This window comes from Lichenostomus cassidix, chromosome 3 (assembly GCF_008360975.1).
Source record: "Lichenostomus cassidix isolate B80296 chromosome 3, HeHo_3.0, whole genome shotgun sequence".
Lineage (NCBI taxonomy): Eukaryota > Metazoa > Chordata > Aves > Passeriformes > Meliphagidae > Lichenostomus > Lichenostomus cassidix.
The window spans coordinates 32,843,114-32,984,387 of NC_139483.1; the positions used below are offsets into that span (position 1 = coordinate 32,843,114).

The window sequence follows — 141,274 nt, forward strand, 5'->3', positions numbered from 1 at the left end:
CAGTCTTAAGCTGTGCCACGGGAAGTTTAGGTTGAATACCGGAATTTCTCCACAGAAAAGGTGGTTAACCATCGGAATGAGCTGCCCCGGGAGGTGGTGGAGCCACCACCCCTGGAGGTTTTTAAGGGAAGACTGGACGTGGCACTCAGTGCTACGGTCTAGTTGACCTGGTGGTGCTTGGTCACAGGCTGGACTCTAGTTTTGTGAAGGCGATCACCCGTCGGAGCCTTTTCCTTGGATTCTCGCAGGCAGCGGGCGGATAAGCAGCAGAAATGCGGTGGGGCAGCAAACAAGGCCCCTTACCTCCCCAGCCGAGCCGCCGCCTCAGCCTGCCGCGGGCTGGGGAGGAGCGAGGGGCGGGCAGCTCCGGCCGGAGCTCATATCCCGCGGGAGAAGCCCGGAGCTCACACCCCGGGGCGGGGCGGGCCGGAGCTCCCATCCCGCGGGAGAAGCCCGGAGCTCACACCCCGGGGCGGGGCGGGCCGGAGCTCCCATCCCGCGGGAGAAGCCCGGAGCTCACCCCGGGGCGGGCCGGAGCTGCCGCGGGCTCCCGGCGGGCGCCGCTTCCGCCACGTGTCCGCCGGGCCCGCTCGTTGCCGCGGCGACGGGATCCTCCCCCGCCCCTTCCGGCCTCGCATGGCGCCGTCTCTTCCGCTGCGGGGAGTAATATGGTGAGTGGCCCGTGCTGGGGAGAAGGAGGGGAGGAGGGAGAGAAGCCGCGCGTGGAACGCGGGGTGAGGAGGCCGCTGAAGTGTCCCTTCCCCCGCCGGGCTGGCAGCGCCGCGGGGCGGCCGGGCTGGCGCGGCCCTTGGCGGGCCCGGGGGAGCGCGGGGCGTCGCTGCCCGTGCCGTGCTTCCTCTCCGGAGCTCCCTGCCCTCCCCCGAGCACGGTGCCCCGGTCCGCCGGGGCTGTGGGCCGCGGGCGGCGGGCAGGGCCCGGGGGGTGCCGGGGCCGTGGGGCTCCTGTGCCGGAGCTGCGTCTCCAGCGAGGTCGCCGGGCTGCGGTCTGAGCCCCGGAGCTCTCCTTCAGCGGCACACCGGTCAGGGAGCTAGGACTCGCCTCAGGGCAAACAGGTTATAGTGCCCTTGCTCCCCTGTGTCGGGGCTGTCACTCTGTGGCTTTCTTCCCAAAGAGGAAGAGTCGTTCTTTTGGGAACGACCGCCGTGTGTGCGTGTTGATCTGGGCGGCGAAATGTTCCCTTCTCACGCTGAGCACCCCGGAGTGACATGGGTATCGATAACAGGTGCTGTCACCTGTTGGAGCACACAGTGCCCTCGCTGCAGAAAACACGTCAGGTGCAGCTCTTCTAGCTCCACATGGGAACCTCAGGGACTGAGGGTCCTGCCAGCGCTGAGCTCTCGGCGGAACTGCAGGGTCTAGGGACGCTTTTAGTGCCAACACATGCCGAGTCGGAGCTTGCTTCCAGGGTGGGCTGTGACCCTGGGGCACAGAACGCACAGCTAGGTGCGCGGCATCCTTTGTAAACAGGCAGGTGTGGCTGGGCGATGGACACAGTGCCAGCACCGTGGGAAAGCAGTGGGTGCAAAGGCAACAGGGAGGGCTAGGAAGATGGGAAGGGTCTGCAGGGAAAACCATACAAGAAGTGGCTGGGGTCACTTGGTCTGTTCAGCCTGGAGGAGGCTGAGGGGAGACCTCACTGCAGTTACAACTTCCTTGTGAGTTCCTGTTGTGAGGGGAAGAGGAGGGGCAGACACTGATCTGTCTGGTGCTCACTGACAGGACCTGAGGGAATGGCCTGAAGTTGTGCCGTGGGGAGGCTGAGGTTGGACATTAGTAAAAGGTTCTTCACCCAGAGGGTGGTTGGGCACTGGAACAGCTCCCCAGGGAAGTGATCACAGCACCAGCCTGACTGAGTTCAAGAAGTGTTTGGACAATGTTCTCAGGTACATGGAGTGATCCTTGGGTCTGTCCTGTGCAGGGCCAGGAGTTGGACTTGTATGATCTTTGTGGGTCACTTCCAACTTAGGATATTCGGTGATTCTTTGCGTAACACAGCAGCTTCTGTAAGCAGGCAGTCCACTGCCTGTTAGAAAAGCTTTCCAAGGTGTTCTGGCATCCTGCATGTGTCTGTTAAGAATTAAAATAATCATGTAATGATTTGTTAGTAAAGAAAAGAGTAAGTGCCAGTGTTTTGTCTCAGATGAGCTGAACTTGGGATCTGTAGTAGTGCTTAAATTTTGATTCATGGCACACTTGTATTTCTAAGATAATATGAAATGCACCTGTGCTGACAAAATGTCTAAAGTTAATTGAATTTATTTGGGTGAAGAGCCCACTAGTATGTCTTTTTACCTTCTGCTGGCAGCTAAGGTATGATAGCTTAAAATCAAGTCTTCTTTAACCCAGCCCCAAACTGCTGCAGGTGACAAACCATCCATTACAAGTCCGCAAATTTCTACTGCAAATCAGGAGGGCTTTTCACGTGGAAAGCTTACTTCTTTGTGGGGAGAGCAGAATGGAGGACAGCCAGCTAGAAGCTTGGGCTCTGTGAGGAAAGGGAGCCAAGTGCCATGGTGGATGAATGTCTCTGGTAGTGTGCTCCCTGTCACGCTTCCAAGAGAGCCATGTAGCACCCCTTCATTCCCACATACATCCTCTCCACACCAGGACAGAGCTTATCTGCAGGTCACTCTTAGGTAGGGAGGAGAGCACCAGCACTGACCTCATCTACTGTGCACATTTAGGTTAAGACATTACCAAGGTTGTTGGTATGTCTTGTTTTGTTACTGGCCTTGTGTCCACCACATCACCAGCATTGTTTTTGCTTCCATAGTGGGTTCTCCTTTATAGATCTATAAACAGTATTTTCCTGTTTAATAAATCCGTTGCCTTTGGGTGGGAAGTGTGCTTTGATAAAGAAAAATATTTGTGGTTTTGGACTGTCTGTAGTAGTTTCATCTAAATAAAAGTTAAAACCCGCTCTTGAAATGATATTTTAGTAACTTTTTCCAGTAAACATGAGTTCTGGATTATGTCTAAATGAAGCTTGATCCTAAGTCATTTGTCATTTTCTAATACAATAACCATGTGAAACAGTTACCAGAATATTGCTGATTTTGAAGTTTATGTGATATTTCTAGTTAACAAAAAATTCACCTGATATAATTGATATAGTTGATATAACTATGAAAATATTTCGTAAATGAAGATTTCCTTTTTGCTAATTTAAATTATGGTTTAAGTAAAGTTTTTAATTAAACTGTTGATTTTCTTTTTAAGGGGACAATACACCTGTTCCGCAAATCACAGAGATCATTGGTTGGAAAGTTAACACATGAATTTAGGTTGGTTGCAGCAGACAGAAGGGTAAGTATTGCTTAAAAAAAATTAGCTGTGATAAGTTAAAATACACTATTAAGTATATTTTCAAATTTTTTTTCTTTGCATTTTTCTAGCTCTGCTTAAAAAAAAAAAATTCCAGCTCTGAGGCTGTATTCCTTCCTGTGCATCATCCCTTTCAATTAGTGTTCTCCAGAATTATATCTAATGGGTTCAGTGGAACTGTAAACTGAATATGTGCAAATATTTTTGGGACCAAAGTTTCAGCACAAAAAAGGAACCCACTAATACAAAGTTGCACAAATTGGTCTCCAAAAATCAGATGGTGTGTGCTGTAATAAAATGCAAATATTATAGATGGGTGGGGGTTTTTTAGACCAGAAAGGAATTTTAGGCATGGTGCTGTTCATAAATAAGTTTTAAAATAATCTGTGAAGTTAAATATAGAATAAGGGCTTGTTGTTCTGAAATGAGTGATGAATTTTCGGGTGGGAAGAGAAGTTTGCACGTTCTGTTTGCATGATGAAGTACTGCCATATTGTTTCTTAAGACCAGATAGATATATTTTTGTCCTGTAAATTTTGTAAGGTGTAAAATACATATTTATTCTCATCAACAGTCCTGGAAGATTTTACTGTTTGGTGCTATAAATTTAATATGTATTGGCTTCCTGCTCATGTGGTGCAGCTCTACAAACAGCATAGGTAGGTGGCTCTCATGTACTGAAACTACAGCAAACTACCATGTGTTTCTTAGCTTGTGAAGTTCCAACTCACTGAAAAAGCCAAGTCCAGTACTCCGTGGAGTTAGGGGCTTGCACAGCCAGGTTCAGAAAGTGCTTCCTTTTGATTTGCTACAGTCAGCTTAGAAGCATTTTTCACAGATAAGTTTGGATGGGTGAAGGTCCTTCGAAGTTTGCACAGTTTTTCAGTCCTGCTGGTAATTTGCTTCCTGCGGTAGCTTTTTCATCTTGAAGACTGAAAATCAATAGACTTTTGAGTTATTAGTCCTCAGACCTGTTCCCTGTATAAGCAGCACTGGAGACATACAGCGACCCTTCCTTGCAGTTGAAGGAGGATGTTTGCAGCGTGACAAAAGGCTTAAGACTTCTTTGATTCCAGGAATGCCTCCTGCTCAGCAGTGGCCAAAACACTGGATTGTTACCAACACCTGTGTGGCTGCCAGTGCAAAGCACAGCACTGTTTGTTGTAGGGAAATGAACTCCAGCTCAGCCAGACCCAATGCCCTTTTGCATGCCTTCTGCTTTTGGATAGGTGCCTCAAGGTGCTTCCCATCATCTGACTGAGAATAGAATGCTTTTTTAGTTTTTAATTTTTGATGCAGGTTTTCTTGCAGTTTCAGGATAGGTTAGAGATGCAAAACAAGTAAAAAATTCTGTTCAACCTACTTTTCACTGCAGTAATGCACGTAAGAGATCTCTTGCTTTGATAAGTGATCAGTTTCTGGAAGATCTCCTGACTTTTCAGTACTTAAATTCATAGTCACAACTTAGTCACGAATGTGATACCATTGTATCTGGGCTTTATTACATACTTTGGTTGAATTAGGATTGCCATAATCAACTTGTTTGTGCCATTAAATATATTGGTGTCTTCAGAATATTCAGAGAGACTTGTTCTGTCAGCAGAGGCAGTTTATGTAGGTAGGAGATTGAAAAGAGCTGCACAAAGGGGACTTGAAATACAAGTAATTTTTGCATTGAAAAATTAAATATTAAGTTTTAATAATTACTTTTTTTTTTACAGCTTTAACTGCGTACACATATTTGACAATCTTTGACCTTTTCAGGTGAGTTTTTTTCCCGTTTTATGTCTCACTGTTCATTTGTGTCTCTATATTTCTATATATGTAAAATTTACTTACAGACACAGAGACATGTAACTTAGTCATCAGTATAGAAAAAATAACTGGTTCAATTATAGCTTAAATGAGTACAAAATTGTACCTCACAATAAATAGATTATAAAAACCACAGCAGCTATATTGAGAATGACTAGTAACTGAGTAGTTCAGTCACGGATTCCTCTGTGCAGATGCGTGACAACATAAAACAATATAGCATAAAACTGTTGTCTGGTTGTTCTCTCAGAACGTGTTCCTAATGCCACAGTCACTGATTGTGAAGTAACCCTCAGCTTTTACATCAGGAAACCAGAAGCATGTAATTCTCTTTCAAAATTATTTCATAACCTGCATCCCAGGCACTCTTCACAAAAGGTCATTAGATACTTTGAGTACTTTTCTTGTTTCCTAACAAAATGATATTAAAACAACTTTAAATATGATCGTTCTGAACATTTTTGGTAGTGTTGATAATACAGACATGAAATACATTCGGTTCTTATCCAAGTTACAGAGTGGTAGCTGTGGTTGGGAAATAAAATGCATATATTTTAAAACTACTAGCCTACACTGTCTTCCTTGCTCTCACTGTCTTATAATAGGTATGGATCAGCTTTCTGCATCATACATATGTCCACTGTATACTATAGCTTATCTGACTTACAGTAAAACATCTATAAATAACATCAGCAAACATGCAGAAGCAAAAATGACTCATGCTATAGACACAAAAGTACTTAAATTGATCTGTGACAGCATTAGAATTGTGATTTAACCTTAATGAATCTTGTATTTCTCTTGGAATTTTGTATCTACTGAGTTTTTGTTGTCTTGACTCAAAATAACTTTTTCACCTTGGGGGAAATTGAGGAGAGTGTTGATGTTGTATTCCCTATTTGTATAGAATTTTTTTTTCTTTTTAGTTTTAGAAGGTAGGACACCCTTGGCATTCATATCTTAGGTTAATTAGAGGTTGGACTAGAAGATTACTGTAACCCACAGTAATCTCTTTCAAGAGTTTTGATTTGCTGTAAGGGAGAACAATGCTCAGTAATTCTGCTGCAAAAATCAATCTCTGCTTCTTTTCTTTTTGTCATTTTCCTGGTTGTATATAATAGTCTTACTGAGTATATGAATTCACTGTTTTGTATGTGAACAGTTTTATTTCCTGTGCTTTTACTTTTATTCTACACAGCTGAGGATCAAGTTGTGAGGATGTGATTGTTCACCAGTTGTAGGGATGAATTCTTGATCCAGTCTGATTTAACATTGTCATTAATTACAAAAGGACTGCTTGAAAACACAGATGGCACTGAATCCATGTGGATTCCAACTGAAATAATTACTGAAAGGGTTCAAGAGAGGAAAAATAGACAAAGAAAATTATACTTATCCTTGAAGCATTCTGGCTACTACAATGGGGATAAAATGATTGGAATTCTAGATGTTCAATATGAGGAAAAAACTTAGAAAGTAGCGAGAGAGTCCTGTGGTGGTCAGTGAATGGTCAGTTAGATTAGAGCTTGTGTAGGTGAATGCAGCGAAAGAAAGTAAATCTGTTTTGGCCATATACTTAGGGAAATTACACTGTGAAAAAGAAAGGCAATGCTTGATGTGGCCTGAGACTTATTCTAGAATGCTAGATCTAAGTCATAGTATGTTTCTAAAAGAAGAGTTTAATGGAGAGCTTTCTTTGCTTTTTCTTTCACTCTTCTGTCTTGCTTATCAGCTTCCTTCTCATTTAAATGGCCTTTCTCAGGTTACAGCATTTCTAGGCAAGTTGAAAAAGCACATGTGAGGAGCAGTTAGAACATCACTGTGACAGTGGTGGAGGTTGAGTTCAGGGTAAGATGTGGTTATATTCATTTGTTGAGTTCTGGTGGCTCAAGTGTGTATTTGTAGATTGTGCAGTTTTGCAACGTCTGCAGTTATTTATCATAGTCTACTTCTCCCCCTTTTTTCAGTTTGGTAACATGTCTAATAAGCTACTGGGTAATGATGAAGAAACCCAGCCCAGTCTATTCATTTGGGTAAGTACTAATAACCAGATGTCTGGTTTGATAATACAGCATTTCATATGTCGCTGACTATCATTGCCTGGATCCCCTAACAGCCATCAGTAATAATCTGTATGTGAAAGAGCCTAAAAATGAGGAGGGCCAAGACTTACCATAAAGAACAGTTGCAGAGTTGGGGATGGACAGGAAAAAGAATTAAGAAATGCTTAATTTTAAGGTGTCTCTGATGAGTGGAGTGTTAAAAAAAACCTGGAAATAATGCCTGTTCCATAAAATTTCCAGTTTCTTCCCATCTATCTGCTGTTGAATGAATTGGAAAGAGTAGGTGTATCCTGCTGGTTCTTGCACAGAAAAGATTCTATTTGATGCAGTGTTCAATGCTCAGCGTTTCTAAACTTAATTCTCAAATTTCAGGTTTGAAAGGTTTGAAGTTCTAGCTGTATTTGCATCTACAGTTCTGGCACAGCTTGGTGCTCTTTTTATACTGAAAGAAAGGTAAGGTTATATACTGTTGTCTTTAATTTTTTAACTCATGAAAATACGGTCCAGATCAACCAAAAGCACATGCATTCTACAAGTGCTGTATGTGAAGAGATATAGAAAAAACTTAAGATTTTTATAAGAAATATTCCTACTGCTTGCTTACATTTATTACACTACATGTAGGCTTTAGATGTAAAGATGAGAATTGATAAATACACTTAAAAAGCTCTGGAAAAAAGCTTTAATGGTTTTAAGAATACTTTTTTCCAAAAAAAAAGGGTAATTAATTTAATGCATTTCCTTATGCATCTTGACTTTTTTAAGTTCATTAGCAAATAAAACTTTTTATGTGTGTATGTGGTTTGTTTGGGTTTTTTTGTTTGTCTGTTTGGGTTTTTTTACTTTTGTTACTTTTTGAAGTGAAGTGTGCTCCATAATATATCAAGGATCTGAATGTTTTAACCATCAAGTTCTTCACTGCCTCAAAATTTGTTCAAGTATTAATTTGCCATACTGTCTATGCTTGGAAGCATTTGTATTTCAGAAGGTTAGCCTAAAAAAATTACTTTAGTTTTTAAAGATGAAGAGGCTTTTGTTAATATCTGGAATTTAAAACAGGGGCAGTATACCTTCCGTTTTTCTCTTCAGGGGCTCTATTTTCTGTATAAAGGGCTTTCTGCATAAAGGGTTAACAACTTAGCAATTTTTTTACTGTAAGGCCAATGTATTGAACTGACAGTACACTGGAATGAATGGCCCTCTGTCAAAACTTCCAAGTTTTCCAGCTTCAGTTTTAGGAAATTCCACAAACTTAGAAAGTTTTTCTGTTACAGCTCAAGCTTGTTTTTTAATTCACTGCTGGGTGAAAAAAGATCTGTATCTCCACCACAGTATCCAATGTCTACTTTATTTGACCTTGCTTAGTGTGAGACTGTAAATCAGGAATTTCAGACTTAGTTTGTTGTGGTCACCACTGGTGGTGGTGCCAGTAGCAGTATTTTTTGGCATGTTCATTTACAAGCATCTTTTTATCATGTAGGCAGCATTCATGGTAGCTAGTACATATGTGGCACAGTTTCAAAATATTTGGATAATTTAAATTACATCTGCTCTGATTCAGTGTTAAATACTTTCATTGCTTGTAAAAATTGCTGTGTTTATTTAAGCTTTTTTTTTTTTTTTTTTGCAGTACTGTATCTATCAGTTTTTGTTTATGAACGGCAGGCTTTGCTGTATGAATTTAACTCAAGTTTTCAATTGTTTTTGTAGTGCAGAGCGATTTCTGGAACAGCCTGAGATACACACGTAAGAAATTATTTTGACATGTAAAATGTGTCATTGTCCCTATATGTTTCTAATTAATTAATCTAGCATTATTAGTTATGCAAATACATTCAGTACTAAATTGCTTTTGGTACCTTGGCATTTGTTTCAAACTATGTGCAAGATATATTGCAAACAGTTCTTTTCAAGGTACAATTGAAATGTAATGCTCATGCTCTCTCAAATAGTGATTTAACTATATATTGCTGCTCTTCCTAGTTCAGTTCCTTTTGTTCCTTATGGCCTCTTGGAAGGCCTGGTATGTGGGGGGAAGGGTGCTGTGGTCATCAGGGAACCAAAGGTGTTTTAGAGATGGTGAAGACTATAAAGAACATGGGGAAAGGACAAGAAGTTGTTAAGGGGTAAAAGAGTGGGACATGGGACAGATGTTGAAGTTATAGTTCTAGGAGAAGGCTGGGGGTATATGGCATAATTCCATAGAAAGCTAAGCTTCTTAGTTGTGCTGCTGAGGGGACAATGTGTTTGTATCTTCAGAGGACAAATATGTATGTGTGTGCCTGTATGCAATTAGTTAAGAGCTGTTACTAACATTATGAGCATCATATGATGACAATAATGTACGAAGTTCATTGATCTCGTATAACCCTTGGAGTGATAATGCACTGCTGGGTATGAAGTATTACACTAGTTTATCCTACTTGTTTTCAGCTGCAGTGAACCATACCAAGCAAAGTATTTTGATACTGTTATTGGTAGTTGCAGCTTGATGACATGTTCTGTGATGATGGGAGATTGACACCTTTTTTCCCCTCCCCAGGGGACGACTGCTGGTTGGTACTTTCGTGGCTCTCTTTTTCAACTTATTTACAATGCTTTCCATTAAGAATAAGCCTTTTGCATATGTCTCTGAAGGTATGTGATAAATTAGACCATAACAAGAATTGAGAAAAAATGTTAATGTTGCTATTTTTATCAAGGTCTAACTTGTCTGGTAACTTTCTTAACTTGTGGGTATCTATTATTATTACCTCTGTTAATGTAACTTTGTGCAGTAGAATTGCCACCTGATTTTCATCTCCTTACAAGGCTCTGAGTAGTATGTAGTCATTAATATGATAAACCAAGTATTATTTTAATGCTCAGTATCTTTTATTTTCAATCATTTGAATTCAGCCAGTGAAGGTCATGTGACAGATACCAGAACTGTGAAGACATTTTATGGATGTATTAATGGATTAAAAATAAGTTAATGTATAGTTCTTTTTAAAAGCTCTTTTACCTTTTTCATTGTGAAGTAGGTTTGCAGTCATTCCTGCAACTGTAAATAGTTTTGACTGTCCTGTTAATTATCCATAGTTATAAATATATATTATACATTATATTATATAAAAGATAATGGTTATCATCTGCAATTATATTTGTATTTAATCAGTTCAGATAATTATGAAAGATGGGTGTTGTACTTGCTGCCTGGAAAAGTCAGACTTTGGGCTTTTTTCAAGGGCCATGGTATCCGTTGAGATATATTTACTCATTCACAGTGTATTTATTGTATTCTTCTTTTAAAATAAAACTTACGTGTACTTTAAAATGGATGTGTTTACTTTTAGTAACTTTATTACCTTCTTTCTCTTGCAGCTGCCAGCACAAGTTGGCTTCAGGAGCATGTTGCAGATCTTAGTAGAAGGTAAAACTTTAAATTGTTTTTCAAAACCGTTAGCTTCTGGAAGGCAATATTTGTTTTGTGTGTATAATAACATTTGGAGGGGTATTGAGGATAAACTTGTGTTGGAGCTTTTAAAATAGCCTTACCTACTGTAGGTCTCAGGTGTGAACTCTGGAGCAAACATTGTCTCCATATTTCCCAGATACATCAGTCGAACAGAAATATATCTTTCTGGGTATCTTTTCATTTGGCTATATGTGTTCAGTACATTGTATGTAATTCTGCTTGGATGAGATGAGGAAATATCCTGTACATATGTGAAGTGCATTTTGCAACATGCATGACTGAGTGATTTATTTTGTAATGATTTATGTTTATTTACTTTGTGATCTGGACAAATTATTCAGATGGTTGAGTTTAAATGGGATATATGAAACAGGGTACTCACTGAACCATAGCTATGGAAATTCCTCACCTGTCTAGCAGGAAACTGGAAACTGGAAAGTCTGTATCTTCCAGGGGTCTGAGCAGTGTTGCTCATTCATCTTGTCTGTTAACTGTCTTGCTTGTATTTCGTATGTGAATGCATGATAACATTGTTTGCAAATAATTTTGTCAGATGTCAGGAAAGTTTATTTTAATCCATATGTGTTCTTCCAAGTATCTGTCAGTATCAAAAGAAGAATGTTAAACCAAGTTAGAAACATGTTAAGTATGCTTCAAAGCCCATCTGTTTCTGCATGTTGTGATCATTTTTACGGTTAAGGAAAGAAGAGAATGCTGACTTGATAACAGAAGAATTGATTTTATATGGGTACAAGAGTTATATCATCAGAACCAAATGCTGCAAAATATTTTTGAAGATTAATAATTAGGTTGCCCAAGTACCTGGAGTTTTAGTGTAAAGGAAAAAAAAAGGTTGAAAACCAATCACAGACAGTAGCACAGTTTTCCTATTGCCAGTGTAGAAACACAGTGTTACAGGGAAAGACACTGATTGATAACTTGAAGGTGTCCCAGATCAAGAGTGGATAATTTCTACTGGGTTTTGAGATAACCTGTATACAGTTAAGCCAATATTAAAAAAAAAATCGAATTAGTATGTATACAGCTATTTCAGTGTTACGTGAAGCAGTGCTGATTAAAAAATATCTGCATCTGTATATAATTATGTTGATTAAAATTCCTACAGGAGCAGGCCAGCATGATCTCTAAACATAGGTTGGCTTTAACCATAGCAACAAAACATTTCATGTTGTCTTTGCCTTTAAATTTTCCAGGACATGACATGAAGTTACTCTCTCTGGGAAGTACAGAAACACCTTTCTCTCTTCATACTCTCCTTGACAGGAAATAGCTGTAAATAAATCACTTTTCCCAGCATTCCGTCATGGGCTTTTTTGGTCCCCTCTTATTCAGCTAGCTGGTCTTTTTCCTTCTTTCAGACTTTGTGAATTAGTTAGATTTAGCCCTAGGACACTTTTGCACACCGAGGTGGCAGATGGATTGAAGACTGGTGGTTGGTATTACACAGATGTACATCGTGAAGGATTCACCTATGTGGAAACCATAAAGTACTTGTTGCACACAGCTGATAGAGCTGTATTATAGAGCTGTGTTACCAGAAAAAAACACTTGATTAATTTTTGCTGATAGCAGCCTTTGAGCAGAATTAGTAGGGCCTTTACAGTCTTCATCATATGCTGTGACAGCAGGGTGTGTTAAAAGTCAAATGCTAAAGAGTGGGTGCAATTTTGGAGTTTCAAAGTAATGATGAAGAGCAGGCTGACAAGTGCTTTTTCTGTTTTGTTGCAGTATTTGTGGAATCATCCCAGGATTGAGTAGCATCTTTCTGCCACGGATGAACCCTTTTGTCTTGATTGATATTGCTGGAGCTCTTGCTCTTTGCATTACATATATGCTCATTGAAATCAAGTACGTACAGCTGTTGTTTTAAAACAGTAGCTCTTTTTGTATCCAGTCTGTGAGAAAATACATGTTTTACATGAAAGGAGTGATCTCATCTAGAGCTGCATTTTGTTTTAATGGCATTGCAGCTCTCTGAATGCATGTTTTCCAGGATTTATAGTTCAAATGAGATTACTATGTGTAATATTCTGTATGTAATTTAAAAGAATTAAAAAAGAATCATAAGTTCCTCTGCCTTTCAAAAATGTGAATACCAGTGTTTCTTTAAAATTGCTCTTTCTCCCTAGCAATTATTTTGCTGTGGACACAGCCTCTGCTATAGCAATTGCTTTGATGACATTTGGTACCATGTATCCAATGAGTGTCTACAGTGGGAAAGTGCTACTCCAGGTGAGGCAGCGTCACGTATCAATGGATTTTGTGTTTTCAGTTTTGTTAAACGTCCTCATTTAAAAAAAAAGCCTTAAATCTGTTTTAAGCTTGCAAATAGAAAGTGTTCCCATGGGAATTTGTGATGTGCTAGAAGAATGTTAAGGGTAGTGGAAATATGTATCATGAAGTAATAAATTTATTGATAATGCCATTGGTCTCTTGTGTGGCTTGACCAGACTTAAAGGCTTTCTGACTTAAACAGTGCCAGTTAATCTTTATTATATCTTTTGTCTTTTCCTCTTCCTTTTGAAGACAACCCCACCTCATGTGATTGGCCAGTTAGATAAACTTCTTAGAGAGGTAAGTCAGTGTGTAATACATAGCACAGTGTTGTATAGCTAATAAGCATTCAGGAATGTGAAGAATTTTTCTGAGTAGTCCCAGAAGTTTGCTAAAATTATTTTTTTAATATTACTTTTTAGCTGCATATAGAAAATATGAATCTTGGTTTCAAAGTTCAGTAGTGTTATTTAGGTATCTGGAACACATCTGTTTAAAACAGGCTTTTTAAATTTAAATTTCAGCTACATTTGAAGTGGTTTACAAATGTGAGTTGAAGGAGGAAAAGGAGTACAGGCAGCTGTTGAATTGCAGCATATTGAGATGAGAACATACTGCAATTTGGCAGCAAGATTTACTTGAAATAAGTTTCTTAAATCTGTTTTGATGGATTTGGATGTTTAAGAGTAGCAAAAGTGCAGTAGATAAGCACTAGTGACAGTAACAGACATCATCTGTTCTGTGTATGGAGCTTTTATTTCACTGCTGAAAATTATGTGTTATTCAGTTATGTATACAATTACATTTCTAAAGGGATTTGAAATTTCTAATTTATTTTTATATTTGTGGATGTTTGTGTAAAATTAGGTTTCAACTTTGGATGGTGTGTTGGAAGTTCGAAATGAGCATTTCTGGACGTTGGGTTTTGGCACTTTGGTAAGTTATGTCTTTATTATCTTTCTAGCCTTTAAAAAAGGTTGTCAGGTGCTACTTTAAAATTTTAATTGAAATGAGATATTTCTTATAGAATATTAACTAGAAAAAAATTGATGGAGTCAGTACTCAGTCCTTGTACTTTATTGCAAATATTTTCTTCCCCTGTCCTTTATATTTTTTTAAAGCTTTGTTGTTGGTTAATATTATTAATGTATGCTGCAGTTGTGGCTTAAAGCATGCATTTTGCAATTGTAGAATTTCTTTTGTATTTTGGCAGTGAAGAAAATCACAAACAATAGAAAAGATGTTTTTCAAAATGGTGTGTTAGTGTAAATTGTCTAGGAAGAGAGAAAAGAAAACTCTTAACCCTTCAGGCACCAAAGGTCTACAGTAGACAGTAAAATCATGTTTTTGGCATTTCTGGGGGAGAAGGTAGAACAAAATAACTGCAATTGTGTACCAATAACTCTGTAAGCTGAAAGAAATGAAAGGATATTTTTTGTGATAATGGTCACGCAGAACTTGGTTATTCATAAGTTGATGCAGGTATGTTGTGACAGCTGGAAAATTAAGACTCAGAATATTTCTTTAGTGATTTCTTCCAGTATGCTACCCTTCTTAAAACAATGAAAGAGGCAGCAGTTCTCACTTTCTGATGTAAAAATAGTTTGTTTACTGTTCTGCCACTTATTCCTAAATTTGGCATAAGAGGTTTTGTCTGCACTTTGTTCTTCTTTTTGAGCCATTTTTTCCCCCAGTCATTGGCTTTCCTGCCAACACATGTTGTATTGTGTAGTTTGGTTCTAAGACTCAATTTTCCTGTATAATGATCTTGATATGTTCATAAGAGATCAGTGCATTGGGAAAGATCAAAATGTAGCCTTGTAAGAAGGTTCTTAATTTAGTCAGTAGTCTCCCCTGCAAAAGGTCTTTGTGTAATTCTCTGCAGGATAACTTACCTCTTCTTGAATGCATGTGGGGAATCTTTACTGGAATTACAGTTAACAGCCAACTTGTTTTTGTCACTTTCTAGGCTGGATCAGTCCATGTCCGAATTCGGAGAGATGCAAATGAACAGATGGTACTTGCCCATGTCACTAACAGATTATACACTTTGGTCTCTACCTTGACTGTTCAGATTTTCAAAGATGACTGGATCAGACCTACCTTATCATCTGTGCCTATTGCAAACAATATTCTGAACCTTTCGGATCATCACGTTATTCCAATGCCATCTTTGAAAACTGCTGATAATTTGAACCCAGCTACGTCCACTCCAGCTAAGCCCAGCAGCCCACCACCAGAATTTTCTTTCAATACACCAGGCAAAAATGTGAGTCCAGTCATCCTTTTAAACACTCAGACAAAGCCCTATGGATTGGGCTTTAATCATGGATCTTCACCCTACAGCAGTGTGCTCAATCAAGGACTTGGAATACCAGGAATGGGAGCAGCTCAAGGATTCAGAACTGGTTTTGCAAATGTCCCAAGCAGATATGGAACAAACGCTCGTGGTCAGCCCCGACCATAATAAATACCATTATTTATTGTATTTAAGGGTATTGACTTAATTCTTTTATTACCCAATTTTTATAAACATTTGGAATGTCAGATCATTCTAAATGGCTGGGAACAAGTGCATTGTTCATATTCATGAAGTGGTTAAATGGCAGTTTTTTCTTCACATCAGCAGTAGCCTGTGTAATGCCACAGATATTTTCCAGACTTAAGATACTTTAAAAGTAGATTTTATAGGGTGTCTATTTCTACTCATCTTTTTTACCCACTTTCTTGCATTTATCTGAGAATGTATTGAGATACAGCACAACTCCATAAGAGAGTAAAATTGTGACCAGGTAGCATTTTTTCACTGATGAGAATTGCTTACTGAATGCTGAATAGCTGAGATAATAGGAAATGGCAGAAACAGAAGTCCCAGTTTTCAGAGATGTTTGATTACTGTATTAAGCCATGTTTTGGCCAAGTCTCAATTAGCTTTTGGTTGCAAAAATCCATCAGTGTTTATGTTGTGGCCATTGTGAACACAATCTGGCATTTCAGGTTGTAATTAATTTTGTGAGACCATGTTTTTACATTTTTATTGACGCTTTTATAGAAATTCAGATGGTTCAGCAACCACTTTCTAGTTGTAAGTATTCCATATTCATCTCTGATATTTCTTACTTTTTGGTTTAACTGCAAAATTATTTAGCAATATACTGGGAAATAAAATGTTTAAAACTTAAGTTTTTATAAGCACCTCTTTTTTACAATTAACCCTATTTAGGATACAGAACAGATGACTATTGTTTCTGAAGCCAGTATTTCATTTTGGACAATGAAGAGTATTCTATGATTTTATTGTGACTTTGTATTTTCCTCTTTGTACTTTTTCCTGTAGTTTCAGGGGGAAAAGTAATTTATTTATATTCCTGGTTTATACCCAGAGCCCAGGTCAGTGATCGCTGACAGTTCATGGTCACTGCTGGAGTGTTTGGGGCACACTTGGAATGAGACCACTTTACTTGTCTCTGCTTTTGAATTACTGCTCCACTGTACATCGAGGTGTCCAGGTGTTTCTCCAGGGCCTTTCTCAGAGAGCTCTTCCCTCTCATTCCTCTGTTCCTTCCCTGCTCTGACAACAGGGAAAGGCTTTTTAGAAATACTTCAATTTTTTTTTTCTGTTCTCCTATGCAGTATCTATGTTACAATTGCTCCTCTGCACATCCTTCTGCATCTCTTGGCTGTCTGGGAATGGGTTGTCCATTCCTAATGTGTCACTTGCAACTCAGGGTGCTATATATTGGCTTCCACCTTGTTCATCTGTATGCTAAGTCAGTCTCTCCATTTTTCCGAGGTGGTTACATGGAGCTGTAGTATCTCAGGGATTCCAAAGATACTATGTTACCTGAAGATAATGGCTTTGATAAAGAAATCTTTCTCATGTGGATCTGAGTGGAGAAAGCAACCTTCATTTGAATTTTAAAGATCTGTGGCCTCTTCTCTGGCTGGGGATTTATTTTTTTGCATAAGAGCAACGCAATCCTCTTTTTTTCTTGTTTTTTACCCCCTCCATGACCTGTGTTTCTTGAGCCAGTGCTTGGAGGAGGGAGTCATTCTTTCAAAAGCAAGGTGACATTCTGCATGATGGAGATGTACCTTGTGGGGATGTTTTAGACTAAGGGTAGTGCCCAGACTGCCACTGGGACACTGTCCCTGTAAGCTACAAGTAGGGAATCTAGTTCTGTACTTCATTTGCAGCAAGAGTGAAAATTTCATTGCTCTGTTAGAAAGTGTAATGACCGGGAAAACTTTTCAATGAACTTGTAATGATTGATTCTGTTTCTCTGAGGTTAGTGTTAACTCAGTAATCACCTCTGGTTCATTACCCTGTCTTTCTGTGAGTCTATTACATGTGCCATTGCTGCATGGAAATTCACTGAAGTACAGAACACGAACAGATTCTCTGTACCTCTTGGGTGCTGAACTAGACTGCACTTTGTACAGCATCTACAACACCTTAGAGCCAGCAGAATGTTTACAATATACTACTCTTGTGTGGCCTGTTTAAGAATTGTTCCTTACTCCAGTTTCATAATCAAACACATGCCCTTTTTCTGATATTTTCAATACATTGTATTATATTGATTGCATGCTTACTTGTTTTCAGTAGAAAATTAAAGCTCCATTTTATTAAAAAATGAAGCTGATCTTTGATTTAAAATGAGAAGGGAGGGTGAGAATCCCAGAGTTGTGAGTGCAATATAATCACTTTAACAAAAATATTTTTTGAGTGATTGTTTACAATATATATCAAATGTGCAGATGATAAAGATTCTTTTAGATACTAGAACAGCTTTTTAGCTGCTTTATTGTTATAAATATATTAAGAATATTTGTTAAATCAGCACAGAGCAAAATGTCTCCTTTTATATAAGGAAAATAAAATCAGTGTAATTCTTAAATGACAAGGAAAAAAGTGGTAATTTGTGTACAAGATTTTATAGTTATCTTCCTATATATATTGTTTAAGTGATGCTCTCAGGTGATACTTCAACGAGCAGGTACGTCAAACTTCAGAACTGTTTTGCTGGGTCCTTGGAATAATTCTGTAGGAAGTGTTTTTAATGCATTTTGTCTTTTCTAACTGTGTTTTGTTGTTAGATGGTCGCAATCTAAATGCTTATTTGGTATGTAGTGAGTAAGAATTACTAATTTATATCATATTCACTCCTAGTGCTAAGAATGCTGTCTCAGGTAGAGAGAAAAGAGGTACTCAGTGTTATTTCTGTCTGCTAGAGGATTTGGCATTGTTACTTCCTTAAGTTGTTCCAGCTGGGATTGCACAGGATCATGTAGTGACATTGTAGGTAAATGTGTCCAGCTTTAGAGAGTTGGAGGGCCATGGCAATAGTACCAATGGAGGGTACCATTACTTGGCTTCAGATTCTCCTGAGAAGCTGACTTGTCCTGATACAAAAGGAGCCAGAGCACCTATTACAAGACAAATAATTACCATAATACGGGGTTTTTTCAGCTTTACATGTTGAGTGATGGTTCTTGAGTTCATTGTGTTCTGCATTCCCTTTACCCAGGAGGTAACCACACACCTTTGGCATGCAAAGCCAGTGACAGCCTTTTGTGGGTGGTAAATTGATTTTTATTCCCTATCCCCTGACTCAGATGTGACAAATCCTTTTCAAGGAGAGAACCTATGCAGCAGTTCTGCTGATTAAATTAGCTGAAGTCCTCTATTGATTTCTATCCTTTGCTGCCACCATCCAACCTGGAAGGATGTTGGATGGGAAGGGAAAACTATCCGGGGATAGGTTCTTCAACATAAAGCCTCTCTCTGAATTCTGAAGTGATTATCTGTTCTGTGCTTGTCCAGACCCTATGGATCTGGGTATTTAGTCATATTCAGTGTTGAAACTGAGAGTAGAAGAGATACCAGTCCTGGTCTTTTCACTTGTATTTTTTATTTTCTGGGCATTTTATCAAATGGCTTTGACTTTGTCCTACATGCTTGTTCCCCCCTGCCTTAGTAGCAATGAGAACCCACCTTATACCATGTCTTTGCTTTACTGACTACTTCAGGTTCTTGTGCTTTTGAGAGCTTACATTCTTGGATTCACATGGTTACCGGGTTGATGTAAGTGTTCCTTCCAGCAATTATTTTTTAAATTATTTTTTAAATAAGTGGTGGATCGTATAAATTGCTAAGATGATGACCCTTCCCTCTTTAGCATCGCAGGGCTTGCATCCAGTTAGGAGATGGCCCTCTTTTCCTGTACGAAAAAAAACCCAATCCCAAACCCAAAAGACAGGCGGGAAGGAAAAAAAAGCAAGCCTTTTCATGTTTTCTTCACATTTTGGGAAATATTGAATCATATTACAGCAACCTGTATTGCTTTTCTTTGGACTGAGTAAACATAACTCGAGAGCTGCTTGCTCAGGCAGTTAAAAGTTAGTGACAAAATTGACATAATTTTGTTTACTACATGGTTAAGTTATGGTTTCAACTATGTCTTAATAGAGATTTAAGAAAAATAGGCTTTTCCCAGTTATAACAACCCTCTGATCCAACATTTCACAATGAAGTATGTTGTAAGTTAGCTTTGAAATTCTCGAAGAGGCAGACTAGCAGTCCACACTGCAAATGTGTACTGCATTTTTCAGAGGTCCTACAAAGTATGAAGTACCATAAGAGTTCACCAAAATAAATCAGCCACGTGAACTCATGCTTAATATTTCTATGTTTAGCTATTTGTTATCTTTTTTCACAACTTCGGAGGTTACAGAAGGGGCCTCATACTGCTCAAAATATTCAAACTTCAGAAGATTTAATTTAGCTTTTTAGACTTATTTTCTTATGGGCTGAAGTAGAGGAAAATATGATTGCAAAGATTCAAATAGCTTTGATATATTTACACCGATGTACAGTAATACCTGAAAATAAACACATCTGTCCAATTTTTTAGAAATTTCAGTGTATTCTGTTTCAGAAGTTGCATGTAAAACAAACATTTCTCACCAATGTTAATGTGATAGGAAGACACAAAATGCTTTCGTTTCATCTTGAGCAACCAAAATCAGATTGAATTTAATTTTCAGGCTATCCTTTTACAGTGAAATTGTACCAATTTTCATTGCTGTAAGTGCATATTTTTGTTACAACTTTATAATATGGATGTAAATATTTTCTTAGGCTCCAAAATGTTTGCCTTAGGAAAATGGTAAAATAGAGGCCAAATCTGACAAGCCTATAACTACATGGCCTACCACCTTTTGAAATCTCTTCGTTCAGGATAGAACTTTGTAGGGAGGAAGTTTGGAGCAGTGAATTACTGACTTGTATTCTCTCAGTCCATCTTTTACCAGCTTTATTTTTTTTTCTTAAAATGCTCTCATCCTTTCCTCACCAGTGGAAATCATAATTCTGTCAGTAGCTTTTGAATACTGTTCTTCTGGTCCCAGTGATCTCATTCCAGACTTTCTTTTTGCCAGTGTTACACTGAATTCATTGAATAATTCCAGTAAGGATTGTAAAAGCACAGAGTTGTTTAATTGGTATCTTTTTGGTGCCTAAACTGTTGTCTTGCTTCCAACATTTTAATTTTGATAGCACTTTGCCTTTAAAATTGTATTTAGATAAACCATAGTCTCCAAAGTGATCCCTTTCCTAGTATGATTATTTCTGTTGTCTGTATTAAAAACAGCAGGTGGGTGGTGTTTTGGAGGCTTTTTGGGTCAAATTGCGAATGATTCTCACATGACTGTATGGTGTGTACTGGGGCATTGCTCCCACACACCACCTGATCTTCTGTTTGTATCTCCTGTGTTGCAGTCCGAGCACATGGAAACCCCCACATACCTTCCTGTTAGCATCACCCCCCACCACCCTTCTCCATCAAAAAGTATCCAACAAATGACAGGGACAAAACTGAATTTGGGTTATTGCTCTGTTTTCTGGTGGTCAGCTGTCTGCAGAGAAGAGCCCTTGCAGCTGTCTTCGTAGGGGAAGGAGGAGAGAGGGACCAGAGAGTTTTAAAAATCACATCTGTGTGTCAGGAGTTCTAGCAATTCATTTCAGCCTCAGGTAGTTTAGTTCAACCCAAAGCAGAAGTCTGTTTTACTGTGTCTTTTGCCTCCTTTGGTAACATGGCATAAATTTTCATCGCTGAACACTGCAAAAGTTGGTCCCAACTTGTAAAAACTATCATACAGTTAAGTCGTGAGGCTTTCCCTCCTGGAATAATATGTGACAAAAGACAAAGATAATCTGGAAAAATTCTGGGGCTTTTTTTTATTCAGAGATAAAACATGGAAAGATCAAAATCTTTCCAGGCTGAACTTATTTAATGGTATCTTATTTGGCTACATCGACCATTGGGGCAGGAACAGCTGAATCAATAATCAGTCTAGCAAGAGCTATCATATTTTTCTTCACCTTGGTACTCTCCAATCCAATTAAATAGTAAATGTGAAGGTGGACAAACAGTATTGTGAGTGGTGTACAACTTGATGTTTTGTGTGTCACAGGTTGAGATATTCCAGTACAAACACTTGCAAGATTTTGTTGAGGTTGTCAATAGTGGCTTTGTCAAGGTTTTCTTCTGTATCCTCCATGGTATGCCATACTGCAGGAAAAGGGGATGGAATCAGATGCAGGACTGGAACCCCTATGAAAAGGAAAGTGAAATTTGAAGAAGAAATATTGGAGAAGTTCTGTTAAGTCACCTGATACATCTCCATTTAGCAATAGAGTCAGGTACGTCCTCAATAAGCTTGCTTTATAGGGTGTGTCACTGCAGCTTCCTTTTACCTTCTCTTGTTTTGATGCTTGTGACTGCATCCTATCATTAGTGTGTTGTGTAAAATTGCCACCTTCCTTTCCTTTGAATACTTTTCCCTCTTTTTTTTTTTAAGGCACCTTTAGCTACTTGTTGGTTTGGGTTTTTTTGGTTTTTTTTAGATTCTTTGCATTGTGTATTTAGGAGCTGTATTTTAGAGAAATCACTGCAGCCCCTCAAACTGAAAACTGATTACCATGTTTTTGTGGAAGTGTTAAGACTGAGTATTTTTGAAGCATTTTTTCAGTTCTTTCCATAAATGGTAAAGTAGGGTGTCTTATTTTTACTCTGTAAAATAGAACCAGTGTTATCCTCAGATAAAGGAACTTCCACTTGAAAGGACTGTATCACTGCATAGATATGTATGTATGTGTGTGTGTGTATGTATATATGTACATCAAACCACAAATACATACTGCAACTTTTAGGTAAAAGAGGAATTAAATCAGTCTTCTGCTTCCTGATTGCTTTTGGGGAGGAGCTTTTTTTTTTTTTTTCTACAGCCTTTTTCCTGTTTTACTGCTTTTTCTCTCTGATTTTTCAGTTGCATACCCCTAAGGAATCAATTTTTTCCATTAGGTGTTACATTTTTAGAAAAGGTTTTGAGGCATAGTCATTGTTTTCCCCCATCAGCTTCTCTCTCTGGTGTAGGATTTTTTTATATCCCTGGACATGCATATGATGGCTGCATTGGATTTGCTGGACCTGGGCCCTGCCTTGGTGTGAAAAATGAAGGATTTGTGGAGTTAAAGGGCACTTGAGCAGGAGACAGTGAGGATAGCTCAGGGAAGAGAAGAGAGTGCTCACTTAGAAGTGGAGAGGTGCAGCTGCTCTTGTGCCTTCTTCCAGAGCTCTGTGCACATTTTACATTACTCACTAGTTAACAGAGCATAAGCAATGGTAAAATTAGGGGCTGGATATGAAGATACATTTCCTCCTTTCCTAGGGAGACTCTCTTTTCATTGAACTACTGTTGCATTCCTTTCTGGTTAACCCTTCTCTAGCAATATGACTCTTGTAGTCCTTGCTGTACTGTAGAAAACTTCAGTCAGAAGAGTTCTCTCATCTACTGTGCTTATTTGGCCCACCTTTGTTTGGAAGGTGCTCTGCTGAGTGGACCAGGATCACTTAACTTTGTAGATACTGCTGCAGACAGAAATTCCCATGATCTCTGTACCATGGAAGCTCCAGCAATATGTTGATGGGTATGTTTTATTGCTGCTTTTGTTCAGGTATATTTTTCAAAGTTATAAAGTTGGATTCAGAAACTTCAAGTTGGGGCAAATAAGCTTGAAAAACAGAATCATATGCACCTGCTCATTCACTAAATGATGCATTTCTTACTGAACATATACTTCAAAATGTAAGAATTTCCTCTTAATACCTCTTAATAAGAATGGAACGTGATCATCTTCAACCATGCCTCGGTGCAAAGTACTGCGGAAATACTGATTTTCAACAGGGTGATTCTTCAGCAGATTCATGTTGTGTAGTTCCCGCTCTGTAATGCACAATGAAAGTGATTATTACAATTTCTGGACAATGAAGCATGTTAGCACATTTGAGTTATCTTTTCTCTCATATGGAAGCTTTTGCCATCAAAGAAGAAAAAGGTGGTGGTGACTGTCTTTTGCTTTTGTTTAGTATTTAGAAGACCTCAAGATTGGTGCTACTACCATCATTTTACAGAAGTGAGAAATTAAACACAAGTGAAGCAGTTCCCAAGAGTCACAGAGTGACAATCAGAATAGAATAGTAGAAGCTGTTTTATTGCTACCAAGTGTCTGGGAGTCTTCCCCAGTTATCTTAATTAAATATCAATATCTTTATAAAGGTTTAAGATAAAACAAATTTAACATTTGCATTATTAAATATTATTACTGTAAACAAGAAAATTAATCTAGAAATCTCATTTAGAGGACTTAATACATTCAGAAACTACACACTAGATTTTGAAATTCATCCAAAGCCCATATCCTCCTGCTTACCAATTGCTTGAAGCCTCTGAAACCACCGAAAAGTGTTTCGAAAATAATTGGGAAAGACTGGGTTTGGTGCACCAATTAAATCCAGTAATACAAACAAGTCCTAGAGAAGAAAGAATCTTTAGCACAGAATATTTTACTACAACACCAGCAGCAGCAGCAATGAAACCTCTTGGTTCCTGTATAGGTCATGAGCAGGTCTTCGCTAGCTCTGGCCAAAGATCTGGCATTTCTACCATAGTGACTAAGAATAATTCACTAGCAGAACCTGATTCCAATCTGATACATTTTGCTGTCTTTCCAAGTAGGCAAAAGATAAGCTATTTCTCTGTTCCTCAGGCTGAAGCAGACTGCATAGCTTAGATTGCAATTTGTGTGTTCTATCTCTTTAAAAGAAAAACTATGGTAGGTGGGGAGAAAGAAGAGGAAATTGCTTCTTCCCCTGGGAACAACGAAGTCTGTCAAGGGAAGGACACTTTATGAGTCACAAGAAGCAGTGGCAGAAGAGAAGTGCCTCAGCAGTAAACAGGGAAAGTAGAAGGGAACAGACAACCAGAACGTTAGTAAGAATCAAAGGGAAACAGGTTGTTGTAGCTTAGTACTGAGCTAGGGGAGATTTGTTCATAGGTCAGTATGTTTCATGCTCTTTCCTTGTCACTTTGAATTACCTTTTCCTGGAGAAGGTGGGTATCCTAGTTTACACTCTAATAAACTTCTATATTTTGATTTTTCTGTGACTCCTCATACTTGCATGTAGCAGGTCCTAGTCACCTGAGAAGCACTTATCAATTCTTTGTCATATTTCATAATATTTACAGAGACCTCCCTCTAACTTCAGTGGGATCATGGATTCTTGAGAATTTGGCCAATTACGTACTAATTCAATATTTTTTAAAATGCCATTTACTATTACCCATTAAGGAGGTGAAAGCCACTTACTATGCCCTGCAGCTGGTTTGTGGTTGTTGAACCAGGTGGGTGTGGAGTAGATACCATTTTTTGAGCTAAGTGTTGAGATCCATAGAGGGAATCAGATGGGGACCACCGGACAAAGGCTTCTTCACCATCAAAAAAAATGAGCTGAAGTGAAAGGTCTGGTCTTGATGCTGTGCTGGCCTGTTGGAGGAAGTTAAACAATTGATTCTGGCCAGAACATTAAATAAAGGGCAAATACTGTGTCATATAAGCAACATTAGTAAGGGGCTTTTCCAAGGTCCCCTATGCAAACCTTCCTTTGGCTGTTCTTATGGTGTAACAGTGGTAGTGATCAGTCAAGGCATTGTCACTTATCTAACACAGTGACACATTCTCCAGTCTCGTATCATTCTGGTTTTGGATAAAAGTTTCATTTCTGACTTTAGAAGATATGACCTGATTGTTGAGACAAGTCTGCAAAACCAGGTAGGAGCAACATTACCTCAGATAATGAGGAGACATGTCAGTAACAACACTTGATAGGAATGCTAATATTATTATTTGATTGCACCACAGGGATTAATATAATTGCTACAGCTGTGCATCTGTGGAGTTCTTTGAGACCATTTCATTCAGGGGAACTTGCAATCACTGAGGCAACTTTACCCAAAACCAAAGCAAAGATAGTGGGTAGATATGCCCTTCTCTTTCAAAAACATATATTTCAAATAATATAACAGCACTTAAACCTGAGAATATATATGATAAATATATTTAAGGTCACAAAAAAGACATTTCTATGAAATTTCTTCACAATGTAGAAGGAGTCTACTATCTGAAGCCTTGTTTGAACTGTCAGCATTTCCTAATAATCTACAATGTGACAAATCCCTGGTTCCATTAAATGAACAGTTTTGGGAACTGTGGTCTTGACAGTTGCTATAAATATTTTAACCCCTCTATGAATTAACACTGCTTCAAGTAAAATTGCATGATGTGGTTAAAAAGGTGGGGTCACAGGCAGCAGTCATGTCCTGTATGGGCTACAACTCCCAAGTGGCTGGAGCTGATCCAATATAAACACCAGTGGAAAATGTCTATAAAATGTCTCTCACACAGGCAAGATGATATTGATTTTGCTTACAGTGATGTATTGGTTTCTCTAATGGCAATGGTTTGCTGCCTTTTGTCCTTTGCATGTGACAGAGCTCTGTGGACAGCGGTCATTTTGCATTACATTCTGCAGGAAACTGCCTCAATGCCATTTGAGTTTTAGAAAGTAGTATTTGTGTTATTATTACTATTACTGCTTAGCACATTTTAATAATGTAGAGAGATATTTTCGCACATTAATTTTAAACTTACTCTATATAACTGGAGAAGCATCAAGATAGAAATCACAGCTTCAGGTCAAAGTATAAATAGATTTGGCTGAAAACATAGCAAAGTCTGTTGTGCTACCATAAGAAGAGCAAAAACATCATAGCTAATGTATTAAGCAGATGGATCCCAAAGTATATTTTGTTAACAGACTACAAATGGTAGCCTGTACAAAGTAATTAATTGCCATTTTGTCAAATGCTGTCATCTTAAATGATAAAACACTTTTCATTGTAAAATTATGTATTAGTAGTGAAAAATGCCAGCCTTCAAAGCCAGTGTAGAAGTTGTTTCATAAATAATCACCAGGCAAATTTGTTATAAATGAAGCTTCTGAATGAAAGCATATGTATTACAGGGATGTTTTGTTTTGTGACTAAAAATATTGGCATATTCTTAATCTTTTCATTCTTAAAATATTCGCATGTCAGAAGGCACCAAATCAGTTTCTGGAAACTACTGCTGACAAGTAATCTTAATACCTGAGCTGAGTGTACTCCTGACACTTTATAAAGTATCTCTCACATTTGAGAGACCTTTTCCTGTGAAAGCTCTGTAAGCATATGAGAATTATTTTTCTGTAAATAGTGAATACTGAACCAGTAGATGGCACTCGTGAACCCATAATCCTACAGATTTGTGATCCTATGAGCTTCTGGAGTTTGTAGGCTCAACAGATTTTTGTGCCTAGCAATTGCAGCCCTTTGAAGCAGATTTTTGTAGCACAGGTAACACAGATTGATAACATGATACTGCTTTCAGAAATAAGCTATTCAAATTGTTAAGAGAAAATAAGAGGAAAAACTTGAAATCCTTATGGATGGGGAGACCTGAGTGTAACTCTTCTGCACAACAATTAGTTAATCTGTGTCCCAAAGCAGAATACAACTGAGAGATTTCTGCAGGACTCAGAATGCAACAAAAATCTCTGTGGGATTCAGAACTTTGTCAATGACTCTCAATGTTACTGGATATGATAGAAACTTCTGAGTAGAGCTCTGTGCCTTTTAGACAAAAAGTAGCATTATATCTTTCCAAGTCTATGAAACATCTATTATTCATGTATAATTTGTTATTTTTATATAGTATATGTTTATGTAGATAACTTTTAGATACCCACCCTTTTAATAAGAAATTTTAATATGCTAATGTACTTTAGAGTGGTAGATACCGATCTCTGTTTGTTCTTCAAGTCAATGGGAGATTTATTACAGGCACAGCAATCAGAGAACCCAGCATGCAGGCTATGGAAAAGAATGTGGAAATGCCCTGAGGCCTGTTGCTGTTGGAAAAGCAAACGAGAATGAAACAAAAAAACTACCTTGATTAACTGAAGCTTGTTATCCAGGGCACGTGCCAGCTCCAGTATCATAGCACAAGGCACAGCTGAATCTGTTGCTCCTACGAACACTCTGTCCTGCCATTGTTGTCTGAAGAATTTGGAGTCGTAGTGGCAAGCAAGTACTAGATGGCGTTTTGCAGAAGGGTCAAGAGTGCTGATAATATTTGAAAATGTTTTATATCCATATGGTGTGTATCTCTGAAATGTATCTTCTTCGATTTCCCAACCAGCCTTTAACATTTGAAGGCGTTGTTTGATATGCTGCAATTACGAAAAACAATCATTAATATTTCTTGCATCAGAAAGAGTTTGCAGACAAGTTGTCATTGGCTAATTAACAGTGACTCTTAAGCTTATTTCTGTAAGTTCATGGTATTTTAAAGAATTAACTTTATAGAAAAGAATGTGATGTCACAGTATAACTTTGCTACCTGAGCCTTTGACTGACTCATTTGCTTTTTATTTCTTCCTTTTGACCCTTGTCTTTGGAGTGTGAAGGTGTTTTGAATGTTTACCAATTATTATGACACATTAAGATCTTGATCTCTGAAGTTTTCAAGCCAGTGTCTTTTTCAGGTGTAACTAGAGCAGAATTAATGTTAACATCTTCAAATCTTTACTCAGATGAGCCCTTAAATTAAAAGTCAGAATTGGCTGCAGAGACCTTGGTGTGGCTGTTTAGACAATTACCACACAGACATGCCACAGCAGTATAAGAAAAAAAAAAAAGCTGGTTGGTTGGTGTGAGGTGGTTGGGCTTTCTGTGAGAAATCTGCCTTTCAAGTGACATAAACTGTTTGAAAGGCCTTAAGATAGATTCCTTTAAATTAAAGAAAGAATTAAACATTTCAGAACAATGTTTCAAAATTAAATTCTGTAAATGTAACTTATATAAAGATAAGAATTAATACAATCTATAAAAGAAATAATTAATTAGAGCTATCTTCCTACCTAAAGACAATACCTCTAACAACCCCAGCTATACTTCAACTAGAGTCCTGGCTAATTCACATTAGAGGGACATCTCTGTTTCTCTGTTGAGCAACTTATTTTTATGGGTCCCTAGTGTGCTTCTTAAAGGCAGATTCCTCTCTCCTTAAGTAAACATTAGGAAAAGCCTCTCAGAAGAAAACAGACTTTGAAGGCTTGTTCTGCTCTTAATGAAGTCAGTAGGAATATTGCCACAGATTTTAGTGCTAGAACAAACTTCCATTTTGTTTGTGGTCAACCTCTGAAAGCTTTTACAGCATTGTATTCTATCAGCTATCAGTGGGCAGAGTGAAGGATGCTCGTTAAGGATTAAGGGGACTATATCAAGGGGACTTGATGGAGTTCCCAATAGCCTTTTCCCTTAAAGGACTCTGATGCTTTTTGTGTCTCAACAAAGAAGTGTCATTCATTTCAAACTCCATTATTGTGCTTTGACAATAGGGGACTCTTCTTTTTCGCCTTTTGTGGGGGGTCTAATTTAATACATGCTGTTACCTTGTAACAGGATCATCCTATTTTGAACATGATCTGTGGTTTTCTAGCCTAGGCTCAGCTGGTTTTTTGTTTTTCTTCCTTTTCCCCCTTTTATTTGGCTGCCTTCCAGACTATCACTAAAGAAACCACAAAACTAAATCTATAGAGACATGTGCATGCACACACACACGAAACATTAAAAAGCTGCATTTTTCCAGTCTACCAATTGCAGAGTGGCTAATAAATTTATTGTAGTTAGGGCTGTCTTAGAGCTCTTGAGTCACTGCCTGAAGGGTAGATGAAGGCTAGTGAGATGCTGCGAATGTCTTGTAAACTGAGCTGTACCATTGTCTGTCTCCTGCTTGGCTAATGTAATCCAGAGGTGGCATGGACACTGTAGTGAAGATGTCCATGCTGTGAGTGCAGAGCATGGGTGCCAACAGGGCAGCAACCCAGTTGTGTGGTCTTTTCTTGTGGCTCAAAGACAGTATGCTGGAGCCTTTACTGCCTTGGGGCCAGCTGCAGTCAGGGTTTGTGAGCCCAGCACTGGGACACTGCTGTGCTTGGGCCAGAGGAGCTGTTTGTGGACCAGCGCTGTGCTTTGTTGTGCTGACCACTTCATCTGCCTGCCCCTTTGGACCCCTCTGATCCCCTGTTATGTTGATACACCCGTCTGAAGCAACACTCCAGGGCACTGTAACAGCACAGGACAGGACCTCTCCAGAAAAAGTGTGTGTGGGGGGGTGTCATTATTTCCTCCCATGCATGGTCTTGGGTTTGAACCAGTGACCAAAAAGCTGCTCATGTGAGGGAAAGGACAACCACTGTGTTGTACTTTGGGTACCAAACCTGAGGCAAGTTTTTTAATTTAAAACACAAATAAATTTTAAAAAATATTTTTCATCATGCTATGCAGCCCTGGGAAATAATGGCAGCTACTGTGCAAGCTGTGTCATGTAGGCACTATGCAGTCTAGACTTGAACAATGATAGGGCTCATCCTACTGAATGAAAGGAATGTGACTGTCACTTTAGAGGGACTGTCTGTAGTGTGGGTCACCAATGGCGTTACCAGAATACAAATAACAGATATTCTTGGAGCTTTTCAGGAACTGTTGTCTTACCTGCCGCACAATGTAACTTCCTGGTGATCCCGGGTATCTTTCTATCAGGATAGGGCGCAAGTCATTCTCCCACATTTCAGAAATATCTGTGCTGGCCACAAGTCTTTGAATAGCATCAGAACCTAAAATTCTTGGTTGGTGAGAATACTGTAGAACACAGAGAGAAGAAAGACTGCTATAGCTATTACCAGACCTTTACAACCATAGTTTTCTTCAGAATTACAATAAATGTGATATATTATGCTACTTTGATTTACTCTCAACAAAACGTAATTTAAGAAAACCTTTTCACTCAGAAATTATTGGCTTCTATATCATTCCTTTCCATGGAAAATGTGGTAGTATTGAAAGTATGGGAGAAAGTTTTACCTACCAGCTAGCTGTAAAACCTCAACCCATGAATGGGTTCTCTGTTTCCTAATATCTTAATTCTACATGTCATGTCTGCAACCATGCCACCTTCAGCTGAGGTTTCTATTGAGACAAACACAAGAAGCTTTGTTTCTAGTAGTAATAGTATTTTTAGCTTTATACTGTGTCTGTGTTATAAGATGCATTGCTGCAAAGAAATGCGTAAGGCAACTCATTCCCAGAGGGAGTAAAGCTGTGTCATTGTGACCTCTGCCCACAGTGGCAGTCTGAGTGTGACTGCACAGAATGCTGTGACACATTTGGGGCTAGCTGGGGCGTTCATCAGCTTGGTGACACATGGGTTAACCTCAGAACCGACAGCTTGTCTCCTGTGACAACCGCTAGTATGTGAGCCACCTCCCAAGTGACTTCCTTTCTGTTGCCCAAGTGCAGGCCTATGGGGATGTATCAGGTGACCCAGAGCACTGGAGACATCCTTGCCTTTGTAGCTGGCAAATGCACATCTTTGATGTGCAAGAGCCCTGCAGTGCTCTGGAGTGGTAGCTGAATGCCAAGTGGGATTCCCAAGGACATCTCAAATGCCCCTTGATACACCAGGTTTGAATCTATCCAGTGTCTAGCAATTCTCTTCTCAGAAACTTCCTGGGCCACTACTGTTTTTATAGATTCCTATTTCAGGTCCTATCATATCCATTCCTCATTTATATCAGAGGGTCTTCCCCCTACTCTTGTCTTTCTCCTAATGAAAAATACTGCTGTTTATTTGTTCTTTGATCAGAAATGCCTTACATGATTGATCAGACTTGCTGTCCTCGGTGCACCTGGTCTATGTCATCCTTTCTGAGATGAGCAAAAGGAGAGAAATTGGAACATGAGCCCACCGTACTTTCAACTGTAGAACAATGGGGTTTTTTTTTTTTTCATTTTATTCTTTTTCTTTCTCCAAACTCTTTAACAGCTGACTTGCTTTTTGGCTGCTCCTGCATCAAACGGACCTGTTCATAGATATCTGTAGTCTAACCCCATCATTGTATGTGTTAAAAAATAATAATTCCCTCTCCTTTTCCACTCACTCATGTGTGTCATTTCACATGTGTCTGAAATAACATCTATAATCCATTACCTGGCCAGAATCTGAACTGACCTCAAGAATCAGGTATCTTATTACCTGTTATCTTATTACCCTAGGTGATGAAAATTGTTAAAAAATGGTGTTTGCCTCACTGTTTGACTTCTTTTCTACTTTGTGTTTGCACAAGCAAGTTCGAGCACAAGTATTTTCCAGACTTCACTGTAAGCATTTAATTCTACCCTTCTTTTGTTTCCTAGCTGTTTATCTCCATGTGAACTTTTTCTCTAACTCTACTTGAGTTTACTGGTGAAATTAAGCAGAGGGGTGACACAAAGATACTGAATCTCATTGTGCCAATTTTCATAGTGTTTAAAGCTGAATTGTAAGACTATAAGGACACCAAAATTTAGGATGGGCTGTTAACATTTTTAATGCTAGCAAATTTAGACATAGATTAAAGAGGAATTGCATTTCATCTGATATAAAGATGAACTTTTGAAAGTTTGGAAATTGTACTGTGGAAGTTGCAAAACAGTTTTTTTAAATATTAAAAGTTTAATATGGTGGAACTTAGACCAGTGTAGAAGAAGCACAGACAAGAGAAAATGTTGTCAGGGAGCTATTCGGTTTAGAAGGAGCAGGCTATAAGGGGAGAGAGAAAAGCTAAAGCTATGTACTTCAGAAGAGTGTAGGAGGACAATTTAGTTAAGGAGGTTCAGAAGATATGTCTGCAGATGAACAAGTGAAGAACATGTCTGGTAATTGGGGGCATCAAATCACTTTGCAAAGAAACATTATTAAAGTACAAATACGTGAAAATACTTCAGAAGAGAGCAATTTCCACTTCTAATAATTGAGATATCTTCAAATTTGGGAAGTGAGAGGAATTACAAAAGTGGTTATGAAATAAAAGAGAAGCAAAATAAGATTTGTAAGTGACTCACTCTTTACAGTGTTGGTCAATCCCTATTTTGCCACAACAGGGAGGCAGAACAATGTATTTATGACAGGGTTGTCACTACGCCTGTTGTACTAAGCTGTATAAAACTGCCAGACTTCCAAGTTCTACAGGTAGCCCCGGTTTACCTGTAGGACTTTGAATTTCTGACTCACACATCCCTCCAGGAAGACAGAACAAAAGTTGCTGAAGGACAAGAATTTGATGAGAAAGAGTGAGTTATCTTGCTTACTGTGTGCACAGGCAGAGGAGTTCACATGTGGTGGTTCTGTGGTTGGATGACAAGTGACAGCACTGGCGAGGAGATGGACTGGTCAGAGTGGAACCAGCTAAGGAGTGAAGTGCTGGGGCTCTAGGGGGCTGGAAGAAGGAGCACTGGGGCTACATGGCTGTTCACTGACTAGCGTGACTGAAGATTTAGCCCCACGTGTTATATATATACAATATATGTACATATACATGTATTATGTGTAATACAGATGTATTATGTTACAGATGCATAGTCTATACATAAGCTATATCTATAACATTGTGAGCTATACATATATATGTGTATGTATGTATGTATTGTAAGATACAATTAATAGAACAGCATGACAGAGTATCTCATTAACAAACAAACAATCCAACATTTCTGTAAATGGGGAGTGAACAAAATCAAGGAGAAAGGAAATGCCTAAGGGGAAGTGAGTGTAAAGGTGTGAGGGAAGCTTCATTTTACCAGTTTGCCCTGGACTCTGATCTATTGGTGAAGAGAATGGTGCACTGGATTAGTGGAATTCAGTTGCTTCTTGCTGAACTTTGAGTTCAGCTCTTCTACAAACACTTGGGGAAGGGCCTGAGAAGTATATTTTCCATTTGGAAATACCTGAAATGTTTAGTCAAATGTGATTTGCAGTTTTATCCTCTCCTATGTTTCATGTGGTTTAGTCCTTTTATGAAGAAAACTATATTAATGTTTCATAATGGACCACTAAGAGTTGCTACAGTTGAAATCTGGGGCTTAAGGCTTACCACTGTTTAATTAAACCTTATCTCAAGATTCCATTTTCCACTAGTTCACACAGTACTTTAAATTAGACACAATATAGTATGGGTCTACAACACATTAGAACATTATATCCTTTCAAAACAATTTTGTGACTCCTATCAGCACAACGCTTTTTTTTCCTAGATATGTGTACATCACTGCTGGAGAGCTATTTGTCTTCTCAAACTAAGTCACTGTCCTCTGACTCACCGTAATCACAATGAAAGCTAGAGAGCGTATAATGTTCTAGGGAATATAATTTCAGATTTTGATCCATTTTATCCTTGTTTGGGTTACCCCTTAAATTCGCTAGCTGCCCCTGGCAAAGTTTATCGCTCTTGCTGCCCAGTCCCAGGTGGTGAGAAGACAAACGTGTGAAGATTTGTTCTCTGCAGCCCCCAAGGTGGAGCTAAGAGGGAAGCCATGTCACCCACCCTCACCTGCGGGACCGCGACAAGGATGACCCCAGCCGGAATTCACGTTGTTGGCCAGGACAGAAGGATGAGGCTGTCCTCCAGCTCAGCCGCTTATCCCTGCCCGCCGGCAAGGCGCTCCCCCCTCCAACAAGCCAGAGGCAAGAAGCGCCTGGGAAAGGCAAAGGCGACCCACCTTCTCCAGGGTCCACTGTGCTCCTGCGTCTCTCCCGGGCGCCGGGGGCAGGCAGGCGGCGAGGCACAGCGCCCCGAGCAGCCGGGCAGCGACCCCCGCCATCCCTTCGCTCCGCCACGCCGAGTCCCGGGGTGCCAAGGAGAGAGCCGCGGCTGTGCCGGCGGGGGTGGAGGTGGAGGCGGAGGAGGGACGGACGGAGGGACGGACCGAGGGAGGAGGCTGCCGCAGGAGTGGCGCTGGCTGCTGGAGCCGCAGCCCTGCCAGTGTCTCCCGCAGCCCGTGCTCCCTCCGAGCTGAGCGCGGTGCTCCCGGCCCCCTCCCCGCTCCCTCCTCCCCCGGCCGGAGGGGCGGCGCAGCCACTCGTGATTCCCACCGTGGGAAAAGCCGGAGCCTGCGGCTTTCCCCTGAAAGCTGGTTTTGTGTTCCCAGGGCAGCTCCGGGATGGGCTGCGGCTCGTGATCGCAGCGCTCGGGCACCGGTGGGAGCTGCGGGCGCTGCAGGGAGGGAGGCTCTGCGGCCGCCCCGGCTCTCCTGCTGGGAACCGGCCGGGAGCAGCGCCCGGGGCTCATAGAAGCTCGGAGCGGCTATGCGGGAGGAGTGTGACAGCTAAAACCTACGCAATTGCAAAGAGGTTTCATTTAGTTATTTTATAAGTTCTTCTTATGGTCTTTTCTAGGCCGAAGACAACAACACTTGCTAAAATGAAAATTCACTCTTCAGTCATTTTAAAATCTTTAATTATACCATCAACTAACAATGAAGCAAAATCTCTGGTGAGGGGGCATTTTGCAGTGCACCAATTAAAATTATTTAACCAAAGATACACGTTTCTGAGCTTATTATCTCTTCTTGCACTAGGATGTTGTAGAAAACACCTGAGCATTCTGCATCAGAGATGCCCCATTTAAAGCCTCTGATTTTTGCATATTTCTTAAAGTTCAGCCTTAATGTCGTAACAAAGTAAAAGGAAAAAAAAAGAAAAAGAAAGAAAGGAGGGAAGCAGCAGGAGTAGTCATTTTGCTGCTCTTCAGCCTTGTACTGCAAAGCCACATCCTAGCAACTACAGCTTTGCAGGTATTCAAAGTGTCCACAAGGGTGATGTTAGAGTAATAGAACAATTTTGTGATTTGCAGATTGTTGACCCAGATTTCAGAGATTTCCTAGGAAAGCTAGTGGATTTCCCACCCAGAATACAGATGACATCTCTGCTGGTGATAACTTTACTACAAATGCAGCATCCTTCTGGCTGATACTCAGAATGTGGCTGTATCCAATTTTTTTCATGTATCGGAAAACAAAGAGTTAATTTAAACTGGTGCCCTTTTTTTTCAGTCGTGAAAGTCCACACATTGCTTTGCTAGGAAAATTTTTCAAATTCACAGCCAAGTCACTGGTTAATTGGGAGAAATGGGCAATCTTTTGATTACCAAGAAAAATCAGCATGGTTGACAGATTTTTAGACAAAAGCCCCAGTATGTCAGAGATCAAGTAATGGGAAATTAGTCTCAATCCAACTACCAAGATGATGGTGATCCCAACAGAACTACACAACAGAAAAAAATCTGTTGCCCCTCCGTGAAATTTCCTGTGGTTGACTATATAATCCAGATGCTGGACAGAATTTCTGGGTGATGTGCCAGGGTTCTCATGCAATTTAGCAGAAAAGAAAATAAATACAATAGCTACAGGAGAAATCTGACAAGAATATAAGCTTGAATCAGGACTAGCTAACACTGCTTTTCCCTAAGGCATTGTGGTTGCTCTGGGGGTTACAATTGTTTAATAGATTACAAATTTGGCAAGTGTAAAGTCAGATTAAAGCAGTGTTAATATCACCTACGTGGGAAACACACATAAAAATGTCAGTGCTGGACCAGATGTATAGAGAGATTAAACAGGATTTTTTTTAAGCATTACTTTCAAAATTTGGACTGGAGATGTCCCTTCTCATAACCAGAAAGTTCTCACCCCAGAAAGTTCTGTGTCTATAAAGAAGATTAAGGGGAAAAAAATTCCATGTAACAGAAATCACAACACAGCTGAAAATAGAATTATGTAACTATTTAAAAAAATAATAAGCACAGTTAAGAAAACTATCAAAGGTGACGGACGTTTTGTTTTTCTAGGGATTTATAAAGGAAAAAGAAGTATTGTTTAGTCCAGCTCCATAATTGAAAATGTGTCAACAAATTGCATGGTGATCATCTTTTCTACTATATGCATTTTAAACAGTTAGATTATTACTCTGAAAAATCAAATAGAGGTAATCAGATGTCATCTAGAGCGGGGAAAAAGGGTAGTTTATTTGAAGGAAAGCACAGACAATCTGTGACAGTGTGATCTGTACATTGTTCCTTCCTGTGTCCAGGAAGTGATGGTGTGACAGTGCCATCTACTGAAGTCCCGATGGACAGTCGATGGAGGCTCCGCTGTCAGAAACTATTCCTTCTGCTGTCCCTCTAACATATCAGCGTTTCAGCCAAACCGCCCCTTGGAAGCTGAGGCTGTGTGCTCTGTCATTACCATGGCTATTAACTCTGGAGGAATGCACTGCACAGTGCTGTGGATTTAATGCACACCAGTTTTCTCCAGAAAGGGAACTCCTGCACCTTCCACTGCTACAAACACAATTTTAATGCTTGGCTCTTCTGACTGGCAGGCCCTTGGCAGGGAGAGCAGAGGAAGTGTGATTTGCTGCGGTTGGAATCCACATAAAGTAATTTTCAAGGCCAGGTTGGATGGGGCTCAAAGCAACCCAGTCTAGTGGAAGGTGTCCCTGCCCATAGCAGGGGGGTGGAACTTGATGATCTTTGAGGTCCCTTGCAACCCAAGCCACTCTACGATTCTGTAATTTTGAGCCTGAGCTATGACTGATTTGCCAACAGCATTAAGGCAGCAGACACAGTCTGAGATTTCCAGTGTTGAGCAGCCTGGCTGCTGCAGACTCAGAAATCCAGAGGCAGGATTTCCAGCCCAGAGGGAAAGGGTGGTGGGGCTGATGTTCACAGAGCAGCACAGGGGCCTGCAGGTGCCCAGTGCTCACATGCATCTTGGGGGCTTCAGCTGGTGTTATTCATCCCAGTGGTTAACTCATCACCACTGATCTCTGTGGGGTTTGGAACCCACAGAGCACCCCACTTGGTGAGTCAGGTTTAAGAGGCTCTGTTCCCATGGACTGATGCTTTCACAGACAAAGCTTTAATAAGTGAGATGTGTTAGGTTAGCCCTAAACACTTCTTTAGGGAAATAATTTTATTTCAGAGTTGATACAGCAGAATTATATACATAATATGAATGAGGCTACCCATCTAGCAGATGAAAGGATCTGTGAGGCCATTCCTTAAGTTAGTGGGGGGGTAAGTGAAATCCAAAAGTCAATTACCTATAACCTGTAATATAAATTCATATTTTGTTTAATTAAAAAAAAGTTTAAAATATGTGTTTATATCAAGGTAAATTTTGATTCCTTTTTTTTTTTTAATATATACTAAACTTTTCACTGGTTTGTTGGAGGTGGATTTTGGGACAAAGTTCAGCTAAGGGCTCAAACCAAGACGATGAGGTAATTCAGAGACATACCCACATTTCAGGATTTTATCCAAACCAAACCTGAACTCCTAACTCCTAACTTTTCAGTTCCCTTATGGGAGAGGTTGAGTTGAGAGAGTGAGAAAGAAAGAGACAATGAACTGAAAAAAAAGAAAAAAAAGGAAAAGCATTTCTGTGTTTTGTCCATAGAGGTACCTACTTCCTCTTTTTGCAAACTTTGTTGCAGATCTTGCAGATCCTAAATGGAGACCTTTGCTATGCAACATCAGTGTCAAAGCAGTAAAAAATAATAATGGCAGCATGTGCTTATGGAATTTCTAAGGCAAATGCACCAGCAAAGGCTCCCAAGACATTGCCTTGAATATAAAAATATTCAAAACATTAGAATGGTAAATAGAAATGAATATATTATGTATCCATTTTCAGATACAAAATGTCCAAATGCTAGCAGTATTATTTTCAAACTGGGAAAATTTGGTGCACTTTTAGAATTATAAACCAGTTCCAAATGCAGTCTGTTTATATAGACCTTGTGGTCCATACAGAATGAAAACCATTTTTTTTGTTTATAAAAGCAAACAAATACAATGAAAGTTATCTGTTTCCTGGTATCTTGCAGATGTAAGAGAGAGTGATTTGTAAAGCACAGCTGGATTCAGCAGGGAAAGCTGAGCTGTGAAAAGAAGCTGACCATCTGAGGGAATGATGTGGGCTCAGAAAAAAAATGAAGAACATTGATGAAATCCACAGGAAATCACTAATTATGGTAGTCATAAAAATAACACACCAGAATGCTTGTCCTGTCAGTTTCTGCAGCCAGAGCTAATGCTGTCACAATGCTGCAGTAACATAGAGTCAGCTGTACACATGCACAGATGTATGTGCTGCTCCATACATAGCTGCTGAATGCAGAGCTGCTTTCAAATGTGTTTTAAACAGAGATCTTTTCAAACAGAACAGGGTTTGGATCCTTCAGGGATATTTGTTTAATAGAAAGCAACACCAAACAAATACTTACAGCAGTTTGGTTTACTTTGGCTGATGCGGTCCTGTCTGTAATGAATGATTGTAGCTAATCCATCTTCTGTTCTGATTTATGAAAAAGCAGCTATCACAGCTTTGGGTAGCAAATTAAATAGCACCAACCCTATTGGATGGTATAAATCTGAGCTTCTTTACAAAGAAATATAATCGTTGCCCAGTGGCTGTGGTAATACCTAATATCCATCTGGTGTTGTCCATAAACAGTTATTTTTAGGGCTGCTACTCAAAATGTGAGAAGCTCGCTGCACTTTAAGTACAGTAGAGTATGACTCCTTGCTGTGCTAAGCATCAGAAATCATGTTTATGGAGGCAGGCTCTGTGTTTACAGTGGTGGCGTGTGGGAGTCCCACTTTAGAGGAAAAAGGAAACGAAGATTGCTCAGTTATCTGGTGCAGAGCTTTGGCAAGAACATCCTCTATTCATGGAATAGCCTTCATTAAAAAGTCCCAGGGTGGTTTTTGGCATTCAAAACCAGTTGAAAGCAGAATCAACCATTAACTGCTACATTTTTAGTTTAAAGTACTTCCAGATTTTGACAAGAAGCTGCAGGCTAATTAGTTATCAAATAAAATGGCTCCAGTCAGAGCAGAGAGCTGTTTACACTCTCTATCAGCTGCACTATGTAAAGGTCTGATGCAAAATAGGGTGAAGAAAGCGGAAAGACTCCCCTCAGCTTCAGTGGGTTTTGGGCCAGGCCTCAGGAGCGCGAGGCGAAGGAAATGAGAAACGTACGTTACAAACAGAGCTATAAATGACAAGGCACTAATCTGCTTCTCCATCTGTGTCTCGCTGAGCTGAGCATTAGAAGCCTTTGAATCTGACAGTTTGCCTTTTCAACGTGTTTTCGGTCTGCAATAGAACTTAAACTTCAGCAACTTCCTATGGTGGTGAATATTATTTTAAGACTTGTACACAGAAATTGAATCCAAATGCAAGAAGGAACATTATGTGTTGCCTCTTAACAGGGAGCTTTTGGGCTGGAGGGAAGTTAGATGCAGTTTTGCCTTGCACCAGCTCGCTGTTTTTGCTAAATATCTTGCGTGCAGAGATTTGCTGCTGATGCCAAGAGTGGCATCATTAAAGCAGGGCAGAAGATGGGGTTTGGGTGAATCACAGAAGGGGGGGCTGAAGCGCAGTAAGAGACGGCCAGAGTCATGTCAGCAAGGGCCTGGAGAACTTGTGAGCCCTTGCTGAGCTGCACGCACACCCGTGGGGGCTACCGGGAGGAGCACGGGGACGCTGAAGGCCATTTCCAGCTCCCAGGTCAGCGCGGCCACGGAAAAGAGCAGCGCGATGCTGTGACACACTAGGTCAAGTATTTCCTGTGCAGCGATGGAGGGCCTGCCTGGCCCAGGGGACATCCCCGCGGGGCTGCGCCACCCCCGTCCCGGCAAGGTGAACCGGAGCGGCGCGGATGGAGAGCGGGGCTGTCGCTGCCCCGGCCGGGCCGAGGGGTGGGGAGGTACCGCGGGCAGGGCGGGGGGCTGCCCAAATCCGCGGCCGGCGCTGGCACCGCAGCCGGCGAGTGCGAGCTGGCTCGGACGCAGGGTTTGGCACGGCTGGAGAGGCGCGGCCAGGGCGGCGGTAGCTGCCGCACGGAGCGCAGGGCCCCGCAGCCGCGGCCGGCCCGTCCCATCCCGCCGTAGCGGTTCGGGGCAGCGCCCGCCACGGCCGAGGAAAACTAACGGAAACTCTTTCGGGCAGTCCTGCGCCTGCGCCGCCGCGCCCGCTGAGCCCCCTCGCCCGCGCGGGGCACGCCGGGGCTCGTGGTTCGTCCGGGCCGAGCGACCCGCGGCAGAGCGCGGCCGCGGGACTACAGCTCCCGGCAGCCCCCGCGGCCAGCCCCGTCCCGTCCCGGGCGGCTGTGGTGTGTGTGCGGGGAGCCGCGGGGCTGGAGATGCGCGAGCGGCCGCTCCGGCCCGGGGCAGCGGGGCCGCAGGTGAGCGCGGCGGGACCGGGGGCGCCGCCGCCGCCGCCGTGGGCGGGAGCCGCCGCGGGGCCGCGGTGTGTGTGGGTGTGCGTACGGGGGTCGGGGCCGCCGCCGCCACCGCGCCGGGGAAGGGCGGGGGCGGACTCGGAAAGTTCCTGCCGCGGCGGCGGGAGCGGCCGCAGAGCCCGGCACGGGCCGTGCCCCGGGGGAGCGCCCGCCGTCCCCGAGGGGGGAAAGCGCCGCGGCGGCAGCTCCGCCCTGGGTGCCCCGGGGTGGGGGTGACGGGCTGAGGCCACATCATCTCCGGAGATGGTGCCGGCGGGGGCGGGTCGCGCAGCGGGGATTTAAACCTGGCAGGGACGGGCGGCTGCCAGCGCCAGCCCGGACGGGGCTGCGTGACCCGCGGCAGGCAGGACGCGTCCCGAGCGGGGAGCTGCCGTGCCGCCCGGTAGGAACGGCCCCGCGGGGGTCGGAGCTGCGGGTGTAGCCGCTTGCAGCGGGGCTCGACGGCCGCATGTCGCCTCGCAGCGGGACCGGAGGGCGGGTTAAGTGCCGGTGTTGGGGAAGCTGCTCGAGAGCCCCTTGGTTTGGTTTGGGCAGCAGGAACGGGAGGGACAGCGCTCCGGGGCGAGAGCGGGCTGCGAGCTGGGCGGCAGGGGAAGGGCAGAGGGGCTCCCTTCGTAGCGCCTGTGCCTCTGCTTTTTGAGGTGGAGGGTTTTCTTGGCATACATGAAAATGCACACTTGTGGACTGCATGTAAATTTCAACATACGCTTATTTTATTTGATGTTCGGAAGAACTCTATCCTCACTGCAAAGTGAGCAGTTTCTATGGCTTTCCTTTCGTAGAAAGATCCATTCTTTCCTACCAAATAGCAAAAATAAACGTCTTCAAAGGCTTGTATGCAAATACACGATAAGGAAAAGCTTTGTCAATGCAAATACATCGTGATTTTGGTAAATATAATTAACATTCTAATTAGGCAGCTGTAGGTGAGCTTTCACAGTGTGTTTTCACTGTCTAAATTAAACTTGCTTAGTAGACTCATTAATTTTTTCACCTCATAAGGCTTTTCTGTTCTCTGTTATGTTGGTTAGGCATTGTTTTTTGTAATTCAAATCCACCCCTAAGGCTTCGTATTTGCTGTCTCTGGTATCTGGGAGAGGTGAGGGAGAGAAAAGCAATAGGTAGAAAACAAGAACAAGTCATCTTCAAGTAAATTTGAAGGTGCTGTGAAGCTACTTTCTTGAAAAAGGTGCTTAAAAGTTACTGTTGCTGTCCTTACTCTTCCTGTTTGTCACTTTGATCTGTATTGTGTTTAGTGTGTTCTTTAAGGCAGAAGTTTCTTTTCAGGTGTCATTGCTAAAGGTCTAGCAAGTCTTGCATATTTGAAGACAAGACTTTCTAGATACCTGTGCTGAAAATTCCGAAGGTATCAATTTGTTCTCTCTTCCAGAGCCCCTGTTAGGAATTTTTAACACAGTACCAAGAGTTTATTTCCCTTCCAGTACTGCAATTTGTGTACCTCTCTTTCCTTATCTACCTGTCAGAACGCAATGGCAGTGGAGTTTTGAGCTGTTACACTGGGAACAATATTCACAGGAGTTTATAGTCTGTTAAATGGACTGTTTTAGCAATTCTCAGCCTTATTTGTGTGAAGGACAGCTTCTACTGTGTGCAGTAAACTGTGGCATTTCTCTTCTGAAATTTCATGATTAATACCCTTTCTGAGACTTTATTTCTTTTGTACATAAGGGAAGGAAAAAAATATGTGAGTTTACTGATTTTTGACATCCTGTATGGATCAGTGCTCCTTAAAGACTGCTAGCAATATGTAGTATCTATGTATTTGGACCACTTTTACAGTAATTGAAAACTTTTCCTGTGGCAGAAGTTGCATGGGGAGTCTAGAAATTATTCTTTTCAAACATTTCAATTACACATGAAATGCTTGACATACAAAATCAGGTAGCATATCTTCTTGTAACAAGTATCTTGACCCAGTGCTCATGGAATTATTTATTTTCAAAGGTTTTAGCAGACTTGCTTTTTTATTTATATGTGTGAGTATTAAATAATTTTATTTGTTTTCCAAAGAAAGTGATGCTCAATTGTATGTTCTGTATAACTTCCTGTAGTTAGAGTTTGTGCAAGATGTTCTTCAGTTTTCTTGAATAACAGTATTAAAATGGTACCCTGAGTTCATGCTGATGCATAGAGTTTTTTATCTTGTATTTTTTTTTACATTTCAATGCATTTAATGAATTTCCTCTCCTACCCACCTCTCTTACACTTCTCAATATAAATGTACAGAGCAGACCTGTGTTCTACTTCTCCCTCCCCCTACCTTTTTTATTTTTTTCCTCTTAAGTGCTAAGTGCTTTGCCCTGCTAAACTACTGTTAATTAGAAATTGTGGTAACATACAGGTCAGTGTTAGATCTGATTTTTCTCGTGTATCATGCAGTAGGCAGGCAGGTATGTTTAACTTACAAGTACAAAATGCTACTGAAGTAACACGTTCAAGTAAAAGGGGTGATCCTGCTTCTTCAAAGTAGAGTAGTTATGACATGGGTATGTGACTTTATGCATTTCATGTGAAACAATAACTTTATCTTTTCCTCTACAGGCAGAGTGCAACGATTCAAAATGCTGGAGATTATCTGGGTGAAGCTAGAGATTACATTTAATGTGATTGTGTCTTCAGACATTCTGTTCCTCCATTTCACAAGCTAAAGTATTTTATAAAAATGAAATCAGATATCTTCATTGATCTTCAATTTCACCATGTCCTGTGAATTCAGAGAAGACTTTCTAAAGGAGGAGTAGATTCATCACATACGTGGACTTCTGTTGTTGCTCAAGGATACACGATTTTTTTTGTTGTAGAAGAATATCTGCATGAAGATGAGTCTGCATTTAAGATACCATCTGTGTGATTAGGTGAATGAGGATACTTCTGATGAATTACCAGCATCTATTTCCATCTGTTTCTCCATCTTTCGTTTTTTAATAAAAATGAAGAACAAGTATAAAACAGCAGAGCTGATGTGTTTTTGTGAGGCCTTTATGTAAGCCTCTGTGTCTGGATGTGGTGCTAAAGGACAGGCAATCTGCTTTTGATCAGCTGATTGTAACTGCAGAAAGAGAACCTTTAATTTAAAGTAACTTGCAGCTGTAATTATTTTACTCTTTGGCTTGCACCGAATGAAAGGGAAATTTAAGTTTTATTGGTCAGGAGCATTTTACTGAACTAAGAAAGGGAAACTTACATTATCCTTGTTTTCTTTTCAAACCAAGAACTGATAACGTATTTTTCATAGAATTTGACTACTAGGGAGATCTCGGCTGAGTAAAGCAAGTCAGATGTCAGCAAACGACTCTTCTCCCCCATCCTTACAGAAGTTTTCCCCACCTACGTGTCATGTTGCTGCACCACAGACCCCAACTTTGTCTTCAAGTCCCCAGTCGGGGCTCTCCAGTCGACTCTCCAATGGCAGTTTCAGTACACAGAGCCTCACCAACTCCCGAGGCTCTATGCATGGGATCTCCTTCCTTCTGCAGATTGGTCTCACTCGGGAGACTGTCACCATTGAAGCTCAGGACCTGTCCCTCTCTGCTGTTAAAGACCTCGTGTGCTCAATAGTTTACCAGAAGGTATGGTATGGTATGGTATAATGCCACCATGTTCTACTGATGGCACCAGTTGTTTGGTAACAGGCTGTTTAGTAATAGCAGCTGAGATATGCCAAGGAGTTTGGTACAGTGACAAAGATCCATGTTAGGTATTTGCAGATACGCAGAAAGAAATTGGTAACTCTCATGAGAGAAGCTTTTAATTCAAAAGGAGTAAACCCTCCTCTTACTTTCTTGCTTGAGAAATCTAGTAAAAGAAAATGTAGTTGTAAATTTTCTGCAGGAATGACTTTTCACAATATGGACAGTTTTTTCCTTTCAGCTGTTGTCACTGATACCTTAGGTTTTTGCTAACCTATGCTTAGTGCTGTTGAGGAATAATCTTGGATCTGTATAGCCAGCCATGGTGAAGGGACCAATTGTAGCTACAGATGTATACTGCAGGGCTGCAGACTTGTGTCATACTAGCTTTTCCTTTTTTTTTCCTAGTTAATAATTAACAAATAGCTAATAATGTCCTAGTATTGTTTTTCTGTATAAGGAGTACATGTGCTACTCTTAAATGAGAGGACAAGTATCAGTATGACCTGTGTTAAGAAAGGATTGACCAAGAAATAAAAGAGCCCTAGCATACATTTCTGATGTGTCTTGGCCACCCTGTTGCAAATTCTGTCTCTCTAGAAAGAAAATAACACTGATCTTGCTGGTTTTGCGTCCAGATTTTGTCTCTGTCTAGGTTAGGAAGGTTAGATCCTAGTAAGCAATCTGAAAAGAAGTTAACAGTATTTCATAAAATAAGAAATAATTGCTCTTTCCCCTCAAGGTCAAGTGTTTTTGCTCAAGCTCAGGTGTGGGTGAGAGGGAGGGAGTTGAAGGTGGATTATTTTGTAGGGAATTATCAACTTGTCTTTAATTGTTGTGATTGGTATGTATTGTTGGTTAGTTTTGTTATATGATTCTTTTTCACCCAATAGCCTGAAAAACATGAGCACATTATATGTTACTTGCATATGCTTGTGTATCTTTTTTTCCCATCTCATAACTTATTGCGTTTTTCATATTTTTACAAATTAGTTGTCAAGCAAGCCAATTTCATAATAACTTCCAAAATGTAGTTCAGCATGTTAGTTCCTTTCTGAAGAGATGAGTTATTTGGGTCAACTTTTTTTTTCATGTACCATGCATATAAGGTGTACTATGCAGCCATTTTAGGGGCTGCTTTTTCTTTCTATATCAGCTCCTTCTCTTTACATCTGCATATTTCCTGTCTTGTGTCTTAAAGAAGGATGAAAGCAAGTACATTCACACTATTTTTCTTTTTTTTCTTTCTCTTCTTTTGGCGGGCTCAGCTAAAAGTTTAGCTTGAGGTCTTGTTATAGTTCAGACTTCTTAGATGCTGAGGCTAATCTACTGCAAAACTGATGAGGATTTCATGATCAGTTTTTCTCTTTTGTCTGGCTTTGCTGCAGTTTATGCTTTCCTGCAGCTGATGCTAACAGTAAGTGATTGCTCGGTGAAAACGTTTGCAGGCGGCAGACTGATCAGGAAACAACCTCATGTGTAGTGGATTCATCTTTCATAAGTAGTTTTGCAGCTAGTGCACGAGGGATGGTATTCTCCCTGTATTCTCTGTTTGACAGCAATATGTCCTGCCTTGACTTTTTTTCTCTTAGGTCTGGTGACTGTTGCAAGACTGTTAAATATGTATTAGTATATACATAGTGTAAAAATGGTGAACTGCGTTCTCCTCTGTAGTCACGTGAATGGCTGCTTGTGTCTTCCAGCTGAAAGCTTTGAAGCTACTGTGTGCTGTTGAGATTCAACAGCGTTAAAGCTTCCCATTCCTCTGGTATTCCACAGTCTGCTTAAACTGTCTTGTCTTGACTGCAGGGTACTGTGTGGTTTGTTATTGTCCTGTACTTAGCAGTATCTACTTACTGTTGCATTTCCTTAATGAATAAGGAGAAATACCTTTTTTTTTTTTTTACTTGGAATAATAATTTATAGCTTTTCTTCTTACTTGAGTGTTATCTTTATCAGACTTAAACGGACATTTCCTTACTTCAAAGTCACATTTCAGGCTGTTTTCCTCTATGTAATCTGGAATAAAATAAAACTTTGAGGAGTCCTTCTTCACTTACTTGGGAGCTTGAACCACCTGCCTAACTGTATTTGAGGCTACAATTACAGTATCAAAAACGTTGGTTAGGACTGTGCTTTTCTGTGTTTTCTGCTTCAGTCACTGGTGTTCAGAATAGCTCATTCAGGTTTTGCAGAAGGGTAATTAGAAGCAGCATCAGCAGAAGTGAAACTAAAGAGGCATTTGTCTGAAAGGAGAGCGAGATGAGTAATGCAAATATTTGGTGTGTCTCTTAGCTCTATTACAGATGTTCTAAACATCAGGAGATGTTTTTTCTTTTCAAGTGCTTTTCTTCAGTTTTTTTTCAAGTTTAAAGTTAACTTTGGGGGGCACTGTGTTAGGGTTATTGTGTATTGGAATGCTTAATAGAAGTCCTCAGAAAACCTAAACTTTAGACTTTATAGGAATGCTTAAAAAGATTCTTGCTTACGGTCTCCAGTACATTCATGGTCTTCTCTGTTCATTCCTTATCCAGGTTGCTGTGTATTAAAGTATCAGACATAAGTTCTCAGGGGCAATCTGAAGAGGAACCTAAGCATGGACACATATGGCTGCTGGAACAGAGGGAGAGTGTTTAGAAGCAGAAAAACTTGTAGCAGGTAGACAGTGTGTGTCCTTGCACAATGATCAGATATTACAGAGGCAAGTTCTTAATCCTGTTCTATGTTGGAATACTGTTTCTTCATTCCTCACATGAGAGGACACAAAGTAGAACAAAGGGATTACTGATTTAAAACTAGAAACTCGCATGTGTTGATGTTCCACTGCCTGCAAACCGAGAATTATGTAGGACAGCATGCTGTCTGTAAGTGCTGTATTCTAGCCTACTTTATTTTATTCTGGTTAATAGCTATAAATGAAAAAAAAATTGATTACTGTAGTATTACCTGTGCTATTACTTGTGTAATATCAGTACCTGCAAGATTTGTCGTAACTTTTTCAGTAAATTTTTCAATCTTTACTTGCATGTTTCTGCAACTTCATCTTCTTTGGTCCACAGACCTGTCCTTCATCATTTTCGCTTTCAGTCATACTCGGCATTTGCCTTCTTTATATATATATTTCCTCTGGTGGCTTTGTTACATTTTGCTCTGAAATAGACCAGTTGCTCCCCTGCCTTAGAGTGTTTGCCTTAAATTCTCATGATCCTTTAACCCTTGCATTCTTTTTGATTGAGTACTGATACAGTATTTACCTATGCAGTCTGTTTCCTACTCTTCCCACCTAGTTTTTCTACTTGACTGAACCCACCCAAAGTCACCATTTAGCAAAATCAAAGGGATATTTCTTACGTATTGATTAGATTCCTCTTCTGTGTTTTCATCTCATTACAAGGATCATATTGCAATCCCTCCATTTTACAAATGGATCACTACAACTCTTGCAGTGGCAACTTCATTGAATGTAATAAATAACAGTACTGCAACCAACAGTGTTCCAGGTTTTTCTCCAGGTTAAGCTTGTAATCGTTCATGGTACTTATTTTTGAAAGGCTCTAAAATGAATCTATTCATCAGATGTACTCAAATCTATTCTCCCCCTTCTGCTCTGCCTTGACTTGTCAGCTGTTTTCTTCATAGGAACTAAGTAATGCAGAGACTTGGAGACTTAGGGAGAGTTGTGGCATGGGAAGCAAACATGCTTGGGAGAAGGTGGGAGCTGAGGGGTTGCTGGGGCTACAGAGGTGTTGTATGTGGGGCAGATTAGCATTTCCAGCGTGGTAATAGGTTTGTATGCTGGAAAACCTAGCCAAGCAGTAGTCCAAGTGTGTCTGTACTGAGGCATCTGGTAAGGGAAAGATCTCCTGCAACATATTTGAAGCTAATTGTCTGTGTGATAATGTGATTTGGCACATGATTCTAAAGAGTGGGAGTGAATAGCTGGGTAGGGATGCAGGATAATAGAATGGATGATTTCAGTGAACGAAGAGACTTTCCAGTGGTGTTTTGGACCATTAGACTTCGGAATTAACTTTCAGTGGTTTGAAGCATTTGTTTTGAGTTATGATGGGTCATGAGATATTGGACCTTGAAACAATATCCGCCTACACTTTTCCCTAGTGTGAATTTTTGGCGACTAGTCCAGAACTTTGTAAAGTAACTCCTGGAACTTGAAGTAAAGGGATTTTTTAGTTACTGCCAAGATAGAAAGAAGCCTCAGTTGTGTTTTGCTCAGCGATACTGACTGCTGTATCTTGGTTGAGTTCTCCTGCATAAAAAGGACGATATAATGCACTCTTAATTAAAGCTAGATATGCTGAAATACTTACAGTATGAGCATTCTCGATAACACTGATGAGGTTTCCTCAGCATAACTGCAATAGTGCACTAGCTGTGTTACTTGTGCTAGTATCACCCAAGTATTAAGAATTGCATATATTCTTGATGTAAGTTGATGATATTGGTGTACCAGAGATTAATTTTGGCACAGTCTAGTGCATATGTAGACTTCCCACAAGTGATTTCCTGTAGCTAGATGCTCTTTTGGAACTGTTAACACTGGGAACAGTCATCTTTTTGCTTTTAGGAAATTTAGTAATTCTGGGATTAGCAGTTTATGTGTCCTGAGTAACTGTGCAGATACTTTAGGCTTTTATGCAGGAAAGTAATAGCTGTATAATCCCATAATATAAAACAGGCTTTAAAAAATTCTGCTTTGAGTTTTGTTTTCAAGTTTACATTATGAGCTCTTAACACTTCAAAGGAACTGGATAATGTTCTTCCTTAACAGCTTCATGTAACTGAGCATAAGGAAAGCTATAAAAGCTGTTCCTTGGTGCAGTACAAGAAGGAAGAATTTGGTAGTGTTCAACTTGAACGTAGTTCAACTATTGAACATAGTTTAAGCTTTGCGTAAAAATTCTGTTAAAAGATACCATTTGAAATAAAACCCCTGTTAATCGATGAGGTTATTCTTGGCCAGCAGTCTGCACATAGCCTTCTGGCCAAGGTGCTAGCAAGGAATGCTGTATTCCCGAATGGACTGGGGAGCGGAAGAGAGAGCAGGGCGCTGCACGCCTGTTAAGGAGCCAAGCTGCTTGCTTGGAGCTGATTGCTCCCCCAGCAAGGCCCAGCCAAGTGCCTTACACAGGGCTCTGCTGAGCCACCTGCAGCTCATCAGAGCCGGCCGTGCCGAGGGCAGCCAGCCAGTGGCTTGAGTGGGGGCAGAGAGGTGGAATCTGAGCCAGAGTGTGGAAAGGAGTTGGGAGGCAGGCATCTTCCTGGTAGAGTCTGATCTTCTGTAACTGGGAGCTTTTTTTTGGTGGAGGATTTGGGGGAAGTGTGCAAGGAAAGAGCAGGGTTTGTCCATCTTGAAAAGTTTTGTTAGGGATGATTGAATCTGGAGGTTGCTGCAGCTCTGTCCCTGTGTGCAGCCATGGACAGCAAGACTGACCGTGTATTCCCGATAGGCACTAGCATTTGGCTACAGGTGTGCAGCACATCCATGTACACTCACAGATCCAAACAGATCAACAGTGTGTCTGCCTGTGAGCACTCACATGAACACAAACAGCACCAGGGATCTCATACTGTACCCTTCTCTGGTGGTTCAGGATGAAGGTCTGGTAGTGGGGAAAAACACACACAGACCTATAACTACTCACCCACCAATAAAAAAAGCAGCAACAACAACAACAAAAGTGTATGTCTCCAGCAGCTGGCCTTAAGCACTCTCTGCCCAGTACCAACTGCTGGATCTTGGACTTTCCAGTTGCTGACACTTGGATATTCAAGCTCTTGATTTCTCTTACTCTGACCTCTCCAGTCACTGACATTACAGGGTCCTCTTGCTCTGGTTGGTGGCACTCAGACCCTTCCCTCCCCCACGCCCCCCATACATACACATGGGCTAAGAATGAGAGAAAATCACCCAGGAAAATAGCTAGATACTGAATTTAATGAAAATAGAGGACAAGTGGTGCTGATCAGGCACAGGGCATGATAGACAATTGTTCTGACCAGCCCCTGTTTTCAGGTGACCAGCCTCTTTTTTCTTCTTATCCCTCTATTTTTTCCCATGTTTATTCATCCCTGAATCACCTCTTTCCTTGCCTTTGTTTCCTTCCATAAACATTCCATAGGTACTGTACAACCCTTATTTCTCTGCATTTTATAATCTGTACCATACCATTGGAGACCAACCCCTCTCAGCCCAGAAAGTGTTCTGGTGTTGACTTACCTGATCAGTGTATGCGTGGAAACTGGGTCTAGGAATGTCCTGGGAGAGCGCTGGAAGGGTCTGGACAGGGTATCCTTTTCCTGGAGTTCTTAATTTGAGTTCCCACCTGCCCTTCTTTCTCTGTGCTCCCCTGGCTTGTGGGAATGGGCTTTGGTGGGCTCATGGCTCCTGTGAAGGGCTTGGGAGGACCTGGGCAGGGTGTTGTGTGAATTGCCCCACTTGCCCTGTTCCTCTGTGCTGCTTTGTGGACATGCTGACAAGCACCTAACAGGCAGGACACGTAAAGGAGCTATTGCAGTGTTCCTCAACTACTGCCTGTCCCTCTGATGGATTCAAGAAAACCTCTTAGCAGCTGAAGCTCTGTATTACCAATGCTTCTAGTTTTTGGGATTATTATTTCAGAAATGGGGATCAGGCATGCATAATGCCTAAAAATACATGTCCTGGTGAAATCTTGTCACGTACTATAGAAACTGTATACAGGGTCTGTGTTTAGTGATAGAATTCTTGTACTCAGTACTAGTGTAGAATATTCTCTTGTTAGTCCTGGGCTTTTGATTCTGCCCCTTAGTCTATAAGCCACTGATTAAGCTCAAACTTGTAAATACAAGAATTACCTTTTAAGGAGGTTAAATGTTACAGATACAAAACCAGATAATCTTTCACAGTCATTTCTTCTATGTGTATATATGTTTGTTTTGGGAGAGCAGGGCAGTAAATCATGCCATGACAACATGAGAAGTTTTCATGATACATAGCTTAAAAGGTCAGTTTAATTAATGAAGAACCAAATGAGGTTGTTGATGTCAACAGTTCTGATGATCTGAAATGGAGGATTTTGCTTTTTTAACAATACTTTTCCTCCATAGAAATTAATTTTGCCTCTGTCTGGAATTTACTTGAAAACCAAAATCTTAATTATATGCATTATAGTGTTATTTACAAACTTTTAATGTTGATGCTGCTTTCGAAGGAATGTAGTGTCTCATATTTTTAATGATTACACTTGCTGTCACAAAGAGGACTCAAGTGTTCACTTGTAACTTTAGGTAATTGTGTCAGCTAATGCTTTGTAGTAATGAAAATTAATGTAGTGTGTTTAAAACATTTTAGTAAATCCAAGATTCGTACATGAGAATGGGTAAATGGTACATGGACAGAAAATATTTAGTCATAGCAATTAAGATAAGTGCTTCTTGGCATGTGATTCTGTGACCTCTGATTACTGAGGTGGGGGATTATGTGTAAGGATGTTCTGGCAGCTGCGTGACAGGGTTGTGGTCTTAAAGAGTGGAAAAAAAAAGAGAACCAAAGATATATCTTTATCAAAAGAAGGAGACTTAAACCTGTGAAGTATATTAGAGGTTTCTTTAAAATCTGTGGCGTGTAGGTGGTTCTGTGAACTTACTACAAAGAGGCAATAGTTCACGCCGATTCCATGACTCACAAGTTGTCCCTCCTGGCAGCTGAAATTAATATTGGCATTAATAAAAATATATCATGTGTATCTGCAGACAGATATATACTGTTGTAATATTGATTTTATATCCCTGTTGTTAGAATTAAGTTCTTCAGCAGTAAGATGCAATTGGTAGAAGTTATCTTAACAGTGTATATAGTATCAAGGAATAAAACCTCACAATATTTATTTTAATAATGTAAGTATAACTTGTTTTCTTGTCAGTCAGTGCACAGTGGGATTTTGTGTTAGAGCTTAAAGTAGGTTTATGAAGTGTTTCAGGTATGAACAACTGTCAGTTCACTTGGAAGAATTACTAATGTGCTGTATCTCTGCGTGTTCTGAATATAAAATCAAGTCCTGTGCATACTTGCAGAGATACTGAGACACATATTTGTGCAGCACAGCTAATTCTCAAGTGTTACATTTTTTTTCCTATTACAAATGATCTTTGGGCAATTGGAAAAATGTAATTTTCAGAATATTAATGGACATTTGCTATTTTTCAAGATGAATCAGCAGGTGAGTATACTGAAATACAGTATGATAAGACAGGCATTCTTACAGGTAATTCCAGATGATCTAAGGGATCTTAGGCAACAGCATTTTATTGTACAAAGGTTTAAGGAGTATCTGGTTTAAGGAAATGTAATGCTACTGTAATGCTTTGGCATCAGCCCAGTAAATCACTTTGTCGGTGTTGTGGACTAAATAGCTACTGGTGTCAGTATAAAGTTGTCATCTCTGTCTTTTGCTTTTGCAGAGGGTATTTTGCACAAGTTCTGCCTCTCTTTGTGACTGTCCAAGGTAGATAGATAGTATGCCCTCTGGAGCATGGACTTCTTTGGTATTACATGTCATGTAATTGTGTAGTGTGTACACACCAGAACAGAGAAGACAGACTTGATATTTCAGATAAAATTGCTACTGTAAAGGGGACATTATTTTTTATCTAAATGGGAAGTGAGTGTAAAAACAATGGGCATGATGGATACCTTATTATGTTTTTGATTAGGTGGAACAAATCTTCAATTACTTTACTTAAGTGCACTTAATATACCTCAAGCTTCATGCAGCTTTGATCCTGTTACTTACTGACTGTGTAACGTAAATTACTAAGCTGTGATCTCATTAATTGACAATGTTGTCTGAGTTTTTCCATATTTTTTCACTCATTCTTCCGGTTTTATTCTCTCTGTGTTCCCACCTCAAGTTTGAATTCTGGTTTAAACCAAAAGGTCAAAGGAGCTGCTTGAGTGGTACTCTTTCCTCTCCAGGGTCTGTTCCTGCTCTTTTTCCCCATCAACTGTTTACTTTTAAGCTTTTAATTTTAAGACGTTTTCTTTTAAAGATGTTTTACTCACACTTGACAATATTTTGAGGAGTAGGGAAAACACAAAATGAGAAAGCTTTTTTCAGTGAAGTGTTATGGAAAAGTGGCATGCTATTTAGTGTATCTATTTCCTGCATGGATTTTCAGTATTATCTTCTGTTCTTGTGGGGATTTGAGTTTTCCTTTTCACAGAATCACAGAAAATGGGTAAGGTTTGAAAGGACCACTGCAGGTCATAAGAGTTCAACTTGCATGCTGAAGGAGAGTCCTCTGGAGCATGTTACTCAGGATTTCTCATATCTATAGATCTAAACTGTTGTAGAACAATGACCTGGAGCCTCTTACTGGCTTGCTCCTCAAGAAAAGTGTGGCAGGTGCTGCTGGAGTCTCTCAAGCTAAATACCTGCCTGACCAGAATACCTGTGAAATAAGGGTTATAAGTGGTGGTATCCGAGTTAAGCACCTGCACTAGCTTTCACTTGCCAGACTGATTATGCAGATCTGAGAGATTAAAAACTCAAAGAAACGAAAACCTTAATATTTTTCCTTTTCAGCTTAAAAAAAATAGAAATTTTCAGAAAATGTTTTGTTTCCTCAAAAATAAGCAGACTAATTTTGTTACAATGAAACATTTACAACACTTGAATTGTGTAGCTGTTACTAAAAACACTGATGGATAGGATTATCAAAGAGCATGTATTAATTTAGAGTTTGATTTCTGTTGCAGTTCCCAGAGTGTGGTTTCTTTGGCATGTATGACAAAATTCTCCTGTTCCGTCATGACCTGAACTCAGATAATATTTTGCAACGAATTACATCAGCAGAAGAGATACATGAGGGAGATCTTGTTGAGGTTGTACTCTCTGGTAGGTATTATTGTAATGACTCTTCATTGAGTAGATTAAAAGAAAATAGGCCTTCATTGAGCATTTTTTTCATGACTGCCATGAGCTCTTTGGCTTTAGTCTCATATACTTTGAGGTAGAGGTTTACAAGAAAATTCAGATGTCACTGATGCTTCAGTACTCAGTTTTGTTATTTTTTCATTGTTCTGTTTTAATGTTCTTCAGGTTTATTATTATAAATAAATCTGAGTTATACAAGTTGGAAATTATGATAATACCAGTTTTTAATTTTTATAATTGTTTAAGATGAAATGCAGGTAAGATTCAGAATTTGTTCTTCCAACTGTTATGGGTTTTCTTTTCCTTAGATCTGTCTTTTTGTTCAGTAGCTTTTGCTATTGATGGCTTATGGTGTCATAAGGCTTCATATAAAAGTAGCTGCTGAATCATACCTATAAGAAGAGACTCTTAAGTGTTATTATAGTTCTTAAAAAATAGTTTCTTTAAACAATATGGTCCTTAGAGTGGTGGTTATTAACCAAAAATGAAGACCAAAAAAACCTGATTCTCATTGTATGTGTTTAATCAATACTCAGTCAAATTCAACCAAAAGTCATCTGAAGTTAACCTACAACTAAAAGCTGGATGAGTATTGAGCAGGTTTTAAAGATTTTGAGATAAAGTGCCAAGCTGAAGTTAGGTTTTAGGGAGACTTCTAGACTATTGAGGGCTTAGATGTGTAAACTTGATCAATAAAGTATGAATTCAAGAGCTATAAGGCTGAGTCCTTGGCTGCATTTCAGGGCAAGTCTTGGATGTTCAGTAATTGATCATCTTAGTTTGAGCTTTTCATTGCTTCTGGTGAATAGCATATTTGGAAAATTTGTTGAGTGTCTCTTGGCAATCTCTGACACTTTCCTTACAGACAGACAGGCAGACCACCAGAAAGTAAGGCATTTTGAAGATGTAAATCTCTTTCAGTAGGTTTCTAAAAATAAGAATCTGAATAGGAAATGTTAGTACATATTTGGTCAAAAAATAATAGCCATCAGGGCAAGATAGTGTTGATGTAAAATACCTTTTTCTTTTTTTTTTGCTCCAAGGGAACAGGACAAAAGTAATTAAAATTTATTTATACTTGTTTAAGGAAAAGAATATTCCAGTGTCTTGTGGAAACTTTATCCACTTTTTATACACCAAGAGTTTAATCTAATAAGCTTTTACGGCAGAAGTTTTTTAGAAATCTAAAAAAATCTAAAAATCTAACTTGTAGAACTGTCTTTTGTTTAAAAATTTTGTAGGTTACAAAACAGCTTGAAAATTAAGTTGCTTTTTCAAACGTTTACTGTTGCTTTTAGCCTTCAACTTAGTGAGTTTTTCAGCAGTGTGATTCATACTGTTGATTAGTTGTCGCCATTAGCCTACAGAGTCAACAGGTTTTTTTTCTCAATAAAAACATTTGCTGAAATCTGTGTAATCTTTGAAATGCTTATTAAATGGTATACAGTAAGGTGCTGATTTCTAAACAACTTGCTAGCATTCTTTGAATTAGCCATTTTTAAAACATGTTCTTTCAATAAATCCTTGTTGATCCTGTGGCAAGAACCATAACTTACCTCAATTTTTTAAAAGCTTTGGCTACAGTTGAAGATTTCCAGATTCGTCCTCATGCACTTTATGTGCATTCCTACAAGGCTCCTACTTTTTGTGACTACTGTGGAGAGATGCTTTGGGGCTTGGTACGACAAGGATTAAAATGTGAAGGTAAGTCTATGATACTCAGTGTATTTGTGTGTCTGTGTGTATCTATATAAGATGAGGAAAAGGAATTGTATCATGTTTGGTATGTCAGCAAGTGATAAATGTAGTATTTCATAGTTGGAATGGTTTGTGCATTGGAAAACCTGAGTTCTGATCTTGGCATTATTGCAAACTGTGTGACCTTGGGCAAATGACTTAAGTGTTGTTGTTTCCCACTTTGAAAAAAAGAGCTAGCTTACAATGTTGTGTTCCTTGCACAAGGAGCACATAGTTTGGAGAGACTCCCAAAGGGGAATCCCTTTCCTTAGGGCTTTCATCCAGCTGGCTGTGGAGCACTCTGCAGCTTGCTGTCAGGTACTGATGCTGCCTTCTCACTGAATTCTTCTTGGCTCTTGTGCTCCAAAGTGAGGGAGTGATGAAAGCCTCCTGGTGGTGGGAAATCAGCTGCTTCTGAGTCTTGGACCCTCTTACTAGAACTGGGCTTGCTGGAGACCAATATTGTAATAAGTAGTGCAGAAAAAGCTGTTTCTGTGAGTCACGTCAAGAACACTAAAAGAGAATTTAACACAACAGTCTATTTCTGCCTTTACCATTTTCCTGGATTGTCCTTTTAAAACTGCTGTATCAAAATACTAGTACTGTTTTTGTTACTTTGAATGTTGGGAGGTTTTTTGAATAAACAAACTACTCTTCCAGGCTGTGGGTTAAACTACCATAAGCGATGTGCCTTCAAGATTCCAAACAACTGCAGTGGAGTGAGAAAGAGGCGCCTGTCTAACGTGTCTTTGCCAGGAGCAGGGCTTTCAGTTCCGAGACCAGCACAAGCTGAACACACATCCTCTGCATCTGAAGAAGTATGTAATGTGAAAGGAGAAACAATTTCTGGTTCTAAATTCTTTAACCTCTGGGGAGTTAGATAGTGTTTTAAGTGGCTTACAATGACTATGTGGGAGTTGAGCTTAACTATTATGATTTGTTTTAGTGAATTTTAAAATCTGGTGATTCTTAGACTGTGATACTTACTGCTTATTATTACTGGGAGAGATGAAACAGGAAATAAATTACAAGTTTAATATGTAATTTTGTTATTAGCCTTCCACTCATGGTACATGAACTCTTGAGATCTTTGGCTTCAGAATGATACAACATCTTGCCTGCTTTGTAATACAGATTCACTCTGCAATTATTATATCCATATAGAATAGTTCCTTGGCAAAAGCAGTGCAAACTGTGAGCTTTTATGCTGGGGAAGAGTATTATTCATCCGTTGTTAAGCTTTTCACAGAGTTAATCTAAAAAACCCCAATGCCTATCACAGAGGGTGTAGGGGATGAAGGGCTTACAGTAAAAACAGGCATACATACTAATTCCTTGTTATAATGGTTATGATGATTGCTGAGATGTTACCAATTACATAACAAATATCACTTATCAAGTATATCCCAGCTAGGGATCATAAGACAGGATAGGCAGTGATTAGATCAATTTGTTTGTGCCTTAGTCTTTTCTAATTATCTGTTACTGTACACTGTAACTATTTTTGCCACAGTTTAAAGTACAAATAATGTAGTCTAGTTCAAGAGTATAATATTTTTAGCTAAAAACTATAAAAGCCTGGTTTTGTGAAACGAAAATACTTATTTTGATGTTTATAACTATTGGTAAGATTTATTCAGTGAACACAGAATTGTTACCATTTATCACAGAATTTAACTTTATGATTTCTATCTGCATGTTTAGTACCTTTTTGATATGTCTGTTTTAATCAATGCCTTTTCTGTTTTAGTTGCTGAAGTTTTTCTTTTAACTTCATTTTGAGGAATTTTTTAAAGGGGTTTTAATTAATTTTCAAATAATTTTTAAATTTTCTAAATATTTTTGCCTAAATAGTTATCCAAGCATTTCAGCTATCCAGACATGCCATACTTTGCTTTTAAAAAGTGATAGTTTGAGGTAGTGATTGGAATTTGGTTTGCCTACCTCCACTGTTTTTTGTTTTACCCTTTCTATGGCGGGCTGTGAACCTTGTCAGGTTGCTTGAAAAATAAATGTCCTGAGTGAATTTTTAGCATTTTATCTTCTGTGGAAAAAAGGTTCATACATGCCTTCCTGCACTCTGTAAGGCTTTTCCATTTGGTGTTTTCATGGTTTTGTTTTACAATACCAGAATGTCCTCTTAAAGCTTCTTGGCCAGCTTGCTTTCTTGTCTGGTCACTTTTTGAGCCCACATGTCCCTTACAGCCTCATGGACTTTTTTTTCATCCACCAGGACCCCCAAGTCCTTCTCCCCAGGGCTGCTCTCAATCTGTTTATCCCCAGCCTGTGTTCATACCAGGGGTTGCCCCAACCCAGTGCAGCACCAGCACTTAGCCTTGTTGGACCACATTAGTTTACATGCACCCACTTCTCAAGCTTGTCCAGGTCCCTCTGGATGGCATCATGTCCCTCCAGTGTGTCAGCTGCACTCAGCTGGGTGACATCCACAAACTTGCTGAGGTTGCACTCGCTCCCACTGTCTGTCACTGGTGAAGACATTTAATAGCACCAGTCCCAGTATCACCCCTGAGGGACACCACTTGTCACTGGTGTCTATCAGGACACTGAGCCATTGACCACTACCCTCTGGATCTGACCATCCCACCAATTCCTTTTCCCCTAGAAGTCCACCCATTGAATCCATCTCTCCAGAGTGAAGGATGTTTTGGGGGACCATGTCAAAGGCTTTACAGCAGGTCAGATAAATGACATCTCTAGCCCTTTTTTTGTCCATTGATGGAGTCACTCTGTCACAGAAGGCCACTGGCTGAATTGCCTCCCTGTCCTTCATGTGCTTTAGCATAGCTTCTAGAAGGATCTCCATGATCTTCCCAGGCACAGAGGGTACGCTGGTAGGTCAGTAGTTGCCAGGGTTGTCCATTCTACCCTTTTTAAAAATGGGTGCAGTGTTTGCCTTTTTCCAGTCACCTGGTATTTCACCTGCCTGCTGTGACTTTCCAAAGCAGTCATGGCAGTAGAATGGTTTTGGTGCAGATTATGTATTTATTCCTTCTTTATTCCAGCGTTGCTGCCCAGAACCTAGTAAGAGGATTCCCTCTTGGAGTGGCCGCCCCATCTGGATGGATAAGATGGTGCTTTGCAGGGTGAAGGTCCCACACACCTTTGCTGTTCACTCTTACACTCGTCCCACCATCTGCCAGTACTGCAAACGGCTGCTTAAGGGCCTTTTTCGCCAAGGAATGCAGTGTAAAGGTAAACATGTAATTTTTTGCTGTAGTAGTACATTTCAGTAAAGATCTTGTGTTTAAAACTGGTTGTGATGTAGCTGGCTCTATATTGCAAAATAGGGCAGAGTAATTTTTGAAAAAGTGTGTAGTTTTCAGAGGATCACAGCAGCCCTCATTTTCATTGTAGTAGGTAGTTCATTGTGCATTTTTCTGAAAAATAAGATTTCATTGTGTAGATCGAGAACACTTTAATTCTAGAAAGATAATTATGAATTAATAAAAATGGGAAATGCTTCCTTTTGTTCAGTATGTGTGTTCTAGACTCACCAGTAAAGAATCTGTGAGTTTGCATTGTATTATTCTAGTACAAGATACTGATTATTACCTTTTGGAAATATTTTATGCAGGTAGGTGGCTGTGCTGAACTTGCATGGTTTTTATGTAGCATATGTTAACATGCATGACTTCAGTTCTCGGGCTCTTCCATGTGGTTCCTAGGGCATAACTATTGTGATCTCCTTCTGGCTCTTTATTGCTGGTTAGTGCAGATCTATCAGCTTGGTTGCAGGAAACAAAAGTCTAGTGATGAATCATAAACATTAATATGGAAAGGAGTTTCCATTTCTCTCATGTGAGTTTGTCAAATGGGAATATCAAAGGTGAGCTTTTTGACAGAGGTTGCTTAATACATTTTCAAGTTGCTTTATTAGAGGAGAGAAAAAATGGTAAGCTTACAGCTGTGTTAACTTTTTTTTGACTAAAAATACTGCTGTCTCATGTAAGTAAGGAAGTAGTTTTATCTTTCATTTCTGTTGTTATTTGCAGTCTTTGTAGTCTGTTTGAAGTCTGCATCCTGAACTGCTTTTGATATTTTTTCCAGTCCATGTGTCTTTTGGATACACATAATAGAAAAAAAATGAAGTGTGAAAAAGATGCTTTGTGGTTTTAACATACAGATGCTGCTGACCATATACTATTGCTATGGCTATACCCAGCTGAACCAATGAGGCTACCACATCAGTTTCAGGGAACTGAATGACACTGGATAAAAATATGATTATATGCATATTGTAAGCATTTATGTATGGCAAACAAGCCTGGAGAAATGCTGTGTATATGTGCAGGACAGAAATAAGTTTCTTAACAGACCTCCATTTATGCAGTATGATCCTATCCTTATATCAGGAATTGATATCAAAAAGTTAAAATATTTTCATACTGCCTTCTACAGATTCTTAAGGTTTCTCACCAACTTCCTTGTGCACATTCCCAAAGCTTGGGGTCTTTCAACAGTTTTTCTGAATACCCATAAAAGCCCTAGATTTCTTGGTTTAATTCAGGCTGCTGTTTGGGCTCTGAGGATGATCTTTGAGATGCTAAGGCTGTATTTGTGGTAATAAATTAAATGTGCCCAGAAACATTCCCGGACAATGAGGTTGACTGGGACAGAATGACCCATGTTCATGAACAAGTTTTCTTAGCATCCCAGCCTGGGTGGCTCTATGCAGACTGCCTGTTTGGAGCAATTTCATAGGATGCTCTGGTTTGTGAGCTAGACCTTGGAACTGCTTGGGATTGTGTTAATGTTATAGGCCAAAAGCATGCTAGGGGATGTTAGTTGCTATTTATTAGACTAGAGAATTGCATTGCAGTACCCAAGAATGCTTCTGAATGTAGTTTAATTTATTAAGATAGACTCAGTCTTCTAGTTTCCTGACAGGATTTGGAATGTCTCTGTTTCTTCCGTCCTCCTTTAAAGTAGTGAAGTAATTGTATTCCATAATATGGATTGAAGCCACAGCTGAAAAAAAAGATGGTTTGTGGCTCTCCTAGGATGCATCTATTTAAGCACTCAGAAGCTGAGCAGTATTGTATTCTGCTCCAGAATTTGGCTCCTCTGCTGCTGAAAATGGAGAGATAATGATTTTTCTCTTGTCTGGGCTTAAAAGGAAAACACATTGAACTTGCTTTGGAAAACAAAAAGAGGCAAAATTATCAATATGAAAACAGTTGTGGGGGCAGTAGAGAGTTTTGAAATTCATGGTGTTGATAGAGTTGAAAATCACAGGGATGCTATTAATGAAGAAAATTTCTGTTAATATCTGTACTTTTGTATGCTGGACTTTGTTCAGTGGGCTGCATCTGATACCTTGGGTGCAGAAATGGCACACTTCCAGGTTAAATTCCATCTTCACGTCAGGCCAAATCTGGTCATAACATTATTCTGTCTGCCCTGCCCTGTCTGTTCAGCAAGCAGAAATGGAGCTTCAGTAATCAGCCAAATCTGTAACCTCAATGAGAGGGGAACTGGACTTTGGCATTTACTGCAGGACATACTTGCTCTGATGTAGTTGTAGTTAGAGGCCTCTGATGTCTGCAAGTCTCAGTTGGCAGGTGGGGAAAAATGTTAGAGATGAGACATTTAAATCATATAGCAATGGAAAAAAGGATGTGGAACAAATGAAAGAATGGGAAAAATTACGTCATGATGGAAAAAATAGCTGCAGAAAAAGCTAGAGAAGTAGCAAACCATTTTGTAGTGGAAGGGGAAGTACTGACATAATAACTAGTGGTGGGACAAATCAACATGTGACATCAGGACAAGATTGTTAATTTCCTCCTGGAGGTGACCTCATTGGTGCTGTCTTCAGTTACATGCAAATGTATGAATCTGAACTAAAGTTTGTGTTGGAAGTAGTGAATGATAAATGTTAGTGTCTGGGTGGGAGGGAGGTTCTGGTATCATGGGCTTATTTTTCTGCTATTTTAGATTGCAGATTCAACTGCCACAAACGCTGTGCACCTAAAGTACCTCGAGACTGTCTTGGAGAGGTGATTTTCAATGGAGGTAAGATGAGAAACATGCTTTCAAATACTAAGAGATCTTTTGAGGCCGAACAAGATGCGTTAGTATTTAGTTCCTCATCTTTGAATATTTGACATATTTTTATTTATCTTGCCAGTTTTTCACTGAGGTTGGTGAAAATGAAAAAGACTCACTGTAAAACACTCTGGTGACTTAAATTTTACTTAAGCAGTCTTGACAAGTTCACTATGCTTTGCTTAGGATTGCTCAGTGGGAATGAAAGATCAAGAAGCCATCCAGATGGACAAAATTTGATCATCTGTTGTAATTAGTCTGCTCACTGTTCACCGTGAAATATATACTTTAAAACATTATTATCTGAAGACAAGTACTGTTATTTATGACTTTCTCATATCCATAAATTTTTACTTGCCAGAGTTAGCCCAGATGTTTGAGATAAAAGAGAAAGGAAAAGACCCCAAGACAAACCCAAAAGAAAGTGCCTCACTCTAGTTTCTGGAAACCTCAATGAAGTAAGATTAGTTTCTGAATAGACCTTACAGAATTGACAGAGTACTGTGGGCAACAATTTGTGGAAGAATGTTTTGAGTATTTTTATAAGTTTTTGACCAGTGTTAAGTGGATGAAATATGGGATAGATGCGCAGATAGGAATTAAAAACTGATTGAATAGGTGGGCCTAGAGAGTGGTTATCAATGGCAAGTAACTTGTGATGTACCCCAGGGGCCAACAAGGATCCCCAGTCCTGTTCAACATCTTCATTAATGATCTTGATGGAGCAGAATGTACCCTCAGAAGGTTTGCAGGTGTCTGGGATGACTGGCTGTTAGTACAGAAGGTTTGTGCTGCTATCCAGAGGGACTTCAACAGACTGGAGAAATGAAATTAGGGGGTTGTTGGACCAGGTGACCTTTAAAAATCTTCTTCAACTTCAGCCATTCTGTGGTTGTGTTGCCTTGATCCTTGCCGTACATATTTTTTAGTGAAACACCATTGGTGACGTGCAGCAGATGACATCAAACTGCCCAACATGATTCAGAGGCTTGGGCAGCAGCCGTGTTAGCTAGTGGGTGTGTTGCCATTGCACAACATATCCCATCCATTCATGCCTGCCTTCTCCAGCTCCCAAGCTCTTTGCTGGACCTTGAAGCTGGTGACTGGGAACAGCAATTGCAAAATGATGTTGCTGCAGCCTGGTTTTACCACCTTTGTGATGCTAAGGTGCTAAAGGCCACATAGTTTGGGAGCTGTGGTTTCCTGTAATTCTTCTGAGGATGTAAGGAGCAATTTATTTTTTGTTCTTTCTCCCACTCTTAATTGAGCTCACCCCAGGTAAAAAAAATACAACCAAACAACCCCCCAAACCAACAAACAAACAAACACATAAAAAGGGTACAGATGAAGATATTTTTGTGTCTTGGTTTTCCCCAGTGCCAGCTGTACACCTTTTGGAAACATTAAACTTCTACCAGCAGAAAATCGGATGTGAATAAGATCTGTTCTGCTTTTCTTTTTTCCTGAAGTACCACAGCCCTCCTTTTCTCTCTTACTTTTCTTATTATGGACTACAAGAGCAGGAACAGCTGATTTTGGTTTCTGTTAATGGAGATTTTAATTTGCACAGGAATAATTCTCTGGGTCATCTCTAGCCATCGAAAGGTTACTTTGTCCTGATTACTTGTGAAACAGAATTACTTAGTGAGATTCAGGTTTAGACTTCAGGCTTTTCACTCTGTTTCTTTCCGTATGGTTCTTGTTTTAATTTGGTGTCTCTTCCCTTGGCATTTAGCAAAATGAAATTGATAATGTTCATAGCGTACTCTGCATCTTCTAGCAAAAATATGAAGATTTTGTATACTGTGATTGTACTTTTATGTTTACTTGCATAAAAGTGAACTGAAAGTTGGTGGGTTTGGGGGATTTTATTTTATTTTTTAGTTGTGTGTTTAAGATAATGTATGACCTGTGTTGTTTCCAGAGCCTGCTAGCCCAGGCCAGGACTTGGATATGCCAATGGAAGTTGATAGCAGTGAAATGAACAGTGATGGTAGTCGAGTTCTAGATGATACTGAAGAGCCCTCTCCTCCAGAGGACAAAATCTTTTTTATGGATCCATCTGACCTTGATGCAGACAAAGATGAGGAAGCTGTCAAAACAATCAGGTAAGTCATAAGGTGGATTTCTTTGCTTGGGATGTACTCTGCTCAATATTGTGAGCAAAATGTTTCCAATTAGCCCAGATATTTGCTGAAAGTGTATTTTCCCTTTGTGTAGGTTTCTTCTTTTTTAGCTTGAAAAACTTTGTAAAGTTCTCCTGTCTCAAGAAAATCTGAAACATAAATAGATTAAGGGAATGTAGTCTCTTTTAATTGGAAAAAGTGTTATGCTATGACAGTTACTGAAGAAATAAAACCAGATTATCAGAGCATGATAAAACTTGCAGTTTACCAAGGTTAATATGTGGTAAAGGTCCGTGTGACTTAAGCCTAATTTAGTTACTGTTATATGTGTATGGATTTAAAAGGCATCAGTTGAGATACTTTAATATTGGCATCATAGTCTATATGCATGTTAGGCAATAGTTTGCTTTATTTACCTTGAACATGATTTTTCTGAAGTCTTTTATCCAATAACTGTTAACATAGTTCCTTAAATCAAAATTGATCTTTTTATTTTCTGTATTTTTCTGAGTAGTGTCAGTCTGATTGTCTTAGTAATTCTTAATAAAATGAGTGCAGTTGTGTTTGGTCAAGCTAAAGGTCACTGTAGCTCAGGGCTTAATAGCAAATTGGTGAGGGAGAGCATATAATGTTACCTCCCTACTTTCAGTGGTTTATAGCTCAAGGATCCCCTGTGTGGGAAGTAACATTTACCTCTAAGTTGGATTTTTCCATTTATTTCTAATCAGATTTGAAGCAATTCAGGTTTTTGGCATGACAGCATCCTGTAGCCAGTTCTATAGCATAAATGTGTGCCACATTAAAGCATACTTATATTTTTTGTTTTGAAACTACTTCATGATGTTGTGTGTTTACAAGTATGTCTGTTAGTGCCACATGTAGACCTCTGGAGCTAGGCAGGCACCTCGGTCGTTGGCTTCATCTTCAATGCTGTTGAAACCTGTATGTTTAATTAATGACTCTCTCAGAATGTTAGAGATTATCAAATCCTTGTCTGCAGGACAATTAATACACCTAAGCATGGATAGAATTTTCTAGTGCAGTTGGGATTTGAATTAACACACCCCTGTTTATATTTTCATAAATGAAAGTATGCTTGGAAAGGGACCTTCATTAGTGACAATATTAAGCAGCATAATCAACTTACATAGACAAGAGGAAATAATAGTTATGCTGGTGTTAATTCTATTTCTATGGTGTAAAATAGCATAAAAGACCAGCAGTCTCAGCAAATTGTTTTGAGAGAAGATGATTTCTATAGGCATCCTCACTCCAGTGTGTTTCTTCTCTGCTCCATAGAGTAATTTAAGTACTGCAATGCTTGCCCTAGGAGAGCTAGTAGGAGATTACATACCTTATCAATGTCATCCATCACCTAAATCTGTATGGGAAGAAGTGGTCTCTGTTCCTGAAAATTAGGGCCTAAATGTGTAAAACAAGTGTATTTGCAGTACTGTTGTATTTTAACATATTGTTAAATTAACATTTTAACGTATTGTTACATATTAAACTGTTATATCTTCTTTTTAGTCCTTCAACAAGCAATAATATTCCTCTCATGCGAGTTGTACAGTCAATCAAACACACAAAGAGGAAGAGCAGTACGATGGTGAAAGAAGGATGGATGGTCCACTATACTAGTAGAGACAACCTGGTCAGTTATTTTAGTTTATTTCTCTAGAGTATTTTATTTCTGGTTTAGATATTCTGATTTACAGTATCATTTGAAAGAACTTAGCTGTGATGTTCATTATAAAGAAATCTGGTTCAAGGGAGAAAATGGAATTGATTCAAAATTCTTTGTGTGGTTATTGAGCAGTACTTTTCCTTCTCCCCTTTAAGAAGGAAAAGCATCTCTGCGTTGTCTCAAATGAATTGCATGTGTGGTATTTCAGCTTTCCTGAGAAGATAACTTGGAGTAATTTGCTTGTCTTCTTTCTCTTTAGAGCTTGAACTAAACACTTGCATCTCTTTTTTTATTCTACTACATGAAAAGGTGGAAATCATTGTACTGAAATGGTTGACAGTATTATTCTAATGATCTAGGTGTTTGTAAATAGTTATGTGTAGCTATAGAAGCCCTTAATTCCTCTAGCAATTCACTCTAAGAGTTGTGGCTTGGCTGTATGTCCTTGGGTATGTGAGCATCCTCCAAAAAGACTGTGTTGTTTGTTGCCAGTGCTACCAATAATGATCTCTTAATTGAGTAGGTAAGCTGCTTGATTTTGCATATTGAGGAGAAAGACAAGGCAAAATGGCAGGGTTCCTTAGCATTGTCTGATGAGAGGAAGTAAATTCTCCTGCTTTTTTGGTAGGTGAATGAAAAGGATGAAGTTAGGAAGTTCCCAGATCTCATGGAGAGCATTATGACCTATTGGGACTGTCCATGAAAGGCAGCAGAAATACTTTTGCATTCTTTATCTCTGTGGCATCTGATTGAAGACTTCAGGAATTTAGAGAAGCAAAGTTATTTAAGTTCTGCTGGAATCAAGCTGAGGGGTGAAAATAGTCAGCTCAGGTTACCATGATATTTCACTTTTTGTGATTGTCAGCTAAACTGACTGCTATAAATGGTCTTTCTGAAACTATGTTAAAAACCATTTCTTTAAGGAACAGTTTTCTAATACCTAGATGTATTTATGACAATCCAAAGTAAATATCTAGCATATTTTACATGTGGTTACAGCCAAGACTACATAAAAGTCACAATTATCATCAGCTGGCTCTGGAAAAACTAAGGCCAGGTAGCAGATCAAGGTGAATAGTTCTGGCAGAGCTTCAGGGCAGGGCAGGGCAGGGCAGACTTCATATTCAGCTCTGATTTAAACTACCAGTACAAACCAGTATGTTTTTCTGTGGACTTTTTTTGAACCTCCCCTTAGAACAGTGATCTGATGATACACCTTAGATTAGTTTGGTTTTCTTCATCTGTCAGTTGGGCTGCTACCTCAATGACATCAACTGAAAAAGGCTATTCAAATGGAGTATTCTGACCCAAAGCAAGGTACCTCCAGCCAAGCAAGATCTCCCTGTTTCCTAATGGGAGGAGACTTCCGTATTGGGCATTACAACATCGGCTATTTCCCTTGACCGTTCCGTTCTCAGCGATGTCAGACTGTTTCCTATTCCTGAAAGAACTGGGCTTCCTATCAGTTCCAGACAGATTAATTTGAACAGCAGGATCTGTATGCTTCTTTTGCTCCCTGGATAACAAGATATTTCACCCTTTATAGTGAGAAGCTTCTGTGTCATCATCTCTGTTCTTTTTCTGACCCTTGTCCCGTCCTTTCCCAGAGCAGGGCACGGGGCAGATTTTGAATCCCTGAGTAAGTTACCAGCCTGTTCCTTAATTCCTCTCCTCCAAAGTCTTTCCTGTTTCATGATTTAATTAAGAGCATATAATTCCCAAGGATGGGTTTACCCTTTTTTGTTTCATTCATTGTCCCAGTGCTCTCTAGGAATTCCTTTTGGTTAAATCCACTCATGATCTAGCTTTCTTTGTCTAACTCCTATAGGAGTCTTAGCTTCCTCCAACTGAAGTGATTTATGATCTGCTTAAATATGGGGGGAAAAAAAGCTTTCCTTTTAATAAGACAAAGTTTATAAAATATAAATACAATGATATTTCAAACTTTGTCATCCTAAATTAGAGTTAAGGGTCTTGGATCTTTTGTCACAGAAAAATGCAAGTGGGTTTCTAACTACATGAATATGGTGCAAGCAAATTATCTTAGATTCATATAGCCATCTTTTAGCTTTCTAAAAGCTTTGTTTTGAGGAATATTCTTTTGCTTAAATTACAAGACAGTTATGTGCAACAGTTAATCCCTGTTACTTTTTGGTGGAGAAGATTTCTTGTTGGTGGATACATCCAGCAAATGGCTATTTAGTCTGTCGTCTTTTTTGTATTCCCCCACAAGGTATTTTTTCCATTTCAATCTCATAATGTGTCTGTTTTGCCACTGTGTGCTTTTGACCACCTAGATTCTGTATTGACAAAAGAATTAAGGGCTTATTGGGCTTGCTCAGGGCTTGAACCCTTGCAGGGTTGGTATAAGGGCACAGAAGGAGGAAGCATTCCTCCCACAGTTGTTACTAAATTAAAATTCAGAATTTGTGAGCCCATGCACCTGGAGTAAAGGCTGTCTAGTAACTGTTTTTTCCTATATGAGGTAACTCCTGTTGTCACTGCCATTACTGTAAGGTAAGTGGTATTTCTGCTGGTTTGTGGAAATAATTTTCAAGCTTCTTCTTAAATTAAGTCTTTATTCTGACAGTTTGTTTTTTTATTTCTGTGGTCTAAGATTCAACTGTAGATTAATATTGAATGATTATCATAGTAATTTAAAGTATTTCTTATTTAAATAATGAGATAACGAAAGCCATATCAGAGATTTATTCCTTATGTAATTGTACTGTGCATTTTTTAGAGAAAAAGACATTACTGGAGACTGGATAGCAAATGCCTCACACTATTTCAAAATGAATCTGGAACAAAGTATTACAAGGTAATTAATGATGAGTAATAATTATGTTTCACTTGATTTTTTCAGTGCTTTATAGATCTGAAATCTACTTCTGAGCAGTTTAAGTATTATCTCCATTTTCCCATCTCTTTTTTAATTAAAACTTTGACCAGGTTAATTGTTGCCCAAAGCCTGTAAGTGAGAAGGACCAAGACTAACTCTGAGAAGTTGCTTGCAGCTCCTGCTCTAACTCCTTTGAGTATGTCTCTCCTTATATTTTGCATGTACTGTTTTCCTGAATTACCTGGCATATTAAGCTTTCCTTACAATTACCAAAGAATTTCTTTGGCCACCAGTTGAATGAAGTTTTGATTTTTGTGTTCTCTGACTAGTGACTGGAAGTTTGCATGCTCATGTGTTTTATTTCAAGGTTCCTCAAATTACATTACTCTTTACTGTGCAACTGAAGGTTTCAAGGAAGATTTACAGGAAAATTTACTGTGTAGCCTGGTGTTTACATAAATGAAGCTTAGTGTATTCTTAATGTAGTGTTGTGTTTGGTGGTGGAATATTCAGAAAATGCATTTGAATGTGTAAACAGGACTTTTCCCTTTCTTGTCTTGTGCCTTTAGGTGGGGGTCCAAATCTCGCAGCCTCTTCCTTTGTAACATCTCTAAGATCAAGCCTTTTCTCTGTACACCCAGCTAAACTTGCCCAGATCCTTTTCATCCCTATCTTGACCAATGCAGTCTCTTCTCAGACCTCTCTGATACTTGTATTGCCCTGTGCATTCAAAACACAGCTGGTAAAATATGTTCCTTGCTTGTTGCTCCGTTATGTCACTGCTTTTAGTCCTTTGACTTGCCCCTTTGCATCCCTTGTTTTAACGGCATAGATCTGATTGTTTGTCTTTGCTGTTAGAGTCATTCACAGTTCTTGCCTTTTACATCTATTTGCTCTTCATCTCGATCAGCTGCTGTCTCTTATCCCCTTAATGCCAGCCTGGTGTTCACCTGCTTGTTCACTACTCTTGCAAGTGACATGCACCTGCACACCTTCCCATGGATGTGAAATGTCCTCCTCCAGCTAGTGTGAACTTGAAATCATTTCTTCCTTCAGATCTGTTGTGTAATACTCTTGTGCCATGGTCTTAAACTGACCAGGCAGAGGATAATATCTGTATGAAAAAGAATCTTTACCCGAATGATTGAGATGCACAAAGTGGAGCTTTTTGATTAGCTTGTATAACTGCATCCTCTCTTTAATATTACTGTTTCACTTTTCCCCCTGTCATGCTCTTCTCTGCCTAAGCTGTATAAACTGCAAGGGGAAAATGGTCATTCTATCCTTGTGCATCATTTACACATGCAGTGGGGTGTGTCTCATAATGAATATAAATGTAGTCTGAGTAGAAAATAACAGTTGTATAGAGAGAACTGTGATGGGCCTGAAAGTCTCTCTAGTCTTGTGTATAGTAATTCAGAAAACTGGGTAGGCAATGGTCATGTGCAGTTTGACTTTAGTTATGAAGCTTGGTGTTTTGGTTTTGTTTTTTTGATATATTTGATTTGGTTTCTTTGCAACGCTTGAACTTATGAGTGTTAGTATATTAAAATATTATGTGCGTTTTCATTTTTTTAATCTTTAATATCTTTCTTTAGGAGATTCCACTTTCAGAAATTCTTCAGGTGACTCAGCCTCGAGATTTTTCAAACGTGGTGCAGGGCAGCAACCCCTACTGTTTTGAGATCATCACTGACACGATGGTGTACTTTGTTGGCGAGAACAATGGCAGCAGTCATCACAGTCCAGTTCTTGCTGCCTCCGGAGTTGGACTTGACGTAGCTCAGGGCTGGGAGAAAGCCATTCGCCAGGCCTTGATGCCAGTCACTCCTCAAGCTAGTGTCTGCACTGCTGCAGGACAAGGAAAAGATCACAGTAAGCAGGCAGAGAAGGCTCTGTTGTTCATATGCTGAAGCTGCTGATGCTAGTGATTCCTTTTGGAAAAGTGCTTATTTAGAGTGAAGTACTGCCTGTTGATTATCCACTGAATTGGATCTGTAATTTTCCACAAGTCTCTAAAACGTGACCCTCAGGAGGTCACGTGGAGGGTGGGCAAATCCTTTAATCTGTTGTGGCAGACAGTAGTGGAGAATCAGATCTACAATATGAATGCAAAATGCAGAGTTTTATTGTAGGAGCACTGAGAACGCACACATGGATGTAAAAAGGGAGCATAGATTAGATATTTCTAATATACATAACTAAATAAATACATTCACATTGCATATATATTTAGTTATTTATATGTGTATTTAGTTCTTTTATACTCTCAGAAGGCCAAAAAATGTCTGTTCATCTCTCTTCTTCCTACACTTTGTGAATCATGAAATGTATCTCAAGAGCCTTTAAGATAATTAGATTTTAGTTAAAACAAAAGTCCCCAAAGTCTCAAAAATGTGCTTTTAAGTGAAAAGACCAAAAGGAGGAGGGAGCCATTGCTAGTGATTGAAATACTTGCAGCAGCAGGGTAGTTGTAGTGTCAAAGTGTCCACGAGACACTATCTAGTTATTTTACACCACATTCTGGCCAGAGGTAGTTAAAAATGAGGATGATCTTCAAGTCTGACCTATGGCAAAGAATTTTTTGTAACCCTGTGCCTGGTGTTTGGGGTGTGGTGTTTCTTTGTTGGGTGTTTCTGAGCTAAAATGGAGAGCAAGTAAGCTGTTTACCTGGTGTAGATTATGTATTGAATTGTGGCATTACTCATTTCTTCAGAAGTGAATCCTTGTCAGCCCTTACTCTTGTGCATTTCAGACAGTAGAAAAATTGCTTTATTCGGAAGGAGTAACTCAGACTTTACCTATGAGGTATTTTGTATTCTGTAGCCATCTGTGGAGAATGGTTCAGTGTGTTCTTTTAAACACTTTCCAAAACTGCAACTTCATTTTCTAGTTAACTTGCTGCAGTTTTTGTTGACCTTTGGGATTTTTTGTCTGACTTCTTCCTTGTTTTACCTTGTGTTCTGTATGGTTACTTCAGTACAGACTTGACTATAGCCAATAATCAGTAGGCATATGTAAGACTTTAATTGGAGTTCGTATTTCAGATGCTGAATTCAGAGTGTCTTTGAGAATTAGCATTTGTTCCTATCTTGTCTCTGTAAATTCCTTCTTTGAGATAAAGCACAGATAGCATAAATCAAATCAGACATCTTTGTTGTCTAAAACTGTGTTTTTAAAGTGCAAGGCCCTTTTTAGGGTGATAAAGGCTCTTTTCAAAGTGCTGGTAAATCAATAGTGTGTTTTCTATCTACCTTGTAGATGAATTTTTTTTTTTTTAAACTTAGGTTAATATCACAGAATTATTAGGGTTGGAAGTGACCTCTGGAGATCATCCAGTCCAACCCCACTGACAAGTCATGCAGAGCAGATTACTCAGGAACATGTCCAGGTGGGCATGGAATGTCTCCAGAGAGAGAGATCCCAACAACAAGTGATAGATATCCATTAGTCTGAGATGCTTTGCGTTGGTCTTGGAAGTCAAAGGAGAAAGGGTATTTTCTGCTTTCCTTGGTGTATCTGCTCTTGCCCATGCATCAATGTTATTCCTGTAAGGAAAAATTGATGTCCATGTCTGCTGCAGGCTGAAGAATTCCAATTCTTTATAGGGTACTTTTACTTGGAAATTACACTTCCTGAATGTGCCCTTATATTTGAAGGATTGATATGCTTCTGTCATTTATCCATGAAACAAAGATTTAAAAAAATACATATTATGGGCTTTATTGCTTTTTTTAATTATCTGTTCTTCTGTTACTTGCTTTCTTTGATTTGTTTCCTTTTCTTACGCATTAATTCTACATATCTTGGTGCCACAGAAGATAAGCAACCACATTCAACTAGGAGAGATCTGCCTGGTCCTCTTGCCTGTATTTTTCTTTACTGCTACCAGAAATCATTATTCCTTTAATGAACTCTGATACAATTGTTATTGCTTTTGCTCCTCCAGCTGTCTGTTGTGTACACACTTGTGTTGTTCTACTATTTTTGTAATCAGGGATAGGACAATAAAAGGCAAATAATCCCAGCAGAACTCACAGTGTTATTTATTTAGTGAGTTCCAGAGTATGAATTTTCTGCAAAACAACAGTAAAAATCATTTCACCAGTACTGAGTTAGAAGTCATTAAAGGGTTTTTGTTGATTTTCATTTTTTCCCTGCTTCTAAGTAGAAAAAAAATCTGTGCTTTCTGTTTACTTACTTGGCTTTATCTTCTTTATTGCAGAAGAGTTGTCTCTAAGCATCTCTGTTTCAAATTGCCAGGTCCAGGAGAATGTGGTGAGTCATGTGCATTGTATTATATTGATATTTATTTATCTGAGTATTGCAAAGTAATTGGTAGTAGCAGTATCTGTATGGGAAAGCAAAACCAGAGCACTGTAGGTAAAGAAATCCATGTTACATGCAGGAAGTAGCCTACTTACCTGTCATGCTTGTTAGTTTTTATGGATGTGTATCCCTGCTTATGGTGCAGCTCAGTGGATCCTCTTCAGGAAAAGTTTGTTGTGTTTTCCTACTCCATTCAGTGTGATGATGGTACCTTTTACAGAGTTTGATTAATGCCAAATGTTAATACAGCTGAGCCAGTAATAACTAATGCAGTCCTGAACATCTTAATGACTCCTGATATTTGTGATTTCTTTTTTTCATGTATTAGGATATCAGCTCTGTGTACCAAATATTTGCCGATGAAGTGCTGGGTTCGGGTCAGTTTGGTATTGTATATGGAGGTAAATTGCATTATGTTCCATTATGCATTTATTAAGGTAGAATGTCTGCTTGATAAAATTATCCTTTTCATATTTAATTAGCTGTATCTAGAATATCTAGGTGAAGTTTATTTTGTTAAAAGCTTTGTTTGGATTACTTTGCTGCGTGTCTTTGCACTTCTATGTGCAGTATTTCTTGCAATTAAATTTTTTCATTTACAGTTTTGCATTGGCATCATAATCAGTTTAGAATATGCATTGCATTTTGACCACAGTTAAATACAAAGTAATCCAATTTGGCCTTATTAAATGATTTTTTAAAAGTTGCAAATTCTAACACTGTTGTTTCTGTTATACAGTATTAGAAGTCATATATTTGCTGTCAGTTATACCTGTTTTGAATGATACCTAAAAGATGGGGCCAAAAACAATTAGAAAAACACATAGTTTATGTTTTGGCAGTATGGATGCAAACATATCATTGACATATTTTATGCAAACAAATTTCTGTCAGCAGGGCAAAGTAGAAAGAGGTTTTCTTTGTCAAGAGTCTTAGTCCTAGGTTTCAAGTCCAGTGTTACCATCTAGTTTTTAAAACCCTCTGTTGCAGCATATAACTTGTTTTTAATATGTAATCATAAAAATAGAAGAAATACTAGAAATACATATGAATTCTGTTTCTATCTCTCTCTCTTTTTGTTAATCTCGTGTTATATCTCAAGTGTTGAGAAAACCACAGACCATAAATCTGGAAAGAAAGAAAAAGTCATAAGTAATGCTCTAAAAGTGGTAATCTTTCTGCTTCCGTCATGTTTTCTTTCTAGTCAGGAAGTATTGTGGCTATGATTTTTCTGTGTGCTGTGTAGTTAGATAGTTTATTACTTCTAAATTGCTTGGTGGAAATGCAGTTTGGTCTGGTTTTACATCACTTTTGAAAGATGTCAGGTTTTTTGTCCCCTCTGTATTTCTTAAAGCATATTGTGAATCAAAGTGTGCTCCTGCTCTTGTGAGTAGAAATGCAAAAATGCAGACGCTCATTTTAATGGTTGGATTTTATTTTTCCTAAATTGCATTGTAGATAAATCTCAGCTTGGTATTTTGCATGATTCCATGCCTATAAATGCTTGTAAGCATAAATACTTGCAAAAAGCTTTCATTATAATAATTTTTTTACTGAATGAGGCCTTCAAATATATAGGATATGCACATTTCTTAATGTAAAATCACAAGCTGAAGGAGTATGAAAAGACAATATGAAAGACTATGGTTTTGCTGGCTCTGCACACTGCTGAATTGCTGCTGGTGTTTGGAGAGACTACATCTGGTAACTTTCTAATAGTGGCTTATCCTCATCTGTGTAGTCTTACTGAAACAATGGTAACAATTCATGGTAAAATTAAGTTGCTTTCATTGTTGTGGGGTGTGTTTTGGTATTTTTTTATCTGGGTTTTGGTGATTGGTTGTTTTGGTTTTTTTTCTCTATTCTTGAAAAACATTTCCAAAATTGCAAATCAGAAGTTATAGGATATAGCTATCAAACTCCTGCAGATCAGTAAGAACAGTTTACCTCTTCTTTTCCTATTTTGATTAGTCCAAAAGATCTGAAAAAGGGAGACAGAAAAAACACATTCTTGACATTTTCTTACTGATGTAAAACTTATACTGAAAACTGGCTGGTTGTGTTTTGCTTAACAAAAGGAATTTTCAAGCTGCTTTTCTGTTACTCTTTATGGACAATTCTTAGCTGTAGTCTGGCTTCTGTAGTTAGGTGTTTTGGTAGAAGGGTCGGTGTTCTTTACATTCTTTAGCAATCTAGCATTTATCGCCTGCGTTTTGCATCTAGTTTGTAACTGATTGTATTTCTGCCACATTTCAATATAATTTCCTTCATCCGGTGGAGATAAGCCTTTTATTCATGATGATGTTGAGGGGAGGTGCAGTAGCTGCTTGGCAGAGCAGCCTGTGGAGCACTTCCTGTGCCCTGTCTAAGCCCTGGCCACCAGTGCTGACCATGGAGCACCAGGGAAGGCTGGCTGGTAGCTGCTGAGACGTAGCTGGGCTCCCCATAGCAGGGCTTCTTGAACCCTCTGTGCCACTTCCACTGTAGCTGTGTGTGTTGTGCCTTTTGCTGAAATGGCTTCCAGACCCTTCGCTGAGCAGATAAGGACACTTTGGTGCAGATTTCCTATTCTGTAGTAGTTTAGTGTTCAATGTCTTAGATTACCAAGATCTTGCAGTGTGTGATCCCATTAGCCTCTCTGATGTGACTGAAAGAACTCAGTTCAGCAGCTGTGAAGAAGCTCCTCACTTGGCCCTGGACACAGCCTCTCTGTATATTGCAGAATGCTTCTCAGGTGGTTGGTGCAGCTTGCAGGAAGAAATAGTATGTGGTGCTGTCAGCATGGTGTTTTTCTTACTACAGTCTTTTAGAGCTTTTTGATCCCAGCAGACTGCCCTGGGTGTTAAATGTGTTGCTGTTCTTCAGGGCACGTAATTACTCTCATGTTCCCATAGAGTATTATGTGTGCAATTTCCTGTGCACGTGGAGCCTGTGAATCCACTGGAGTGGGTTTGTAGATCTGTTTTCACTTTGACCTTGAATTGTTGTTATTTTTATAGAAGAAATGCAGTATTCTGTGGAGTAGTTAATATTTGCTCATGTGCAAGTCCCTTGCACAAGCTAAAACTTCACCCAGTACATCTAAAGGTTAATGTGTGTACCTGACAGCAGAGTGGTAACTGGCTTAAATTTAATCTACAGAATTTCTGTGGAGGCTGATCACTTCTTTTATTCCCATACCATTTGCAATTCTGAATATAATATTGTACACTTGACACAATATACTTGTTTCCCCAAAAAGGAATTTCTGCTGTCATGTTTTATAGCTATGAATTGCTCCTACCTCTCGATGGCTGACATTGACTTTCTGTTTAGGAAAACATAGGAAGACTGGAAGAGATGTGGCTATCAAAGTCATTGACAAGATGAGGTTTCCAACTAAACAGGAAAGTCAGCTTCGTAATGAAGTAGCCATTCTCCAGGTATATAAGTGTTTTTTAATCACATTGGAATTTTGTTCTAAATAAACAATTAGTGAGATTTTGTATTGTGTATAAGGGCTCTAAATAGATTTTTTAATTTAGTTCTGTGATTTTTGAGTACTTTTGTAAGAGGAAATCTTGTAAGAGCAGGAATTCCTGAGTGCTTGGTAAAGTTAACTTGGGGATGATATCTATTCCCTGTAAGGGATCCACTGAAGACATGTATTTGGCTCCATGTTGTCTCCCTCATATTATTTTCTGCTATTTTTCACTACTGGCTCCTCAGTCTTTGAGTATTATACTTGGTAGCTGGAGTACAGAACATGCATCATCTGTAAAATTAATGATTACAGCTAATTTGTATTAAACAAATTGTCCTTAGTAGTTGGCCTGTTTCTTGGGTTGACATTTGTTTCAAGCTAGTTTCTTGCCCTTTTTTTTTAAGCCTCTAACTGTCCACTTAGGTGTTTTTTTATTTCTGGTGCAACATTTCAGTGTAATTCAGGATATTTCATACTGTTTTATTTTAGTGATGTACCTGTGCTACTTTATTTTAGAATTTGCATCACCCTGGGATTGTGAACCTGGAATGTATGTTTGAAACCCCAGAACGGGTCTTTGTTGTGATGGAAAAACTCCATGGAGATATGCTAGAAATGATTCTTTCCAGTGAGAAAAGTCGACTTCCAGAACGAATAACTAAGTTCATGGTCACTCAGGTGAGCATTCAGTTCCTCTGCTTTGAGAGGAAAGGCTAGGTTTGGGGTTTGTGATGAGAGAGTTTGGAAAAGAGTTTTTCTATGTTGTTATTTAAAAGAGACAGCACAGAGAGCTGCACATGTAATGAAAGTTGAATAAACAAGAAAAGAAGTTTGAATGTTAATTAAGTTAATTTTTGGCCCTTTTTTCCCAGGACATAACCTGATGTTTCAAATCTTGATAAGGTGGAAAAAATAGTAGTTGCATAATATATGTGGGTTAGTTCTTGAGGACTATGTTCATAAAAATTGCTGTATTGGTTAGTGTGTGTCTTTTGATACTTCTGATCTGCTTGAATATGTTCTGAAAATGTTCTTTTGTCTGGTAGATACTTGTTGCCTTGAGGAATTTACACTTCAAGAATATTGTGCACTGTGATCTAAAACCAGAAAATGTACTACTAGCATCAGCAGAACCATTTCCTCAAGTGAGTGAAGATTAAATGATACTTTTCATTACTTATTCATTGGGCTGTTTTAAAGCAATATCAACACTGCAGCTTAAAAAGCGACCTCTTGTGGGATTTTCAACTGACTTACTCTAGAATTACTTGAACTGCATGTATTATAGTTGTTTCTTTTTTTTCCCTTCCCCCAATAAATACCTTTAGTACATTTCTCTCTCATATACCCTGAGGAGGGCTTATTGACTTGGGGTTAAGTGTTGGACTTGATCTGGATCCTTTTATCTCCACAAGTGCCTTCTGTGTTCAAGTTAAGGAACTGTTGCAGAACCAGGAAGATTTGAGCATCAGTGCATGTGCAAGTTGTTGATGCTTTTTGTCTGGAGGTTCTGTCAAGAGCTGGCTGGGTCTGAGTTCAGGCTAAAACTCAGGGTTTGATTTCTGTGTAGCTGAAGCCTCCAGCTTCTGGAATATGATTAAGAGGAATGGGATTTGGCTGGGATTCATGTGCGTTTTTAACTTTGGTTCCATGCCTTGTGAGAGTGAGGATTCACCTCTGAAAATGAGTTGGTTTTGGAATCAAAATCTTTTGTCCTTACATGCACACTTGAGGCCCTGTAATACACAAACTGCCTCAGACCCTGAGGCCGTGTAAGGCCAGATCAGATGGCTGATCTGCATGCTGCAAAACCAGCAACACGAGTGACTTACATGGGGTTTTGTGTCTGTTTTCATACATGCAATGTTGAAGTGATGGCAGAAAGGGTGTGAAGTCACACAGAGATTTCTCAGTTTAAAATGTGCTCCTTTTGCAGGTGAAGCTGTGTGATTTTGGCTTTGCACGCATCATCGGAGAGAAGTCTTTCCGGCGCTCTGTGGTGGGGACTCCTGCCTACCTTGCCCCTGAAGTGCTGAGGAGCAAAGGCTACAACCGCTCCCTAGACATGTGGTCAGTAGGAGTTATTGTCTATGTGAGCCTCAGTGGAACATTCCCGTTCAATGAAGATGAGGATATCAATGATCAGATTCAAAATGCAGCGTTTATGTACCCACCAAATCCTTGGAAGGAAATTTCTAGCGAAGGTAAAGAAATGAATTTTCTCTATTAGAATGTTTGTGTATGTAGGTAATGAATTCAAATGCTTAAACCTCAAGGTTCATTTAGAAAGGAGTGTGAGAATTATTGATAGTTTGAGTTTGGTAGACTATGCCAAAGTGGATGAATATGAGCTAAATATATTTGTGGAAGATAAATTGTGAAATGTAATGCTTTAGATCATTTTCAGGGCAGGGAAGTCAGGAGATTTAGCATGACAGATGAGTTTCATGCATGATGAGTAACCTGATTCTTCCCAAAATTCCCAAAGGAGGGTTAATTCATGTGTGGGTATTTGTTGAATGCTGAGATATATTATCCAAACTGTAATCACAGAAACAGGTCAAAGTTGAACCTGGAATTTTAGTTTTGTACATTAGGAAGTATGGAGTTAAATGTCAGGTCTGAGCAATCTAGAAGTTTACAAGGCTGATCTCTAGAGCTCTCCAGTGCCAGCTTTGATAGTAGTAATGTGTGCATGATTAACACACGGGTAGATGTGGCACAACACATACAAATGTATACAACAGTGGAAGTACCCACATCATTGTGGAACACAGGATTATGCTCATGCTTTTTAGGCACTTCTGAAAATCACTGAAATCAGTAGGGGAAAAGAGTAATGAATAACATAGTAAAGCTTTTAGTGTTTCCATCAGAAGTAAGGGGAAGTTACCCCATACCTGTTTTGTAGCGTCATGTAACATAAGCAAAGCTAAATAAAAAATTCAAGGTAGTTCAGTGTAGGATACACTCACATATAAAAAATTCATTTCTACTGCAGCATGTGAATGATGATAGAGGTGGTTAGTATTTAAACAACGTGATTTTTATTCTTCTTTTTCAGCCATTGATTTAATAAACAATTTGCTTCAAGTGAAGATGAGAAAACGTTTCAGTGTTGACAAATCCCTTAGTCATCCATGGCTACAGGTAAACCCATCTGCCTTTTTCACTGTGTTTATAATGGGTGAATAATTTTTTTGGCTGAAATCCTTCAGAGGCTTCTGAGAAGTGCAGCTATCACATTCTGTTAACAAGCATTCATGAGCTTTTCTGGTTTTAGCTTTACATTGGATGTGCTCCAGGATTTTGCCCATCTGTTAATGGCTTCTTTCCTCAAGGGACATTTTTCTTACTGTCTGTCCTGTCTTTTCATTTCTGTCTGACAACAACATGGGTTTACTCTTCTGGCTTCCCCCAGCTGTGGGCTGTGATGGAGACAAACACTGTTCAGTGCTGAAGTTGGACACACAGCCTGGTCTGTGCTGTAACTTGTAGTTACTTTAGGACAGATTTGTTTGGAGTGGAATTTATATGCTGCTTTGACAACCTTAGATAGTAGCCTATTTAATTTTGAAGTATTCTTTGTGGACAGTGTTTGGGGCATTTTGTAGGAAGGTGTTTGGGGTTTGGTTTTCTGTTAAAAAAAAAAAGGAAAAGCAAAAAGAGATCTTGTTGGTTATGTCTTGTGGCTATTTATACTAAAAGTAGAGACAAACTGCAGAATTTATCTGTGGGAATGTAGTGCTGCTGTTTCTTAAAACTGCTTCCTTAAATCTCTTTTACTCTTTAGGATTATCAGACTTGGCTTGACCTTAGAGAATTTGAAACCCGCATTGGTGAGCGTTACATTACCCACGAGAGCGACGATGCACGCTGGAAAGAACACGCTTATGAACACAACCTCGAGTACCCCCAGCACTTCATTATGGCTCCTAATCCAGATGACATGGAGGAAGACCCTTGATCTGTTCATTTTGCTAAATTGCAGCAATGAAGGATACTCCAGGCAGAAACTGAAGATAAGTTTTGGAACAGCTATTGCCGTTTCCAAATGCTGTACACTTAGTTTGGTGTGCAAAGCCCCAGACGATCCTGCATTGCCATGGAATTAGACTGTCGTCTGACAAGCTTTTCTCCATCCCTGGCTTTAACTATGAGTAGTTACTGGACAGTGGGATAAGCCCTGTTGGGTAACATTTCACCAAGATGCGTGGCTACAAAGCCATTACTGAGGTGTAGTATGTAGAGACTGAATGGTTGTGTTTTTCAAGGATTTTTGGTTTTTTCATAGCCTATGCAGTAAGAGTTTTGTAATAGTTTTCTAATCCCTATTTACTAGGCCATAGAGGACTGTTTTTTTTATTAGATACATCTCCCATTTCTTAAACTGTGGATGGTGAAGAGACTCTATAAAGAAATCAGTACAGAATACCTTGGCTAAAGCAAAACGTGGTGGTTTAGTTGAATGCAGCTTCATAGATGAAGGAATAATTTGCTGCTGTTAAATATGTATGTCTTTGCCCTAACTGAACTTTTTCCAGATACCAAAAAAAAAAACACCCCATAACTTCTTACATTCCTCTTGAAATGCTGGCTGACAATCTAAGGAGATGACAATCAAAGCTGTGCTAGTCCTTTGTGTGTTGAAAAAAAGCAATAAGCCACAACAGTGCGCTGCTGTGCAAGGCTGGCATGTCATTGATACACACCAAAGGCATTTTGCCTTAAGACTACACAAGTAAGACTTGATGTAGCATATCCTTTCACTCTGGAAGACCAGCTTCTAGCAGAAGGATGTGGAAAACCAGGGAAAAATACATGCAGCTTTCTTCTGTCATTTTGAGTAATAAGATTTAAAAATTTTTCTAATTTTTTTAAGGTTCCCGGGACTTAAATCAGGAGTAGTTTGTAGCCTGCTAGCTTCTATGTTAACTCTGCTCAAAACCTAGGAGTAACAGTGGATACCACATCACCTGTTGCTTCTGCCAGGGCAGCTGGATTGCAGGAGAAAGGACTTTGCCTTCCCACCTTAAACTGCAGCCCCTCCTGTCCTCTTTACTGTGCTCAGCACTGTTTGAGTTAAACGAAGAGTCCAAAACCAACTCCTCAATCAGTTTTTTTAATATGCAGATGCCTCAGTTGAAGGATTCCCAACCACTAATGGGACTTGTGGCATAATAGCACGGAATCAGCAGTGTTTTTGGAAATGATTCCCTTGGACAGTTCAAGTTCATGGTATTTCAAAGAACTCTGAGGCCATGAATGCTAAATGCAAATGGAAGAGGGTTTTTTGGGTCCTTTTTTAAAAAATGAAAAGGGTGAAATCCCCTTTTTGGCGGATAGCAGTGTTGTGCTGCTGGAGGCTGCTAGATAGCTGTATACATCCCTGATGTGCCAAGCTGCTTAACTGGAGCTTAGATGGAAATATTTCTAAAATACTGATACAGGCTTGAACTGCCAAATGCAGTTAGTTTTTGGAGTATCTCCTCTCTCCTACAAAGATGTTCTTTTTTGTGCGTAGATAAGTATTTTTCTCTACTGTTGTTATTTAGGTAAGGAAACAGGTGAGCAGACCTAAGTTGTTAGATATACTTAAAATGGTCCATGGCTAGTTCAGGGCTGGCAGCTGCTGGCAGTAGCAATGACCTGGCAGTGGAGTCAGTGGCAGCTGCAGAAGGATGTGCCCACAGGTAGGTTTGAGTCTTTAACCCACCTTTTCTTTTCCCATTGTCCTTAATTTATCTGCCACTGCATTTTGTAGGTGTCTGCACTGGCAAAGGCTGAGCTCTGGATTCTTTACCTTGTTAAGGGAGAGTTTCAGGAGTGATTCTTCAGAGAGGCACTGTTTTTCATCTTTGAAACCAGAGCAATTACCTCTGACATTGGTAGTTTGCTATTTGCCCACTCATGGCAAGGGAAGTAGTGCTGTTTTTCAACTTCCACTGCTCAAGTGACCAAATTTCAGTGAAGCCATTGTTATATTCCATCCTAACTGAAATAATGTAGATACAGTTTGGTTTTAAACTTCAGATTTTATACTTGAGCTGTCACTTCAGGTTTACCTGTGTTTTTTTTGTTTGTGTTGTTTTAAGGGAGGAAATAAAGCAGCTCAGTCACTTGAAAAAGCACAACAGGAATAGAGGAAGGACATGTAGAAGGCCTGGCTTTTGTCTCTCCCCATGAAGTCTGCTCTGCTTCAAAATATTATATGAGCTATTTATTCTTCAAGTTGTATTAAAATAAAAATAATGCTGTTAGCCTTTGGAGGAGATTGCCTGATCATACATGCAGACTTACGGGGCCAGACAATAGAAGCCACAAGCAGCTAGTAGTCAAAAAACCAAAAAAATGAGACATACATTATGAGTAAACTTAGTAGAGTAGTAAAAATAGCTGAGTTTTTCATTCCCTCTTTTTCTACCTTTACTGCCAACTTTGACAGCAGTAGGTTACAGTGTTTAATACCCTTACCCCTAGATGAATTAAGTTGCATTCATTCAAGCAATAGTGCTATGGTGATGCTAGAAAAAAGCTCATGTAAAATTTATAGCCTCAAGATGACACTGTCAAGTACTTTTATATTTTTATACATCCCATTGTTTGTAAATATCCTCTGATAAGCTTGAAAATAAAATTTATTTCCCTATCAGAATAGTTCTGTTTATTTACATGAATTATCTCTCCTATCAAATGTCCTTAGGAGTAAATGATTCTATGCTTCCTTGTTTGTGGATTTGTCATTAGATATGTCCTGCTTTGGAAATTCTGCTGGCAGGAACTCCTTTTACAGGCATCCTCTTGCTATTTGCTTTATAAAAATATCTTCAAAGATAGCAAGGCATCTTGATTTTATCCAGGTACCAAAGTTTGAATACATTTAAAAACTCCTTAGTGCATCTGTTAGTTACTGACAAGTTTTGATTTCACTAGTAAATATTTCACTCAGCTCTAAGACCGCCCCCCCCAAAACCATTGTTCATTCTCTGCTCTGTGTGTGCTGGTTTCTGTATGTGCAGTATTTTCTTTCCACTCATACTGCTTCTGAAGAGGTCAAGCAAGAGGGTTAGTGTACTGCCCCAGACTTTGAAAACAGTCATCACACACCTTGAGATAGTATTTGAAATTACTTTAGTAACAGTTCATTAAATCCAGCAACAGGTGGTAAAGGCGACTTTGATTTATCTTTCTTGTCGGGATGTACAAGTCTCTGGTGGGGCAGCAGGGCAAAAAAGTTAAAGCAGTCCCCCATCTTCTCTGGATTCATCAGCATATCATAGCTGTGAAGTAACTGCTCACGAGTTGCAGTGTCACCTGAGTTCTGCAAGAGCATCTGGGAAAAAAAAAGAATGCAGGTTATAGCCCTTCCTGCTTTCCTGTAAATTCCTGCATACCTGCAATCCCTTCTTACATCCTTTCCACTTAATCTAACAGTGCCATGATGGTTGGTAGAACCGGTGAGATCACTGGTGGTGGTCCACAGCCCATACATGGATGTCACTTTTGCAATAATGCTCCTAAAGATAATATGATCAGTTTACTTTCAGGGATCCGGAGTAACTTATATCTAGCAGAAGCAATTTTCTGATCTCACACCTATATGTTATTTTGACCAACTCATTTTAAGATAAAAGGTTTTTACAAAAGCTCTTTTGCTGCATAAGAGTATTGCTGGTGGATGGGGAGAATTGCTGTACCTGTGAATGCTCTCATACCTGCAATCGGAGGTCAATGCCCATGTTCTTTAGAAACTCCCGCTGTTTTATGGGGCCTAAGGTAGCTGCTCTTCCCTGGGCCATCTTTCGAAGATAGCTGAAATCAACATCTGCTGTCAGGTCTGCTGTGCCTGGATCACTCAGCACGTCGTGCAGTTTGTGATTCCGGAAACCCTGAAAATTAAATTGGAAGATTACACTCAGCTGTGGTCCAGCCATCAGAGCTGGGGTCAGCAAAAACTAAGTTGTGTGTTTGAGGATGAGAATAGCAAAATTATACATGGAAAATTTGAGGTAAATGTAGCAAGAGCTCAGATTACCCTTTCCATCTGGCAGAAATCCTTCTGGGTACTGACTGAATAAGAATTACTCAGTTTCATGATTGCAGCAATACAGTTTTTGCTATTATGTCCACTACTTTATCTTACAAGAGCCTAATGATCAAATGTAACAGTATTTTGGCTAATTGCTACAGGGCAAATGCCTTACCCGGAAAGTGTCAGTTTTGGTTCCATCGTGGCCATAATCTGCAACAAGAGCAGCCCCACCATCCTTCTCTATCCGAGAGGCAAGCCTCTGAACAATGACACCAGCCTCAGGACACACTTCCACGTGATCTCTTCTTTCTTCTGGCTAGTGCAGAGTTCAAAGACCAGAACATCTGTATTAGACAAGCACAGGGCAAATATCCCTCACGCTTGATGTCTTGGGGCCGTTGCTTTGTTGGGACATGCAGGCACAGGGGGTGCACTCTAGGCTACCTATACTAGCTTGAGCTACTTTTTGCTATCAGTCATTTTCAATTAGTATTTTCTGAGCACTGGATTTCAGTCATCTCTTCAATAACGTGTAGTGAAATGAAAATAGCACTTTACCTTACACCCTTCAGAGAGACCTTCCTGAGTGAAACTCTGTAGCTGGGGTTAATCTCCAGAACTTAATTTTATAGCTTTGAGTGTCCAGTGAAATTCAGGAAGAAACCAATCACAGCCACATTCCATTAAAGGTCAGCCTGGCACAGAAGCAGGCAGCAGGCTGAGCACCCTGCAGCAGGCTGAGAGCCTGGCTGTGGCAGGGCCACTCTTGAGATGGTGATGCAACACACGCAGTGCAGAGCTGCCTGTAACTTGCTGCCTCAGTTTGCTCTCTGAAACATTTTGTGTGCTTTCAAGCTCCTGTTATGATATATGTGGTAATTTCTGTGCTGTAGTTTCACAGCATACAAAGCTAAATGCTTGTGGAAATTTTAAGCTTTATTCATTTATGCACTGAGCACCCTCCTCTTGCTGTCAGAATAACTGAGAAGCAGTAAATGTACTTGAAGGAGTCAGTAGAGGTGTAAGGACGAGCTCTGGTAGGCAAAACCTCACCTGAATAAAGTTTTGTGTTGCAGGGGTCCTGGATGGTGACAGGACAAACCGCAGCCGGTCAGGAACTTCTGGATCAATATCAACCAACACCTCACGCCAGCCTTTCTCTGTTCTCTGTTTAACAAGCACAAAGCACTTGTTTTACACTCTAACAGATACCACAGTATCTTGTTTACTTGATTGAACTAGTATGTCAAGCCTTTTCACAAATGTTTTAAGAACACAAGACATTATTAATAACTGTTACTCATTCCTATTTAATTCCAGTAACTGCCTTAGAAAAAGCTTGTGGTGGAGTCTCATTTGCAGAGCCAACAAATACAGATTTTAATTGTATTTAAAAGGAATGAATAGTGCTCTGAAGAAAAATGCTGCCTCTTCTATTGACAGTGCAACATTTAACTTACCAAAATAAAAGACTTCATTCTACCGGTGATTTTCATAAACTAATTAGCTTCTTCTGAATCATAACTAGCCTCTATTTTGCTACTCTCATTACTATTCAAGTGAAAGCCCTTCAGTGTTTTGTTAGGAGTGTTACAGAAAACCAGCTGCAAATTAAAAGCTGCATTAATGTAGCATAAGAAATAACTGTCAAGGTTTTGGGGTTTTTTTATCTCAGCAGAAAGAAATCCTTAGCTTTCTTCAACTTTTTTCATTCAAGAACAATTACTAATTTTACAGTTATCAGCTGTATTAAGCCTCATTTGTCCACATTCAGTTAGAATTGTTTTATCACCAGAGCCAGTGCATGTATCTAGTTTGACACCTTAATTCTTTTCTTCCTCAAAGAGAAAAGGTGTTTAAGCAGATGGTCACAATTACAATAATAATCTTGCTATACCTGAAACTTATGTATTGGCAGGGCATCAAAGAACTCGTGTGCTAGGTAAAAGCTGTAACCTGTGGGAAGGTAAAAAAAAAAAAAGCATTTAATTATTAATGCTTCCAGAGCAGCTTCCAGTTAAAAACATTTTAATTTTAATTATTTTTAATGGATTATGCTAGTTAATGTGGTTGTGAAAAAATTATAATTACTTCCAGCTTGGATATATCAAAGACAGCATTTCTACAGCTAGCTCTAGCTTCCAGTCCATGAACTTTTAGATCACTATCTTGTGAAAGGAGATTCAGACAAAACCAGTCAATGGTTTCCCATGAAAAGAAAAAGTCAGAATATACGAAATTGGGTAGCTACATCCAAATGAAGGAAGGCAAAATAGGTAGCAGTGGTGAAAAGGAGCCAAGATCCTGCCTCAGACTCACTCAAGTAAGAACAAATACGTATATAACCACTTTTCTGTCCAGTATGAAGGTTAGCAGAGATGGCCTCTGCTATCAAAAGCTGTCAGTGAAGGAAGGGCACCATCCCTTTAACAAGGTATTCAAGCTCCTTACCTGATGGCACATCTTGAATGTCTCTGTACCAAAAAATGGGAATTCCAGTCTTGGTAATGCCTTCCATGTAAGCAGACTTGTCCTCAGGGTTCGGCTGCACCTTCCCTCCTGTCAGCATCACTGCTTGGATCTCGCTGAGTTTGGGGCTCACTTCTACCAGATGAACAGAGACATCACATTTACTAAGAACAGAGGCGAGCTGCTTGAAGACCTATAAAGGCAGATGAGTTCTATTAGGCAAAGTCTTGTGCTGTGTACATTAAAGGTTTAAGTATTAATCTTTCTTCTCATTATTTACAGTTGAGATAAAGGATTTAGTTGGCTTTCACTAACAAAACAATCTCGGTGAAAGAGACTGCATTTTGCTCCTTTAATAGGAAGTGGGAATTTCTTCATGAACTTTAATAAAAGCTGCTGCCCTTCTAACGTTGGCAAAACCCAGCACACATTACAAGGCAGCAAGGGCAACAGCACAAAGTGCTAATCTGGAAGATAGTAGCAGCTCCTCTAAGACCGGCAGAAGGTTTAACATTAGGAGAGAAATAGTTCAGTTTTCCCTGCCACCTTTAAAAGGTGTTTGATATCCCACATTTCATTATTTTTGCTAACATATATAAATAGAATAAAAGTTATTAAGTGGTGCTTAATCCCATTAGCAATGTTTATAAATCAGCAGCATTTTAAGAAAGCCATGCAAGCATGACTGAACACAAAGGGCTAACTCAAAAGAAACAAGACCCTGAAATCCCCAAAGGAATTAACAAAATTTCACTCCTGTGTTACTGTCTTCACCCTCTTCTGTTCCTTGCACTAAGGTCTCCATCCCAGTTACACACAGCAACTCATTCCTAGATGATTTTCAGTTTGGATAACACTTTTGTACACAGAAATAGTTTAGATGGAATATTCCTGCCCTCCCCTTCTATCCAGTGGTGTTTGGAAGGTCACAGGTGTATCTGCACAAGATGCACATGCTGGCTCCAGTTCCACTTCCACCTGAGAGACTTGGCCCCAGAAACTCATCTATTCTAATTAGAGTCTGAGCTGCCAACCTGACTGAAGTGATCTGATTATTAGGGAAGAGTAAACCCTGACAGCAAAACATCATTCCTTCAGATTTCACCTTAGCTATAGAATAAAGCCAGAAACAAAGAACATGAATAGTTTTCACGTACCCGCAATATATCCTCAGTAAGGGTGCCCCTCCCTGGGCCCAGCTCTACCAGCTGGAAGGTGTTTGGTTTGCCCATGGCCATCCATTCACTAATATACCATATTCCTATTAACTGTCAGAGAGAAACAACACAGAGGGTTACAGCAATAACTTCAGACCTTGTAGAAAATCATACCTGCGTTCTGTCTGATACTGACTATGATAACATGGCAACATTCTGCCTCCATATTTTAAAGTTAGGAAGAATTATGATACATAACTTCACACTCTTCTCTTTGAGTATTAAAACTGGTGATTGCTGTCAGCCTAGCAGAAGCAACTTTCCATCAGTAAACGTGGTGACTGTTCTGGCTGGAGCAAGAACTTAAGGCTCAAATGCAGGTCACTGCCCAGGTGCCTCTGGACAACTGCTCTTCCTGACAATGCATTTACCAAAGTGTCATTGAGAACAAGATTTAGCCACTCTCCACTACTGAAGTGATACACAAACCAGAGTGAGCTAGACCAGACTCTGGAGATTATTTTTAAGGAGAGTTTTCACACTGGAAAACCACCATAATTCTTTTTATTTATAAGCAAGTTCTGTATGCAAGTAAAGCGTTACTAAATACAGATGGTATTTCAGACTATACACATGAAAGGACTTTCAGAAAAACAAAACACCCTTTCCTCCCTCAAAACTAATTTTTCTTTTAGGAAATAACTTGAACCTTATCATTGCTACTCAAGTATTTTAACATTGGTAAGGTATCTGAACACTGGCTTGGAAATCACTTGGGATGCAAACTGGAAGAGACCACATTGGACCATCTGAACCAACCTCCCTGCTCAAGCAGGGTCATCCTAGAGCACATGGCTCAGGATTGTATCCAGATGGTTCTGGAATGTCTCCAGTGAGGGGGACTCTACAACCTCGCTGAGCAATCTGAGTGCCAGTGCTCAGTCACCCACACAGTAAAGAAGTTCTTCCTCATGTTCAGGTGGAACTTCCTGTGTATCAGTTTGTGCTCATTGTCTCTTGTCCTACTGCTTGGCAGCACTGAGCAGAGCCTGGAAACATCCTCTTGGCTCCTCCCTGCAGACACTCACAGACATTGATGAGGTTCCCTCTCAGTGTCTCTTCTCAAGGCTGAACAGGCCCAGCTGCCTCAGCCTTTCCTTGTAAGAGAGATGCTCCAGTGCCTTAATCACCTTTGCTACCCCAGCCAGCCCCGCAGGGTTAAAGTGAAGAAAAATTACTTAAGAAGCAAGGAAGCGCGTTACCTCTCCGAACACCTGACTGATTTCAGGCGAGGTGATGAAGTCCCCGCTCTCGCCGACGCCGCCTCGGCGCGTGTAGTAGCCCTGCGAGGGGGAAGCGGGCACAGGGCCCGGGGCCGCGGTGAGCGGCGGGGCCGAGGCGCAGCCCCCCCGCCCCGGCCCGGCCCCGCCGCACCTGCCCGGGGTTGGTGAGCGCCTCCCGCATGTACTCGGCCACCGTGACCGGCCCGCTGGCCCGCAGCTTGCGCGCCAGGTGCCGCAGCATCGCCCCGTCCCCGCCGGCCGCCTCCGCCTCGCCCCCGGCGCCCGAGCAGAGCCGCGCTGCCGCCGGAGCTGTGCGGAGAGGAAGGGAGAGAGGGGGATCAGCGGGGCAGCCCCGCGAGGAGCGGCAGGGAAGGGCGGAGAGGCGGCGGTCACCGTGGGCAGCGGGAGGGAAAGGGGAGAGGCGGCGGTCACCGTGGGCAGCGGGAGGGAAAGGGGAGAGGCGGCGGTCACCGTGGGCAGCGGGAGGGAAAGGGGAGAGGCGGCGGTCACCGTGGGCAGCGGCGGCGGGACGGGGGAGCCGCTGGCGGCCCGCCAGGAGCGCGCGGCGCGCGAGCAGCAGCACCATGGCAGCGCCTCCCGCTGCGGCTCCCGCTTCACTCGCTCCTGCTCCTGCTCCTGCTCCTCCTTTCCCTGCTCCTCCCCGCCCGCTCCCGGGCCCTCCGAGAGGCCTGAACGGGCCGGACGCGCGTCACGGTGTGCGCGGGAGCTCTTCCGGCGGGCGGCCATGGCGGCGGCGGCGCTCTGGGACTTCGGCGTGCGGCACCCGAGGAAGGCGGGCGGCGACAGCGGCGAGGAGGATAGCGACGACGACGGTGATGAAGAAGGAGAAGGTGGAGATGCGGGAGGGTTCTCGCTGGACGAGGTGCTGCGGCTCGGCGGCACCAAGGTGAGGGAGCGGGCGGGAAGGCGGCGGGAGCACGTGGCGGCCGGGACCCCATCCCGGGACGGGCCTTGCCGGGAGCGAGCTGTGGGGAGTCCCGCGCAGGTGTTGGGAGCAAGTTCTTGGCTCGGGGGCTGGTGAGGCACTGCGGCGGGTGGCCTTGAGAAGGTATGGCTGCCCCATCCCTGGAGGCGTCCAAGGCCAGGCTGCATGGGACTCTGAGGAACCTGGGATAGGAGAAGGGGTCCCTGCCCATGGCAAGGAGGTTGGAATTACATGGTCTTTAAGATCCTTTCCAACCCAAACCATTGTGGGATTCTGAGGGGAACCCTTGGGAGTCTGGGGAGCCCTTGCCCCAGATCTGCCCGTGACAGCTGTGCTCTGCTTCTGCAGCAAGATTACCTCATGCTGTGTGCTGTGGACGAGGAGGGCGAGATTGTGGACGGCGGCAAGAAGGACACGATCGATGACCTGAAGGAAGGGGAGCTGGAGGCGTTCGTCAGCTCCCTGGGGCTCCACAAGTATGCAAAGAGTTGCCTGGTGGTGGAGGGGGATGAGGATGATGGCGGCAGCAAGGAGAAAGAGAAGCCTTCAAAGAAAGAGAAAAGCAAGAAGGAGACTAAACCTGCTTCACTAGAGGGAAAAAAAGAAAAGAAAGGAAAGGAAAAGGCAAGTGGTGTGAAAGACAGCAAGATGAAGCAGGCTGGCAGTGATCAGGGCCAGCAGCCTTCAGCAAAGAAAGAAAAGCTGGAAGAAGACTTTGAATTTCATGCTAGGCAAGCAATACTGATCAAACCGGGGGGTAAGTGGTATGATCTAGAATACACCAATGAATTCTCTCCAGAGCCACAGAATCAGACACTTCTGTCCAAATATAAGGCTCTGGCCCAAAAGCTGTATGAACATGAGACAGACCTGTTTAAGAACAAGACAGAGTATCAGAAGGGAGCCTCATCAGCGTGGATGAAAACTGTTGTGTCCTCGGGTACCCTGGCTGACAGAATGGCAGCTATGACCCTTCTCATCCAGGACAGTGCTGTCCACAGTCTCCAGTTTGTTGAGAACTTGATAAACCTTATAAAGAAAAAGGGCAGCAAGCAGCAGAGCCTCATGGCTTTGGATACTTTCAAGGAGCTTCTCATTACAGATATCTTACCAGACAATCGGAAACTGTGGTCCTTCTCGCAGCGACCGCTTAACAACGTAGTGAAGATGTCCAGTGGCAACAAGGATTCAAGAGACAGGCGGTTGATACTTTGGTACTTTGAGCATCTGCTGAAGCTGCAGATAGCAGAGTTCGTGCAGGCATTGGAAACATTGAGCCATGATTCTCTGACAGCCACGAAATCTCGAGCGCTGGCAGTTTCCCACGAGCTTCTGTGTAACAAGCCTGAGCAGGAGAAAGCTCTGCTGGTTCTGCTGGTGAATAAACTGGGTGACCCTCAGAACAAAATTGCCACCAAAGCCTCTTACCTTCTAGAGACATTACTTCATAAGCATCCAAATATGAAGGGAGTAGTGTGCAGTGAGGTGGAGAGGCTTTTGTACCGTTCAAATATCAATGTGAAAACTCAATATTATGCCATCTGCTTTCTAAATCAGATAGTCCTCAGTCATGAAGAAAGTGAATTAGCTAACAAGCTGATAACTTTGTACTTTTGCTTTTTCCGGAACTGTATTAAGAAAAAAGATGTTGAATCCAAAATGCTCAGTGCTCTTCTTTGCGGGGTAAACAGAGCTTATCCTTACGCTGAGACTGGGGATGAGAAAGTGAAAGAGCAAATGAACACCTTGTTCAAAGTTCTGCATCTCGTGAACTTCAGTACCAGTGTCCAGGCCCTGATGTTGCTGTTTCAGGTGATGGACTCTCAGCAGACTGTATCAGATAGGTACTATGCAGCGCTGTACAAGTAAGTGGCAGGTTTGCATTTTTTATATAAATTTCATTTTAAGAGGTAGTTACCATTAATTTAAAGTTGTCAAAACACTTATGTCGCTGTTGAGCAGCTAGCAGAGTAATGAAGGCATCAGTTCTCAGTGGCAAGAAGGAATGACCTTTATTGTTTTGATTTCATCACATATATAGAGTTCTCAAAAGTCACCCAGATTGGTCAGTCAGAAGCCTTCCCCCAGGCCTGATTGGCCAGGCCTGCACTGTCCAAGTTCTGGGACACTGTTCCAACAACATCCAAACTTTATCTTTATTTATAAAACACAAGAAAACTTCTCATAGGAAAAACCTGTGCTAGCCACACACTTACTTTGCTTTTAAGATCTTGCTGTGTCTCATTGGCTAAAAATTTCTGATGTTTTGTATGAGCTGGAAGAAAATGGATGTGATTTCTTTGATTTAACATGAGGATAAAAACAAAATAGAGAGAACACAACGTGTGCATTTCATCCTTTGCCACTCTTTTGGTGGCTTGCTTTAATTCCAGATATTTGAAACTAATTGACAGCTATTTCTTCTGAAATCACTTTTACAGGCACTAGCCTGTAAAGTAATTAGGCCTGTAAATTAGGCCTATAAATAGCCTAAAATCTTGTTTACTTTTTTTGTTATTTTGAAGAAGGGGAATATTGTGTTACCAAGTTCCTTAGATGACTTAATTAGTGTAGTTGGAAAGCTTTGCATTATAAAAATACTGCTTTTTTTTTTTTGGCCCCAGCTGATTGTTTAGACTCTTTATAGGATCCCTACAGGCTTCTGTTCAGTTGACCAAGGGGAAGTTACTGGTTATTTAAAAGGGAACTCAGGTTCCCTGAGAATGTGCAATGTATTTAAGAGCCTTACTGTGCCTGGCAGCCTGGAAAAAATTGGAGTAGGAAATGAACTTGCCAGTATAAAAGTCTGATCTGATTGTGAAGTGTGCTGATTTCTAACCGTTTTCTTTCTATGTTTTTAAACATATGAACAAATCAGATTAGTTTCTTAACACTGAATATCTCAAATTTTGAAACTGTTTTCAGTTGAACTCGGTTTCTTTATATTTTCTTAAAATATTTTGTTTACTGAGGCAGCTTTTCTTTTTTTGTTTTTTTTATCTTCAATGTCTTATATAAATCCAGAAATAGTACAGAGCTCTTGACAGTTCAGGATTGATCTTAGTGGTTTTGAGTACTGGGGAGCAAACTATCACTGGTCTTTTAGTGGCACTCTGAAAAATGTAGGTAATTGTTGTTTATTGGAGTTGTTCTCTTGTGTGCACTATGACAATCAGCAATATTTTTTCCTGTGTGTCCTGCAGGAAGCTTCTAGATCCTGCTTTAGCAACGTGCTCCAAGCCATCCATGTTTCTTAATCTCATCTATAAATCTCTGAAGGCAGATGTAGTGTTACGGCGTGTGAAGGCCTTTGTGAAGAGGCTGCTTCAAGTCACTTGTGGACAAATGCCACCCTTCATTTGTGGAACCCTCTACCTTCTGTCTGAGCTTTTGAGAGTAAAACCAGAGTTAAGGGTCCAGTTACAGGATCATGTGGTATGAGATGTCTTCTTGATCTCATTGCTTTTTCAGTAAGAGCTATTTTCATGAGCACCTTTTATTAGTGACCTGAGGGTTTGCTAAGATGCTATGTTTCTTGGCGTGGGGTGGGATCGTTATATTTGTGTGTTCTAAGCAGTAAAGTTCAATTTTAAGTGCTGTATCAAGGACAAAAATCTGTATTTCTTAAACATTGACCATTATTTGTTTGGATTTTTTAAAGTATCTTAAGAACTTTATGTGCATTTTTCTAAAAATTCGGAGTAAATCCAGAAAGGAAAAGCTGTTTGGTAATGTTTTATGGTTTTTAGGAGTCAGATGATGAAGAGTGCTTTAAGGATCAAGAAGAGGCTGAAGAGGATGAGGAAAAATTTGTGGATGCAGACAAAGAAGTAGAAGATGAAAAGAGAAGTACAACAGAAAATTCTGCTAAAACAAATAATTCAAATTCAACAGCCTCATGGGTACATCATCTGAATATGGGAGGTAAATCAGCAAGAAAGGATATAATTTAACAGCTGACATTCCATAACAGTGGCAACAATGGTCAAGAGTTGTTGTAAGATTAAGTGATTAAAACATTATTTTAGTTTTTAAAGTGAAGTTTGTTGAAAGCAACCAGTCAGAGCAGTTTATCTGTTATCTCAGCAGTGATGAAAAGACTCTATGACTAGTGTATTTCACTTTACGCCATTTGTAATAAACACATTATTTGTGCCTTGAACAAAGTAAACTGCCTGGTAAACAGGCTTGGAATTCTTTGCTTCCATGTTCAAACACCTTCCAAGCAGTTTAGCCAGGGCTGGGACGTGTAGCTGCTCTCTTGCTTGTGAAGCCTGATAGAACAGTTTGTCCAGTTTTGAACTTATGCCCAGTTTCATTCCTCCCTGAAGACCTTTTGGAACAGGCCAGGGGTTTTCAGGGCCTTCCTTGTGAGCATGTAGGAACTCAGCCTGTTCTCCTGATCATGCAGTGCTGAAGGGCAGCTGAGTACAGCCTTTACCTGCTGCCAGAGGAGCCCCTGGCCTGTCCAGTTGGGAGTGATGTGCACCATTACTGTCAGGGGGAAATGAGAATAATACTCTTGTTAAGTTGCCTGAGAAAATATAAGTTGGTTTCCTTCCCCTCCACCCCTCAGGCAGAAAGTGTGGAGCTTCTTATGATCCTCTGCACCGAAGTCCTTTATACTGTGGTGCTGAAACTACAAGCCTTTGGGAGCTGAAGAAGGTAGGAAGATCTCACCTTGCTGTTGCTGTGTTTCTTAGTGTGGCCCTTGTACGAAGAGAGGAAAATGAACTTGGTTAATCTTGGAGTAGCTACCTGAGTAACAACAGAAAGGTTAAAGCTGACACGTTCAGCTTTGGGCTTGTATATGTTCTATACAATACTGGTATTCTTGAGTAGGGAATAGGAATTTTTAAGTGCAGATTTGGACAGTAATAATATTTTTTGACTATTGGACACTACCTTTGACCATTAAAGTGTTTTAGTGTTGACTTTAATAAAACTGTAAGTGCAAATGTATTTTATGCAAATAAAAGTTTAGAACTTGAATTTCTTCAGTTGTTAAGGGGCAGGGTAGATCAGCCTTACTCTGCTATGTGTATGTCTGTTATTTGGTGAGTCACAGAGTGGTCTTACAGCATGTTTTTTAATTAGAAATAAATGACTCATGTTTTTCAGCTTTCTGAACATTTTCATCCTTCTGTGGCCCTGTTTGCAAAAACAATTCTAGAAGTAAGTGCTTTTACTAGTTTGTTGCTTTGAAGTTTGATTTTTTTATGTTAGGTGATTTACCATTTGGAAAAACACATTTTAAAGTCTCCTTGCACTTTTTGTGTAACTAGCAGCTCTGCAGAACTCTATCATACACTCAAATATCAAGCTTTTAATGGAATTGCAGTGTTTTATGTAAAGGAGTCTGCTCACAGAAGTTTTTAACTTTGTAGAAATGTAGGTTTTACAAGATTCTTAAACCTTTATTAGAGTTTTTTAGAATTTTTTTTAAATATGGGAAACCCTACTACTGTAACAAATTTGTTTTTATATACTGTTGTGGCACCATGCCAAAACTGCTCAAACCTACGCAAATAGGTATTTAAAATATTTATTTTTCATTTGAATATATGGCATTGAAATAATGCTGAGTATTAACTGCTGTTAGCACAGTACATTGCAAGGCAGTTTATCACTGAAACAAAGTGAAGAAGGTGTGGTTTAATTAAGAAAATACTGAAATGGCAAAAAGAAGAATCTGGTCAGTATTATGTGGTGTAGTATCCCCAAGTCTTTATCTTTTTAAAGTATGTTTTAATGTTGTTCTTGAACTGATTGAGTTCTCCCTGTTTAGATGGTGTCTTTCAAAAAGGAAGAACTTAATGGTTGTTGGCTTTTTCCTTCTTTCAGGGAAATCACATTCAGTACTCTGGCGACCCTTTGCAGGATTTCACATTAATGAGGTTCTTGGATCGCTTTGTGTACAGAAATCCCAAGCTCAGTAAAGGCAAAGGTAGGCACTTCTCTGTACCCTGCAATCTTGATTATATGTGATGTCCAAATTCTCATTCTCTCCGATTTGGGGTACACGTGGTGGACAGAGGAGTGGGATCAGTCTTTAGGGCTGCAAGAGAGATGTGTGCAACTCAGAACCAGCTGACAGTCACATCCTGCTGCCCCTCACACCCGCAGTGCAGAACTGCTGATTCTGCAGGAATAAGCAAGGGCAGGGAAATGTAAAGACTATAGAATGGTTGAGGTTGGAAGGGACCTCTGGAGGTCATGGGCTCAAGCAGGGACACCTAGACACCTATCCAGATAACTTTGGAATGTCTCCAAGAGCAGAGATTGCACTGCCTCTCTGTGCAACCTGTGCCAGCGCACAGTTGCCCTCCCAGTGAAAAAGTGTTACCTGAAGTTCAGATGGAGTCTCTCTCATCAGCTTAGTGACCCATTGCTTGATTCTCTCCAGTATGCTCATCTCTGCCTTGTACTGGGGAGCCCAGACTGGGGCACAGGGCTCCAAGTGTGGTCTAACAAGGGCCAGAAATAGCATGAGCCTTCTTTGCTGCAGGGGCACAGTGCTGGCTCACGGTCAATTGGGTGTCCAGCAGCTATTTTTAGCCAAGGTGCTTTTCCCAGTGTATCCTGGTACCTGGAGTTATTCCTCCTTTAGTGCAGGACTTTGCACTTCTCCTTGTTGAACTGCAGGAGGTTCCTGTCAGCCCTTTTCTCCAGCCTCTTGGAGTCATTATGGATGGCAGCACAACCCACTGGTCTATCAGCCACTCCTAACTCCTTCTGTATCAATAGTAATAAAACAGAAATTTCTTTCTGATTTACATTACAGAAAACACCAGCAGTGTGGTAATGCAGCCGAAGAAGAAGCAGTTTATGAAAGATACACAGAATCTTGCAGGTAAGTCAGCCTCTTCTCAGATAAGATTATGATGACTAAAAAATCCTTGGTTGGTTGATGTGGATGTATCATCTGCACTGTCTATGCTGTTTGTCTTAGCAATAAAAGAAAGTGCCATCCATCAGGAGTGCAGTGGTGGAGCCTGCACTCAGTTCCTCAGAACTGCTGCCCTGCAGCTCCTGACAAGCATTTCTACTTCAGGGAATGCTGGGCAGAAATAATTACAGTGTTTTAGTGCATGACAGCAAGTTCTTATTCTGTACTTTTTTCCCCGTTTTTGTTGTAAATGCATTCCTGCTGTAGGTTATTGCAACTCCCTGCTTGCTGACACATAACTGAGAACCTGGTTAGGGCTCTGCCACTTGAGTTTTTCCATAGGGCCTTTTCCATACTTCACACTGGAGTACAGTATGTGCACTGTGTTAATTTGAAGAGGTTCTCAGCTAAGCTCCCCATTACTGAACAGGTGGCACTGTGCTTCTGTCTGTGTGTGCTGTTTAACCTCTGAAAATAATAACCATAATTTCAAGTTGAGGTAAAATCAGTTATTTTGTTTCTTGTTTTTGCAGTCAACAGTAAGGAATTCCGGACCAAAGATGAAAGCAAAATCCCAGTGGATGAAGTGTTCTTTCACAGGTAACGGCATACTTGTGAACATTCATTTTAAGTGGGTTTTTTTTTTAATGCAATGCCATTAAAATCCATTGCATTTTGTAGGTATTCTCTGGTATTTCAAGTATTTGCAAATTTTGGTTAATTTGAGTGACTTAAGATGATAGTGCTTTTCTCTGACAAAATTTTAACATTTGTGAAAAGCTCTTAGGAAAGAATGTCACCTATGAACAAAGGCAGCTGGGGCTTGTGGTCCAGTGAGTTAACATTACAATAAAGAAGCCTTAAGTAATGGGTAATTGTGAATATCTTGTGGGTTGTAATTCTTATGCATTAGAGGTACATATAATGAAAGCTGGAATATAACTTGTTTATGTTACTAGCATCAAAGCTTATCAGAGTGGAACAAAGTAAAAAAAAAAGTCAGAGGAGCTATTTTTTAGAGTATTTAGTCTTTTATTACTCACAGTTCTTTCTATTCCTTTGAATTTCCTTTAAGACTGCAATATAAAAATGCAGTTGTAGTACTAAAATTGAAGTGATATGCATTTGGCAAAGATTTGTTTTTATTAGATCAAAATACTGGTTACCTGTGAGTGGCTTCTTGGGAAATTAGTGTTTGAATTAACTTCATTTATTTTAAATTAATTGATACTATAATATTGAGGAGTATAATACTAATAAATAAATAAAAAAAATAGTGATATTAATTTTGAGATTAAAGATAAGCATCTTAAAAACATGCCCCTGTCTGAAAAGTTAAAAGTATTGTTACACTGAAGATGGCTGAAACTGAGATTACACATTTAAAGTCTTAACAAAGTACCCTTTTGTATGTGATCAAAATTGCCTTCTGTGATTGGTTCATTCATGAAATGAAGGGGGAAATGGCTGATATGTAAAATTAAGACCCCAAAAAGAGGGCTATGGGAGAAAATTTAATAAAACTTGAGGGGTGAATGTCTTCTATGTTTTTTTTTTCCCCAATTATATTCAAGTTGAACTTGATCCTTTCTTCCTTATCAGTCTAAGGCAGATATTTTCATCTTTCTTGTGCCCTTTTATAAATTCGTTATGTTAGAAATAACTTCTGGCACCTTTGACCAGTGAAATTTCATTGGTGCCAATATTACAGTAGTGACTGGTTCTTTGAAAAACAAAGGAAATATAAAGCTCTTGATTTTAGATGTGTTTGAAACCATCACCGTTTTCAACTGGCAACATACATGGGAATCAATTTGCAGGGTTTTTTTTAATTAATAAAGTTTTCATAAAGATCATCAGCTGTAATTTTGTGTGTGAGAGCATTATATTATTTCAGATTTTATTCCAAGTTTGATAAGAAGAGAGAGAAACAAAAGCGTCTGGATGATGAAGAAAGTGTGGAAGATGTGGATGATGATGAATTTGAAAGAGTATTGGGTAAGGCTGTGTTCTTCCTTGCAGTAACTATCCCAGTATTCCCTGCTTTTTCAAATAATTAATTTACTCTTTTTATAGTTCATATTGTGTAAAACAACCAGATAGAGGAATACGGGACTGGGAGAAAACTGGCTTTTCAGTTGCCCATCTGTGCTACTGCAGCCAGCACTTATTATCTGCCATGTAAGCCAGCTGGGTGGCCATTTGTAAGAGGTCTTGCTCACATCACTGCAGGAGTTAGCTTGTGTGAGTGGCTGGAGATTGTCTGATGTTGAATTTAAGCTCATGAGTGGCAATTCATGCTCTTGTTCTTTTCCTAATGTAGTCTGAGTAACTTTTTCTAACAGCATGTAACATTTGCTTCTATTTTTTCTATACTGCTTGGCCTTTTTCAATCTTGCTTACAGTTTCTCTCATAATTTCTAACATTTTTCATGAGATTACGTGTTCAGTAAGGTCGTTGGCAAACTTCTGCAATAGCCTTAGCTCTTCCTGTAGCACGTACTTTGCTTTGAAATCAGTGTGTGATTTGTTCCAGAATGAAATGTGTTAGTGGACCAAAAAATGTCCATTATTTTATTATTTCATATTGTATTTATATGTATTAAAAAAAAATCCAGTTATCTCTCTATAACTGTTTAGTACAGTATTTTGAGAAAATTCTGAATTCTTGTATCAGGGTTCTTACTCAATGACTCAATTAATATGGTCTTAGTTATGATAAGAATCTGTTACTCACTGTGTTTGTCTTTTATTGTTAGCATCTCTAATGAGAATTTGCTTCATAAACTCAGAAGCTTAAAATAATGACTCTATATCTAAAAATTAGGTATTTTGCAATGATAGAATCAGAGAATGGTGTGGATTGGAAGGGACCTTAAAGATCGTCTCATTCCATCCCCCCCCATGGGCAAGGACACTTTCCACTAGACCAGTTTGCTCCAAGCCCCATCCAATCTGGCATTGAACATTCCAGGGATGAGGCATCCACAGCTTCTCTGGGCAACCTGTTCTAGTGCTTTACTACCCTCACAGTAAAGAATTTTTTCCTAGTACCTAATCGAATTCTCTTTCAGTTTGAAGCTGTTCCCCCCTGTCCTGTCACTACATGCCCTTGGAAAAAGTCCCTCTCCAGCTTTCTTGTTGGTTTTAGGTACTGGAAGGCTGCAGTAAGGTCACCCTGAAGCCTTCTCTTCTTCAAGCTGAATGACTCCAGCTCTAGGAGAGGTGCTCCAGTTCTCTGGTCATCTTTGTGGCCCTCCTCTGAACTTGCTCCAAGAAGTTCACTTGCTGGATGCAATGACTTCATATTTATTTGCTTGTTTTGTAGTAACAACATTTTTCTTTCTCCCTAGATACATTTGAAGCTGCTGATAATGCTATTGTTGGCCAGGATGACCTTGATTTTGCTGGGTAAGACTTCAGATAGGTTCCTACTCCTCTTGTTTTAGTATCTACATAGAGTTAGACTCTGCGAAACTGGATAGACCTTTTTCAAAAAGGCTCAGAATATCACCTTGCAAAAAAGGCATTATCATTTTAACACTGAGTAATGCTGGTTTTCTGCATGTCCCATAATGGATCATGATGATTTTGGGGATGCTTATAGTCTGCTGGCCTTTTGTGAGACCTGTAGTATTGTATTGTATTTATTAATTTATTTTTTAAATTGTTTATTTTATACAATGGAGTGATCCAGTAAGCAAGGTAAAATCTTCTTTTTCATAGTCTCAGGTTTCTGTTTGAGAATTACCAAATACAAAAGGAAGCAAAATGAGGCAGAATGGCACTGCTGCCGTAATAACTGGTTGTAACTGGACCTGACAGAGTTAATAAGCTTTGTGGAATCCATAGTCACAGAGCTCAGTTCTCCTGAAGTCAGCAGTTTCATTAATCATAGAATCATTTAGGTAGGTTGGAAAGGATCTTTAAGAACATCAAATCCAATTGTAAATGATTAAGTAGCCTCTATTTTATGCAAAGTATCTATAATGCAGATATTAAAGTCTAAACTCCTAGTGAAACCTGAAACATTTTTGTGATCTAGACTGCTGTTTAGTAGAGCAGTTTGTGTGTTTTACAGAAGACTTTCTGAAGAGCAAAGACACAGAGGAGATGAAATACTGAAGCTGACATTTCTGCTAATTTCTGAATAGGCAATTAGCAGAACTTCTCAAAATGGTTGACTTTTATCATACAACTCCATATATTAATATTGAAAACATACCTGAGTGTATAATAAGTATATTTTAGGTTGCAGCCTACATTTGCAGTAGTTTCCAATGATGTTGAACCTTCCTAACATAGGGTCTGCCAGTAGATAGATGTTATCTGGATGCAAACAGTGTTTTTCCAGATGAAGTGCTAAGCTTGTTACATCTTCTCTTAGTAATATAAAAAAGAAAACAAAAGGCAGCAAGAAAGGCCAGAGTGGTGAGGGATCTGATGCTGACTGGGAGGATTCTGATGACGAAGATGACTTCAGCGATCTGGATGATGAGGAAGTCTCCTTAGGAAGTATGGAGGATGACTTTGAAGCAGATATGGATGAAGAGGGAGGTGTATTTATGGATGTGTCTGAAGATGATAACGACCTAGGTAAAGTACCATTTATTACTGAAAAACAAGAAGAAAAAACTTTAAAAATAGATTATCTAATATGCAACTACGTGTGAAAATGCCAATTTAGTTATCTAGGTGGGAAGCCTGGCTTTAAGCAAAGAAACAACAAGTACTATACACTGCATGTGGCTGGAAAAGCCCAGATTAATGGAGTATTTCAATGAATAACCAAAGGTCACAGGAAGATAACTGAGGGTAGAGGAAGTAAACTGTTCATACAGTTGTTAACACCATCTTTCATGAGATTATTATTTCACCAAACTTACCATGCAGACATTCAAGGTTTACCTAACGCCTGCTTTTAGCTTTTATATTTTATGTATCTTAATGTCATTCCCTTCTGGTGCTGTGGAAGAAAGCATAAAGAACAGCACACCACAGACCAATTTTTAATTGTCTAGATTGAAGAAATATTAGATTTGCTTGTGTGTACTGCCTTTTAAAGACTTGGACCAGTATGACAAATATACCTAAAAAGGAATTTTGATCTCTGCTGCTCTTTAAATACCCATTCATGGTGTGATAATTGCAGACTGATGTATTTGGGGTTTTTTTCTGTCAGACCCGAACAATGACAAGCAACTGAAATCTGTCAGTAAAAAGGGCAAGAAAAAGAAAGACATGAATTTTGCGGGATCACTGGGAGGTAAGAAAACATTGACATTAAAGCTTAATACAAAGAGTCCAAAAACCTTTGGAATCAGAGGGTTTTAATACAGTAGATTACCACATTTTGGATCTAGCTTCAGATCTGAATAAACCATAAATGAAAAGGAGGTTGTCCCCCAACCAGCATAATTCAGAGTAACAATCTGCTGTTGAAGCGCTGAGAGTTGAAGGAGGAATTTTGAAGAAGGATGGAGTTGTACTGGTGGTTTGTACATCTGCTACTCACGCCTGATCCACAGATTTGTGCTATTTCATTTTTCGTTGGAAACTTTTATTTCCTTTTCTTTTAGGGGAGGTGGGGAACAAAGATTTTCAACACAGCTAATTCAGATGATCTCATTAAGAAATTTTAAAAGTTTAAAACATGGCAAAACTTTTGTGTTAATTTCTGTGGGAGCTTGAAGTTCTGTCTCATAAGAGCAATACTCTTTGTTTAAAGGATCCAGCCGAGGAAAGAAGCGAAAACTCCAAGATGCTGGTATACTGGCATCTGCAGAAGAGGTGAGTTTGATCAGTGCTTAACAAAAGTGATCAAATATTTTACTTGTTGCTTTGTAACAGAATACTAATATTTCTCTCTTTAAAGTTTGGCTATCTGCTGGATGAAAATTCTGGGTCTAAATTCGACAATATTGGAATGAATGCCATGGCCAACAGAGATAATGCGAGTAAGTACATGCTACAAATAGACAATTGTAATGCTGTAATTTACTTCTTTCCCTTCAGATTCTGTACCTGAAAAGATGTCCTGCCTTTAACTGGGTGTTAAATACAGGGTCAGAAACCACACAGTAGGGACAGTACCTCAACGTCAGTAAGATGTGACAGTTTTCTCCAGTGAAAAGAGATGCCCAGTGCTAAATATTAACTGGGAGTAGTGGAGTGAATAAAGGTTCAGAAAAGAGGAGAGGCTGTTGTTGGCCCTTTCACACTGTAAACAGGGACAGGCAGTATGCTCTCAAGCATTCATGTGAATTTTGCTCATGTGAAGTGTCCTTGATTCCTTGGGAAGGGAAGGCATAAGGTATGGCTGTCTTTACCTACCTGTTGGACTGTTTTATTGCAGTATCAGTGAAGCAGAGAGTAGCTTCCCCAAAATAATTGTAATGAATTATGTGTGTGTATATGCCAGTTGAATAAAGCTTTGTAAAGAGTTTTACAAGTTTTTTGAAAGCTTTGTAAAGAGATGTCGCTGTTGAGCAGCTAGCAGAGTAATGAATGCATCGGTTCTCAGTGGCAAGAAGGAATGACCTTTATTGTTTTGATTTCATCACATTTATAGAGTTCTCAAAAGTCACCCAGATTGGTCAGTAGAAGCCTTCCCCCAGGCCTGATTGGCCAGGCCTGCACTGCCCAAGTTCTGGGACACTGTTCCAAAACATCCAAACTTTATCTTTATTTACAAAACACAAGAAAACCTCTCATGGGAAAAACTGTGCTAGCCACAAAGACTTGTACAAGTCTTGCTGGTGCTACTTGAAAAATGCTAGGAGCAGTCAAACACTGCTCCTAACACAAGTGTGTATAGCATTAGTAAAATACAAAGCAATGTCTAAAACTCTGAGATGGTAATGTTTGTTTTGTGACATGAAAAAAACCCACAGCTTTCTCAAAAAAAAAAAAAAGGCAGCTTGCACTTTATTAACATTCATAAATACAGCAGTGAAGTTTTAACTTATACATGATTCATCTGTATGCCACATCATGGTCAGAGGTATCCATCGGCTCCTTATTTCTCACCTTTCCTCCTACAGATGTCAAACAGATCCAGTGGGAAATAGAGCGTGACAAGTGGCTTCACAACAGGGATGTGAAGAGCATCATTAAAAAGAAGAAACAGTTCAGGCACAGAGGGCTGAAAAACAAGTACAAAGGCAAGAAAACAAGAAGATGAACTGGATGTTTTGATGTGGACATTTTAAAAAATAATTATTCTTAAATAGTTTTTTATTTAATCACACATCTTTCTTACTTCAGTTCTTGCTGCTTAACCATGCCATTTGGTCATTCTCCCTTATGCCATGAATTCCAGACCACTCATTGGATTTGTAATAAACTGAAAAATAGGAAAATCCATGTCAGCTTTAAGTTAGACATATCTGAAGAGCAGCCACTTTGTGGTTAGTTTTATTCAGTGTAAAGCCCGCCAGTTCTGAGGTCTCTATCCAACATTCTGACACTCCAGCCATGCCTTAACAATAAACACTTCTGCAGTGTCTCCTGGGGAAAGTTTTAAGCAATAATATGATCGGTTTTATACATTAAGATGCAACAGAAGCTTCACCCATCCTTCTGAAACCAACAGCTACACACCCACCTTCCAGAATTGATGGAAACCTCTTCTGCATTGTATATCTGAAATCTGACAAGAAAGGTAAATCACAGTTACATTCCCAGCATATATAAAGGTAAATAATTAAATGCACTATTTTTCTAACTAGATTAATTTTGTCGATATTTGTTTGAGCTCTTTAGGTACAGCCACCATTAAATAATGTGATAGGAATTAATTTTTAAAAAATCGCTTTAGAGACTCTATTCAGGTTACTTGTACATGCAGCCCCACCATCATAGTATTTTCTGAGCTTCCTCACAATTGTGATAACCAAGTCCAAGCTTCAGATTCACAGGAAGCTGCACACCTCTCATAAACTGACATGCATATAAAACTAAGGAAAAATGCTTTGTTTCCTCATGCAGATTTAGATTTCACTGAATTGTTCCATGGGCCACTCTCACAGCCCCACAGAAAATCACAACAGGTTTATGCTAGTTCAGTTATTTACAGCAGCTCCTAAAAGGATGCTACCCATTCAACTACTAGCACAAAGACAGCAGTAAAAACCTCACTCTGAGCTCACTGAGCTATGTTAGATTAGCTCACTGCACCTTATGGAACTGCAATTGGAGAAAATATGCAAATACATGTAAGAGCTAGGATCTAGAACTGAAAGGAGGAAAAAACCCAAGGATGAATGCCCAGCACCAAGTTACAACAAGAAGCTGAAAATACCTGTTCTTGTTTTTGTTCTGTACATTTTCTAATAAAAATGCAAAGACAGCTGAAATTTAACAGCCTGACATCATCTGGATCTTAGAAAACAAATGCAAACTGATGTAGCATAGGTGAAGCTCAGCTTGAACTTGGCATAAAGACCACACTACTGCTGAAATGGGTGGACTCTCGCCCTCCCAGCCAAAGCAGCAGCTGCATTTTGGCTCGTCCTGACCCTGCAGGTAGCAGGACAGGCTCTTTGCCTGCAGAGACACATCTGTCGAACCAGTGCTGCACCCTGCAGAGCCCTGAATGCAAAATAAGGCCGCTGCTCTGCACAGGAAACTTGCTTGTAATAACCAAGCTGGTGCTTTACTTATTTCTGTGTGACCTGGCCACGCACTCGTACATCTAAGAGACCTGAGGGACTGAAGCTAAACAATCCGGCAGGCGACGCTGGCACCAGCCGGGTCTGTGCTCAGCCAGGGAAATGCCAAATCTCAGGCGCTCCGAGACACACACACAGCCGGGACATCCTTCAAGGGCTCAACACCAGCTGCCCGAAACAGGACTGATCAATTCCTGCCTCATTTGCGGACAGCTTCTCTCCCTCTTAACTCCTTATCTGGCCCGCTGCTGTTACTATAAAAACGCGCAGGATTCCTCTTTGCTCCAGGTGTGGTCGTGCACTGCCTCCCGAAGGCTTCTGGCGGGCTTGGGCTCGTCAAACAAAACCAGCAGCTCGTTCTTCAAGAGGTATATAATCCTCGGGAGTGCTCCCAAGCAGTCAGCCCTGTGAACCTGCGCTCACCCGAGCCCAACTCCTGACCCAACACGGCAGGATTTCCTGACAAAACCCGGGCGCTGCGCGGTGCGGAGACCCTCTGCCCGCCCTTGTTCCCGCCGGGCGCGGCCGCCACCCGCCCCGCCGCACCTTGGCTGCGGTCCATGGCGCGGTAGAGCAGGAGGGCGCCCAGCAGCCCCGCCGCCTCCAGCAGCAGCAGCCCGCTCACCACACGGCGCGCCATGGCCGCTCGGCGCCTTCCGCCTCCCTCAGCGCCGCGCATGCGCCCCGCTCCGCCGGCAGGCCCGGCATGGCCGCTGGGGCGGCATGGGAGCAGGAGGTGGGAAGCATGAGCTACCTAAACATTTTCTCAGTAAATGATGGGCTTTGGTCTTTGTATGCTTTCCGGCCTAATCAGTGAGAAAAGAGATTAATCCGTGAGGCAGACAGACAGCAGCGCGGCTAACAAGCGAGCGCTAAGCGGTGCCCCAGTGTTAGAAACACAAATCGCTTGTCGGTAGAGTTGCCTTGTTCAGGTCTTGGGCCCGATATGCTTCAGTCAAGTCAGACCGAGGTTAATAATGCAGGGGAGAAGGATGTACTGCAGATAGTGGACACAAGGAATGCATGGGCCACAAAGACACCCAGCAGAACTCTCAAGATAAGAAGAAACTGCTAAAGCCAGCGCAGCTCTGAGTGGGTAAAAGGTAATTAGTTTATGGGGCAGATTGTGAGCACAGACTCACAGCCACAGACACGGGAATAGCACCGACCCAAAGGACGAGAACGACTGAGTGTGTGGACTGATCAGCATGAGAAACAAGAGAATCACTAACCAGTAGAAGATAGAAGACTAATTAATAAGGGAATGATGTCACTTGCAGCCAATGAACATTAATCCTTTTGTTTGCTAAACTGTATAAATAGTAAAAACTTTTGATAGTTGGAGTGCTTGGTTTGTGGAATACCATGGAGCACCCAGGATTGTGCACCTCTGAAATAAATAATCATCTCTTGTCTCCCGATTGTGTGATTATTGGCTTGTTGCACACCAGGTTACGTATCCAGTTTTTTATCCAACACTGGCTTTGCAGATTTTCCACCCAGCCCCCTTTCTGCGCAGAACTGTGAATAAATCAAATGCCTCCACTCTGTATGTAGATTGGCCTCGTGCATCCCGGGTGAAAGAACCTATTTTGGGACGGAGTTCTGGCTGCTCTCAGTAGTGTCCTTTCTTTTTTATAGTTTTGTTTCCATTGTCTTCTATAATTCATATTGCTCTTAACTCCTATTATGGGACTGACTTTATTGCCAAAATAAAAGCTCTTCAGATTTCCCATAAGAGGGACTTAATTTTCTTTGTAAGATGCTTTCTTCCCTCCTGCTAATGCTTTGTAAGGTTAGATATAGTATTTTTGCTGCTTATTTTTACAGGGTGATTAATTTTCCAATTCTGTTTTCCCTGGTGGCTGAGCTTGCAAGTATTGCTTGCACTCAGTGGGATTTCTTAGTAAAATAATTCCTGCTCCGAGGATTTTAAGGGGGCACGAACAACCCAAGCAGCAGAAGCTTAGGGTTGTTGGAGAAAACATGGATCCAGGAAAAGAATTCATTGCATTATAATGGTAGCAGATTATTAGGCTCTAACTGGAGAGGGTCCTAGGTCAGGGTCTCATTCAGCACATGGAGTTTGAATTGGTTGGCAAGTTCTGATCTGAAAAGAAACTGTGGTGTATTTAGGGGCTTTAAAAGTATGCCTGTAGTGTTTAGGGTGACTTTATAGCAGCTGTGAGACAGAACACAGAACTGTGAGAGGCCAAATAAAAAAGGGAGGAGCAGGCACAAAATGTGAAATGTGCATCTTTATTTTAAGGAGCCCATACACAGAGGTTGTTTGTCATATCTTGGCTCTGGCTTTTATTTCACACAGAGTTTGGAAGAGTTCAGGCATGGAGACATGATTCTGGTAGTCTGAGGTTTAGTAACTCAGTGAACCTCTCCTGCTCAGGGTGAAGGATGAGTAGATAAAAAAAAGAAAAGAGATCTCACACTGTTAAGATTGGACAGTTTGTGGTAGCTCAGAAGGGCAGAATTTTACTAAAGACCACTGCCAGTTGTTCAGTGGGAAAGGGGGGTACACAGCTCCCCATGGTTTGCTGAGGAATGCAGCACCTTGTTACCTGCCAGGCACTCTGGTGGAAAAGCCCATATAAAAGGTTTCACCGAAGAAATGGGAAAGCAGGAGGGAGAGAAAATGATGCATTTGTGCAGTGCAGCAAAGTCACAGTCTGCAGGTAAGTATTTTTGAATTTTCTTCTATTTGGATATTTGCTTTTACATTTTTAAACCGTGCTAAATAGATTTCTTGCCCTAATTTCCTGTAGCTTGCAAATCATGGGGGAAAAAGGTAAGACAAGAGGAAAAAGAATGAAAAGGAAAGATTACTTGCCCCAGTCCAAAACTACAACTTGCTGGCCTTCTTCTTGCCCCTTGATGTGACACTCGGACCCACCAAGCCATAGTGTCACCAGGCAGTAATAAAAATGTCTCTGCAGGCCTCTTTCCCTCTTGAACCAAGGCACCTGGGTGTCTGGCTTCCTCTTCCAGCTTCTCAGGTGTTTTCCATGCAGGGCTCAAACTGGCATTTGCTGTGCTTAGGTGGTCATGACCATGCTTGCTGCAGGAGGCCATGGCAGCTCTACAGCTCCATCTCAGTGAGCTCTGTGGGGAGCCTTCCAAGCACCTCCTCACAAGGACACGGGGAGGGTGCTGTGAGTCAAGGTGAACACACTGTTCCCTTGCTCTGTCCTGACAGCAATTGACAGAGCAGCAGTGAGGCAAATGTGAGCCATGGAAACCTTGGGGAAGCTGGCTCCATGGTGCAGCTCCAGGAGCTGGCCACAGGCTCATGCTGGAATGGGGTGGGGTATGGGGGAGGCTTTACTGCAAGATGCCTTCCAAAGGGTGAGGGGTGGGGAGGGATGGAGGTGTCCAGTGGGTAACAGCTCTTCTAGCACTTTTTCTGGCATGTGCTTTATGGAGACAGCTACAGGCACAGCTGAGGACAGGCACTGGAAGGCACATGGAATAAGTGACTCCACTTTGTCCTTGACCCAGGGCAGAAGAGAGAGGCAGACACTTCCCTCATCAGAATGAGATGAGATTCTTACTCGTTCCTTCCTTCTCTTACTCAGAATCTTCCCATGTGTCTCTCTGTAAAAGAGAGGAAAGCTCCCTTTATTGTCTATCACTGACTGTGTTATGAATATATTAAAAAATGTTAAGTGCATTGTTGAGTCAGTTCTGCCTCCAGTTGTTAGTGGGTCAGAAGGGTCACAGTTAAGAAACTGTTGAGGATCCCATTAATGGAAAACATTATTTTGTTTATAATCATTTGAGTGCTTTGGTGTTGTTTGCCATTTGATGATTATTATGCTGAATTAAGCCTCGTGGTGAGAAGGCTCTGACATCTTATTTAAACCTCTGACATATTTTATTCTATTTTATTCTCTAGGTTTCTTGGTGCAGGTATGAAATTGCTTATCTAGATTTTAAGTGATTTGATATTTACAACTATTCAGGGTATACATGTAGGCACAGAACTAATTTTATTGAATGTGGGGATACAGGTAAATATCAGGTTAGTGAAAAGAAATTGTCAAACCATTTAAAACTGTTTTTTCTCTCTCCTGCACTCCTGCATAAAAGTTATTAAAATGAAGTCATATAGCAAGTAAGGATATTTCTCTTGAGAGGGGAAAGAAGACAATTTTGGATGACTAATGCCTTTTGATTAGAGGCTCTTTCACACAGGCAACACTCACAAATCATTGCTGCACCCCTGTAAAAAGCCTGTTCTCACTTCTGGTTCTGTTTAATTCTGAAGAGGACAAAATAGATTCCATTTCCAAGGATTTTGATAACATATCTGAATTATGATTGCCTCCCTAAGTCTATTTTCAAGGAAAAAGGTAAGGTGAGTGTTTTCTTTTTCCAATAACAAGCCACATGTTTCTGACAGTATCAGTCTGCAAGACTCATTCTGGGGCCATATCCTTTCTTTGCACTCAAGCAGGTGGCACTGAGGGAAAACAGCATGGAGACAGTGGGAATCTCATAATGTCTGGGCTCTCTTAGGACCCCCTACAATTTACAATAACCTCAGGGGTGTTGGAGTTGCCATAAGCAAGGACATGTGTAGAACTGTTGCAGTGCTCTGAAGTTGCTGGAGTGTCATGATTTCCTTTTTTTATGCAACTCTTTTCTCTGCACAACCGTGATGGGAATGAATGTGGCAGCAGTGTCTCTGGGACATTGGCTCTCTCCTTGCAAAGAGTCATGGGGTTAAAACTTCAGTGTTTCTGGGATTTGGTCACTGTACAGTGTCAGATACTTAGCACTTGCAAGATGTACCACAGATGAAATGAATAATTGGTTAAGGGATAGAGATTTTTGCATGTATTATTGTTATTTTTTCCTGCATGAGGCAGGAAAAAATAAAATGTATGGGCAAAAATATTTAATGTGTATGTGTTTTCAGAAGTGTTTATGCTTCTCTGAGTCTCTTAAAGATTTCAGGAAAATTATTGCTATACTTTGAAAAATGTGATATGATTGTAACAGCTGTGGTTTTCTAAAGGACAGGAGGTTGGCAGATGGTTCCTTACTATTTCCCATGTCCTAGGTAGTTATGTGATAGTATTCCATGACAATATTATAGTCTTTCCTGTTACTTGTTTCTACAGTTGCTTCATGACATAAACCTTAGAAGTGGTGACAAGGTCCTTACTATGATCATGTTATAACTTTGTTCTGCATGTCTTTTTTAATAAAACATTTTATAGCTCACAGTATGGTAATATTTGCAGAATGTTTGGTAGTACTCTCTTTGGTTGCCAGGGTAGGTGAATGATCTAAAATTGTTGACCTTTCTCCCACTCCAGATAGTAGTGTTGTTTCAAAACCCTAAAGATACACCCTAAAAATGTTTCATTTTTCCATTTCAAATGTGCTGAGCATCCCCAATTACAGCTCCAGGGATGAGTTCTTCTCAGGGTTCATGACAGCTCTGTATTGTTACAGATACTGATTGTAGCTGAAAAAACAGCAGAAAAAAATATTTTAAAAACAACTGAATGGGGCTAGTGGGAAAACAGCTGTGCCATAATTAATTCACTGATGGCTGTATGTCATGATAAAGGAGGCAGCTGAATGCCAGAAGGGGAGAATGTCCAAAAGATGCTTTGATTCTGGGTGTTTTGCTTTTCCAGAAAAGGATGAGGGAATTGCAAGGCAGCTGGACAACACCATTGGCTCAACATTCTGCCACTTAGTGATAGAGGAAGTACTACAGATTCAAAGTGTTAATGAAATGGCAGTTTGTTTCTTTACTGTTTCTCAGCGTTAGGCCAAACACCTCGTTAGCAATCCAAATTTTAGATTTAGGCTGATGTCAGGCTTTGTATGTTGAGAGATGTTTACGTGATAGGCTAGTCACAGAAGGGAAGCACATAGTAAGATTCATGTTTATGTGTGGAAAGTGTTTACCTACAAAAGTTCAGAGGAAGCCTCTGTTGTTCTGTTGTGCAGACATTACCATGGAAAGGACAGGCTGTTCTTTTTGTGTGCATTGATGTAACCCACAGCCAACAGAAGGCAATTCTTCAGTTGTATGGAAAAAAAGTATCCAGTTAGAAAGAAAGGTCACACCAATTCTCTTTTCTCAGTTGGGTGGGGATCCTGTTTTGATCCTGCAGTCACCTGAAACAAACACATTGAGTACTATGGTCATAATACATGAAGACTGAAAGGGGTAAAGCAGATGCTGTTTACTGACAGCCAAAACACATCTGAGCTCATTCCTTGATATCTGCTGAAATTAAGAGGAATGGCACAAGTTTCTGAAAGAGTGAAATCAAGTTGATTTTAGCAACAAATTGAGTGTGGCTATACAAAAGCAGAGCTCCAGAAAACAGAACACAACACATAAAACAGTAAATGAAATGTTAGTAGATGATGGCAATGCATATCCCAAGTGGGTAACTCCCTTTTTTAGAGGAAGCATATAGGACGTCTCACTTCCACTGTACTGCTTTTAGAACCTGACTGCCAGTATAAAGCAGATAGCTGAATTCTTTGGATTCTCCCCAAGAGCTGAGCAGATCCAGGTAATTGCAGGAAGTGACAGCTTCCAGCCAGTGAGTGTTAAAGCTCAGGAGACTCGTGTTGCTGTTGGCTCAATTCTTTTCCTTTAAGGTAAATTGTTTCTATTTTGCCAGAGTGGTGAATGGTAGTTTTTAATTTTGGGCATACAGGAATTATACATAAATGTATTTATGTGTTATTTTCAAGTCTGGGTATTGTTTAAGAGACACTGATTGTGCTTCAGGAATCTGTCAATTGATTTCACCCCAAGGGGCCAGTACCATTCACTAAGGCCCTGTATAATATGATTAGCGGAAGTGCCCTACAAGTAGCACACCCTCTGTTGTGATATGCACTAAACACTAACTAAAAGAGTTTTATTTTGGCTTCTGGAAGTACTGGGCATAGCCTGGCACTCGATGTACAGAGTCCCTCCACAGATCTTTTTGGGGACACCAAACATAAGGCAAACATAAGTGTGTATTTTTGGGTCAGATATTTTTTCTTACAGGAAAAGAAAAAAGAAAATTATTTTCCTGAAATATGATAATAAGACAGAAAAGTTAGTATTTTGTTTTAAATGATACTCTTTGGTCCTTAAGGTAATAATTTTATTTTCTTTATATTCACAGTATTTTTGGAGGTTGGAATAATCTTTTCACTGAAGCTCAGAACCTGTTTGTACCTTCCTCAAGCACTTTAGCACATTCAGGATGAAAAAGAACTGTGGGGCGGTTTGAGAGCTGGCATTGGTGGTCAAATCCAGTAGCCCATGAAGATGGCAGCTATTGACAGCAGCTAAAACAGACAAATAAATAGGAAAATTAAGTTTCTCATTGTGGAAATATAGGAAGCAATTTGGTATATGTATTTTCCATTTCTATATGTTATACTCTTTATCTATTTTGGCTTTCATGTTTTTTATTATGGTACTCAGCAGTAAAACTTTGAATGGTATTTTTGACACAGAACATTTAAGGAATATGTTGGATCATCCAGCTTCTAAATCAGAGGGTTTTTACCATTCCCTGACCACAGTTTTGATACCAGTTTTTTTCCTGTATTTGTAATGTGCTCCACACTTACCATATTCCAGCAGTTGGAGGTATTTATGATGTCTACATTTATGGTAACTGGTAAATGCTGTTCTATTAGTACTTCTGTCACCTCAATTTTCCTTATGAGCTATTCAGTAACAATCATAAGGCAGGAAAGTATATCTAAATGATACTGAAAAAAAAGAAATTGAAGGTCTTCTCTTGGAAAAGAATAAATGTATCTTTTCTACGAAGGAGATAGTTCTCTGGTGTGTGTTCAGGAAATCAATAACCCAGCCAAGAAGGAAAAGAATTCTGGTACTGAATTATGATAAAAGTAAAATGGGATCCAAGCAGAGAAAACTGAGCTCAATTCTCTCATTTGCAAAATGTGAACATTTCATATTGCAGCATTATGCAGTACATTAATTGGAAAGATAATTAATGTTGAATTACAATAGAAGTGCTGTAAAAGCACAAGGCACATGTGACATCTACAGGAACATCAGGTAATTTTTTCTGAGGGTAGGCTGGCTGTTATAAAGGATGCCAAATGGATTTATAATGAAGGGGGACATGGAATACAACAATCACTACCTTTTTATGACAACAGATGCCTGGACTTGTATTCTAATGTGGGTTTTTTTGTTAAAGTCCAAACATTGATCTGAATTTTGGCTAAATGACCTTAAGTGGGGATTAGCACCTTCTGTTTTACTTGTAACACGCTGCAGAGCTTGGCAGTCCACACTGGAAGTGTCAAAATGAGAGTGGTCAGTGATTGTTACAGATGTTAATATTGTCAAGATTGATGAAGAGGAGAGAAACAGAACAGCAACATTCTGAATGAGAGCACGCTGTATCGTTGCTGTATCTGAGTGCATTGCTAGTAAAATGTCTCTTGTAAAATGTCATTTACGTACAGATGTTTATGGTCTTAGATACAATTGTCCTGTGTTGCTATTGCATGTCAATTGGATACTATGAAGTATTAGCTGATAAAATATTCCGTTCACATCTGAATGAAATGTTTTTCATATGATTATTTGGCTTCTGCAAAAACTTTAGAGGCTTGAGGAAGACAGAAAATTAGTCTTTGACTTTGCTCAAAATGTGAGGCAGTCAGGAGCAGTCAGGAAATGAAAGGAGGCTGGGAAGCTGGTATCTTGGGAGGCTTGCGTACTTGTGAATAATTTAAGTTTATTGACATATGCTTGTGGGGTCTCCAGTGAGTTCCCTGCTGTTTTATATTTTACAAGCCAATGAAGTGATTTTCATTGCTAGAATACTCATTAGCATTGCCCCAGCAGGTAAATAACTCATAGTTGCTTTATTGTGTATTTCTGATATATCCATAGGCAATGTATTTATATTCAGAAGAAAAAATGGAATACTAATCTTAGGCATTAGACATACCTCCCAATAAACATTTAAAAAAAATCCCCAACAACCAAAAACAGAGGCACTTAAAATCTTCTTTCTCATTTATTTCTCACAGGGAGCTGTTGGAACAACTTCTGCAGGTGTGGTGGAGGCTGGGCTTCTGTGCACCTCCATGCCTCCAAAATCAGATGGGTATAGCTGGCAATCTCATGCCAGGAGTGAACCCAGGGCCCTAGCCACACTGAGAGGAGGCTGCAGTGGGAAATATCCTCTCCCCTCAGCTTGGGAGCAGTGGGAAAACTCCATAGCTGCCACAGCCTACTGCTTCGGGGCTTTCATGCTGCAGGAGCTTTGTCTCTTGGGCTGTCCAGCCAGCTTTTAAAGGTGAGAGGAGTTGTTCTCCCACGTCTGAAAAATGCAGCTTAGCTTAGCTGGGGCAAACACAGCTGTGAGTCTGTTCCCCTCCTGGTGACTACGGGTGCCAGCCTGCCTGGGGTGAGCAATGCTCTCATGGTAGTGAAAAGCACAGTAGGTTCCCCATGCTGTCTGAATCTGAAGCATCTTTCTAGCACTAAAGCCTAACTATGTTCTTACCAGAGAGGAGAAAAAACATGGCATGGGGGCATGTGGGGGAACAGGACCATATGAAAACAAGAGAGTATGAAGGGGCATCAGCTCTGAAGGCTGTATGTGTTTGAGGAGTGCATTCCCCATATGGCTGCAGATTATAATTTGGAGCAGAAAGCCTCAGGAAAGCCACCTGCACAACGGTGCTGGTGGGAAGTGTCTGTGCCCTGCAGAATCTCAGCAGAGCAACAGATGTGTTGGAGTGCTGGGGTTTGCTCAGGTCCTTGTTGTACATAAAGCACAGTGTTCATGGTGAGGAGTAAACAGGGCTGTAAACAATCTTCTGTTCTTAGCAAATCCAAATGTCTCTGTGGCACTTAATTGCTTTTGCAGGCCATTTTATGCCTCTCCAGCCCCTGTGCCCTGACTGTTGCCATTTTAACTCAGCAATCTGAAGCACAAGAGACAGACAGTGTATTTTATACATGGGTGATTTTACAGTTTCTGGGCAGTGGAGGACAGGCCCTTCAGGGCTCTCTGGTGTTGCATGGTGTTGCATTTTTCACTGTCTGTGTTTTGAATGGTTTGTGATTTAAGGGCCATACAAGTGCTTTGTCCACAAATGAATTGTTTGCTGAAAGCCCAAGGACACCAAAAGAGAAGAAACATGCATTAATATAGAAAGATAACAGTATAATGAGCAGAATACATATTATTATTATTAAATGCTGTAAATATAAAGGTTTTTGCTGGCATGGCAGGCTTTCCAGAATAACAAAACCAGAAGTAGCTGAGTTTGCCTCAGAAGGAAAACTGCTCCAAGTCCAGCATTAAATCAAAGTCATGGAGGATCAAAGGAAGAGACGATCCACAGCTCAGGTACAGCTATGCTGCAGTGTTTCAGAAGATGTGGAGGCTTCCAGGACTGAATCCTGCTTGCTGCCTCTGTAACCCACCCGTGGCAGCACATCACTCCCCTGGCAGGTCCCACTGCACCCCACAGCTGCCCTACTGTCCCCTGAGGCAGTGCCAGGCATAGCATCTTGGGCACAGGAGCTACTGAGACACTACGTGTTTTATGGTGAGCTTATAGGGACAAAAGGAGCTGAAAAGAAACACACTGAATGTTTGCTGCGTGGTTTACACATAGACATGAACAAGCTAGCCAGGCAGGAGTGAGCTTCATGCTGGGAGTCATGATTACTGCAGTTCTGAGGACTCACATCAGCAAGGGCCAGCCCTTCTGAGTGACACTGATGCTCAGCAGTGTGTCCCAGAGGAAGGCAGAGCCCCACAGCATGGATGTAATAGGTGTGAGTAATCCAATTTGCCAACTCTAAGCCAATTTGTGAAATGTCAGTGTATCCCAGGGTGAATAGGGTGCGTAAATTCATGGCACCATGGAGCTGCTCATAGCTGTACATGAGAGAGTGGCTGCAATATCAGTGCACTGGAACAGTGAAGCAGTGAAGGAGTTTGTTTGGGAATGGCCTGGAAAAGGGTGCTTTGTTATTTGCACATTAAATATTGATACCTGCACTCACTAATCTTTTTAATGGCAAAACTGAGTACAATTTGATTGTGTTATGGGGTGATTATATATAAATCACCTTCTTTTAAAAATGGTTGTTTAGAATTAAATGCAATGTTATATTGCTGGGGTTCACAGACTTTTGCTAACTTATATGAAAACAATAGTTAGTTGGCATTTAATTATGTGTGTAGCTAATCCAAAGCAATGCAACATTTTATAAGGATAATTGGTAAGTTGTCACGTAGGTGGTTTCTCTAAAAGGGTTCATAGCATTTAGAAGGACAAAAGAAATTGCACATAAATAATAGGTTATTAGAATTAAATGGGTATGCTATTATTCAAAGTATCAGAAGTGGACAATTCAGCTTACAATGGAACTCTCAGAATGCTACAGCTGCAGTATTTGCATAAAATAACATCTGAAATTTGCAGTTGGCTTTGTTTCCCATTTAGAATGCCTTGTATAATTATTATACTAGCTCCCCTTTGAAGAAATCCATTATAATCCATTATAATGTTAATTATGTTATTCCGATGCTGTGAATAATTTGCCATATATTCAGTAAAACTGTTTTGTGTTTTTGGCCCCTTAAATATGAGTGAACCATCTTATGGGGATATGTGCTTGATGTCCTTGGGGATATATTTTTCTAGTTTTTACATAAGAGTGTCCTACAATTAATGCTGTGTTTAGGAGCTAATTTGAAGTTGGGGAGAAAGTTTAGACCTATATTTGCCTTTAGAGAGCATAGCTGGATGTTGGGGATTTTTACAGCAAAAACCCCTTATTTTTTCCTTCTGTGGACCATAAATGTTATCTGAAATTCAACAGAAGAAAAGAGCAGTGCCACATTCTGTTCTTGGATAAATACTCTGCTTAGAATCAGCTATTGCTGTGGCACTGGCATCAGGGGATGAGTTTGACCTCTAAAGTGTTCTCCCCTCTATACTGGAAAATGTTCCAAGTCTCTCTCTCTATCGAGGGGAACAGGAGGGAATTACTGCTGTGCTCTTTTTTGTGCCATGTGAACACAATTGGGTTGCTGTGGGGCAGGCACTGGTTTTAGTCAGTAAGAACTCATTTTGTTCTGTCTGTTTGATTACCAGGTTTGGTCAAGATTAGTATATGAAAAGACCTATCAAAATGCCCTTCAGCAAAACATGGCATGATCCTGCCCTGCAAATGTCAGATTACTATTTGAAGTGTGACAACCCATTTCTCTGTGCGCATGAAAAAGAAAAAGCCTGTTATAGTTTTGCAGCATTACAGGAGAGAGATGTTGAATTATGGGGAAAATCCTGAGGGACAGTGAAGTCTCTCTAGCTGTATGTAATTTCATCCCTTCTGCTCTCAAGGCAGTAGTCCTGAGAATGAAGCCATCAACATCTAGGTACTGCCAGTGGTTACAGGATATGAGGAACATACTGGATTTTTGTTTTGTTCTTTACACTGCTTCCCTTAAAATACAATCTCAGGTTCCTTCAAGTGGATCCCCAGGGGATTTCAGCGTCTCAATACCCTGAGTTTAGACATTGATTCTTCCCCTATTTTGCTCTTCCCCACCCCACAAAACAAAAAAGCAGCAGAGACTAGTCTTCTCTCTTTGTTTAACCAAATTGATGATGCCAGTGTCCCCTTCTTGTGTTAATGGAGTGACCTTATAGTGAGATCTTACTCCTAACTTTGATTCCTTCTGCAGACAGAGGGATCAAACCTGTGTCTCCCAAGACGGAACAAAAGTGCCAAGTTGTGGACTCCTGTGATACAAAGAGGCTACTCTCCTGTTGAAACTATTGCACAATCAAAACTAGTTGGGGAAGACAGTGGCTGTGGCTGACTGCACCAAAATACATGCTGTTGGGAGATAGGAGCTGCAGGGCTAAACTTGAGGAGGAGGGAAGGAAATTACTGGTCTCTTGCATTCTGCAGTAATACATTCATTAATCACTGAACTCTGCATTGTGTTGTATTTCTTGAGTGGAAATGGCTCCTGCTGCTGTGCCTGGTATGGACAGCAATCCTGTGGGTGCATGTCAGGCAGGTATGTGAGGTCAGAGGTCCTCAAGGAGACTAGGCAGTGTCCATCTGCTGGTTCTGGCATGGGAGAATGAAAATACGGACATATAGGTGTGAACATATGGACATGTATGTGTGAAAACAATATGATTCTTAGGTCAAGTAAGAGTAACATTCATCTGGGCAGACTCCTTTGCCTGTCTATTCTACACTTGCTGGATGTGAGAGCAGTACCCTGTCTCCATCATTTCTCAGTACAAGGAACGGGACTGCTGGGAAATAAATGTAAAGAATGGAGGCTAGAACAATTTGAAAAAAAACAGTTTCCGACAGATGAATGGTGGCAAATGGTTTCTGAAGATTGTTAAAAAATTCTGAACAACTCACAGTTCTGTTTGCATGTCTTTGTCCAACTGTCTAACTGTTCTGAAGCTGATTCTGGTGTGGCTTGCCTGTGTTGTATCCTAATCCTTGTCTGATATCCATTCTGGCATGTGCAAGAAAGCACAGCATGGCTTTTATGACTGCCTTGTCCCACTTGCTCTGTGCCAGTGTTGACAAACCAAAAGCAGCACATAAAATATAGGACAATCATAGAACCACAGAATCATAGAATGGTTTGGGTTGGAAGTGACCTTGAAGATCATCCAGTTCCAGACCCCCTGCCATGGGCAAGGGATTCTGTCAGCTAGACCAGGTTGCTCAGAGCCCCATCCCACCTGGTCTGGAACACTGCCAGGGATGGTGCATCCACCACTTCACTGGGCAGCCTCTTCCAGGGCCTCACTACCCTCACAGTAAAGAACTTTTCCCCTAATATCTAATCTAAACCTGCTCTCTTTCAATTTGAACCCATTCCTCCATGTCAGTTCATGCTCTTGTAAATAGTCTTGCCCCATTTTTCCTGTAAGTTCCCTTCTGGGACTGGAAAGCTGCAGTTAGGTTACCCTGAAGCCTTCTCTGCTCCAGGCTGAACAATCCCAGTTCTCTCAGCCTTTCCTCATAGGGAAAAGTGCTCTATCCTCTGACGTGATGGCTCTCCTCTAGACTCATCCAACAGGTCAATTTCCTTCCTGTGTTGTGGACAAGAAGTGGTTTGTTTGCTGTCGATGGTGCTTTGCCACTGGTCCCCAGACAGAGAATGGGTGGGTTAATCTGTAGTTTGTAGTGTCATTTCTAGCCTGTGCTGTCTCTGCAAATCTTCTGCACAGGAGAGATAAAAGAACTCCAAGATTTGCCAGCATTACATGGAAATTTGGGAACATCAGTAATTTCTCAGCTTCTAAAGGGTCATTTTTTCCCCACTATTTTTTCCAGGGAATCTATTCAACACCACAAACCCTGCTCACCCCTGATGCTCTAGGGAAGGCCTGCTGAAGAGGTGAGCCCAGTGCTGCAACCTGCAGGTGTAGAAGATTTGTTAATCACCTCAGGCCAGTTACTGCAGGAGGGATAACTGAAGGCATTAGCAAGATGGGGAAGAAGAAAAGGAGACAGCAGGCAGGAGAAAAAAAATATGAGAGGTATCAGTGAGTTAAAAATGTAGTAAAAAAATTTGGGATTATCAGTGTTTTTTTAACAGTCTGTTCATGCTACAGAAGACTTCCTGTCACAGTAAGTTGCATGTTGTACCAAGGCTGTATGTGTATTCAAGGCGTATACAGGTACTAATGTAGTTACTATTATTTTTACACAAATGCATGTTCAAAAACAATTTTTGCAGTCTTGTAAACTCCTTGTTATCAGTTGTATTAATCCCCAAACAAAGCTGAAACTGCTGTAGTTAGTAGTTACTGTTTATTGACCGGCTAAATAACAGTTATCTCCAGCACAGATTCACAGATTTTACTACCTTTTTTTTTTTTGGTGTGTGTAACTGCTAATAAAATTTGATAACATTTTACTTTTAAGGAGATTTTAGGTTGATGTTGAAAAACTGATGCTAAGAATTAGCCAATTATATTACAAAATTTTCCCCTACAAATTCTAATTCTGCTTGAATAGAAGGATGCACTCTCAACCAGGTTTTCCCCACGGTGTTCATTTTGAATCAAAAGTAACCGATTTTTGTCTTTTCCTGATAAATGCTTCTATTGATTTTTCTACTGCTTAAGCTCCCACTTTAAGGAAAACACTTGTTTAAATCAATCCCTATTCAGAAAAACATTTGAGAACAGGCTTAGTTGCAGGTCCTCTGTAGGCCTGATGTGTGTTCTCCCTGCACCATGAGCATGTTTGTATTATAAGGCTGTTTGGGTTAAGACCATTAGTCATGGTCTCCCTCACCCCTCATCCACCAGCCTCCTTCATCTCCAATGGTGATAAATTATTCTTGCCAGACAAATGACTGTTCTAAGGTGGCTGAGCCCTTAAGTCCTCCAGGAGATTGTTGAACAGGCTGTCCTCTTGAAAGCTGAGACTGCCTTTTCTCCTTCTCACCTTTGCTCTGGGCTCCTTTGTCCTTGTGGGCTGCAGCCACTTTGGCAGGTTCAGGATGGAAGTGGTCACTACATGTTACCTGAAATATAATCCCCTGGATCCCTAATTAGGAAGAGTCCAAATGCTCAGTGCCTTACAATGTGGGTATATATGCTTATATCTGGGATTGGTCTGTCCTGTTTTTGATAATGTAGAGAAATGCAGACCTAGTTTTAACTGTACACACTTTAAGAAATTGTATTTGTAGTTAGATATGGATTCAGGTACCAGTTAGTTGAGACCCACTCTGCCAATGCAGGGTATTGCTAGGCTGAGAACTTCTTTTGCTTGTTAAAACCACAGAGATATTTAGTAAAATTACACATATTTTAGTGCAAGCATCTTTCATATGGAGCATTGCAGAATATTTATGAGGGTGAGTGGAGGAGAAAAGAGCTCAGTTCCACAGGCTGAGACACAACCACAACAGCAGAGCTACTCATCAAATGAGTTTGACTTATACTAGTCCTTTAACTGAAGACCCTGCATAGCTTTTTAAAATTACTTTTTAAATTTTTTTCTGTTGCTTGTAGTCTAATGCTGTATGAGACTTAACATTTATGGTGACAGAAATTTCTATTTCTGTTGTTTATCTTCAGAAAATATTTTTTGCTGTCCTTCAGAAATAGAGGAATTGCCCCTACATGGTTACACCTGGCATCAGGTTTTGGAGTATATACAAGACCCATGGGAGAGCATTCATCATGAGAAAAGTTTCAGTCTTACCCCTAACAGTTTCTTGAGCTAAAGTTTAGATGTATGGTACTGAAGAAGTTCTGGTATAGTTATATTTCTTTTTATAGTTGATATAATTTTAATTATTCCTCCTTGAATCAAGTATGGGTGGTTCTTCAGATTGCTTACGTAATTGCTTTGTAAGTTTGTGAAAGTATTTTCTGTTCCTGTGGCTTAAAGGGTCAGCTATTTCTTGGAGTTCAAATGTAGTTTTGATGTAGCCTTCATGTGTGTTGCTAAAGGTCAAGGATTATAAAAACCTTGTTTTGTCACAGGCATAGAGTGAGGTACATTTTTTTGGAACAAGATAAAGATCCAAAGAACAGTTCATTTTCTGGAAAAATGTAAAAGGCTTGCTGACCTTTTGAAATTAAGTGTAACTGAACTGTAGTGTTTATTGATCTGCACAAAAAAGCCTCACAAGCGCCACAAATTACTTTGTGAAGTACTCCTGCCTTCTGGCATAAGGTGAAGCATTGAGCACTAGAAAGTGTTTTAGTTACAAATTAAAAAATGGGAAGTGTGTGAATATACATTTATATGGATTCTGTGAGTTATAATGAACTCTCAGAGAGTGCTAATGACAGGCTGCGAGCTTCATTTTGATTGTAGGGTCAGTCCTTGCCTTCCTCCCCTCTGTTTATCTCCAGTGTGGACTGTAATTTGAAGACACTGAAGGGCTGCTGGTAGGAGGCTGTCAAATTCAGAGTTGTTTCCCTGTATGTGTGATACTGAGCAAGATGAAGTAGGTGGTGTATCTTCTACATCAGTGTATTACATTACTGAGCCTTCAGAGATGTCTGACTCAAAGAAAATGAGCAACACCTCTGTTTATGGTACAGTGAAATGGCGTAGGAGGTTGAATTTGGAGTGTTTTTCTTCTTAAATTAGATTCAGGGTTTAGGTATTCATTTTAAAGTCCAGTATTTCTAGGCAGCTCACAATGACCCATAAAAGGAGTTTTTAAAGTTTTTTAAAGGTACCCTGAGAGGAAGAGCCACAGAACCCCCGATGGACTCTTGTAAAAGTTGTTGGCCTCATGACTTTGTTTAGCGGTGTTCCTGATCCAAGTAGTTGGCAGCACTTCTTGCTGTATGTTTTCTTGAACATATCTTGAGGATATGTTTACTTTCTGCCAGCCTTCTATGGAAAAGCCACCTTATTGTATGCTGCCAGAGGTCTTAAAAGCAGTGACTGCCCTTCTCAGCTGTGGTGCTGTTTATGGACACTCCTTACCTCTGTGCCATGTGACTTCTCCAAATGAGTGAATCCCTGCTTGTGGCTCCACAGCAGAGGAAGTAGGCAGTGTGTTTCATGCTAACACAAAATATTCTTGGGTAGCACTGAAGTGTTGCACACCCAGGCAGCCTCTGGGCATTTCTCTGCATGGGGTCATTCCCTGCTGTGCTGTGCCTGCAGGACTCCTCAAAAGCTTTGTGTGGTATGCAGGAGCAATGCCTGTACTGCATGAGGAGTTGTAACTTATGCCTGGTCAGTTCTTGAAGGAGTTTTCTCTGTGTCAACGCGGTTTTATTATGACTTTGAAGTTGCCTGTTACGGAATGCGATTGCTATCTTAAATGTTTATGGAAGCCTTCAAATAGGTTTGAGCTTCAATAATAACATTGTAAGATGCCTTCAACAGAAAAAGCAGTACAGACCTTCTCTCCTTTGCCCTTATCTATTTTTTTTTTATAGCTACATGATTTTATTTAGAAACTTTCAGTAACACTAGTATTGGAAACACTTTCAGTTGAGATCACCCGAGGTTTTTGGCAATAATTTCCAGCACTGGAACTTCAGAAGGTCACTAGGGTGCAGCTTGGCAGACAGAGGGCCAGTTCCATAGCCTTACGCCGCATGACCATCCAACACTCATGGTTCTCTGGCTCAGGGGGCCAGGCAGCCCAAGATTTATCTCAACTTTCCAAATGTGTGTAATTGCAGTGGACTGTTCTAACCATATACTTGCTAGATAGCAAAATCTTCATCTATACACGTATCTATATCTATGTATCTTTTAAAAGTATCTTGAGAACCCCTCTGTGTGGAATATTTTACACATGAAAATCAGGATCATACAAAGACTTGTGTGCTGTTACAGAACACCTCCCCACTATCTGCTTGATAGAATTGAATTACAGAATCTTATCTTGTAATTTGGAGAGTAAAAAATCATTAGATATAACTAGACCAGTCTGCTACTCTTATCTTATGAAAAGTTTAAAAATTCATTATTTTCAGATAAAGAGGATCACTCCTGTGAGTAATAAGCTAGAAAGGTGTGCTAGAGGCTATAATTCATCTGCACTAATCTCACTGACTAATACAGAAAATGATGGATAGTAATGAAAATATCTGCTTTGACTTGTTTTCAAAATTGAACCAGATAAACAACCCTTCATCAATTTCCAGTCATTATTCTTTTCTAAGAAAGAAATTTTAGAATTGCATCATGGCTACAGCCTTGGACTCTGTACTGAGCATCATTTAATAAAGTCTAGGTAAATTGAGCAAATGTGCTATCATTAGTTAAAGCTACTGCAAAAAGAAGAGCTAAGGGCTACTGCAGACTTGAAATGTGGAATCTGTCTTCAATGGCAGATTTGTTTTCCTATTTATTTGAATTAATAGTAAAGTATCAAAGACTCTGAAAACTGTTATTCAACCGTATTTCCTTTTGACTAAAATACTAGGATCCAAGTGTCATTTGAATCAACTGTATTTCCTTGGTTGCTGTAAGTCATATTTGCTTTGTCCTTAGCTGTCATGTGATTCTTGAAGTCACCCTTTTTAGTATATAAATATTTTTTGTTTTTTTGCTTTGGTGTTTTGCAGTGCCTGGTAGCTGTTATGCCTATTTTTCTAAATTTTCCATCGGGATGATTTATGACTAAGTTGAGGAGAGACAGGTCCTAGGGAAAATAGTATATGCTCAGAACCAATGTTAGAAAAGTTAGTTTCTTTTTGAAAGTGGCATTTGGGTGGTTTTGTTTGTTTGTTTTTTAATTACTGATGTGCCAGCATTTGTTCCATGATTGAGAAAATCAGTGGATGCCCAGTGTGAGCAGGTTTCATCCTTAGAAACCATTAGCATGGTTGAAAAATAAATTCCATTTACTTGATTTCCACATGGTGGTTTTTTTTTCTTGGACAGTCAAGCAATCCAAAGAATAGCAAAGAAGTGCCCTTTGAGATATGAGTGGCCCTGCCCTTTGAGCACTTTTTGATACTCATGTGGGTAACCTTTCTCCACAGATCCATCTGCTCAGAAGAGCTATCAGGATAACCTTTTCTTCCACAGATCTGTCTGCTCAGGAGAACTATCAACATAACCTTTTCTTCCTTGCAAAGAGTGAGTTTGATGTCTGTTTAACTCCGGAAGACCTGCTTTTTTCTGCACCAATAGTGTTATCCAGAGAGGCTGGTTAAAGTGTTAAACCTTCAATGCAGCAGGCAGAGCTCAGAGTGAGGGGATGAGCCACAAGAATGGGATTCAGATGATGTGTGTAGTAATTCTGTTTCTCCTGTGTGACCCTAAGCAAATGATTTCTTCTTTTGCACTTTAATTTTCTCTGAGCCTCAGGCAGATTGTTTCTTGTTCAGAGGCACTTAGCACCACAGGTCCAGCTTAATTCGTGCTTTCATTCTTTATGCAAAGCCTCTACATGGGCCTTGGGAAGCTCATATAACTCACTGGGTAAGCAAACCTGCAGCTCCTGAGCTGTTTCTGTCAAGCCAGGGCAGCTCTATCTGGTTAAACACTGTATGCCTGCAGGGTTTCAGGTTTGATCCAAATCCCTGTGGGTCTCTTTTCACTAATTCCAGTGAGCTTTGGAGCAAGAATTTAATGCTTCATAGGATGTTTTCAGTGTGGGAAGCATACACTCATTCCTGGTGTTTCAGTACAGTTTTAAGCTCCTGACTAATTCCTATTTACAGGTTTTGCATTCTAATGACTTATAAATTTGTAAAATGAAAGTGGAATTATTTAGGTTTCCTGGGGAATGCAGTCCTTGGCACACCTGGTCTAATTAGAGGTTTAATTTCTCTCCTGAGTTAAAGTCTAAATCCTTTTAACTCTCTGGAGAGTCAGGGAATGAAAATGGTTGTGAAGTATTGAGCAGAGCCAATTACAGAAAGAAAAGGGTATTGTTGGATGGCCATAAAACCTGCAAAGCACTGCAACAGATACAGAATAAGATGGCTCACAGGTTCTCTATCAATCTATCTCCACAGCAGGCTTGTTAGTGCAAGAGGAGCAATTTTGAGGCAGGCATCTTTGCAGATGAGGCTGTAGATTAATACCTTTTGCGTGTGAATGGTTTCATTTTCCTGTTGCTGCAGGGTTGTCCCAGTTTCATCTCCCTCTGAGTGTTCCAACTGCAACATCTGACTGGTTACTGATTAGGGGTCCCACAGAATTTAGGAACCTCTCTTGCTGCTCAAGGCTTGTTATATGGAAAGATGGTAGGAACAAGACCAAGTTCAAGTTGGAATTTATATGCTTGGCATTTGATTTAGGATAAATTCAGGTCCTTGAATCGTAAATTATGAGCCAAAGAGCTTTGTTTAGATAGTGTTTAGACCCTAGAGGTTTCTAATCTATGCAGCCCCAAGTGGCTTCACTCTGCACATGTTAGGGGTTATCATTTTCTTGGCAAGTGAAGCACCTCATGTATTAAATGATGCTTGAACTCTCTGTAGGCACAGGAATGAAATTGCTCTTCTGTCTCTGGCTTGTGGGGTGCTTGATTCTGCAAGTGCTCATGGAGTTGGTCTATGGGTAGAGATACCCTACAAAATACAGTTCTGTATAACTGATTTATTTTTAATTACATTTAGAGAAGGGGTAATGTTGTTGCTTAACGTGCTGCATAAGGCTTAAAGTTCTGTCTTGAGTGTCTGTGTTTGTGGTTTAGTGGTTAAGATATGTAGCTGGGAGGAGGCAGACTTCAGTTCCGGTCTTTATTTTCTGGTTGTGTTTTGGTGAGTGTTGAATCCAAAATATGGGCTTGGTTAGTCTGAAAAATCAACCTGTAAGAAAGAGCCCACTCAGCTGTAAGAATAAAAAAGGGCGTAAATAAGGTTTAAAATGCAGTTGAAAAACAGTTCTACTATGTTCTGTGCTCAGAAGCAGTGAGCTGTAAGAAACATTGTAGTCAATCTCTGTATATTTTGATTTCGGCCCTCAGCCAATAGCACTTACTAGTTTTGTGAATCTTTCTCTTACAACATCAAAATGGAGCTAAAAATGCTATCATCAGGACACTATTCAAACAGAGAAGCATAAAAATGTGTGAAGAGAGGATAATTAAGTCTGTTCTGAATCTTTCCCCAGGTCAAGAAAGTGGACAATCATGAACTCGTTATTGATGTTTGGATAAAATTTTTCATTGCAAATATGTACTGAAAATGGAGAGAGAAACCTATAAATATCTGCAGCTGTTGCTATGCTGTGTTCTTCAGAGCACTTGGCTTTTGTGGGCAGTGTGCATTTTTGCGGGTCATAATTACAGATCTCTTCAGTACATCTTTGATAAAAAGGCAGATAGATGTTGATTTTCCCCCCACAGGTTACTTTGCTCTTGATTTGTATTGATTTATTTCTTAAGAATACTTGTGCTCTTGCTATAAGTGCTCAAATTATGGGAAGGGAGGATAATGAATTAGGAGCCTCATAGAAGGACCTGTATGCACACACAACTGGCCCTATAAATGGATTTTCTCCTGAGTTTTTATAAAAGGCTTGTTAGTTATTCATGACATTTTGGTGTGATGCTTCCTCAAAAGGATGGAAAATTAGACCTTGTCGCCTGAAATACATAAGAAAGTGCTAAATGTGACAGTAATTGCCTTGTCAAAGAGTCAAGAAGAACAAGACATCAGTAAACAGCTTTTAATTGTTTTATCTATATCATTGTACTGTTGTGTTCACTAGATGCCTTTCTGTCTTGAGTAATTATATTTTGGTGATTCAGACTTGCAATTTATTTGGTTCTTTTGGGAATTTGGCCTTTCTAATTCTGACTCCTTCCAGCACGCTTTGAACCATGTCTGAAGGACAAAAGTAAAACCTTACTGCTTTATTTCACTTTAGTTTTTTAATTACTTTCATTATGATTTGGGGTTTTTTTGCCTAAAAATATTATTTTTATTATTATTTTTATTGAAAGAAAGTGCTATGGTGCCAGCAGCCCAAGGTTTGGCAGGGGACAGTGCATAAGTCAGTGATTCCTTTTGTTTTTTCTCTCTGAAGCTATTTAAATCTGCTGTTTGTACAGGAACAGCAGAGTTTTAGATTAACAGCAAATTTTTTGAGTGGCCTGTCTTGAGTCTCCTAAACTCCATTGATCTTTTCCGTTGACCACTGTCTGAGCCAGACATAGGAAGACCTGAGGGTGAAAATCATTGTGATCATCTACTTTTTAAAATATCTTGTAATGCTGGTGCACAGCCAGTGCACACAAATATTGCCTCTCAGACTGCCTTCTGCTGACATTGCCAGATATTTCAAAGCTCTCCATGTTGAATGGATTTGGGTGTACTTTCATTCTTAAAGGTTTTTCTCTGGCTGTATTTCTTCACTTAGTACTTGCTTTTATTGCTGCCCACTGCTCTCCCTTATCCCCCTTTTTAATGTCTTGAGTATCTGTATTATTCCTGTTGTGGGAAAACTGCTCCTTAGCCAAGGTTAATCATAGTGAATGACTATCTCCTGAGTTTTCAAATCTGAATATGGAATAAGCATTGGTACCGGTTTTCTCTTTTCCAGTAGTTATTCTCACTGTTGACTTCCAGGCTATTTTTTTCTATTATCCCTCTCTTTATAGGTTACCATTAACTTAGAACCTTAGGTAGGGTAAACAAAATCTGTTTTGGTCAATGGAGCCAACGTTTGGCTGTATGTATGTATAAACTTATATACATATGGGCGCAGTGCATATATATGGGGACAGACTTTTTTGGGGGGGTACAAAGTTTTTGCAGGGCCTGCTGCAATAGAAGAGGTAACAGTTTTAAAATTAGAGAGGATCTATTTAGATTAGATAAAAAGAAATTTTTATGATGAGTAGGGTGGTGAAACACTGCAACACGTTGCCCAGAAATGTGGTAGATGCCTCATCCATGCCTGGAAACATTCAGAGTCAAGTTACTTGGGGTTCTGAGCAATCTGATCTAGTTGAAGATACTCTTGCTCATTGCAGGAGCGTTAGACTAAATGACTTTTAATGGTCTTCCAACCCAAAATATTCTATAATTTTATGATATATATCTAGAAAAGATGTCTCTCCAACACTCTTACAAACCAGTCTGACTGACTTTTTCCGGGCCAGGATGGAGTGTCTGATGTGAGGTCCCCTGGTGACTCAGAATAAGGCCAGGAGATTTAAGCACAACCGGGTGGGATCGCCTGTGTGCAACATCCGGAGACGATCACTAGATGGCAACGTTGCACAGCCGAAAGGGCTGTCTCGTCTTTCTGCAGCAAGGTTTTTATTTATCTCTCGTAATCAGTAGATGAAACGGCCTTTTTCATTCAGATTGTATAGCCAGGGTAAAGAGTTTCATGAGTCTGTGGGATGAAGAAGTAAGTTATCATTGCAGATTACACAGCCATCTCAGAAAATAAATTATTTAGAGAGCTCTTGTTAATCGTTCTCAGGTTGTCTAAGGACGTATACTACTGCGCTTACTGTTCCTTAGGGTAGTGGCTTGAATTTTGGATAAAGATCCTTAAAGCATAAAAGCCCAAACTGAAGGATTGTTACTGCTTTGTTTCTTCATGAAAATAGGCTTTTGAAGTTGTAATGATCTCTGACAGCCCTTATCTTAGGCTGAGATTCTGACCTTTTGCGGTGCTGCGGTTTTGCCCATTCTGTGGTTGATGGATGATTTTTCACGTGACTGTTTTAGAGCCAAGTGTGGTCTAGGTTCTGTACAGGTAAACAAATAAAGCATGAGCAGCATGCACTTCAGGCTGATACTCAAACAACTCTGACCTGCTAATGTGACGCAGTGCACGAGCCCAGAATGAGTAAACATTTTCTTACAGGTCTTGTGCTGAGAGCAGGCAAAGCAAAGGGTTGATTTCCTGGAAGTTGTGAGATGGAGAGGGGAGAGGCCAGGCATGCACTGACATCTCTTTGTTGTGAAACTCTGGGTGCGTTTGGTCAGAATTACTGGTGCACATCACAGGTTATACAAAAAGGGCCAAAAGTCTGTCCCTAAAATTTCTTCATCTCCTACTAGAGTGGTTTCCAGAGATAGAATATCTTTGGAGTGCATAGATATACTTATTAGAGAGGTAGAGTTCAGAAATCACTAGTGAAGTCAGAAAATATTTATTAATTAAAACAGGTCAAAATGATATTCATCACTTGTGGGTTAAAGATATAAACATTGAAGATTAACCAGAATAACAGCCTTCACTTATGGCTGAAGAGAAACAGTATTCTGCTGATAGAGTAGCAGATGAACATTATAAAATTGTTATTTCAGTAGCTTTCTTGAGGACAGATTCCAGATTCACCATATCACACAAGAATTTCTTTTGCATATTGGAGATTGCAGACTGGGGAAAGACTACAAGTGTACATCAGTGTGTATGTAGCCATAGCATCCTAGTATCAAAAGTAAGCATAGAATGTTTCTGATAAGGTATTCCCATTGAAGACAGGGAAGAATTAATAAGAATTAATGCTCTGGAGAAGTTAGTCTCTGATCCTGAGATATCTGTATCTCTCTATATCTGTCATCTATATCTGATAGTTCTGGTCACATTGTGTTCAAGGAAGATAAACTTGGATTAGAACAGGTGTTAGCATGTACCATTAAGTACAAGAATAGAGTTCAACAGCCTGTCTTGTTTGACCAGCAAAATGAAGGTTGAGAAGCTGAGTGTTTAGGGGTGACAATGACAAAGGAAGAAGGTGAGGGGAAAGCTAAAGAACCATGGTAGCAAAAAAGCAAGTGGATGTACATTAGGTTTCCATTCTAGATAGAAAATATGCCTTGCCATCAGAACAGAAATGTCTGCATAAATTTCTGACAGACACAGTGTGGGCAAGATAACCTAACTAATGCTTTTTTTTGGAATGAATACTGTGGCTTGGTTGACTGTGGGAGAACTTACTTCCTCAGCTCTTTTCATTCCTTGAACACATATACAAGTAAAATGTTTGATGCCCCAGTGAATAATCATGCAGTAATTATGCAGTAGTGGACTCCTGAAGCATCTGTTTTGGGAAGGGCTTCATGTTGAATAGCTTGAGGATGTGCTTGAGACACCCACTGTTTTCAGGGCTGCCGTGGGAATATATACTTGTAGCAGTGGTCTGAATATTGATTTGGGGATTTCAGAAGCTGAACTGCTCCTCTGCTGGTGTTGGAATGGACTTAATTTTTCCTCTTACCTCTGTCAAGCTGAAGATCCTTTGTCAGCAGTAGAAGCGCCCCTTTTTAAAAAAAATTTTGGTTTTTTTTTTGGCATTAAGATTAAAAGGGCAGGATTTTAAATCTCCACACACTTTTGTTCTGTTTCCTTGCTGCTCTGATGGTCTGGGGCAGATAGAGACTGATCTGAAATGTATAGGAGGGACTGTAGAATACCAAGATGTTATATCTCTGTCAGGTTTTGAGGAATGTCTTGCCGTGTGTTTTCTCACCTGTACACCTGCAATGACAACGTCTGGTCTTGTCCTCTTCACAGTCTGTATAGCACAAGATGATACTCACAGAATCACAGAACTGGTAGGGTTGGAAGGGGTCTGCCAAACAGCTGGTGTGATGTTAGATTTCCAATGCTCTGATCCTGAACACCACAGCAAGGAGAGATTCCAAGGAGATCACCCACTGATCTGTCCCCCCTTGTCCCATCAGAGTGAAGGGTGGAAGACGCAGGGGACACATGCTAATATAGTCACATATTTTTAATATAACTAACATAGGCACTGGAAATTCCAGGCATGTTGAAACATGACTTCAGCATCTTCCTTCCTTTCATAGGAATATGTGCAAAGCATGCAATTTTGCAAAGACATCCACAAGGAGGAGCCCAATGCTTGCCAAGGATGGATCTATCCCTGTCCTGTTTTTCACTGCAGCATCCACTGAGGGTAGCCTTGTCTTGAAGCATAATTAGTTCTGAGGTAGAATTTTATCAGCATAGTCTTTGGGGAGTGGTAGCATGTAAACACTTATTAAAATGTTATTTTGGGGTCATAATTCTGTCATGAGCCAAACTTGACAGATGCAGATAGAAGAAGGGGTTATCTCTCCATAGGGACTATTTGTGTTTCCTTCTGATGATTTACATCAAATGGTACATTTCCCTTCAGTCTGTGGGATCATACAAGGATAGAAAACATTTTCATGTTTAGAGCAAGAAAGCACATAGCCTTTTACAATGGGAAGGATGTGGACAGTATAGATTCTTATAAGTAAGATTTTCCTTCTGGTAGCTTCAGAAACAAGAGTAATGGGCATTAATTGACAGGGACATCAGGTCTGTTTTCTTTTCTTTTTATCCATTCCTTCCTGAAAACTGCCATTCAGCTTCTTTTAAGTTAAGGTGTTACGAGGGACAAAAGAAATATATTTTCAGCTCTGATCTTCCATAGGCTTGCTGTGTGAATGGATGGATTTCTTCATCTCTGTATCTTTGTTTTCTTTTGGGAGGATCATAGAATGGTTTGGGTTGGAAGGGACCTTGAAGATCATCTAGTTCCAACCCACCTGCCATGGACAGGGACACATTGTGCTAGACCAGGTTGCTTAAAGCCCCATCCAACCTGGCCATGAACATTTCCAGGGATGGGGCATCTGCTCCTCTGGGCAACCTCTTCCAGTGCCTCACCAACTTCACAGTAAAGAATTTTTTCCCAATATCTAATCTAAACCTGCCCTCTTTCATTTTAAAGCCATTCCCCCTTGTCCTATTGCTACATGCCCTTGGAAAATGTCCATGACCAGTTTTCTTAGGGGGTCTCTTTAGAACTGGAGCGTGCTTTAAGGTCTTCCCAGAGGCTTCTCGAAGGTTAATAGCCCCAGCTCTCTCAGCCTGTCTTCAGGAGACGTGTTCCAGCCCTCTGACCATCTTCAGAGCCTTTGGACTCACTCTGGCAGGTCCAGTCCTTCTTATGTTGGGGGCCCCAGAACTGGGTGCAACACTCCAGGTGGGGTGTCACCAGGGTGGAGTAGAACAGCAGAATCACCCCCCCGGTCCTGCTGTCCACACTGCTTTGGATGCAGCCCAGGATTCCATTGGCTTTCTGGGCTGCAAGTGCACATTGCTGGCTCCTGTGAAGTTTCTTGTCCAGCAGCACCTCCAAGTCCTTCTCCTTGGAACTGCACTCAATCCGTTCTCCACCCAACCTGTATTTGTGCTTGGATTGCCTTGACTTGGGTGCAGGATCTTGCACTTGCTCTTGTTGAACTTAATGAAGTGTTCACAGGTCCACTTCTCAAGCCTGTCAGGGTCTCTCTAGAAGAAGCACAATTATCCTTGCTTTCATTTGTGAAGATGACTCCTTTCTGTGGTAAGGTCTCAGACACTGTCTTACATGAGAGGGTGTGGTTACATAGGGGCTGTCTAAGAGAATTTTCCACGATGACTTAACCTTTTTCCAATTTCCTAGTTGGGGAATGACTGTTTAGATTATAGCCACAAATCTACTAGTGAAGTCAGATGAGTGATTGCTTTGGGGCTATCTGCCACTGGCTTTTGGGTGTCTAAGTGCAGCCCTCTTCCTAGTGATGGGAATGTTGTGTCGTGCTGTCCTGTTGTGTTGTGCAGCGTGTGCTTTCTTGGGCAGTAATGGATGGGAAGGGCAGGATTACAGGCATCTAACTTCATGCCTTGTCCTCTCCAGTTCATCTGTTCTTGTGACATGATTGGCAAAATTTTCCCAGACTTCAACGGGACTGGGAACAGATATTTAGAGCATGTTAATATTTTTTAAATTTTTTTTTTAATAGAATGAATTGCATTTGAAACGTGAGTAGGAATTTAAGTGCAACCTTCTAAAATCACCTACCATTACATTTGCTAGCTGAATGCACAAATACACTTCAAAAGCAGGATACCAGCATGTTCTTAAATTCTTACTTTTATCTTGCTGTTGCACATTGCTGAATCAAATGCCCCAAGGTACTTGACTTCACTTAGAAGCCTAATTCTCATCTCACCTCACAGAATTTTTATTCTGGGGCAGCCCCAGTGCCCACATTTGGATCTTGCCTATGTAGGTTTTTCAACAGTGTATCTACCCTGCTAACAGTGGTGCTTCTCCTAGTTTAGAGGGACAGCTGAACTAGTTCCAGGTAATCATAACATTCAGAGGACCTGCTGATACCTGTTGTCATTTCTGGACACAGGTATCTGCTTTGAGGGAAGGATATGCAACGGTTCTCTGCTCAGTGTGTGCAAACAGCACCTAACACTTTCATTTGTTCTTACTGAAAACTGTGTTCTGTTCCTCAGCGCTCATTAGCAGTGAAATTGATAACATCATCTGATTGTCCCAGCATGATCTGGGGCTTCAGTGATTGATTAAATGCAGAGGCAAATTTGAGACATTAAATGAGTTGCAGAAGTGGTTTCTTCCAAGTGTGCTGTGGAAAGTAGTACTGATTGCTATTGCACAGTGAGCCACAGGGGTCTTTATCCTTTACCTCTGTGGAGGCTTAAATGTATTGTGACATTTTTTTGCCTCCGTGGCTCTGTAATGAAGAGGGATTAAGTTGTGGTCATGGACAGGAGCAGCGTGTGGGTACATGTCAAGAGATTTGTGCTATGGCTTGGCAGTTTCAGTTGGACTCCTTGCTCATGTCGAGGTAAGCATCTTTGCCTGTTCTCCATCTACAGAATTAAGCTAATGTGACTCTGCAGTTGCCTGGGGACATCAAGAGGCTCGATGTTAAAAGCTGATAATGACCACCAGTAAGTGAGCCTCTGGAGAGGGATTATACTAAACAGATTTTTTAGCTCAGTAGAAAAAACCTCAATCCTTTCTGTTCTTCAAGAGAGGTAGGACTTCGGAGCTGGTGGCTCAGGGTTATGGAGACTTTTTAGTGTCTAAGAAATGCAGGTCTGGGTTGGAAAGCTCTCCCCCTTTGCACACCCAGAAATGAAGAGTGCTTGGAAGCCCAAGAACAGAGTGCAGGCACATCTGTAAGGCTTTGAGAGAAAGGAAGGTGGCTGATTTTCACATCAAGAGTTTACAGAAATGGCTAGCCTGGGATTTCTCTGAGTGAGAGAGTAGTCCACTTTGTGTTTCTTGAGTTTAGGAGAAGAACGTTCCTGTTTCCTCTTCTCATAACCTTGCTAAAGGTTGCAAAATTTATTTCTTTCTCAAGTTGATTGGCCTGCTGAAACAGGTTTTCAAACCTCAACTACTAGCAGCCTTTCCTGTCACAAAAACCATGCTGGTATTTGTTAAATGCGTCTTGGATCCTTGTGCTGGCAGTGCTGTATAAAACCAGAGACTGTTCCTGTGCAGAAGCTGAGGGAATGGTTGACATCAATAATTGAAGCATTTAAAATTAGCCGCAAAGATTAAACATTATATTAGTGATTCAGAGATCCCTGTCTAGTAACTAAATTAAACAAAAGAAATGTCCCAGAGACTGCTATAGCTCTTTTAAGGGTAAATAAAGGACGTCTGTTGTGGCGTTTTTAACTGGTGCCAGTTTCTGCTGGGGCAATGTTACGTTATGAGGGCAAGGATCTCCCCATCTACCACTTGAGTGTGCAACCAGCTGAGCAGTGATACTAAGCATAGTATTTGTGCCATGCTTTAATACCCGGAATTCATGGTGGCAATGAATTCAAGTTCCCTCTTCACTGTCCCTTCCCCCAGTCTCTCACTTTCAGCAGTGATGGTATTACTTCAAAAGCTTAATTCTGCTTTGCTGTAGCATCTGCAGCACCTGTCAGACGTGTGCACAGAGAGCAGGGGACCAGGTCCTCTGGATCTGAGCCTTTTGAGCAATTTGAAGGCCTGTGTTCTGTGCAAGTACGATTCATTTTGTTTCCCTCTGGAAAAACTCAACAGGGTAAGATAGCATCTTGTAGTGTTCTTGTCATGTTTCCTTAGTGACGTCCCTGCCATCTTGTCCACATGAATAGCAAAGCCAGATCTGCAGTTTTGTCTTGAGAGGTAATAAAAATGAACTCCAGCTGCCTTTGTTCTGGTGTATATAAATTGTTAGCCCTACCTTATGCTCCAAACCCAGAATTTGTTTTCTGTTTTCTGGCTATTGGTGGTGCTGATGTACGGGAGAAATGCTGTAGTCTGCATTTTGCAAGCAATGTTGACAGTGTGTAGCAGAAACTAATACAAATATGGCTATTAAAGTATATAATAAATTAGGCAATGCTGACATGGATGTGATAAGATACAAATAGGTAACATCGAGTTGTTGTGCTTACTAGGGCAGTTTCTCCAGAGGCATAATCAAGCAGTGATTCTTATGTTCTTGCACTTGCCTTTGCTCCCTCCTGCATATTTTTCTGTCTTTTCTCCAACTTAATTTTTTTGTGTGCTTCTTCCTGCCATGTCAGCCTTGAAGTTGGTAAAATCCATCCAAAAAGACCAGCTTTTTGAAGGGGGATTAGTTCCTTAGAGAGAAGGACTAACAGTTGAAATTGGATATAATTTATTGTTTTCTGAGGAAAATGGCACAAACCCACAGGAACCTTACTGACTTACACATGCCAAAAACATACTGCTCAAAGTCCCATCTCCAGTTTTTGAGAGTGCAGGCTACTTCTGCAGACACTTCTGCCTTGGGGGGCATTTGACATAAAGCATGTTAGTGGGATGTGGGATTCTGGCAACTGAAGTATACTTAGGAGAGGTTTGTTTGAAACCTCTGTGTTTATTCTGAAGGACTTTTAGAAGATGTGGTTTCTTTCCATTTGGGAAGCGAGATGGGACAGAGGGCTAGTGTCAGGCTGTCCTACAGCCAGGCCACCCCTGCCAACCTGCACCTTCCATGTGCTCGGAAGGAAGTGCTGTAACCCTCGGTGCTATCAGAAAAAACGTAGTGGTGTGCTTCAGTTTGATCACCATCTCCTGAGTTCATAAGGCTCCTATCATTTATTTCTTGGAGTGAGTGTTAGGGTTTTAGTGTAGTGAAGGTCACCCATCTGTGACTTTGGCTTTGCTACCTAACTGTAAGTGACACCCCCTTTCCCCAGCTCGCTTTTAAATTAAAAAAGAAAGGTTACAATTTGGGAGAATATTTTTTTTAAATGAAGAGAAGTCATGTCTTTCCTCTAAGGAAACACCTGGAAAATTAACATTTTATGGTGTGCCAAATTAGTTCCTTTGAAACTGCAAGGTGAGAAAGGTTGTTAAGTCAGACACTCACAGAGGATTTCTTCAGCTCAGTGAAATACCTGCATGGCCAGCAGCAACCTATTCCCTCTACAAGTAGCTCTGAAGACAAGATCAACATTTTTCTTGTATTGACCACTTCTCCCCACTCACAAGACTTATTCAGGACTGATTTTAAAACTCTGAATACCAGCAGTAAAATAAAGCCTTGGAATGTTTGAATGAACTACTAGTGAAAGAAAGATTCAGCAGGGCATGTGAAGACTCTGAGCCCAAATTTAGCCTTGGTGTTACTGTTCTGGAATTTCGTTCCCAGTTAGGATGATCTTGTGTATATCTGCATTATCTGTTTATGTTTGGTTTTTTTTTTTTTTTTTTTTTTTTTTTAAATGTAGTCTTTTCTAGGTAGGAGATACCCATTCACTAAATGTTTACACCAGCTCAGCTGTAAGGAAAGTTTGAGACCAGGAAATAATTTAAAATCCTGGATCTTTCATGTTGGTAAAATCCATCCAGGAGGTCACCAGCCCATATGTTTGTAATGCATTCCTCTTTCTCAGGAACCACAAGCAGGAAATAAATAAAAAAGAGGTAACTTTTTCAGTTGTCTTGTGTCAAGCTCCCTGTATATCCTCTTGACTAATTACAGTTGATGTGTAAGAAAAATACAAGCTATTCTCAGAACTTTTTGTATCTAAGGAGAGAGATGGGAAAGAAGCTGGAGCAAGATGCCAAAACATTTTCTACTGAGCTACCATCAACTCAGTCACCCTTTGTCTGATTTAAGTAAATAAAATAGAACATTCTTGACAAGAACTACAGTTTGTATTAAACAGAACAGTAGGCAAGGAAGCTGCCTAGGACCAAAGTTCAATTAATGACTTTGTATGAGGATTTGCAACACTCCGGTCTTCAAGTGCTATTATAGTTTCCCATATTTTAAAAGACAAGATGCTGTGTTGATTAAGTTCATTCTGCTTCATTTTTTACCTATTAAGAGAAACCTTGCATGCTAAGTAAGAAAATAGATTGTTCAATAAGCATGCCATTTTTCAGTGCCCTTATACTTCAGCAAGGAATTGGAGCTACTAAATGCTTGGCAGTGATGGGGCCCATCAAATTCTATGTTGTCTGATTTGGGGGATTTATATTCAGTCATTGAAATCCCACAGTGATGAAACTTAATATCCAGGGTTGTCAGGCTAAATGCATGACCTTTTTTTAATATAAAATATTTTCTATCTGTTAAGCTGGTTCTGGAGTTATAAAGTAGCAGAGGACTGCTAATTTTTTTCAACTTTAATTTATTTAAATGCTGAGCCCAAGCCTGGAATCAGTTGAATGCTTAAAGTTAATGTACAAATGGTTATTTTGGGTACTGAAGACTGTGCCAGATAGTTTGGCCATAATAAAGCTGTTGAATAAAGTGACCTGGCTTTCCACGTCTGTGGAGTATCACGGACTTGAGCAAGAGCTGGGTGGGTGTCTTGAAAAGCAAAAACCTGGTGTGCTGGTGGGGGGAAATGGTGGGGGGCACAGAGCTGTGGGATGGCTGCAAGCAGAGCCCAGACCCCACTGGGGTGCCTGGAGCTATCTCACCACACAGCAGCTATTCCAGCTTCACATTCCCATCTCTGGCAGTGGGCACTGCAAGGGAGTGGGGAGATGTTTGAACAGCTGGTTGGTTTAGATAGGAACTTAACTAGTGTATTCTAAATGTCAGCCAAGGCATGTGGTATAGTGTTGCTGGGGAAGAATGCTTTTTAGGACCTCTCCCTCCAAATTCAGCTTGGTACTAATGAAACATTTGCATGTGCTGTATACAAGTGTTCTTGGCTTTTGGAATTAGTCATGGCTCTCTCAGAAATGCTGGAGAAAGACCATGGGGTTTGTCACTGTTTAAGGTACTAACTGGATTTTCTCAGAGTACTGGGGGTATGGTATCACTGTTTCTCTCTAAGAAACAAGAGATGTTTCTTAGAGAGAAAACAGCACCTAAATTCACAGGGACTTCCCTGAATAGCTTGTTGTCACTTTTGGTCCCAGGCATGCAACAGGATCCTCAGCCCTGAGTTTTGAACCTGGCCTTCCCATGGTATAGGATACTGCCTGCCTGTAGGTGTTAAACTGCAGAGGAACAGGCACATAAATAATTCTTTTTTTTTTTTTTTTTTTCCATTAAAGGCAATTTAGTAATCTAAAATTGCCATGGGGAGAAAAAGTTCTATAGTCATATTACAGAATTTTAGGGGATTCTTCTTATTTTTATTGTAGCATGGGGGGAAAGCCCTGTAACATTTGCAATGTGACATAAGTGTCAGCTTTCCTCTAATGAATAGTAGTCCTACAGGTTGATTGCTTTCCGCTTTTGAAATCATGACAGAAATAAGCCTGAGGAAAAAGAGTAGTGTTTTTTGTCCCTATTCTATACTGTCTCAGAGCCACTTGCAGGGAAATTGGTAGAAAGTATCTCTTGATCATGAACGATGGATGGGCCCATGGCAAGAGCTTAGCAACCAGATTTCAAGTTTAGTATGAACTTTTGCCTCTGGGTTTGAGCTGTTTACAACAGGTTTCAGCTTGAAGTGCAAAATTGTGGTTGTAGGGAAATGTGGCATTTTTGCTTCCGAAAAGAAATGTATGAGAATCTTGCCTAAACAAGTCAACAGAAGAATCCAATTGCTGGGTATCCAATCATAAGATTTTTATGAAACTTCCATCAGAATTCTGGCATTCAGAATTTTAGTACAGTCTGAAAGCCAACAAGTTTTTAGGGGAAGCTGTGTTCTGTGGTATTTTATCTTCAGCAGAAGATTAGAAGTAAGCTCCAAGCCTTGCTACCCTATCCAGGATATTTTTGTGCAAACTGAAGAAGCTAATCTGTTTGAAACTCAATACCTCCCTCTCAGCTCTGCTAACTGAGTAGTTTGTATGCATCCTCTGAAGGTTAAAATATATACTTGGTGGAGGGAAATTTTTTTTGTGTTTCTAGATATTTTAATTTTTTTAAAATGTGCTTATCTTGCTTTATTGCCATAGGAAATACCTACAACACCTGCAATCTGTGCACGGTGCTTTACTATCTCACCAATAACCTGAACAGTTTCATTTTTATAGGTAAATCTTGTTCCTAACTCCAAATTGATCACTCCCTCGTGTTTGACAGCATTCTGCCCTGTGGTTTCTGAATGTTATTGTAGGAATGTCAGAAATGTGGTCTGTGATCTTGCTTGTTTAAAATAAAGTTGCACAAGAAAAAGTCCCAACAGAAATAAATCTCTGCAGTCTGTAAGGAGATCAGGTGAAAATTGTATGAGATGTGGCCCTATTACTTTCATGCTACATGAGAGTGAAATCTAGACTCTTGATTCCACTTTTGTGGTGCTTCAGCTCCATCTATAAAGAGTAAAGGAGTCCTCCTCAAGATGAATTCACCCTGTGAAATCCAGTTTCTGTTACTGATCAGTATTTTATGATCCAGAGAAAGTTTTGAGCTACTTAGAGTGATGACTGTTGTGATGGGGAGGACAGTGGTTTTCACTTCCCCTATTGTTAGTGGTTAATTCATCCTCTGGGTTTTGATTGACTGCAGAAAGTAGGGATGCTGGAATTTCAAATCTTCTTAAGAATAGGTGACTTTGTTAATGTAGTGTTTCTGGAAATTAATGTTCTATAGGAACATTAATAAACATAGTAAAGAGACAATGGGAAAGTGACTGTCTCAATGGAGGCACATTTCATCCAGAAATCT

General features: G+C 40.3%; 6 protein-coding genes across 11 annotated transcripts; 3 read left to right on the forward strand and 3 right to left on the reverse strand.

Annotated features, from left to right (window-relative positions):
- The first annotated feature begins 272 nt into the window (after positions 1 to 272).
- Positions 273 to 16,157, forward strand: SLC30A6 (solute carrier family 30 member 6). Its single transcript, XM_085056699.1, has 14 exons — positions 273 to 671; positions 3,241 to 3,327; positions 3,920 to 4,004; positions 5,067 to 5,109; positions 7,128 to 7,193; positions 7,596 to 7,676; positions 8,934 to 8,969; positions 9,766 to 9,860; positions 10,587 to 10,635; positions 12,430 to 12,549; positions 12,831 to 12,933; positions 13,228 to 13,275; positions 13,843 to 13,911; positions 14,945 to 16,157. Exons 1-14 carry the CDS (start codon positions 273 to 275, stop codon positions 15,440 to 15,442), a joined length of 1,779 nt encoding a protein of 592 aa, XP_084912825.1. The 3' UTR covers positions 15,443 to 16,157.
- A 5,041-nt stretch (positions 16,158 to 21,198) lies between these two features.
- QPCT (glutaminyl-peptide cyclotransferase) lies at positions 21,199 to 39,731 on the reverse strand. 2 transcript variants are annotated; one of them, XM_085055216.1, is made up of 7 exons: positions 38,582 to 39,731; positions 29,974 to 30,120; positions 27,366 to 27,647; positions 24,689 to 24,865; positions 23,753 to 23,852; positions 23,149 to 23,265; positions 21,199 to 21,593 (listed from the first exon to the last, which is right to left on the reverse strand). In XM_085055216.1, the coding sequence occupies exons 2-7, from the start codon at positions 30,046 to 30,048 to the stop codon at positions 21,448 to 21,450; spliced, it is 897 nt and encodes a 298-aa protein (XP_084911342.1). In that variant the 5' UTR covers positions 30,049 to 30,120; positions 38,582 to 39,731; the 3' UTR covers positions 21,199 to 21,447. The 2 variants fall into 2 exon arrangements, with proteins under 2 accessions (XP_084911342.1, XP_084911343.1); XM_085055217.1 differs by lacking the exon at positions 38,582 to 39,731 and adding an exon at positions 34,015 to 34,206.
- A 669-nt stretch (positions 39,732 to 40,400) lies between these two features.
- Positions 40,401 to 83,096, forward strand: PRKD3 (protein kinase D3). Of its 3 annotated transcripts, XM_085055211.1 has the most exons (20): positions 40,401 to 40,546; positions 43,166 to 43,479; positions 43,860 to 44,193; positions 54,011 to 54,149; positions 55,761 to 55,892; positions 56,586 to 56,743; positions 58,949 to 59,138; positions 61,884 to 61,961; positions 63,919 to 64,102; positions 65,651 to 65,774; positions 68,551 to 68,628; positions 70,248 to 70,524; positions 72,875 to 72,927; positions 73,307 to 73,379; positions 76,294 to 76,400; positions 76,958 to 77,119; positions 77,488 to 77,586; positions 78,378 to 78,645; positions 79,506 to 79,591; positions 80,235 to 83,096. In XM_085055211.1, exons 3-20 carry the CDS (start codon positions 43,903 to 43,905, stop codon positions 80,406 to 80,408), a joined length of 2,673 nt encoding a protein of 890 aa, XP_084911337.1. In that variant the 5' UTR covers positions 40,401 to 40,546; positions 43,166 to 43,479; positions 43,860 to 43,902; the 3' UTR covers positions 80,409 to 83,096. The 3 variants fall into 3 exon arrangements, with proteins under 3 accessions (XP_084911337.1, XP_084911335.1, XP_084911336.1); XM_085055209.1 differs by having other exon boundaries at positions 43,166 to 44,193; XM_085055210.1 differs by lacking the exon at positions 40,401 to 40,546 and adding an exon at positions 40,901 to 40,985 and having other exon boundaries at positions 43,166 to 44,193.
- Positions 83,097 to 83,555: 459 nt separating this feature from the next.
- Positions 83,556 to 90,063, reverse strand: NDUFAF7 (NADH:ubiquinone oxidoreductase complex assembly factor 7). Of its 3 annotated transcripts, none has more exons than XM_085055212.1 (10): positions 89,776 to 90,063; positions 89,534 to 89,691; positions 89,362 to 89,442; positions 88,100 to 88,210; positions 86,925 to 87,135; positions 86,371 to 86,429; positions 85,527 to 85,640; positions 84,646 to 84,789; positions 84,157 to 84,330; positions 83,556 to 83,774 (listed from the first exon to the last, which is right to left on the reverse strand). In XM_085055212.1, the coding sequence occupies exons 1-10, from the start codon at positions 89,966 to 89,968 to the stop codon at positions 83,568 to 83,570; spliced, it is 1,452 nt and encodes a 483-aa protein (XP_084911338.1). In that variant the 5' UTR covers positions 89,969 to 90,063; the 3' UTR covers positions 83,556 to 83,567. The 3 variants fall into 3 exon arrangements, with proteins under 3 accessions (XP_084911338.1, XP_084911340.1, XP_084911339.1); XM_085055214.1 differs by having other exon boundaries at positions 89,893 to 90,062; XM_085055213.1 differs by having other exon boundaries at positions 89,854 to 90,062.
- A 26-nt stretch (positions 90,064 to 90,089) lies between these two features.
- CEBPZ (CCAAT enhancer binding protein zeta) lies at positions 90,090 to 104,946 on the forward strand. Its single transcript, XM_085055208.1, has 16 exons — positions 90,090 to 90,289; positions 90,677 to 92,193; positions 93,532 to 93,763; positions 94,078 to 94,252; positions 94,905 to 94,993; positions 95,450 to 95,503; positions 96,173 to 96,275; positions 97,113 to 97,181; positions 97,751 to 97,817; positions 99,115 to 99,215; positions 100,571 to 100,628; positions 101,605 to 101,813; positions 102,400 to 102,483; positions 102,946 to 103,007; positions 103,093 to 103,174; positions 104,261 to 104,946. The coding sequence occupies exons 1-16, from the start codon at positions 90,128 to 90,130 to the stop codon at positions 104,398 to 104,400; spliced, it is 3,204 nt and encodes a 1,067-aa protein (XP_084911334.1). The 5' UTR covers positions 90,090 to 90,127; the 3' UTR covers positions 104,401 to 104,946.
- On the reverse strand, positions 104,118 to 106,590 carry CEBPZOS (CEBPZ opposite strand). The gene is made up of 4 exons (XM_085055218.1): positions 106,436 to 106,590; positions 104,824 to 104,868; positions 104,479 to 104,562; positions 104,118 to 104,361 (listed from the first exon to the last, which is right to left on the reverse strand). The coding sequence occupies exons 1-3, from the start codon at positions 106,566 to 106,568 to the stop codon at positions 104,480 to 104,482; spliced, it is 261 nt and encodes an 86-aa protein (XP_084911344.1). The 5' UTR covers positions 106,569 to 106,590; the 3' UTR covers positions 104,118 to 104,361; position 104,479.
- Between the last annotated feature and the right edge of the window lie 34,684 nt (positions 106,591 to 141,274).

What these genes read in the sequence shown, in the direction of transcription:
- SLC30A6 (XM_085056699.1), top strand. Translation starts at nt 273, where the DNA reads ATGCGGTGGGGCAGCAAACAAGGCCCCTTACCTCCCCAGCCGAGCCGC. An exon ending in TTTTGCATATGTCTCTGAAG is followed by an intron (nt 9,861 to 10,586) that starts GTATGTGATAAA and finishes TTTCTCTTGCAG; the next exon opens with CTGCCAGCACAAGTTGGCTT. An exon ending in CGTTGGGTTTTGGCACTTTG is followed by an intron (nt 13,912 to 14,944) that starts GTAAGTTATGTC and finishes GTCACTTTCTAG; the next exon opens with GCTGGATCAGTCCATGTCCG.
- QPCT (XM_085055217.1), bottom strand. Translation starts at nt 34,116, where the DNA reads ATGGCGGGGGTCGCTGCCCGGCTGCTCGGGGCGCTGTGCCTCGCCGCC. An exon ending in GAAGTTACATTGTGCGGCAG is followed by an intron (nt 27,648 to 29,973) that starts GTAAGACAACAG and finishes TCGTAATTGCAG; the next exon opens with CATATCAAACAACGCCTTCA. An exon ending in ACAAGCTTCAGTTAATCAAG is followed by an intron (nt 24,866 to 27,365) that starts GTAGTTTTTTTG and finishes TTCCTCCAACAG; the next exon opens with GCCAGCACAGCATCAAGACC.
- PRKD3 (XM_085055209.1), top strand. Translation starts at nt 43,903, where the DNA reads ATGTCAGCAAACGACTCTTCTCCCCCATCCTTACAGAAGTTTTCCCCA. An exon ending in ACAAGGATTAAAATGTGAAG is followed by an intron (nt 55,893 to 56,585) that starts GTAAGTCTATGA and finishes CTACTCTTCCAG; the next exon opens with GCTGTGGGTTAAACTACCAT. An exon ending in AGAGGTGATTTTCAATGGAG is followed by an intron (nt 61,962 to 63,918) that starts GTAAGATGAGAA and finishes TGTTGTTTCCAG; the next exon opens with AGCCTGCTAGCCCAGGCCAG.
- NDUFAF7 (XM_085055212.1), bottom strand. Translation starts at nt 89,968, where the DNA reads ATGGTGCTGCTGCTCGCGCGCCGCGCGCTCCTGGCGGGCCGCCAGCGG. An exon ending in CCAAAACTGACACTTTCCGG is followed by an intron (nt 84,331 to 84,645) that starts GTAAGGCATTTG and finishes TTTAATTTTCAG; the next exon opens with GGTTTCCGGAATCACAAACT. An exon ending in GCATTGACCTCCGATTGCAG is followed by an intron (nt 83,775 to 84,156) that starts GTATGAGAGCAT and finishes TTTTTTTCCCAG; the next exon opens with ATGCTCTTGCAGAACTCAGG.
- CEBPZ (XM_085055208.1), top strand. Translation starts at nt 90,128, where the DNA reads ATGGCGGCGGCGGCGCTCTGGGACTTCGGCGTGCGGCACCCGAGGAAG. An exon ending in TGCGGCTCGGCGGCACCAAG is followed by an intron (nt 90,290 to 90,676) that starts GTGAGGGAGCGG and finishes CTGCTTCTGCAG; the next exon opens with CAAGATTACCTCATGCTGTG. An exon ending in GATGAAGTGTTCTTTCACAG is followed by an intron (nt 97,818 to 99,114) that starts GTAACGGCATAC and finishes ATATTATTTCAG; the next exon opens with ATTTTATTCCAAGTTTGATA.
- CEBPZOS (XM_085055218.1), bottom strand. Translation starts at nt 106,568, where the DNA reads ATGCGCGGCGCTGAGGGAGGCGGAAGGCGCCGAGCGGCCATGGCGCGC. An exon ending in CGCCATGGACCGCAGCCAAG is followed by an intron (nt 104,869 to 106,435) that starts GTGCGGCGGGGC and finishes CTTTCTTGTCAG; the next exon opens with ATTTCAGATATACAATGCAG. An exon ending in GTTTCCATCAATTCTGGAAG is followed by an intron (nt 104,563 to 104,823) that starts GTGGGTGTGTAG and finishes CCTATTTTTCAG; the next exon opens with TTTATTACAAATCCAATGAG.